The sequence below is a fragment of the Schistocerca serialis genome, chromosome 1, assembly GCF_023864345.2.
Source record: "Schistocerca serialis cubense isolate TAMUIC-IGC-003099 chromosome 1, iqSchSeri2.2, whole genome shotgun sequence".
Classification (NCBI taxonomy): Eukaryota; Metazoa; Arthropoda; class Insecta; order Orthoptera; family Acrididae; genus Schistocerca; species Schistocerca serialis.
The window spans coordinates 1,089,574,424-1,089,718,602 of record NC_064638.1 but is presented as its reverse complement, the minus strand read 5'-3'; the positions used below and the strand labels follow the sequence as shown (position 1 = coordinate 1,089,718,602).

General features: G+C 41.5%; 1 long non-coding RNA gene across 2 annotated transcripts; it reads right to left on the bottom strand.

Moving 5' to 3' along the window:
• Nucleotides 1-27,094: 27,094 nt before the first annotated feature.
• Nucleotides 27,095-99,102, bottom strand: LOC126459055 (uncharacterized). Of its 2 annotated transcripts, none has more exons than XR_007585768.1 (4): nt 98,840-99,102; nt 56,538-56,628; nt 55,280-55,379; nt 27,095-28,481 (listed from the first exon to the last, which is right to left on the bottom strand). It is a non-coding gene; the product is annotated as an uncharacterized LOC126459055 (long non-coding RNA). The 2 variants fall into 2 exon arrangements; XR_007585770.1 differs by having other exon boundaries at nt 98,901-99,102.
• Between the last annotated feature and the right edge of the window lie 45,077 nt (nt 99,103-144,179).

Here is a 144,179-nt window from a genome sequence, read left to right as displayed (position 1 = left end):
CATTTTGGCAAACGTCTTTTGGATGTACTCAGTTCTATTGTGACAGCCCACCACTTTGGTTTGACTCTTATCGTGGATGACGTCCCGAAACCTGAGACTCCGTGATTGTCCTTTGCATTAGGGAAATGCAACCGTTGAAGTACTTTTAATTGTTTTTTGTTGAATGCCTCCACTATGATTCTGAATTTCTATCACTTCAAAAATTTTCGCACCATCATTTGTATTGCTGACAGATAAACCTGAAGATGTGTCTATACTGATGTGAAATCGGTAGATGCGAATAAAGCATCTTGATACAGCTATGCGGCTTTTGGAAAAATCTCATCTTTTGACTTTTTAATTGTTGTAATTTTTATCATAATCTGAATTGAGTGTCGAGTTCTAATAATACCACCACTTGCAAAGTAGGTTAGAAATCAGATTAATAATGTTGCTCACGCAGCATATGTTCGCTTTATCGGGCAACAACAAAGTTATTGACTGTGGATGGTATCGTCAGAATGTAAATAATGAAGTCACTGTAAAAAAGTCATTAATTTTGGCACTTATCTTGAATGGATTCCCACGTAGTTTTCGTCGAAGTTGTTATGGCTCATCTTGTTGATTCTAGGGTGCTTCCACTTTGATTGCTAGAAGGTCCAGATCTGAATTTTAGCAATATTTGAAGACCTAACAAATGGGTTTTTCAGAAAATTCTTAATGATCAAACAATCCCAGATCAGAACGATGGTATGGGAGAAATAATTTTTGACTGGTGTTCACGATCTACATTTTTATTAAACTTCTTGTAAATTCACATATACTGGGTGATCAAAAAGTCATCATAAATTTGGAAACTTAATAAACCACGGAAAAATGTAGATGACACACATGCTTGGAATGACATGGGGTTTTACTAGAACCAAAAAAAAAACCCCATATGGTATACGCGTGAAAGATCTCTTGCGCGCGTTGTTTGGTGATGATCGTGTGCTCAGCCGCCTCTTTCGTCATGCTTGGCCTCCCAGGTCCCCAGACCTCAGTCCGTGCGATTATTGGCTTTGGGGTTACCTGAAGTCGCAAGTGTATCGTGATCGACCGACATCTCTAGGGACGCTGAAAGACAACATCCAACGCCAATGCCTCACCATAACTCCGGACAAGCTTTACAGTGCTGTTCACAACGTTATTACTCGACTACAGCTATTGTTGAGGAATGATGGTGGACATATTGAGAATTTCCTGTAAAGAACATCATCTTTGATTTGTCTTACTTTGTTATGCTAATTATTGCTATTCTAATCAGATGAAGCGCCTTCTGTCGGACACTTTTGAAGGTTTGTAGTTTTTTGGTTCTAATAAAACCCCATGTCATTCCAAACATGTGTGTCAATTTGTACCTCTCTATCTACATTATTCCATGATTTATTCAGTTTTCAAATTTATACTGACTTTTTGATCACCCGGTGCTTCTTCTTAATTGTCACATAATCAAGAAAACAGTTTTGTATCAATCTTCATATATTTAATTTCCACTTCAACAAAACACAAGACGTGACTGTTCTTTTGCAAAGCGAAATAACAACTTCTGCAAAGTGAAACAAAGACTGCTCTGTGCGCATTCGCGCCAAAACGGTTATAAGTAAGTCAAAGATTATGACAGTCTCACAGAAATGAATACACACAAGAAGTATATCACTGGAATACATCGATATATCGGAGTACCTATACATTAATAAAACCAAATGAGAATATTGTCACAAAAATATTTCTGTTACTTCGGAGAAAAATAGTACGATATTACTGGTATCGAGAACTGGGGTTGGAGTGCCGTAATGGTCACGTAAATAAAGAACCATTACAGGGTGTTGTTCACAATGTCTCCTAGTTGTGGTTGCCCTTCCCAGAAAGTTGTTTGTAATTTAGTGGTGAATGGGCGGGCGGGGGCGGCGTGTCTTTGACACTGGAATTTGTGGCACGGGCCCTGAACCACCTCGGTACGGCTTTCGATATAGGACACGGTTACGTTTGCAATTGAAGCTTCGTTGTAAAATGGCTTCTCACAAGGGAACCTCCCCATCGCACCCCCCTCAGATTTAGTTATAAGTTGGCACAGTGGATAGATCTTGAAAAACTGAACACAGATCAATCGAGAAAACAGGAAGAAGTTGTGTGGAACTATGAAAAAATAAGCAAAATATACAAACTGAGTAGTCCATGCGCTAGATATGTGACGTCAAAGAGTGTGTGCGCTCAGGAGTGGCGTGACCCTGTGGTTAGCGTGAGCAGCTGCGGAACGAGAGGTCCTTGGTTCAAGTCTTCCCTCGAGTGAATAGTTTAATTTTTTATTTTCAGACAATTATTATCCGTCCGTCCGTCCGTCCGATGCGAGGTAACTGCGCATTAGTATTTGGACGCTACACCTAAACAAACATCGAAACACACGACGTCAGTCGACTACAGCGCACGGAAGAGAGTATTCCTGCTAACGCGGCTCCCTGGCTGGCAGTTGACTGTTCGCTACTTTGGACGAGAGTGCATTAAATACATGAGATGTATTTCGTGGGCAATATGAATCCAGCAAATATAGCTCGCGACTTCAATAACAAGGTCAATGAATATTTTCCGAAATGTAAGGAATCAGAAAGTTCCTTAAGGGATCGAACGATTGTCGAACATTTGTATTATTATTTCCTACATTTGTTGATAAACAGTACGTATGCTGATTGTCTGAAAATAAAAAATTAAAATACAGGGCCATTACAAATGATTGAAGCGATTTCATAAATTCACTGTAGCTCCATTCATTGACATATGGTCACGACACACCACAGATACGTATAAAAACATAAAGTTTTGTTCGGCTGAAGCCCCACTTCAGGTTTCTGCCGCCAGAGCGCTCGAGAGCACAGTGAGACAAAATGGCGACATGAGCCGAGAAAGTGTATGTCGTGCTTGAAATGCACTCACATCAGTCAGTCATAACAGTGCAACGACACTTCAGGACGAAGTTCAACAAAGATCCACCAACTGCTAACTCCATTCGGCGATGGTATGGGCAGTTTAAAGCTTCTGGATGCCTCTGTAAGGGGAAATCAACGGGTCGGCCTGCAGTGAGAGAAGAAACAGCTGAACGCGTGCGGGCAAGTTTCACACGTAGCCCGCGGAAGTCGACGAATAAAGCAAGCAGGGAGCTAAACGTATCACAGCCGACGGTTTGGAAAATCTTACGGAAAAGGCTAAAGCAGAAGCATTACCGTTTACAATTGCTACAAGCCCTGACACCCGATGACAAAGTCAAACGCTTTGAATTTTCGGCGCGGTTGCAACAGCTCATGGAAGAGGATGCGTTCAGTGCGAAACTTGTCTTCAGTGATGAAGCAACATTTTCTCTTAATGGTGAAGTGAACAGACACAATGTGCGAATCTGGGCGGTAGAGAATCCTCACGCATTCGTGCAGCAAATTCGCAATTCACCAAAAGTTAACGTATTTTGTGCAATCACACGGTTTAAAGTTTACGGCCCCTTTTTCTTCTGCGAAAAAAACGTTACAGGTCACGTGTATCTGGAGTTGCTGGAAAATTGGCTCATGCCACAACTGGAGACCGACAGCGCGACTTCATCTTTCAACAGGATGGTGCTCCACCGCACTTCCATCATGACGTTCGGCATTTCTTAAACAGGAGATTGGAAAACCGATGGATCGGTCGTGGTGATCATGATCAGCAATTCATGTCATGGCCTCCACGCTCTCCCGACTTAACCCCATGCGATTTCTTTCTGTGGGGTTATGTGAAAGATTCAGTGTTTAAACCTCCTCTACCAAGAAACGTGCCAGAACTGCGAGCTCGCATCAACGATGCTCTCGAACTCATTGATGGGGACAAGCTGCGCCGAGTGTGGGAGGAACTTGATTATCGGCTTGATGTCTGTCAAATCACTAAAGGGGCACATATCGAACATTTGTGAATGCCTTAAAAAACTTTTTGAGTTTTTGTATGTGTGTGCAAAGCATTGTGAAAATATCTCAAATAATGAAGTTATTGTAGAGCTGTGAAATCGCTTCAATCATTTGTAATAACGCTGTATTTACTCGATGGAAGACTTGAACCAAAGACCTGTCGTTGCGCATCTTCCTACCCTAACCACGCGACCACGGTGCTCATGAGCTGACGCTATCCTTGAAGTCGTATATGTTCCGCATGGACTACTCAGTTTGTATATTTCGCTTATTTTTTCATAGTTCCACACAACTTCTTCCTGTCTTCTCGATTGATCTGTGTTCAGTTTATCAATGCCTATCCACTGTGTTAACTTATAACTAAATCTGAGGGGGGTGCGATGGGGAGGTTCCCTTGTCAGAACCCACAGGTGCGGTGACGGAGCCCACGTGTGCGTTACCGCTTGTCTGCACCGGACCAGCAACGGCCGCGAACCGGCAACTGCGCCACGTCTGGGCTGTCTGCTGTGTCCAGACGGCGGGGCGGCGCCGAGGAGGGTCGCGGCGAACCGCCAGCTGCGACGCCCGCGCCCTCTGGACGTCTCCGCGACAGCACGGTGTCGCCGTAGACGGCCGACGCACGGCAAGCGGCGGGTCACGTCGCAGCCGCCGCGAGTGTTTTGGGTCCGCGTCGGTGTGCCGCGGAAACACGACCAGGTGGTTTCGGGCGAGCGAGCGGCCGCTCCCAGGCGCCCGCGGCCGCATTGTCTGCACCGGCAGGAGGCGCGGCTTACGTAACGGACGCAGGGCCCAGGAGGGCTCGGCCCTTAATGAACGAGCGGCTGGGCGTGGCCGCCACGCCGCGGGCCCGCACGGGCCGTCCCGCCAGCTCGTAATGGGACACCCGCACCCGCGGGCGAGCCCGCTGCCACGGCGACTCAGCCGCATCCTCACTTCCGATCTGCGCTTCGTTACAACTGTCAGACAGTGACAAAGAAGGATCCTTTATTGTATGATCATATGATAGCGGAACAAACACTGGTAGCAGTGCTGTAATTTACCGTCTAGTAAGGTCATCCGAAGACCAGTATCAGTTGCAAAGCGATTTAGAAAAGATTGCTGTATGGTGTGGCAGGTGGCAGTTGACGCTAAATAACGAAAAGTGTGAGGTGACCCACATGAGTTCCAAAAGAAATCCGTTGGAATTCGATTACTCGATAAATAGTACAATTCTCAAGGCTGTCAATTCAACTAAGTTCCTGGGTGTTAAAACTACGAACAACTTCAGTTGGAAAGACCACATAGATAATATTGTGGGGAAGGCGAGCCAAAGGTTGCGTTTCATTGGCAGGACACTTAGAAGATGCAACAAGTCCACTAAAGAGACAGCTTACACTAAACTCGTTCGTCCTCTGTTAGAATATTGTTGCGCAGTGTGGGATCCTTACCACGTGGGATTGACGGAGGACATCGAAAGGGTGCAAAAAAGGGCAGCTCGTTTTGTATTATCACGTAACAGGGGAGAGAGTGTGGTAGATATGATACGCGAGTTGGGATGGAAGTCATTAAAGCAAAGACGTTTTTCGTCGCGGTGAGATCTATTTACGAAATTTGTCACCAACTTTCTCTTCCGAATGTGAAAATATTTTGTTGAGCCCAACCTACATAGGTAGAAACGATCATCAAAATAAAATAAGAGAAATCAGAGCTTGAACAGAATGATTTAGGTGTTCGTTTTTCCCGCGCGCTGTTCGGGAGTGGAATGGTAGAGAGATAGTATGATTGTGGTTCGATGAACCCTCTGCCAAGCACTTAAATGTGAATTGCAGAGTAATCATGTAGATGTAGATGTAGACGTAGCAATTACTTCTGTAAAATATCTGGCAGTATGCGCACGGAACGATTTGAAGTGGAATGATCATATAAAATTAATTGTTGGTAAGGCGGGTGCCAGGTTCAGATTCATTGGGAGAGTCCTTAGGAAATGTAGTCCGTCAACAAAGGAGGTGGCTTGCAAAACCCTCGTTCGACCTATACTTGAGTATTGCTCATCAGTGTGGGATCCATACCAGATCAGGTTGACAGAGGAGATAGAGAAGATCCAAAGAAGAGCGGCACGTTTCGTCACAGGGTTATTTGGTAAGCGTGATAGCGTTACGGAGATGTTTAGCAAACTTGGGTGGCAGACTCTGCAGGAGAGGCGCTACGCTACACTACACAACAAACTTGAAGGATCACTTTTTCAAAGGCACGTAAATGCCTCCCATTACGAAACATTAGCTTTAAATTTGGCTCAAAAGTGTCTGTAAAGTTCCTCTGTAATGGTGCAAAAGCATGGCGCACTGTGACGCTTACATAGAAAAGTGTCGAAGCAAGCGAAAAAAGACCACAGCTCAGAAGTTCATCTGCGCTGTGGGGTGAGTTAATGATGTCACATTGGCACCAAATATCACCACAATTCTGCCCAACGCCACCGCGGACGTGTAATACTATGAGAAGGTCGTCACACGCCTCTTACCCACATTTCACCCCTTCTTTAGACGTCTCTGCGATGGAGGTAAGAATCGCGACACCCATCCACGTAGTTTTCTTGTGGGTGGCTGAGGACAACGTTTCATACACACCGTCGCTTAGAATCGACATGAAAAGACATCACAGGGGTGGCATAAAGGACGTCAATGAAACCACCCCCTTTCTGGGGCGTCGGTTCCTACACATTTCGAGCCCGGAAACAACCCTTCTCGAAGAACACTGTGGGGCAGCATCCCCATGAACGTGGTCGCACCCCTTTGGGGTGCAGCGCGACGGCAGTATTTGCTCTCGTGTACAGCTTGAAACCACCAGCGTCTTTTCAAAGTCATCTGATGAAACTTGAACGTGATCCGAAGCACTAAAGGATACTTACATTTTTCAACCCTCCTGTTTTCCGTCCCCCCGTGGCGTGATCACTCGTGCGTGAATAAAAGGGCTGAGGGCCCCTCTAAGACACACAGTCCGGCAGCACCCTCGGCGCCACCCACGTACTTTCGTTAAGCACGTCGGAAATGTACCTGTCAGAAGTTTCGACACTAAATTAGCCTGGCGGCTGCTCTAGTACCTGGGGTTAGGCAACCACTTCGACAACCTTGGTTGTGTTTTGCTTACCTTCAGGCGCTAGACTAGTAGCCAGGCTGAATAGCTGCCGAAGTTTCTGACAGGTACGAGGGCTGTCGGAAAGTAAGGTCCGATCGGCCGCGAAATGAAAATCCCAGTGAAAATAAAAAGAAACTTTTATTCGCAACAGTTAGCCATACCTTGCAGCTACCTTGATAAATAGTCGCCGCTCCGACTTAGACATTTGTCGTGGCGTTGTACAAACTTTCCAGTATCCCCGTCACAGAAAGCAAACGCCTGTGCTTTCCGCCAGTTCTCTACGCTGGTCTGCCTTTCGTTGTTTGTGCCAAAATGTTGTCTTCGTAGCCAGCGGTTCATGTGAGCAGAGATGAACAGCAGAGGGAGCCAGTTAAGGGCTGTATTGTGTTTGATCAAACACTTCTCATCGGAAACGCTACAGGAGCGTCTCCATTGTCACTGCAGAATGCGGCTGAAAATTGTTTTGAAGAAAGAAACGCACGTGCCGGCCGCTGTGGCCGAGCGGTTCTAGGCGCTTTAGTCTGGAACCGCGCGACTACTACAGTCGCAGGTTCGAATCCTGCCTCGGGCATGGATGTGTGTGACGTCCTTAGGTTAGTTAGGTTTAAGTAGTTCTATGTTCTAGGGGACTGATGACCTCAGATGTTACGCCCCATAGTGCTCAGAGACATTTGAAACAGTTTGAAAGAAACGTACGACATCTGTGTTGTGTGGACTGCATAGCTTCAGGCGAAATCTCTCACCAGATCCACATACTTAGCGAGAGACGCTGTTGTTTTAGGCATTTCTACGTAATCACTTCGCGTTATGAGTTGAAAAGAGCGACTTGAAGCGATAGACACGCACACTAAAGACACTGCCCAACACATGTGTGCAAAGTTCCATCGGACCTTACTTTCCGGGATGCGTCGTATATTTGTAACGAGTTCAACGAAGTTGCGTGGGTGTTGCCGAACTGGGAGATCTTGGAGGGAATCATTTCCGATTTGTTCACGTACATGTTAATGTTGCACTCCCACGTATTCATGTCACATTTGGGCAGAAAGCAGATTGGACATATTATCAAGTTTGTGGGATGCAGCCCCACAATGTCCTTAGAGAAGGGATGAAACATCCTACGGTGTAAGCAGTATAAGATTATGTCAAGAATATATTCCCGTCACTGATCGCGCTGCGGACTGTCGTTCGGACTACGAAACGTGTGGGAATCAACGACCCACGGAGAGGAATGGTGTCGTTAACCCCCTTTATGCCAAGATCTGAGGCCTTGTCGTATCGATTCTGAGCGGCAGTGTGTCTAAAATGTTTTCCTTGGCCGCCCATAAGGAAACCAAGTGATTTCGAAGATGGGTGTCCCGGTTCTTATCTCCATCGCAGAGACGTGTAAGGAACGCAGGAGACCTTTTGTAAAGTTTGGAAGGTAGGAGACGAGGCACTGGCAGAAGTAAAACTATGCGGACGGGGCGTGAGTCGTGCTTGGGTAGCTCAGATGGTGGAGCACTTGCGCGCGAAAGGCAAAGGTCCCGAGTTCTAGTCTCGGTCCGGCACACAGTTTTAATCTGCCAGGAAGTTTCATACCAGTGCACACTCCGCTGCAGAGTGAAAATCTCATTCTCGTGTAAAGAACGGGTGAAATATGGGTAAGAGGAGCTGTGGCGACCTTGTCATCATGTAATAAATGTGACATCACTAACTCACCTCACAGCTCAGATGAACTGAGCTGTGGCCTTTTTTCGCTTGTGTCGACATCTTGCTGGTTGAAGCGTCGCCGGTCTCCAAGGAGACGTCGGAGGGCGCCACCCTTTTGCACTCTTACAGTGATAGGTTGTGGGCATCTTCGAGCCAAATTTCAAACTTACACGTCGCAGTGGTTTCGATGATGTGATCCTTTAAATCTGCTGCGCAGTTAGGAACCCTCGCACTTGACAACTGTTTCTTCTAAAGTTGTAGGTAGAGTCATCACAGTTCTTCTCCATTTGTGATGTAATATATATAAAGAATTTAGTTCTTGTTGCTCGCTTTTGTGCAGGTAATACCTTCTTTCTATATTAAAAATATCCTGTAAGTTATTACTGAGGGCCGGCCCCGGTGGCCGTGCGGTTCTAGGCGCTCCAGTCCGGAGCTGCGCTGCTGCCACGGTCGCAGGTTCGAATCCTGCCTCGGGCATGGGTGTGTGTGATGTCCTTAGGTTTGTTAGGTTTAAGTAGTTCTAAGTTGTAGGGGACTAATGACCACAGCAGTTGAGTCCCATAGTGCTCAGAGCCATTTGAACCATTTTTTATTACTGAGGGGGAATGTGAGAAATATTTGAGGAGGTTGGTCCGCTTGTTACCAAAATTTATACGATGAGCAAAATTAGCTGACGTCATTATTTTCAGCAGCTCAGTAAAGTATTTCTTCTATTTCATAGATACACTATATGATCAAAAGTATCCGGACACTTGGCTGAAAATGACTTACAAGTTCGTGGCGCCCTTCAGCGGGAATGCTGGAATTCGGTATGGTATTCGCCTACCTTTAGACTTGACGACAGCTTCCACTCTCGCAGGCATAGTGCAGTCAGGTGCTGGAAGGTTTCTTTGGCAGCCCATTCTTCACGGAGTGCTGCACTGAGGAGAGGTATCGATGCCGGTCGGTGTGGCCAGGCACGAAGTCGGCATTCCAAAACATAGAAAAGGGGTTCTATAGGATTAAGGCCAGGACTCTGTGCAGGCCAGTCCATTACAGGGAAGTTATTCTAGTGTAACCACTCCGCAACTGACCGTAAAATTACGAACAGTTGCTCGATCGTGCTGAAAGACGCAGTCGCTATCCCCGAATTGCTCTTCAATAGTGGGAAGCAAGAAGGTGCTTAATGCATCAGTGTCGGCCTGTGCTGTGGTAGTGCCACGCAAAACAACAAGGGGTGCAAGCCCCCTCCATGAAGAGCACCACACAATAACACCATCGCCCCCGAATTTTACTGTTGGCACTAAACACGCTGGCAGATAACGTTCACCGGGCATTCGCCATACCCACACCCTGCCATCGGATCGCCACATTGTGTACCGTTATTTGTGCCACCACACATCGTTTTTCCACTGTTCAATCGTCCAATATTTACGCTCCTTACACCAAGCGCGGCGTCGTTTGGTATTTACCGGTGTGATGTGTGGCTTATGAGCAGCCGGTCGAGCACGAAATCCAAGTTTTCTCACCTCCCGCCTAGCTGTCGTAGTACTTGCAGTGGATCATGATTGCAGTTTGGAATTACTGTGTGATGGTCTGGATAGATGTCTGCCTATTAAACATTACGACCCTCTTCAACTGTCGGCGGTCTCTGTCAGTCAAGAGACGAGGTTGGGTTTTACGCTTTTGTGCTGTATGTGTCCCTTCCCGTTTCCACTTCACTATCACATCGGAAACAGTGGACGTAGGTATATTTATGAGTGTGGAAATCTCGAGTACAGAGGTATGACACAAGTGACACCCAATCTACTGACGACGTTCGACGTTCGTGAGTTCTGCGGAGCGTCCCACGCTGCTCTCTCACGATGTCTAATGACTACTGAAGTCGCTGATATGGAGTACCTGACAGTAGGTGGGAGCACAATGCTCCTAATATGATCACATAGTACCCAAAAATTAGGGGCATTATGCACTGTCTACTGACTCCTGTGTATATACTACATCAGCTGCTGGTACGGTTATTTGTTGTGCAGAACTGAATATTGCATTTTCTCAAAGTTTATGCAGACTTCATTTTCAAAGAACAACTAAACAGTTCTTAGAAAAATATCATTAGCAAATTATTCTCCTGTTTTTTTCCTCTCTAATGAGATTTATTTCTAACAATAGTATCGTCTGCAAATGGGACAAATTCTGCTTGATGAATATTAAGTGGAAGATCATTGCCATATACAGAGTGATTCAGTTGCTCCTATCCCTGTCCTTTTATGCAACACACACACACACACACACACACACACACACACTCACACACACACACACACACACACACACACACACACACACACACACACACTATATATATATATATATTGTTTTGAGTCATCAGTCTTCTGACCGGTTTGACACGGCCTGCCACGAATTCTCTCCTCAGAGAAGCACTTGCATCCTACGTCCTCAGTTATTTGCTGGATGTATTCCAATCTCTGTCTTCTTCTACGGTTTTTAACCTTTACATCTCCCACTAGATCCATGGGAGCCATACTCTCATTTCTTAAGATATGTCCTATTAGACAGTCTCTTGTCCTTGTCAGTTTCTTTTCCTCTCCGTTTCTGCGGAGAGCCTCCTCGTTTTTTATCTTGTCATCTTCCTAATTTTAACATTCGTCTTTACACCACGTCACAAATGCTTCGATTCTCCTCTGTTCCGGTTTTTCTACAGTCCACGTTTCAATACCATGTGATGCTGTGTCCAGTACATTATCACAAATTTCTTCGTCAAATTAAGGCCTATGTTTGATACTAGTAGACTTCCCTTGGACAGGAAAGCCTTTTTTGGTAGTGCTAGTCTGCTTTTGATGTCCTCCTTGCTCCCTCCGTCACTGCTTATTTTGCTACCTGTGTAGCAGAATTCCTTAACCCAATCTACTTCATGACCATCAGTTCTGATGTTAAGTTTCTCGCTGTTCTCATTTCTGATACTTCTTTTACTTTGGTCTTTCTTCGATTTACTCTCAGTCCATATTCTGTACTCATCAGACTGTTCATTCCATTCAGAAAATCCTGCAATTCTTCTTCACTTTCACTGAGGATGGGAATGACATCAGCGAATCTTATCATTAATATCCTTTCACTTCGAATTTTAATTCCACTCTTGAATTTTTCTTTTATTTCCACCATAGCTTTTTCGACATATATATTGAATATATATACTGAATAGCAGGGCTTTCGCCGATTTTAATCCTACCACTTTGTTATTGGTCTTCTACACTTATTATTCCGTCTCGGTTCTTGTACATGTGGTATGTTATCCGTCTCTCCCTGTAGCTTACCTCTATTTTCCTCAGAATTTCGAACGTCTTGCACTGTTTGACACTGTCTAACTCCTTTTCCAGGTCGACAAATCCTGTGAAGGTGTCTTGATTTTTCTTTAGTCTTGCTTCCATTATCAACTATAATGTCAGAACTGCTTTTACCTTCCCTGAAGCCAAACTGATCGTCACCCAACACTTCCTCAATTTTCTGTTTCATCCATCTGTATATTATTCTTGTTAGCAACTTGGACCCATGAGACGTTAAGTTGACTGTGCGATAATTCTCGCACTTGCCATCTGTAGCAGCCTTCGGAATTGTGTGGATGATATTTTTCAAGAAGTCAGATGGTATATCGCTGGATTCATACATTCTACACATCCACCTGAATAGGCGTTTCGTTGCCATTTCCCCCAATGATTTTAGAAATTCTAATGGCATGTTATGTATCTCTACTGCCTTATTTGATCTTAAATCTTCCAAATCTCTTTGAAATCTGATTTTAATAGTGCACCCCCCTATCTCTTCTATATCGTCCTGTTTCTTCTTCTATCACATCGGACAAGTCTTCCCTCTCATAGAGGCCTTGAATGTACTCTTCTCACCTACCCGCCCTCTCTTCTGCATTTAACAGTGGAATTCCTATTGCACTCTTAACGTTACCAACCCTACATTTAATTTCACCGAAGGCTGTTTTGATGTTCCTTGATATTGAGTCAATCCTTCCAACAATCATTTCTTTTTCGATTTCTTCACATTTTTTCATGCAGCTATTTCGCCTTTGCTTCCCTGCAATTCATATTTATTTCATTCCTCAGCGACTCGTATTTCTGTGTTCCTAAATTTCCCTGAACATTTTTATACTTCCTCCTTTCATCGATCAACTGAAGTATATCATCTGTTACCAGCGGTTTCTTCGCAGTTACCTTCCTTGCATCTGTGTTTTTCTTTCCAATTTCTGTGATTGCCGTTTTCAGAGATGTCCATTCCTCTTCAACCGCACTGCCTACTGAGCTATCCCTTATCGCAGTATCTATAGCCTCAGAGAACTTCAAGCATATCTCCTCGTTGCTTAGTAGTTGCGTATCCCATTTCTTTGTGCTCTGATTCTTCTGATTAGTTTCTTAAACTTCAGCCTGTTCTTCATCACTAATAAATTGTGATCTGAGTCTATATCTGCTCCAGGATATGCCTTACAATCCAGTATATGATTTCGGAATCGCATATTGACCATTATGTAATCTAACTAAGGTCTTCACGTACGCCCCAGCCTTTTCCACGTATACCTCCTCCTCTCGTGATTCTTCAACAGAATGTTCTTTATTACTAGCTGATATTTAATGCAGAACTCAATTAGTCTTTCTCCTCTCTCATTCCTGACACCAAGCCCATATCCTCCCGTAACCTTTCTCCCAACCCTACCCCTACAACTGCATTCCAGTGCCCCATAACTATTAGATTTTATTCTGCATTTACGTACTGAATTACAGGTTCAATATACTGTGGTCTAGGGGTAGCGTCTTTGATTAATAAATAAAACGTTCTCGGTAACGGCTTCGAAGTCCGCCACCGCTTAAATGTCAAATAAAGATCATCAGTATTAGCGACCGAATCTTCCAGCATAATACACTCCTGGAAATGGAAAAAAGAACACATTGACACCGGTGTGTCAGACCCACCATACTTGCTCCGGACACTGCGAGAGGGCTGTACAAGCAATGATCACACGCACGGCACAGCGGACACACCAGGAACCGCGGTGTTGGCCGTCGAATGGCGCTAGCTGCGCAGCATTTGTGCACCGCCGCCGTCAGTGTCAGCCAGTTTGCTGTGGCATACGGAGCTCCATCGCAGTCTTTAACACTGGTAGCATGCCGCGACAGCGTGGACGTGAACCGTATGTGCAGTTGACGGACTTTGAGCGAGGGCGTATAGTGGGCATGCGGGAGGCCGGGTGGACGTACCGCCGAATTGCTCAACACGTGGGGCGTGAGGTCTCCACAGTACATCGATGTTGTCGCCAGTGGTCGGCGGAAGGTGCACGTGCCCGTCGACCTGGGACCGGACCGCAGCGACGCACGGATGCACGCCAAGACCGTAGGATCCTACGCAGTGCCGTAGGGGACCGCACCGCCACTTCCCAGCAAATTAGGGACACTGTTGCTCCTGGGGTATCGGCGAGGACCATTGGCAACCGTCTCTATGAAGCTGGGCTACGGCCCCGCACACCGTTAGGCCGTCTTCCGCTCACGCCCCAACATCGTGCAGCCCGCCTCCAGTGGTGTCGCGACAGGCGTGAATGGAGGGACAAATGGAGACGTGTCGTCTTCAGCGATGAGAGTCGCTTCTGCCTTGGTGCCAATGATGGTCGTATGCGTGTTTGGCGCCGTGCAGGTGAGCGCCACAATCAGGACTGCATACGACCGAGGCACACAGGGCCAACACCCGGCATCATGGTGTGGGGAGCGATCTCCTACACTGGCCGTACACCACTGGTGATCGTCGAGGGGACACTGAATAGTGCACGGTACATCGAAACCGTCATCGAACCCATCGTTCTACCATTCCTAGACCGGCAAGGGAACTTGCTGTTCCAACAGGACAATGCACGTCCGCATGTATCCCGTGCCACCCAACGTGCTCTAGAAGGTGTAAGTCAACTACCCTGGCCAGCAAGATCTCCGGATCTGTCCCCCATTGAGCATGTTTGGGACTGGATGAAGCGTCGTCTCACGCGGTCTGCACGTCCAGCACGAACGCTGGTCCAACTGAGGCGCCAGGTGGAAATGGCATGGCAAGCCGTTCCACAGGACTACATCCAGCATCTCTACGATCGTCTCCATGGGAGAATAGCAGCCTGCATTGCCGCGAAAGGTGGATATACACTGTACTAGTGCCGACATTGTGCATGCTCTGTTGCCTGTGTCTATGTGCCTGTGGTTCTGTCAGTGTGATTATGTGATGTATCTGACCCCAGGAATGTGTCAATAAAGTTTCCCCTTCCTGGGACAATGAATTCACGGTGTTCTTATTTCAATTTCCAGGAGTGTATGTATCCCTCATTCTGCCAACGGCCTTGTCAAAGAGGGCGGAGGAGCGGGCAGTGTTTCAGGATACTCTCTGTGCTCTTGGGGGTGGGAAACTGCCCCTAAAGGCCTAAGACTCAGCAATGATCAACAGTATGAGGATGGAGGCAATGAAACCACTGCATTAAAGAAAGATAACGTGTATCCACAGGAAATGTGGCCTGTCATTGAGAATGTGTCGTGATGATCTCTCCAGTGGCAAAGGTTTCCGGAATAGCCCCCCATTCTGATCTCCGGGAGGGGACTGCCAAGGGGAGGTGCCCATGAGAGAAAGACTGAATAACCATCGACAGGATAACGTTGCACGAATCGGGGCGTGGAATGTCAGAAGTTTGAAAGTGGTAGGTTCAAATGGCTCTGAGCACTATAGGACTTAACATCTGAGGTCATCACTCCCGTAGAACTTAGAACTACTTAAATCTAACTAACCTAAGGACATCACACACATCCATGCCCGAGGCAGGATTTGAACGTGCGACCGTAGCAGTCGCGCGGTTCCAGACTGAAGCGCCTAGAACCGCTCGGCCACATCGGGCGGCGAATGTGGTAGGGAAGCTAGAAAAGCTGAAAAAGGAAATGCAAAGGCTCAGTCTAGATGTAGTGGGATCAGAGAAATGAAATGACTAGGAGACAAGGATTTCTGGTCAGATGAGTATAGGGTAATTCTAACAGCAGCAGAAAATGGTATAACGGGCGTAGGATTCTTTATGAACAAGAAGGTAGGACAGAGAGTGTGTTGCTGTGGACAGTTCAGTGATAGGGTCGTTCTCATCAGAATCGACAGCAAACCAACACCGACATAAATATTACAGGTAGACATGCCGACGCCGCAAACTGAAGAAGAAGAGAGAAAGTATATGAGGGTATTGAACCTGCAATATTATAGCTGGCCTTTCCTGAGCCACGCGCGAGATTTTCGTAGTCTCTTGGTCACTACGGGCAAGCTCTTAGTCCTACAGAAAAAATGAGCTGAACTTTTTAGCAGGAAATTTAATGTAGTTCAATATTTTAGTGGTATATGTTTTTTGCTGGACGCCATGGTGTTCGGGTTATTGAAGAAAAACGCAAAAAAGTGTCCTTCAAACGCGGATCAACCCCACATTCATCATTCATGAGTCAGAATTTCTAGTATGTTGTTCGTGGCATTCCCTCCTAGCACTGTACAAAAATTTCAGACTACACGAACTATTCCGATATTCCTCTTTCTTCGGTCTCATTTGATTGGGCTATTAGGACACCTTCATAGTAGGCTATTTCGTTAGCATTATTAATTCAAACGTGCCCGTGAGGGTAATGAACGAAAAATGACTACGGTAAACGTTACGCTAAAACTAATTACGTTGACAGTTCGATCCAAACGTAGCCCTTACTAGCACAGCAGTTTCGTAGTCATAAGCACTTACGTATACAGTGGTAATTCTATATTTTGTGCTGCTACAATTCTCCAAATCGCTAGGTAAAATTTACACATCCGTCAGTTTTACAATTTGTAAGCGTTCGACTAAGCCGTTAGCGATATAACGTCAGTCAGTAAAGAGTAAAAACGATCGAATTGGTAAATAATTCGTGCATTCGCAAATGTTTGCACAGTGGTAGGGGGGAGTACCATGAACATACTAGAAATCCTGACCAGTAGTTGCTGAGTGTGGGAGTAGGGGTGCATTTGAAGGTCAGTTTTGTAGATTTTTCTTAAATAACTCGAAATCTACGGCCTTCAGCGGGAATGCATCCAAGTACCAAATTTAACTACATTAATTTCTTATAAAAAGATCCTGTTTATTTTTTCTGTAGGAGTAATGGTTTGGGCAAAGCGAGCGAGAGAATATGAAATCACGTATGTTGTTTATGAAGGCCAACTATAACCTGGGTTGCATAAAACGACAGCAGTAGCGAAACTGAATCGTCCAAGGAATAGCACTGGACACAAAATTGAAAGCTGTAGGACTCCGTGATTTCTCAACAGTCACCAAAATTCTCTCTCCTTTCAACATTGTTTGCATTATGTAGTACAACACAAGAGAAGGTGCTGTAGGAATGAATGGTATAATACAAACTTTGTTCAAGTATTCGCTTTTATGTTATGAACGGTGGATTAGGACGGAGTTAGTAGTAACTTGTGTATCGCAAAGGTGATAATACAGTGCAGACATTTTAGCTACGAACTTGCTTTTTTTAGGAACTTCAGCCGTACATGATAGAAGTAACTCTCTTTTCAGCTGTGAAACAGTAAATTTTATGCACCCTGCTGTCACGAATAATACAGCACGGCTTTTAAAGAACATTTTTAAGTTGCATTACATTATACGTCGCTTCTGGACAGGCAGTGGTTTGAGGAGCAAACTGAGCTAATCATTAATTGAACAACGATAAAGTTATTAAGCTGAATGACATGTGTTATTTACTTGACGATTGACGATAGCATGGTGAGGAAATCGTTGTTTTGTATCTACATCTACATCTACGTCTACATCGTACAAGGATACTCTGAAAATCACGCATAAGTGGTAGAGGGTTCATCGAATCACCTTCACATAATTTTCTGTTATTCCGATCTCGAACAATGCGGGGAAAAAACGAACACCTATATCATTCCGTGCGAGGTCAGATTTCCATTATTTTATTTGATGGTCGTTTCTTCCTCTGTAGGTCGGCGTCAACAAAATATTTTCGAGCTCTGAGGAGAAAGTTGGTGATTGATATTTCGTGAGAAGATTCTGCCGCAACGAAAAACGCCACTGTTTTAATGACGTCCACCAAAAATTCAGTATCGTGTCAGTGACGCCAAGAGGATGTGAGCAGTTTGGCATGTTCAGGAATACCATGAGGTTTTGATGAAGAATTCCCGAACAAGTGATGACATAAAAATACAATATTCAGTGCAAAAGTTTTGGTCCGTCCACAGAAGACATATGATAAATAAGGTGTCATGCAAGAGATATTACCTTTTTAATGAAACTACAACTGCAAACATTAACGAAGAATATCAACGTACTGCATTACGACAATGTAAGCCCACACCGTGAAAAAAAAATAGGAACCTGTTTGGGTGTTTAGGTCATATGAGAGGTTGGATATAATGGAGTGTTGGAGTTGTCAATATCTTCAAGGTAGATTCTAAGAAGAAAATTCATATTTAAGTATTACGTCATTGTTGGGGCTATATAGAATGCAGTCGCAGTCGCAGGAAAAAAAGAAATTTCCTCATACTCCAACTAAATGCTCACGTTGTTATACCATGATCTACTTCGAGGCTTCTGAAGAGGAGGACAAAAACTTCGAAATTGATCAAGATATAATGAGATGAAGAACATTTATTTGCAGTTTAGGACAATTCTTTTTATCCAAAAAATTTTTTTTTTTTACTTTTCACCCCCTGCACGATTGAGCAGAGAGGGTTGCTTGAGAACTGCACTCGTTGTATGTGTCCGATGCCTTGTGTCATCTTATTTTGGGCTGGGGTTCCTCAACTGAGAAAATTAGGGAAGCTATTTGCAATAAAAAAAAGTAACTTCCAGAAACCTTTACCAGAAGCAGCATGTTGGGAATTTGTTAATTTGTTGCTGTTATAATACTGTACCACTAAACAATGTTTTACTACTGTGTGTGTGCGTTTATCTATTAATGTGTAGCATTAATAATTAGCTATACGGTGAAACTTTCACTAATATTGTTAATCCTACCTATTCACATACACTCTCAGCAAAATCATATTGCGAGCATGACAAATCTTCGAATTTCACCCATGAAGTTTCATCTTCCACTTCGTTACAATCATCTGATGTGATATTTCAGAATTATATTTGGCAAAAGCAGCACTTCAGCAAGCGACGCCGTTTCATTCAGAATATACACGCACAGTAAATTAAAACTGAATCTACCCATTGATGAGCTTATCCAAAGACTAAAGGCAGTCTGCTACGTTATTAGAAATATTGGTCCTTAACTTCACTTTTACACAAATACAATAAGCATATTTTGTTCATTACCGTTTCCTGTTCGATAGACCAAACAGCAATGAAACTTCCATTCTGCAAAAGCATGTTATCAGTGTTTTTAATCAAATGTCCTACAAATCCTCTACAAACACCTTGGAATTTTTGTAATTACCTGCCATTTTAAAATAACGAAAATAGCCCCGCTGTTTCCCATGAAATACTATTAAATTCGGTATCCACTGGACTACGATATATCCTTCCATTTTCATACTGTTATTTGTAATAAACGGCATATGGATTCTGCCTTTCTGTCAAGGATGAACAGCTGAAGATCTTCGTTACGGTACAATAAATCTTAAAGGTGTTCATTAAAACATGGAAAACTGAACACTCCTGTAAAACAATATAAAACGTCGTAATTAAAAAAAAAGTGGCTTCACGGACGAAAACAAAGAATAAGAGTGAGCTGTTTCTCCGTAACTTTTGCATAAAATATGCCTGTAAGGCTATATACATATGCAACATTTTATATATTTGAAAATCTGCCTCTTAAACTTTTTTCAAGTAACAATCCTTTCTTACTATTAGTTTTATTTGAATCTGAGAGCAGATACAATTATATTATTGCAAGCTAATGGCCAGAAATGATTTTCAGTATATTTGAAAACAATTTCCAAATACAGCACCACAGTAACAGGTCTCATATTGCATGACCATGAATCAGCAAGAATTCCAGGACACATAAATTATATTAACTTGCGTATAGGAATTTTGTACCTTAATTAAAGAAATGAGTAAATCCAGTGTAGAAAGTCTCATCGTTATAGGTTCGATTCCAGATCTGAAGACAAATTAAATAAAGGACGGCACGTCATAGGTCATGCAGCAACAATAGAATTCTTTCCTCAAAAAATGGCTGATGCTGTAACGTACGACTGCGTCTCTTAAATACCAATGCTAGGTGATAAGTATGCGAATAACATCTCTTTTTTCCTTGATACAAAAATTTCGGAACAAAAGAGTGGTAGCAGATAAGAGATAATAAGGGCGTAATACGTTCTAAACTACTTCTGCTAATACACATTTACTCAGACCAACATCTAACTCATAAAGTACTGTCATGAAACATTACAAGTACTACATCAAGAATGTATCTTATTAAATGGTTTCTATGAATTATTAGAGTATGTGGATTATGGATTTGCAAATCTGAATGATGTAGAACAGAATTTTACAGGCGGCATATACATGAGTTGTGCGTATGTTTGGTTGTATGCTATCCGATCGCAAGTTACTAAATAGCACAGTGACTTAATTTTGATAAAAATTTACAAAATAGTGTTTGATATTACTCGAGTTATTGTGGAAATATACCTAAATTTAACAACTACGCTATGACCTCCTCTAACAATGAATTCAAAGAGTCCTTTTGAAGGAATTCTTGTAAATAGAGAAACGATGTCGAACATAATCCGATAATTTTAACAGTGCTGATGCCAAGAGTTACGCACCGACATCTTCATGCCGTACTTTGGTGGTAATTGCTCAAGAATTACTTGTCTTTGAGTGACCTATAAAAGTTTTAAGAGTTCTGGCTGTGGAAGTCGCTTTTGCCTACAACGGGATACAGTAATGACGTGAGATGTTTTGTTAGTAAACACTTGAGTGCTTCAGGCGAAAGAGAACTCCATGCTTGTGGAACTTCAGTCGACCATAGAGGTATAGGGAAATAGTAGACTGCTGTCGAAAATCCTTAATGGTGCTGACTGGACGCGAACTCTTCAAGAACAGGGTTAGGGCTTTTTCATGAATGTTCTTTTCTGTATTCCTATTTTATGGAGGGCTTTGAATATAAAGCCCTACAGAAAAGCAACAAAGCCATTCACTCTGTCAGAAAATTGTTTCCGTGTACGTTAGAGGCGAAAATGTACGAAACATTACGCCTTTTGGCGTAACGCAGTGGTCTATTGTGCACTCTTGTTTCAGAGAGCCTGCGTAGATTACGATCCTAAAAGAAGGAGATAAAGCTTAATCGTCTGAGTACAGTTTTCCGACATAAAGCCTATTCTGAAACACAGATTCTTCGTGCATTCCAGTTAAAACGAGTCCAGCCCAGGAGGAGTTACTTAGTGTTACTATCTTAGTGACGGAATTCGGCGGTAATTGGTCAATAGTTTACGCCATGGTTAAATTTTTCTTTGCGATAATCATATTTCTACAACGATATTTGCCTCCTGTGCATGATGTCTTTTACACATCTTCTTTGCTATTGTTTCAGGTGTAAATGCTACGTAAAGCTGGTGCTGACTGCTGTACAGTACCCTGTTTTCGTCTGTTCGCTTAATGCATCGTAGAGAAAAAGTTACTCGGAGTTTCTGTGGAGTGGTAAACATTCGTCATTATTGTTTCACGAAGATTTAAGGTGTTAATTTTTGGCTCCTGACGCCTGTCTGCGGAATTACTCCAAACAACGCAGGTTAATGATGTTTAGGTGGAAGAAAGTGTTACGTTTGGCAATACCCAGTTAAAGTTACAATATTATTCCTTAGAAATATCAGAAGCTGGAAGCTATAAAAACAGAGGGAGAAGCTGAAGAAAATAAAAATAAGCGTCACAATATAGACAGCCTCGTACATGACAGCAGACGAATACCTATCAACAGAAACTCAGGCAACAGCTTCGTGAAACAGATAAATCTGTAGATGAAACGTATCAAGACATAGCAAGCGGTGGTAAGGTCAAATGAGGTCGAAAGAAGCCCTTGGCACAAAGAGTAGAAATCATTGTAAGGAACTGCGACGTAATCGTAAAGAAACACTAGTCAGTAAAAATGTTTTTTTCTTCTTTTTTCCTTTCTAGAAATACTTACCCCCAAGCTATGCATAGCACAATACTAATACCTCTTCCTCTTTTTGAGCTCATCATCTCACTCATTACGAAGGGATGCTGACTCAGTTTTTCAGGCTAGCAAATGGGAAGTTGTGGTACAGAAAATGGCCCAGAGATCACTAGTGTGTGTGTGTGTGTGTGTGTGTGTGTGTGTGTGTGTGTGTGTTTGTGTGTTTGTGTGTGTGTGTAGTGAGTGCATTGTTGTGAAACAATGTGTGTGTAGTGTGTGCAGTGACTGATAGTGAGATATGAGTGAACGGTGTGGCATTACATTATTTTAATAAGTTATTTGTAAAAAAGTATTGTATACCAGGAGTAAATCTAAATTATGTCTAACTAGAAGTCTGTAAATATATGTGTATACGAATTAGCTTCCTTTAAATTGATCTAAACTTGAAAATACTTTGACATGTCCTATATCCTTGTAAAAAGAGATCTATGGATGAATAAAGCTACTACTACTACTACTACTACTACTAGCAGTAGTTAAACTGAGGAGACGAAGGAAACTGTGTATATATGAAGTGAATGACAAGACAAGCAATTTCCACTGCAAAACAGCAAATGTGAGATAGAAAGTGCAATGATATTAATACAATTTAGGAGGAGCACGTTCTCAGAAATATAGAAATTTATTAGGATGTTTAAGTCAGATGAGAATAAAGACAACAGTATTACTTAATATCAGCAAAATACTCTTTAGACCTGTACGAGCTGTTACTGACAGAAAACAGGGACGAATATAAAACTATTTCACAAACAGAAATATTAATCGAAGGCGAAGAGATAAATATTGACGTCTCCACACTTCAGACAGCTGTACGTAAATTAGAAAACGGCTGTGCTACAGGTCCAAAAGGAATCTCTGCAAAATTCATCAAGTTTGGAACAATGAAACTATTCGAAACCTTGACCTGGCGTGTAAATAACTTGTTAAACGGCGGTCTTGTATCAGATTAGTGGGTTGAGTTATTTGTATGGAGGGATTCTCATAGATCTAATGGAGTCAGAATACAAAGGTCAAGGGGAAGAAGAGCAAGGAGCATTCAGACCAGGCAGGATGTGCAGCGACAACGTGTTTGGCCTATAAAAAAGGCAAAGAAAAGATGAAACACCAGCCAAGAAACCTATCATATTTTTTAGACCTTCATAAAGCATACGATATTGTGCGTGAACAAAAGCTCTGAGAAGTATTACAGGACTCAAACATCAGTTACACACTTTAAAAAGAGCTCTCCGAACTTTGAATAATATTCTATAAAGTTTGTGTCAACAGTGCTTACACCAAGGCTGTTGTGTGTCACTTTCCCTGTTCGAAATAATATGTACCAAAGGCTGTAAATCAGTGGAAAAGGGAAGAAAGACAGACAGACAGACAGACAGACAGACACAAACACACACACACACACACACACACACACACACACATATATATATATATATATATATATATATATATATATATATATATATATATGTGTGTGTGTGTGTGTGTGTGTGTGTGTGTGTATGAGTGAACACGCACACACACACACACACATGAGTGTGTGTGTATGAGTGAAACCTGTCTGTACACAATAAAATTCTTGCAGATGATGGTCATTACCAACGAAAAAGGTGATCTAGAATATATGGTATGAAAAGACAGGAAGAATTTCAACGATTAGGCTTAAAACTTAACACCCAGGAGACAAAATATCTTACAACAGAGGCAGCATTATTCGGCATTAAACTCGAAACAGAAGAAATTGCAGCTTGCTTTAGTTACACATATCTTCGAGCAGAATTTGATACCTCAGATAAAGATGATCAGGTGGTATCATAGATTGATCACCCCCAAAGGCGTCTCACAATTAGCAACAGAAACGCATGGTTCCGACAAACGCCGATACCGATCGTGTGGGGACCCAGCGGATCCAATGATGCATACCCGCTGAGCCATATCTTCAGGGCCTCTGAGTACACACGCCCTCGGCAGCCACGATGTAGCTACACGCCGTCTCAGTCACAGACTACGACAGTTTTCAGTATCAGTCAGCCTTCAACAGTTCATTCGTGCATTAGTAGCAGGAGCCTCACACTGCACGACGCTCTTTGTCTCTTTCTTGTAATAGCTGGACTTTATTGCTGTTTGTTCGTTTTGTAAGGTTTTTCGCAACGCTTGGTGAAAGCTACAGAGTAAGTGAAACTTGTGTTTACTCTTTTTAAGTGTTCGCTGATTATTTCTGCTCCTGTCCAGCTTCCCTGTGACGACAGCTGGTGCACCACTCTGGAGCCCACCTCTCCTTCCCATTTTGTACAAAGCAGTACACAACGGATCAAGAAATTACATAATGAGTTACTCTGGCTAGAAGACTGACCTCTTGTTTAGTAGAAATCCTTTGGAGTAGCGACTTAGGTAGAAAATGGAAGTACTTTATGTATGAAAATCTACCTAAATATTCCTTGCTGTATTGTGCAGAGACGAGTTCAGAGAAGAAAAGGAGGAAGTCGGAAGCCAGAACAGAGAAGATACACAATGAAGAGGTCTGATTACCGAAGTGTAGCTAGATCATTAACAACTGACATCAAATGGAAACAATATGGTATAGTCATGTCCAGCGGATGGATGAATACAAGGGCACCTAAGAAGACTATAACGTGCATACTACCGAACCGCAGAAGACGCGGACTGGCGAGGAAAACTTGGAAACGCAAAACTGAAGAGGCAATGCGATCAAAAGATTTAACAGGTCAATGGGACCATGGGGTGTCAGGGAGATTGAGCGTCGGCCACGGCCAGAAAGTATTCTACAACCGAAAAACATGACTGAGAAGTGTGTGTCTTTTCCAGTTATATTTTCTTACAACATTCGCTCAAAAGTATATTCACACCCCATGTCAACACTGCTGTAGGTGCATTAGCACAGGTTTCAAGAAAAACCGTGTTGTGGATACGATTATTTCAGCCATCTGTTGCTGAGTTTTTACCCACTTGAAAGTAATTATGGTTTTTAAATAAACAACAGCAACAAATATCTGCTTGAGATTATTTTTATCACAGCTGATATCAAGGTAAGAGAAGAAAAGTAGCTTTTACAACTTGGCGACAGAACGTGTTAGATGACTGCTCTATTTGCAACTGGATTACTAGCGGAAATAAATCCAACATGCCCAGGTTTGAAGAAAGCTATCCCCTCCATAAACAAAGTTATACTGCACGTAATTAATTAGTTAATGCAGTCTTTCTACAACATGAAAAAATTCAAAGTTCCGTTAGCAGTTCACTCATACTGTAATAGTGCGGTGGTGAATAGGTATAGAGGATGGAAACTGTACTTAAGTAAATATGTAATTTCATCTCTATTATTCTAGCCATGGCGAAAGTACTTTAGGAACTCGACTTAGTCAATGTGGACTGGTGTGGGGAATCCCAATTTGTAGTTATGACAGTCAAATGCGAAAAGTCGAACGTATACATTTCTGTGGAATCCAGAACAGTGCACCTGCAAGTTGTATCAGGGTCGCGACTTCCGCTATTTACTGAAAATGCATGCATAGAACGGGGTATATAATATTCAAAAAAGGGAATGCTGTCTTTGAAGTGAGAGATCATATGAAAGTTTTGGAATGTATCAGTTTGTACAGTCAAAGGCTCCGTAGTACATTACGTAATCGTGTCGTGGCTGCAGATTATCAGTCACGCTAATGCATGTAAAAAGCAAGTACGGGGCCAAGGATGTCAAAACAAGAGAGAATATTTAGAGACCACTCCACGTAACTGACTTGAAAAATCAAGAGAACACGGTAATATATACCCCCTTATCCCACAAACGACAGGTGGTAAATGAAATGCAAATATGAACTCACCAGGTGACCAAAGTCTCCATGTATGTTACAATCACTTAAAAAGCTAAACTGATGGGAAGAGTGACTAAATTGACTAGAATACTCTTCGGATTAATGAACTTAAGTCATATTCCGTCCTAAGCCCCAAACCATTGTCACAACAGGCCTCCGATGAGAGTATTTGAAAAATTATGTTCCAGTGCGCTATGTGTCCGGGCTTCTCTCTCTTGGCCTGGCCACACGGAAATGCTCGACCATGCCTTTCGCAAACATCAATGAGAGAAACTCCAAAGATTACCAGTGTCTGTAGTCGTAACTGGGTACAGAATCATCTTTGTAGTTGTGCTACAATAACTATTTGCGAAGTAATGAAAAATAGAAAAAGTAAAAATGAATGGGTGAGACCAAGGTTAGTTGGGATAAGGGGCTAGTTGTCACACAGCTTCTGTTACCTGCCAATGTGAATCCAGAGCGCTGCCGCGGTGTTAGTAGCGAGTCTGTGTAAAGTTGAACAATCCACCGGAGCTTCCCTACGCTTCGAAAAATCACAAAGGACTTTTTTTTTTTTTTTTTACTGGTGAGTAAATTTCCTGATCGATTTTTTTTCTAGTGAACCTGTAGGTTGAACTGAGGCGTTGCTGATGGCGGTTTCCGAAAGAGTTCAAAATGGTTCAAATGGCTCTGAGCACTATGGGACTTAACTTCTGAGGTCATCAGTCCCCTAGAACTTAGAACTACTTAAACCTAACTAACCTAAGGACATCACATACATCCATGCCCGAGGTAGGATTCGAACCTGCGACCGTAACGGTTCCAGACTGAAGAGCCTAGAACCGTTCGGCCAGCCGAAAGAGTGATTAACTGTGCTACCACACTTGTTGTTTATGACGTCTGGGATTTTGTGGTACACATTTTGATTTTATATCCCTTTGAAGCTAGTTTGGGTTATTCGGTAGGGTGTCAGTTAGCGCAGCTACACCATCAGAACACATCGAACAAGACCAACAAGGAATGTTTCACAATATCAAGGGTCACTTTATCACCCCGAATACATTCACATGACTTTGTTTTGGAGGAGAACTATGACTGTCAGTATCCTGCGAACATTGTTGAAACCAATGGCAATAAGATACGCGTGTCCTCCATGATACAAAAAGGGAAAAGCTGGAGATGTCCAAACAAAGATGATTCATGAACAACTTTGCTTCCATAAGGAACCACTGTGTACAGCGACTGTGGACTGTCATAACGAAGGACAGAAACACAGAAATTTTGTTGTTCTTGCATATCCAGATATGAGCTACAAATAACCATCCTCAGTGCACTTCAGTGAGCTACAATCCAACAAACTGGCAGCAGTGCATGTTACCGTATGACTTTGCTGATGTATATGCAGATGCAGTCTGTCTCATAAAGCTGATTAAATTTGGTACGACGAAAGGAAAATTTAACCCACCCATGAGATAAACGACTGCCCAACACCTACATTCATGGCTGATTGTTAAAAAATTGAACTACGAGGGTTGCGCAGAAAGTAGGGCTAATGCACGACATTTTTTCTTCAACATTTCTTTATTGAACATAATGAATGTTACACACACGAAAGAATGGTGTCTAATGTACACAATCTACTTTTCTACGTAGTCTCCAACCCGTTCTATGGCCTTCCTCCAGCACGAAACAAGGACGTGTATGCCCTGCCGGTACGAGTCCTTGTCCTGGTGGCGGAGCCAGTGCTTCACTGTGTGAATCACCTCCTCATCGTCCTCAAAATGTCTTCCACGAGTGGCAGCCTTTCATGGTCCAAATAAGTGGAAGTCTGTGGGTCCCCACAGTTTCTTTCTCTGCAGCGAGAAATTCAATGACGGCACGTTGCTTGTAACATACATCACCTACAGACGCCATTTTGCAACTGCTCATCCGCTACGCTACCTGTCGGAAGTGACGGAAGCTTGGCGCGCTCACTCAGGAGACTTCAGACAATACATACGTAACGTTTTGAATTTGTAGCATTGTTCCTGGCTGAGGAAAAAGTGCGGTGCATTACTTTATGGGCAACCCTCGTAATTACGTGTGAATAACTATTGGTACCTATAATAATAATCAGAAAAAATGTTTTTCTTGATCAATTCACTGTTTGTTCATACATTTAAGTTCATACTGCGTTGAAGCAAAATTATTTTCTTCACAATGAATTTACTTTTTGAAGAATTTGTTCTTCCTATAGTATTGTGTAGTCAAAAAGCCAAGCTATGCGCTGCATCCACCACAATTTCTGCAAGAATTGCACAAAAATAAAAATAAATAAATAAATAAATAAAACAAAAAATTGAAATATCAGAACTCAAAATCTATGACAACTAGCCCTGGTCTCCCCTATAGAAAGTAGCGTTTGACAAGCTACAAACTAGTATCATATGGCAGTTCTTCAAGTTTTGTGAGTAGGCAGTGGTGTATTGAGAACTGTGCTGATGCTGAAGGTGGGATACTTTGGTTCGATCAGCGACAGCCACCGAACGAATGGCATGTAACGGGAGCGGTGGCAGCTGCCGCCGTTTTACGGCCGCCCGTCAGAGCGTTCTCCTTGTAAGGCGACGTATGGCACCGACACGGCTGTCTATTCTCTCCCCTTCTGCTGGCGCACCACTTTCACTCGCCACACCAACCTCTGACGTGTGCCTCCTCTCATTCAGGTACTGCCAGCTATGCACCTGGAACAGTAATATTTGGTCAAGCCATTATAAAATTAACACAACATCCAGAACATCATAATACCATCATTAGTAACTCGAGAGGGTGTTAAACAGCAAGTCTGTGAAGGTATTAATCGAAGATAAAAAAAATCCGGACACATGAGTGACAGCATTCTCTTCGTTCTTTGCTTCCCTGTCCTTCCGCTCTTCGGTTAGAAACGCTCAAAATAGCTAAAACTGATTTCAAGAAACAGTATTGTTTCTATGCCTCTAAGGCGAAAATAAAAAACAAAGTGGCGCACTACGAAGGGCTTATGAATGGGACAGTAATCAGTAGACGTGGTGTACATGTACAGACACACAGATGGTTACAGTTTCAGAAAAAACTGGATGATTTATTCAAGAGAAGGGGCTTCACAATTGGTCAAGTCAACAACTCCTCGGTCCAAAAAAATGGTTCAAAAGGCTCTCATCACTATATGGGACTCATCATCTGAGGTCATCAGTCCTCTAAACTTAGAACTATTTAAACCTAAGGACATCACACACATCCATGCCCGAGGCAGGATTCGAACCTGCGACAGTAGCAGCAGCGCGGTTCCGAACTGGAGCGCCTAGAACCGCTCGGCGACCGCGGCCGGCTGCCTCGGTCCATCTATGACCCTAATGCAACCTGTTATTCGACTTGGTACTGGTTGATAGAAGGTTGGATGTCCTCCTGAGGATCATCGTGCTAAATTCTGTCCAACTGGCAAGTTATATCGGCAGAACCGCGAGCTGTATGGCGGATTTGCCCACAGTGCTCCAAAAGTTCTCACTGGGGGAGAGATTCGGTGACCTTGCTGGCCAAGGTAGGGTTTGGCGGGGACGAAGACGAGCACCAGAAACACTGTGCAAGTGGACATTATCTTGCTGAAATGTAAGCCCAGGATGGCTTGTCATGAAGGACAGCAAAACGGGGCATAGAATATCGTCGACGTACAACTATGCTGTAGGGGTACCGCGGATGGAACCAAAGGGATCCTGCCATGAGAAGAAATGGCACTCCAGACCATCACACCTGGTCGTCGGGCGGTATGGTAGGTGACAGTCAGGATGGTATCTCAATTGGACCTGAGCCCCGATGACCAGCGATGACGTTTCTGGAGGTGTCCCGGACAGCGGTTGGATACCATCCTGACTTCCCCTTCATATCACCCTACAACCAGGAGTGATGGCCTGGGGCGGCATCTCATCTCATAGCAGGACCCCTTTGGTTGCCACCAGATGCGTCCTTACAGCAGAGCAGTAAGTCGACGATGTTCTACTCCGCATTTCGTTGCCTTTCATGGTAACCCATCTTGGGCTTACATTTTATCAAGATAATGCCCGCCACATGTTACGAGAGCTTCTACTGCTTGTCTTCGTGCTTAGCAAACCCTACCATAGCCAACATGGTCGCTGGATTTCTCCCCTGTCGATAACGTTTGGAGCGTTATGATCAGGATAAATCCTTCGTCGTGGTCTGCTTTCTTTGTCTTAGAATGTATTATACTGAGTGTTCCATTTATTTCAGTCACCCATACTATAGTTTTGTCCACAAACAAAATGAAAAATATATCAAGAAAATGCTGTTTACGTACCAAGTGACACTAACCAAAATTGTTGTCTTTCCTCTAACGTCCTTCTTTACTAAGATATAAACAGCACTAAGTCTTTCTTACATACCACCCTGTGTTTTTTAATCGGTAATCCACTTATTTTCCTCAAGACACGTTCGAAAACGTATAACAGTGCTTTGTTCATGGAAATCTGATGTTATGAGGATTGTAACACAAAACTGACTTCGACTCTCCACATTACCACTTAGTGCAGATACCTGCATTAACGTAATTCGTCCAGTTGTTGGAGCTGATAGCAAAACGGTAACACAAGGAAAATGCACTCTGGTCATTTAATCAGTCTTTTCAGTTGAAAATTCATCTGAATACAACACACAATAATGAAAAGAAGGCAGAAATGCTATTCGTCTACGAAGTGTAAGTTAACAAAACAGTAACTGCAACAATCTTTTCTTATTTGCAATATAGATACTTCTAAATAGTACTATAGTATTTTTAAACGATATATTGTGTACAATAAAGGCAGTCTTTGATTAAAAATTGCATAATCATTTTTTGTGGTTTAACTTAGGCGTAATGCTACTCTGGCATCTACCTTCCCAAAGTATGTTCTCTCGTCTTGTCGTGACGCTTCAGGAAAAGGCAGGTTTCTATCCTAGCCGACGCAAGTGCCATAGAATTCATACAGACATGTGATTACAGTTCTGTGGGCACAGCAGCAAATCCTTGCCAGTCAGAACTTCTCCGATATCCTTTCCATCAGTGAATTTTTCTTCTCAAACAAAGGCGAAGCAAACATAAGAACAAGTATTATTCATTCAGAGAAAACAGACGATTAATGTATTTCATCACAGATGAAGGCAAAGCAAAATACGGTTTGACAGCAAAACTGAAGCGTAACTCCAAAGTGGAGAATCACGTTAAACAACCAGTATTAAGCAACTCTCGTTACCCCTAAAAAATCTCATGTTTAACAACCTTCCAGTGCCAATAGCAAGGGTCCGATAGATCATCAAAACTTTTCGGCAAATACCACGAGGTATATATTGCAGCTGCCGGGAAGCCACAAATCCCCCTAATAACATCTGCAGTTCGTTCTAGGACCATGCAGATCATAAAACCCAAAAATCCTCCTCATGCCAAACATAAAATCACCTCTCATGTCACAAAACAAACTGCTACATCCTTGAAAACTCAATTACAAATATGGCCGAAACTAATTTTTTCTCCAAATAAAAATTTCCCATTTTGCAACAAAAAACACTTGTTTCACACAGGATTTGCACAAGACCTACTAAAAAAAGGAGGCATCATAAAATAATACAATTTTGGGGGAAGCGTACATGTCGCTTGCTTTACACTCCTGAAACATGTTTCGCCCAGATTCGCTGGTCGTTCTCGCTGAATTTAGGTACACTTCATTATATAAAACATTTGTAAAAACAGACATTAGACTGAGGCAACTTAGGATTATCACACCATGCGATTGTGAGACTGGCAAACATGGGCATAATGACACTCATCTTCAACAAAAAGAAGTCATCGGCGAGGCGCACCTCTCTCCAACACCCTACACACAACTCTCGCCCTGGTTGTTGCTCAAGAGGCGTACGTGTATACAAAGAGTAGCAACCACAAGTGTTAAAAGATAAATTACGTACAATCTTATTGCTTAACGCAAACGAGAACTTATGAGAAGAAGTATGTAACAAACATGATCACAAATTACACAATATAAACAACCCTACTGTAAAAATATCTACAAATTCGAGAAGTTGTGTGTCTCAATTACTCTCTCCACCTGGTACGTTTCTAGAACAGCCACATTAGCAAAAACTAGACATTATACCCAGAATGGTACAACGTACAGGGAGAAAATATTGTGGGATTTATTCTTCACTTTGCAGAAGAGGCGATGGCTTATCACCAGTACCTTCTGACCAGGGTGGAAGAAACACTGCTTCACATCATTTGCATTCCTGCTCTGCCACTATTCTGTCACTTTCTTGATGCTCTGCAATCACCTGTCTGTGCTTAGCCTGCTACTGTGACAGAAGCGCAACCACGAATCTGTCCCCTAGTTACTGGTTGATTAAATACTTTGACTAGTGGCATCTTGGTTCAGTCGCGGGGCCGTTGATTCATCATTAACTCGAAATCTTTAATTTACTCAACACAAGTTGTAAGTAGGCTGTTTAGGTTTTTATGTTGGTAACGCCATGTAGCGCTCTATATGAAAATCACTGGCTGAGCTGTGTGCAGTCTGTGGCTGGTTGGCATTGTTGGAATATTTGCCATTGTAGTGTTGGGCAGTTGGATGTTAACAGCGCGTAGCGTTGCGCAGTTAGAGGTGAGCCGCCAGCAGTGGTGGATGCGGGGAGAGAGATGGCGGATATATATATATATATATATATATATATATATATATATATATATATATATATATATATTGACTTTTGAACACTATTAAGGTAAATACATTGTTTTTTCTCTATCAAAATATTTCATTTGCTGACTATGCCTATCAGTAGTTAGTGCCTTCAGTAGTTACAATCTTTTATTTAGCTGACAGTATTGGCGCTCCCTATATTGCAGTAGTTCGAGTAACGATGATTTTTGTGAGGTAAGTGATTCATGAAAGGTATAGTTTATTGTTAGTCAGGGCCATTCTTTTGTAGGGATGTTTGTAAGTCAGATTGCGTTGCGCTAAGAATATTGTGTGTCAGTTTAGTGATAATCAGAATAAGTAAAGAGAGAAATGTCTGAGTACGTTCAGTTTTGCTCAGCTATTTGAAAATCAAATAACGTAAGGGGTTTACCAGCACAATCATTCATAAATTTTTCTAAGGGGACGTTTCAGGGTGTCGTATAATTTCTGTTGCAATAGATGTGACAAAACTTTCTCAGCTCTCTCGTGCATCCCTCGTTGGGTTTGGTTGTGAGTGGTAAGCATTAGTGGAGATACACTTTATTTTCCTCCTCCATATCATACTCTTCCTCATATTTGAAGTGAACTGTTTCCATTGTCCGAAAGCAAATGTCTTACATGTCCGCACATGTGGCTACTCATCAGTGCAACTTTCTTCAAACTGACCAGGAGCTTGACAGGTACTCTTAAACTGACTAATCCCCGGTTTACGATGCAGGCTCTGCCTGCACTATATGTGAGGAAAATCCTCAGCAAGAAATGCTTGTCATGAAAGTCCTGCCCGTTGACAGACACAGACCACTATGCTACACAAGATTCTCTTACCAAGTTCCTGTGTTATGTTGACAAATGCACACCACTAGGCTTGAAACTCTCACACATACGGCCGTCATTATTGACTCTCACCCTGCTCTCCGATAGGAGACAAAGGGGTCGCTCAGTCCCTCTCCTCAATTTCTCTATATTTCGTTTTAGTGAGCAAACTACTCAATTTGTGAGAAATAAATTAGTTCTGTGGCTTCAGATACAGCTCGCTCCTCCAGAACTTGTACTGTAAAAGTGTGCATTCTTTGAGAACTGAGGTATTAGTTTCATCTACAGTCTGCATTCTTTGAGAAATTGAGGTGTGTGTCTCCTCTACTTTCTTCAAATTTGACTCCGTCTGGACCAGCCTGGACATACTTCTTTCTACTGCTTTTGTGACCTTGTCCAGTTTACATCAAATGATTTCAAATGGGAGTCGACTTTTCTGTGTAGCTCTGCTTTCTCTTTCCTAAACTGCACGTTCTCCTGCGCTTCTTTTCTATCTACTTAAGCCATCCTCTCTCTCCTCTGCATTACGTTCCTATCTGTTTCTCCTTTCCTGCCCCTCTCTTGTGACTCTTTTCTATCCGGCCCTCTGTAACATTTGTTTGCCCAGACAGGTATGTCACCGATTATCCCCGAATTAAAGCTGCTGTGTTCGACAGTTGACTCTGTTTCACTCTGTCTGGACGTCGGTGCGGTTCCCGAGTTTGAGGAAATGCAATTGCTATTGACACCTCCCCCTCAGAAAATTTCAATATGGTTTCCTCTGATACCATTCTATCTTCCGGACTAAAAACTTTCCTGTCTAGATCACACCGACTAGCCCCAACCATGTTTTTAAAAATGAAGTAAAAAGATCTATCACAATCAAAAATTTGACGTAAATAAGTATCTGTAAATAGCGGATGGATCGTTCTGCCTGTTATTCAATTCCTCGACGACAGAAACCCATTCCTTGGTCACGGAGTCATTCGAAAACCTGACAGTTTGTGGTCGGTGTCGATGGACTTCCTCCCCGATCACCATTTTTTCAGATTTGTGCAGCCTTGGTCAAATTGTTGTCACAGCTTGACGCGGCATTGCATTTGGTCCATATGCTGAACCAGTGTGTAAGTTAGACATTTAGCCCATAAGAATCGCACTGATCCGCATACTTCAACTTCGGAGTGTGTTTCCAGTTGCCCCGCCATTTCACTGACACATTGTGGCGCACCTGTTATCCGTATCGCAGCAGAACTGTGTCTTTGAAAAACCTAGGACGTGTACTTTCTTCTGATTATGCACCATACTTGTTGTGCAGTAGTCGTAACTTAGGAAGACAAGTCTAACTTACTTTTCGAATCCCCACACATAGAGAAAAAACTATAACACATTTGGAACGAGGTTAATGCAATTTTCGTATTTTTATCACTATATAGGGGATACCCAACCGCCGGCCGGGGTGGCCGAGCGGTTCTAGGCGCTACTGTCTGGAACCGCGCGACCGCTACGGTCGCAGGTTCGAATCCTGCCTCGGGCATGGATGTGTGTGATGGTTGGTTGCTTGGTTAGTTTTGGGGAAGGAGACCAGACAGCGTGGTCATCGGTCTCATCGGATTAGGGAAGGATGGGGAAGGAAGTCGGCCGTGCCCTTTCAGAGGAACCATCCCGGCATTTGCCTGGACTGATTTAGGGAAATCACGGAAAACCTAAATCAGGATGGCCGGACGCGGGATTGAACCGTCGTCCTTCCGAATGCGAGTCCAGTGTCTAACCACTGCGCCACCTCGCTCGGTGATGTGTGTGATGTCCTTAGGTTAGTTAGGTTTAACTGGTTCTAAGTTCTAGGAGACTAATGACCTGAGAAGTTGAGTCCCATAGTGCTCAGAGCCACTTGATACCCAACCACGAAGATGGTACCCAACGACCAGAGTTAACTAACGCTACTACTTACAACGGCTGAATGAGACAATGTCGAAAAAAGAAGAAGAAAAGAAAACTGTCTGAATTTTCACAACCACGGCGACGTTCACTATCAGGTAACATTGAGTGTTTGTCACTTCTTGGCCACAAACGAAATGACACCCAAGCTGCTGATTCGAACTTTCTCTTCTGTCCTTCTTAGATTGGAAAGATGCGTAAGAGAAGTGTGTCCAGGACGTGGAAGGGTGTAACAAAAATTGCCGGCACTAAAAGCACCGTTAGCGAAAAGAAGCAAACTGAATTGACACTTCCTCACCACGGATGGCGGGTGGTTGACTGATCCACTTCCGTATGCTTCGTTGAATCTCTAACTGCTGCCCTTTTGCAACAAGAATTAATGTTAAACTTGTTATCCATGTTATTTTGAAGAAAAAGAGACATCACACCAAACCTACTAATTGCTCTTGTAAGCTATACAAATTACTAACAGGAGTTACCAAACTCTAAAATCTACTCTTTTGCTTGTGCCTTTGTCCCACAGGTTTCGCAGGGTAGGCATGGTTACGGTCGGATTTGGCATGGGCAATTGAAGGGGTGGCCAGATGACATTCCTCTCGCTACCCCATACCAACCCGGATGGAATCAGTGTACATCAGCTGTCTGCATCTAGTGTAAACCATGAAACTGTGCAAATGTGTTTCAAATGTCTGCGAGTCATGTAACTGAGGCGGGACGTGGGGACCAGCCCGGTATTCACCTAGTGAGACGTGGAAAACATCCAGGTTGGCCAGCACACCGGCGCTTCGTTGTTAATCCGCCGAGCGGATTCTATCAGGGACCGGCGCACCTACCCGAGTCCAGGAAGCGGCGCATTAGCGCCCTCAGCTAACCTGTTGGGTTACCGAACTCTAAAACCTACTAAGAGAACCAATTTGCGGCTATTGCAAATGATTTCCTGAATAGCTCAGTTTCCGAAGACAGGAAGGAACGATAAATCTATTGGCTGTAGGCCTGCGTTTCTGAGGCTGTACTTGTAGCCGGCAGTGATGGTACATGTCGTCAAGATTGCTGTAAATAAACTTATCAGTAACTTTTTCAAGCAGTGGGAGAAGATCTGAAGATGTCTGGAGGCTGGTATTCAGTTATGACGAAAGCAGGACGTCTGGTGTGGTAGTCTGGGGCGGTGATACTTGGTTTACTCGCACACCATCTGGTCAATGGCAAAAGGAACGCAGCTGATCATGTAAGAAATAGGCAACAGCTTGATCTCCACAATGCGGTACCAGTTGGAAACTGCACCTTCTCAGTATCGGCAGTAAAATATTCCCTTCCGCAAAGCAAAGTCTGTGGTTCGAAGGACATGAGGTAGATATACAACAGTGACCGTTTAGTCATAGCTTCAACGCTACCGAACATATTCAGTATGGGCGACACCCCCGGGTGTCCTCCAGTTTGTGTGGGTTGTCATTTTCTCTCTTTCCTTTTTAATATTTCAGCAAGCAAGTAAAACCCCTTGGTATACTGTCTTCCAGTATACAAGTTACTGCATTTTTAAATTGATTGCTCGTATCATCGTTACTTGGAAATGTTCTCAGTACTATCCCATTTATTCGGATCAGCAAAACAGATATTATACAGGTGAACATTGGCAAAACTGACAATTTGCAGTGACTGACTGCTGACTGGAAATGGAGGAAAGAAGGACTTATGAACATATGTCCGGAAATGCGTAGTTGCCACGCTAGATGGCGCTGACGAATGAAAATTCCTCTGATCACATGCCGTGTGTTCCTTGTGTGTTGCAGGCTGTGTGGTCGACGCAGCGTATTGTATGCAGCAGAATGGTCCATTATTCATGTCAGAAACAAGCCGAGGTTGTGTTTGTGTACGGAAAGTCAGATGGAAACTGTCGATTGGCAGCACGGCTATATCGAAACAAGTACCCTCAGAGAAACCAACCACATGATACAACATTTCAAGCCATTTTTGGCTTGTATGATCACGGATTCTTTCAGACAGACGAACGTACAGGGAGGTGCGTACACCAGATACGGAAAAAGGTTCTACAGAGTATTGAGATGTACTTTATTACAAGTTCCAGGCATGTCGCCCGCCAACATGGTGTAAGACCAAGTACGATTATGTGTCTGCTGCATGACAACCGCTACTATCCCTATCACCTGCAACGAGTTTAACGATTACCAGCGGGAAGAATTTTGTCGATGGGTTTTGCACCAGACCATCACATTTATGGAATTTCTGTCATCAGTCCTCTTTGCTGACGAAGCAACCTTCACCAGAAGTGACATTATCAATCTGCATTATCGTCATCTGTGGGCTACAGACAATCCTTGGCGAATAGTTGTGGCGTTTCATCAGCATCGGTTCAGCATCAACGTGTGGGCAGGTATTCTTTGGCGACCATATTCTTGGGCCGGTTATTATTCCACAACGCCTCGACGGGGGAGTGTACCTGGATTTCCTGCGAAATATTCTGCCTGCGCTGCTTGAGAATGTGGCTTTGGCAATACGACAGGTTATGTGATTTCTGCATGACGGAGCACCACCCCACTACTGCATTACAGTTCGCCGACAATTCAACAACATCTTCCCTGGAGGGTGGATAGGATGCGGAGGCCCTACAGCATGACCTGCTAGATAACCGAATTTAAACCTCTGGATTTTTATCTCTGAAGGCGTGTGAAAAGCTTTGTGTGTGCTGAACCACTATAACAGCGTGTTCACGACTCCTATGACGCTATCCATAAAGAGGCTGGAACCTGCGAAAGAGTGCGGCAACCGATGATGTGACGTGTAAACACGTGCATTGCATCTCGTGGATTTTACTTTGAGCATATGTGAAACTTCCCTTTGTATGCAAAGAATGACAGTGCTGGAAAAACTCTTACGTTATTTGATTTTCAAACAGCTGAGCAAAACTGAACATACTCTGACAGTCCTGTATTTACTTATTCTGATCATCATTAACTGACACACAATATTTTTAGCGCAACGCAATCTGACTTTCAATAATCCCTACAGAAGAATGGCCCTAACAATAACGTATACCTTTCATGAATCACTTACCTCACAATAATCTTTGTTACTCGAACCACTGCAAGACAGCGAGTGTAAATACTGGCAGCTAAATAAAAGATTCTAACTACTGAAGGCACTAACTACTGATAGACATAGTTAGCAAATGAAAGATTCTGATAGAGAACAAACAATGTATTTGCCTTTATATATATATAATCAGTTCGTGACCTCCAGTCTTACAAATTTCCTTTTTCTGGCGGACACACGTCCAGATCGTACGCTCATAGTAACCTCTCAAAACTCTGGCATCTCTCCCCACACATCCACCACTGCTGGCGACCCACCTCCAACTGTCAAACGCTACACGCTGTTCACATCCCACTGCCCAACGTTACACTAACGAATAATCCAACAATGAGTCCAACCAGCCACAGACTGCACACAGCGCAGTCAGCGATTTTCATAGCGCTATGTGGCGTTACCAACATAAAAACCCAAACAGCCTACTTACATATGTTGTGAGGTGGAGGCGACGCAGCTCTTTACTGTACTCTTGGACGATCTGTTGTCGTTGCACGCACCTCGTGAATTTGCGGACATATTTTCATAGGACTTTTTCTCCTCCATGTCCAGTGAGGAATCTGTCCCTGCAGTTTGTCGGTTTTATTGACGTACAGCTTTTGTACAACAGCACGTAATTTTAGTGTGTGTGTTCCTCATAGCGACTACAAAACAAATGAATGATTTTAGCGTGACTCACTGCGTGATACATATCAGCCATTCAATTATTACTTTTTGCAATGTCTTATTTTTTTATTTACAAATGAGTCACAGGTGTCAACACTGTATATCGGGATATCCTTGCGTTTGTTGGCCGCCGCTTGTGGTCGCTGGCTCAGCGTATGTGGCTGATCTGAGGGCTGATACAGCGATGATTACAAAAAATGTTTCCATTGGCTCTGAGCACTATGTGACTTAAATTCTGAGGTCATCAGTCCCCTCGAACTTAGAACTATTAAACCTAACTAACCTAAGGACATCACACACATCCATGCCCGAGGCAGGATTCGAACCTGCGACCGTAGCGGTCGCGCGGTTGCAGACTGTAGCACCTAGAACCGCACGGCCACCCCGGCGGGCCAGCGATGATTACACACATACGTTTTGACAAGGACAGGAGCGAGGAAGAAATTTAAATATTTGCAATCCCCTAGTTCCGGCCAAAGTTTTACAAAGCTTTCCCTTTGTTTTAACACGAATGCAAACAAAAATCCTCTCCAATATATTCACATTTGGGTTTTCTTCTGAAGTCTACGACGGAGCACTATACTGTCTTGAGAATGGAATGAAAGATGCAAAAGTAAGTATTTAAAAAAACTAATTCGGTGGCCATACGGAGCCGCAGGGGAAGCTTCATCAGATACCTAAAATGTCACGTATGCCTGCCACACCACACTTGAGTTTCTGAAGAATAAACGTACAGGGAAATCGGCGGCCGCGAAAGCCTGAGTCACATCAGCGGGTGCTAAGAGCTTCCTTTTGTGGACAGTGCCAGGTGAGAGAGAGGTGAATCTGCAGCGCAGAGGCGTCGGCAGACGGAGGCGGCGCGAAGCTGGATTAGGAGTGGGAGGTGGGTTTCGCGAGTGCAGCGCGCCGCGGCCGGCTCGGCGCCCACGCAGCCGGGCCTCAGTGGCCAGTGGGATGGGTCGGCCGTGCGGCTGGGGGAGGGGGAACAGCCCGGCACGCGCGGACCGGTCGCGCACGTGCTGCCGCCTGGCGCCCACGCCGACAAGCTCGCGCGCCGGGGCCTGCCAGCCTGCCAGCCTGCCTACATCCTCCACCAGCTGCTGGTCCCGCCGACGCATCGTACCGTCACGTTGTGCCTTCCACCGTCGACATGTAACAACGCAGGAAGTCACTGCGAGCACATCCTTTGGACGTTAGTCTGCCACGATGAAAATCTTATTATTTATTCCTCTGTTAGTGGAGCTATTCTGCATCTACATCTACATCCATACTCCGCAAGCCACCTGACGGTGTGTGGCGGAGGGTACTTTGAGTACCTCTATCTGTTTTCCCTTCTATTCCAGCCTCGTATTGTTCGTGGAAAGAAAGATTGTCGGTATCCCTCTGTGTGGGCTCTAATCTCTCTGATTTTATCCTCGTGGTCTCTTCGCGAGATACACGTAAGAGGGAGCAATATACTGCTTGACTCTTCGGTGAAGGTATGTTCTCGTAACTTCAACAAAAGCCCGTACCGAGCTGCCGAGCTTCTCTCTTGCAGAGTCTTCCACTGGAGTTTATCTATCATCTCCGCAACGCTTTCGCGATTACTAAATGATCCTGTAACGAAGCGCGCTGCTCTCCTTTGGATCTTCTCTATCTCTTCTATCAACCCTATCTGGTACGGATCCCACAAAAAATGTTCAAATGTCCGTGAAATCTTATGGGACTTAACTGCTAAGGTCATTAGTCCCTAAGCTTACACACTACTTAACCTAAATTATCCTAAGGACAAACACACACACCCATGCCCGAGGGAGGACTCGAAACTTCGCGGGTACCAGCCGCACAGTCCATGACTGCAGCGCCATAGACCGCTCGGCTAATCCTGCGCGGCTACGGATCCCACACTGGTGAGCAATATTCAGGCAGTGGGCGAACAAGTGTACTGTAAACTACTTCCTTTGTTTTCGGATTGCATTTCCTTAGGGTTCTTTCAATGAATCTGTCTGGCATTTGCTTTACCGACGATCAACTTTATATGATCATTCCATTTTAAATCACTCCTAATGCGTATTCCCAGATAATTTATGGAATTAACTGCTTCCAGTTGTTGACCTGCTACTTTGTAACTTAATGATAAGGGATCTATCTTTCTATGTATTCGCAGCACACTTGTCTACATTGAGATTCAATTGCCACTGCCTGCACCATGCGTCAATTCGTTACAGATCCTCCTGCATTTCAGTATAATTTTCCATTGTTACAACCTCTCGATATACCACAGCATCATCCGCGAAAAGCCTCAGTGAACTTCCGATGTTATCCACAAGGACATTTATTTATATTGTGAACAGCAACGGTCCTACGACACTCCCCTGCGGCACACCTGAAGTCACTCTTACTTCGGAAGACTTCTCTCCATTGAGAATGACATACTGCGTTATGTTACCTAGGAACTCTGCAATCCAATCACACAACTGGTCTGATATTCCATATGCTCTTATTTTGTTCATTAAACGACTGTGGGGAACTGCATCGAACGCCTTGCGGAAGTCAAGAAACACGGCATCTACCTGAGAACCCGTGTCTATGACCCTCTGAGTCTCGTGGACGAATAGCGCGAGTTGGGTTTCACACGATCGCCTTTTTCGAAACCCATGCTGATTCCTACAGAGTAGATTTCTAGTCTCCAGAAAAGTCATTATACTCGAACATAATACGTGTTCCAAAATTCTACAACTGATCGACGTTAGAGATATAGGTCTATAGTTCTGCACATCGGCTCGACGTCCCTTCTTGAAAACGGGGATGACCTGTGCCCTTTTCCAATCCTTTGGAACGCTACGCTCTTCTAGAGACCTACGATACACCGCTGCAAGAAGGGGGGCAAGTTCCTTCGCGTACTCTGTGTAAAATCAAACTGGTATCCCATCAGGTCCAGCCGCCTTTCCTCTTTTGAGCGATTTTAATTGTTTTTCTATCACTCTGTCATCTATTTCGATATGTACCATTTTGTCATCTGTGCGACAATCTAGAGAAGGAACTACAGTGCAGTCTTCCTGGTGTAGCCTATAGGAATATGATGGTAAATACGCAAATACATTTATGTTCCAGAAGATACCTTAAACTTTTTGGCGATGGCGTATAGAGCACCAGTTCAGTTTCTTGGCTTCTGTATTCCATTTGAGGGATACCGCACCTCAGCTAGCTAAAGATGAGAAGTAAATTTGTAGGCTTATGCGTCAGGTGTCATTTTGTTTTCTTGGGTGTACCGCTGTGTCATCAAATGAAATATTTAAAATGTTGGGATGATAAAACAGCGATCATTTCACATGTATTGCAGGATCCATCACTGCGCTTCTGAGAAGAATAGCAGCAGCCTTCTTCAGGTAATAGGAAGTCCACTGGAACACGATAAACAATCTCAGGGCGGGGGGGGGGGGGGGGGGGTGAATCCTAACGAGGACATCTAAAAAAGTTGTTGAAATAGTGCCAAAACAAACGCATGGAAGCCGTCAGTTTCGCTACAAAAGTCTCGTGGATCACACTGCTGAGCTTTCAGTTGTACTCCTCACTCGGTCCAATATTCAGAGGCTTCCTCTGAAGTCAAGGAGAATTTTCTAGTCGTTATTTGGCTTGTGGAGAAGAAGAACTAGTAGCATTTGAAACGTGGTGCTAGCGAAGATGGACCAAAAAAAGTGGAGAACATGCGGAATGGGGAAAGAGCCCTATGGAACAGTCTTCCAAGGAGAAGGATGAGGTTGGTATGAAATCTTGCATCTCAGTGACCACAATTCACTCCACGAAGCAAAAATCTGACGTGCCTGAGTCTACCTTTCTTTGCTTGGGAATGATCCGCGAAGTGAAACCACCGAGGCCCATGAGAAAGACAGATCGCCGCGTGTACGTCACAGCACGTGGCAGTGAGCATCTTACGAGTGTCAGCAACCGTCTCCGGTGGGGAGCGAATAACTATTGCAGACGAATTTAGTAATTCTCAAGGGCGCGTTTGAATACATGCAAGCTCTCGATAGCACACGACACAGTTAAGACCTACAGTGGGTACCTTTTCGTTGATATTCGAACCGGCCTGCAGGGAGCCGAACGTTCGCAGAGTATGGCGGACAAGGCTACTAGTGTGACGTCACAATATGTACATTTACATCTACATCGACACTCCGCAACCCACGTTACGGCGGGTAGCGAAGGTTACCCCGTATCACTACTAGTCATTTCTTTTCCTGTTCCACTCGCAAATAGAGGGAAGAAACGACTGCCTCTATGCCTCCGTAGGAGTTCTAATTTCTCGTATCTTATGTCCGTAGTCCTTACGCGCAATGTGTGTTGGAGGCAGTAGGGTCGTTCTGCAGTCAGCTTCAAATGCTGGTTCTCTAAATTTCCTCAGTAATGTTCCTCGAAAAGAATGTCGCCTTCTCTCTAGGCGCCGGCTGCGGTGGCCGAGCGGTTCTACGCGCTTCAGTCCAGAACCGCGCTGCTGCTGCGGTCTCGGGTTCGAATCCTGCCTCGGGCATGGATGTGTGTGGTGTCCTTAGGTTAATTGGATTTAAGTAGTTCTAAGTTTTAGGGGACTGATGACCTCCGATGTTACGTCCAGTAGTGCTCAGAGCCACTTGAACCATTTTTCTCTCTCCAGGGATCCATTTGAGATCCCGATGCGTCTCCGTAACATTATCCGCTTGCTTAATTGGGTGGTAACATGTTTATCTACCATGCAGCGGACCCGGGTTCAATTCCATGTCGAGTTGGTGATTTACTCCGCTCGTGGACTGGGTTTTGTGTTGCCCTCATCGTCCTTTCATCATCATCACCAACACCCAAGTCACCCAATGTGGCGTCACCTGATTGATATAAGATTTGCACCCGGTGACCCGGTCGTCCCCGAATGGGGCATCCCGGCCATCAGTGCCACACGGTTATTTTTTCCAAAACATTTGCGTTGATCGAACCCACCCTTAACTAATCTAACAGCCCGCCTCTTCCTTTAACCCGACCTGTTACATATCACCAACACTCGAGCGCTACTCAAGAATAGGTGCCACTAGCGTCCTGTATGTGGTCTCCTTTACAGATGACCACACTTTCCTAGAATTCTCACAATTCACCGAAGTCGACCGTTCGCCATTCTTACCACAATCCTCACATGCTAGTTCCATTTCATATCGCTTTGTAAATTTACGCCCAGATGTTTAATCAACGTGTCTGTGTCAGTCAGGAAACTACTAATGCTGTGGGCCGGCCGGAGTGGCCGAGCGGTTCTAGGCGCTACAGTCTCGAACCGCGCGACTGCTACGGTCGCAGGTTCGAATCCTGCCTCGGGCATGGATGTGTGTGATGTACTTAGGTTAGTTAGGTTTAAGTACTTTTAAGTTCTAGGGGACTGATGACCTCAGCAGTTAAGTCCCATAGCGCTCAGAGCCATTTGAACAATTTTTTACTAATGCTGTAAACGAACATTACTGTTTTCTTTTCTTACTTATCCGCATTAACTTCCATTTTTCTACAAATAGACCTAGCTGTCATTCATCACACCAACTACAAATTTTCTCTAAGTCAACTTCGACTCCTTACCGTACATTACAACATCATCAGCAAACAACCGCAGACTGCTGCTCACCCTGTCTGCCAAACTACGAGGGTCACTCCAAAAGAAATGCACACTATTTTTCTAAAAATACAGTTTTCATTCTGCATGTGTGAAAGTCTTACAGTGTGCAGATGCGTCCTTCCCGCTTGTTTTCAAACTTAGTTCAACCTGTTCCCGTGAGTGGCACCGTCACAGGATGTCTTCAAGATGGCTGCTACACTTGACGTTCGTCAGAAGCAACGTGCTGTCATAGAATTCCTGTGCTGGGAAAACGAGGCAGTGGGAAACACGCACAAGAGGTTGAAAAAGGTATATGGAGATGCTGCTGTCAATCGCAGTACAGTTAGTCGGTGGGCAAGCAGGTTACGTGATGAAAGCGGGCCCGGCAATACTGAGGATTTTCCTCGCAGCGGCAGGCCTCGTACTGCACACACTCCAGACATTGTGCAGAGAGTTAACGAATCGGTGACTGCTGACAGACGCATCACAGTGAACGAATTGTCACGCTACGTTGGGATAGGGGAAGGAAGTGTTTGCAGAATAGTGAAAGTGTTGGCGTTAAGATAGGTTTGTGCCAGGTGGTTTCCCAGGATGTTGACAGTGGCTCACAAAGAAACAAGAAAAACGGTATGCAGCGAACTTTTGGAACAGTACGAGAATGGTGGAGATGAATTTCTTGGAAGAATTGTGACAGGTGATGAAACATGGCTCCACCATTTTTCACCAGAGACGAAGAGGCAATCAATGGAGTGGCATCATGCAAATTCACCCAAGGAAAAAAACATTCAAAAACACACATTCTGCTGGAAAAGTTATGGCTACGGTGTTTTTCGATTCCGAAGGACTCTTGCTTTTGGACATCATGGCAAGTGGAACCACCAAACATTCTGATGCATGCCGGCCGAAGTGGCCGTGCGGTTAAAGGCGCTGCAGTCTGGAACCGCAAGACCGCTACGGTCGCAGGTTCGAATCCTGCCTCGGGCATGGATGTTTGTGATGTCCTTAGGTTAGTTAGGTTTAACTAGTTCTAAGTTCTAGGGGACTGATGACCACAGCAGTTAAGTCCCATAGTGCTCAGAGCCATTTGAACCATTCTGATGCATATGTGACGACAATGAAGAAACTTCAAGCTCGACTGAGTCGTGTTCGACCACATCGGCAAAAGGGGGATGTTTTGCTGTTGCACAGCAATGCACGACCACATGTCAGTCAAAAAACTACGGAAGCGATCACAAAACTCGGATGGAGAACACTGAAACACCCACCTTACAGTCCTGACCTGACTCCGTATGACTGTCATCTCTTTGGGAACTGAAAGACTCTCTTCGTGGAACAAGGTTTGAAGATGATGACTCCCTTGTGCACGCTGCCAAACACTGGCTCCAACAGGTTGGACCAGAATTTTAATGTGCGGGTATACAGGCGCTGGTTCCAAGATGGCTTAAGGCAGTTGAGAGGGATGGAAATTATGTGGAGAAATGAAAATACTGTTCCTGAAGGATGTATCCACACACTGAAAAACTTTCAAATATGTAGACTAAAAGATGGATTTAAAAAAAAATAGTGTGCATTTCTTTTGGAGTGACCCTCGTATTTATGTATACAGAGAAAAGTAACAGTCCTACCACACTTCCCTGGGACACTCCTGACGAAATCCTTGCCTCTGACGAACACTCACCGTCGAGTACAACATACTGTCTTCCATAACTTCTTCTTCAAGGCTTTCACAAATCTGTGAACCTATTCCATATGCTGGTATCTTCTTCAAATGGTTCAAATGGCTTTGAGCACTACGGGACTTAACATCTGAGGTCATCAGTCCCCTAGAACTTAGAACTACTTAAACCTAACTAACCTAAGGACATCACACACCGCCATGCCCGAGGCGGATTCGAACCTGCGACCGTAGCGGTCGCGCGGTTCCCGACTGCAGCGCCTAGAAACGCACGATTTAGAAATATGGAATCTGCCTGTTGCCCTTCACCCATAGTTCGCAGTATAGTACGTGAGAAAAGGACAAACCGCTCGGCCACAACGGCCGGCGTATCTTCTTCAACAGCCTGCAGTGGGGCACCGTGTCAAACGCTTTCTGTTAATTTAGAAATATGGAATCTGCCTGTTGCCCTTGACCCATAGTTCGCAGTATAGTACTTGATAGAAGGACAAACTGAGTTGTGCACGAGCCTTTCTTTCTAAAACGATGCTGATTCGTGGACATATTTGTCGTCGGCCCCGAACTCCACGTCGTGAAGTCGCGAAATTCGACCAGACCTGTGGTCCACGTCCTCTTTCTCGTCCCGTGTGAGGGCGGTCTCAGTCTCTCCTTCTGACGGAGCTGGAATTTGTAAGATGTTTGGCGATGTCGACAGGTATGCAGAGGCGGGACGAACGGTGGTCTTCAGCCAGACTCGGCTGCCGGCAGGGGGTGGACGGGCCACGTGGGGTGCGGGCAGCCTCAAACAGGCCCGTCCACGGCCGGCAGTGACGTCTTAATTGTAATTAGCGGGTCCGCTCTCGCAGCCGCGCGCGCCCCGAGTCCTCCTGGAGCGGTCGCCGGCTGAGCCCGGCGCCGCGTGGGCCGGCCGCGCATTTCCATAAACATCGGCGCCGCTCGCGCTACACGCGTTCCTCTCGCTCGCCCCATAAATCATGCCGCCGCGCTCAAAAACCGAGCCGGCCCGAATATTACCAAAAGGAGGAGCTCGGGCGGAGCGGGCAGGAAGGGGCGCGCGCCAAGCCAAACAAGAGCGCCCGCTAATGCCGCCGGACTTTGCTTTTAATAAAACCGGGTATCAGTTTGGCGCTGCTGCTGGTGCTGCCGCATAATTAGTTTTCGGGTAAGCGATGGACCGGGCCGCCCACTGGCTAGTCTCGGCCGGCTTCTAATGGAATTCACCTGTCACCGCGCCACTTCCTGCCGTAAATCCCTCTGACGTCTCATTCCGTAATTGTGATATTACCTCACTCGCTGTTACCCGAGAATACCCATTCCAGTGAAAGTGCTACACGTGTCCTATTCCGCTGGCGGCAAGCGAACATAAGACGTCTGTAAGGGTTTAGCTTATGTGGCAAGTCACTTGTCCCATGCTGATACCAGCACTTCATCGATATGCTACTTTGTCGAAAATTGACATTTTGGGATCATGACTGTGTACAAAATACGGTTTGATTATCGCAAAGAACTAAACACCAAACCAAATACTTTTCAGAATGCTATATTCACATAAATAACGCCGTTACCGGTTTCGAACCGACAGGTTCATCGTCAGACAGCTTGTTCACATTTCGACGCATTGCATAAAATGTAACTGCTTGCTTAATGATACAATACCTTCAACTAACTATCACATTTTAATGTATTGTCCACTGTTGTCGTATTTGTTTATATACATATATCACTCCATCACTTACTTTGTTTCCAATGTATACCAAAATAGTTACATAATATCATAGCAATAACATATTATAACAAACTTGCTTTTTTATTTTTTTAGCTTAATTGTAATCAGTTCTCATATAAAATAAATTGAAAGTAACAAGACGTTTTGTAGTTTGTTAATTTCTGCTGTAACGTCAACATGTATATCGAAATATCTCTGAAAGAGAAATTCTTTGGCATTGTTATGGTTGTGTGATATCGCCATCTTTTTATACATCATTCCATGTGGCAAAACTTTTTGGTGTGTGCGAATATATATATATTAGTCTAATATATACATGGTGATCCATTGATCGTGACCGGGCCAAATGTCTCAGGAAATAAGTGTCTAACGAAAACACTGCAAAAAACGAAACTTGTCTAGCTTGAAGTGGGAAACCAGATAGCGCTATGGTTGGCCCGCTAGATGGCGCTGCCATAGGTCAAACGGATATCAACTGCGTTTTTTTAAATAGGAACCCCCATTTTTTATTACATATTCTTGTAGTACGTAAAGAAATATAATGTTTTAGTTGGACCACTTTTTTCGCTTTGTGATAGATGGCGCTGTAATAGTCACAAACATATGGGTCACAATTTTAAATTAAAATACAGAACGTAGGTACGTTCGAACATTTTATTTCGTTGTTCCAATGTGATACATGTACCTTTGTGAACTTATCATTCCTGAGAACGCATGCTGTTACAGCGTGGTTACCTGTAAATACCACATTAAAGCAATAAATGCTCAAAATGATGTCAGTCAACCTGAGTGCATTTGGCAATACGTGTAACTACATTCCTCTCAAAAGCGAGTAGTTCGCCTTCCGTAATGTTCGCACACGCATTGACAATCTATCACAAAGTGAAAAAAGTGGTCCAACTAAAACATTCATATTTCTTTACGTACTACACGAATGTGTAATAAAAATGGGGGTTCCTATTTTAAAAAACGCGGTTGATATCCGTTTGATCTATGGCAGCGCCATCTAGCAGGCCAACCAAAGCGCCATCTGGTTGCCTCCTTCAAGCTAGACGAGTTTTGTTCTTTGTAGTTTTTTCGTTTGATGCTTATTTCGTGAGATATTTGGCCCGGTCACTATCAATGGACCATCCTGTGTATTAGTCTTTCATGCCCTCGCCACTGCATGAACACAAGCAGTCAGCATCGGAACGTAACGGCGCGGGATTTTCGACGAAAGTAACCAAAACATTTCATTCTAATAATATGTTTACATACTCTGAAATACTTACGAGGCACAATTACAGTTCAGTAGACAGTTTCTCACATTATCCATTGATCCATTGATCGTGACCGGGCCAAATATCTCAGGAAATAAGCGTCTAACGAAAAGACTACAAAAAACGAAACTTGTCTAGCTTGAAGTGGGAAACCAGATGGCGCTATGGTTGGCCCGCTAGATGGGAGAACCACCATCCCAAAGAATTTTAATCAAATGCGAGAATAAAAAGCGAAAACTAATGTGAACGATGACAAAAATGTTTCTTAACGTGAACAAGCCGTACTTGTCAGTTCGAAACTGCTAACAGTGTTATTTATTTGCATAAATAGTATTAAAAAAACTTTTTGGTAGCTATTTTCTTCTCTGCAAGAACCAAACAGTACTTCATCAACATCTACTGAATAAAACGCGATCCTCTTGCATGTTTAACCAGGTTTGCTGCTGGATCGAAAATTTCCTGGCAGACACTTATTTATAGACACTGAAGTCATGTCTGGTGAACCGCAGAAGAACATTATTGTTGTACGATAATGACTTACTCGTCTGTGGGTCGGCAGAAGCAATCATGGAAACAAGTGCTCTCTGGAGTCCCCCCAGGATACCTTCCTTAGTCCGCAGCTTTTCTCGCTACATACGAGGGACGTTCAATAAGTAACGCAACACATCTTTCTCTGCCAATTTCGGTTCAAAAAAAATTTTTTTAAAATTTGTTATGGGTCATCGTGCAATATTTCTGCTTCAGTCCCTATACTGTCATGAAGTTCCAATAGACTGTGACGCTATACATAGCTTTCAGAATGGCGTTGGTGATGGAAGTGCATTGCAAGCAAAGAGTTGTCATTGAGTTTCTCTTGGTGGAAAACCAGAGCATCGAAGATATTCACAGGCGCTTGCAGAATATCTAAGGAGAACTGTCAGTGAACAAAAGGACAGTGAGTTGCTGGACGAGGCGTCTACCAGCATCGCAACAAGGTCGCGCAAACCTGTCCGATCTCCCGCTTGTCTGCCGGTTGTGACTCATGTAATGGTGGAACGTGCGTACACTCTCGCTCAAGTTGATTGACGGACCACAATGAAACACTTCGCTGCTGAAATGGACGTCTCTGTTGGTAGTTCTGACACACTCGGCCATCAGTTGCTGCTTTACCCCTTCCTTGCCCTTGGGGTGAGAAATTCCCCTTGAAGGCCGAATAATCAGCAATGATCAACGGCATGAGGATGCAGAAGGCAATGGAATCCACTGTATTAAAGACACATAAAGTGTATCCACCGGATGTGTAGCCTGTAATTGAAAAAGTATCATGGTGACCTCTCCATTGGCAAAAGATTCCTGACAAACCCACCATTTGGATCTCCGGGAGGATACTGTCAAGGGGAGGATGACCACGAGAAAGAAGATTGAACAACCAAGGAAAGGATACCGTTCTACGAGTCGCATCGAGTAATGTCAGAAGTCTGAACGTGGTAGGGAAGCTAGAAAATCTGAAAAGGGAAATACTACGGCTCAATGTAGATATAGTGGAGTTACTGAAATGAAATGGAAAGAATACAAGGATTTTTTGGTCAGATGAGTACAGAGTAATATCAACAGTGGCAGAAAATGGAGTAACGGGAGTAGGCAGAGAGTGAGCTGCTGTGAATACTTCAGTGATAGGGTGGTTCTCATCACAATCGATATCAAACTAATACCGACAACCAGAGTTCAGGTATACATGCCGACGTCGGAAGCCGAAGAGATAGAGGAAGCTCAAATGGCTCTGAGCACTATGGGACTTAACATCTGAGGTCATCATTCTCCGAGAACTTAGAACTACTTAAACCTAACTAACCTAAGGACATCACACACATCCATGCCCGAGGCAGGATTCGAACCTGCGACCGTAGCAGCAGCGCGGTTCCGGATAGAGGAAGTATATGGGAATACTGAACGGGTCATTCAGTACGTAAAGGAAGATGAAAATCTAATTGTTATGCTGGAATGCGGTTGTAGGGGAAGGATTAGGAGAAGCGGGTACCGAAGAATTTGAGCTGGATACTAGGAATGAGAGAGAAGAAAAATTAATTTAATTCAGCTAGTAATATCGAATACTCTGCTAAAGAATCACAGTAGGAGGAAGTATACTTGGGCAAGGCCTGGAGATATTGAGAGAACTTCAGTAGGGAAACATCATGGTCAGGCAGAGATTCTGAAATCAGATACTGGGTTGCAAGGCGTACCCAGCAGCAGATATAGACTCAAATCATAATTTAGCAGTGATGAAGAGTACGCTGAAGTTAAAGAAACTGGCCAGGAAGAATCAAGAAATGGCATATGGAAGTACTGAGGAAGGAAGAGGTACGCTTGAAGTTCTCTGAGACTATAGATTCTGAGGTAAGAAATAGCTACAACTTACGAAGAGAAATGGGCATCTATAAAAAGAGCAGTCACAGAAGCTGGAAAGAAAACCGTCGATACAAAGAAGGTAATTGCGAAGAAATACTTCACGTGATCGTTGAAAGAAGGAAGTACAAAAATATTCAAGAAAATTCAAGAATTAAATCACTTAGGAATGAAATAAATAGGAACTGCAAGGAAGATAAGGTGAAAGGGCTATGAAAATGTGAAGGAATCGACAACAAAACAATGTGGGAAGAACTGACTCAAGATATAGGAAAAAAAACTTTCTCTGAAACTAAAAACAAGGGCGTTAACATTAAGAGCGCAATGGGACATCCACTGTTAACTGCAGAGGAGAGAGCGGATAGGTGGAAAGAATACATTGAAGGTCTGAAGGAGATGGAGGACTTGTATGATGACGTGATATAAGAAGAAATAGGAGTCCATATAGAAGAGAAAGGGGATACAGTACTATAATCAGAATTTAGAAGAACTGTGGAATACTTAAATTCAAACAAGGCAGAAGAGATAGTCAGCATTTCGTCAGAAATTCTAAAATCATTGGGGGAAGTTGCAACAGAACGGCTATTCAATTTGATGTGTAGTATGTATGAGTTTGGCGATATACCATTTGACTTTCGAAAAAAATATCATCGAAACAATTCCAAAGACTGCAAGAACTGACAAGTGCGACAATTATCGCGCAATCAGCTTAACATCTCAGGCACTCAAGTTGCTGACAAGAATAACATACAGAAGGATAGAAAAGAGAACTGAGGATATGTTACATGACGATCAGTTTAGCCGGCCGGTGTGGCCGAGCGGTTCTAGGCGCTTCAGTCTTGAACCGCGCGACCGCTACGGTCGCAGGTCCGAATCCTGCCTCGGGCGTGGATGTGTGTGATGTCCTTACGTTAGTTATGTTTAAGTAGTTCTAAGTTCTAGGGGACTGATGACCTCAGATGTTAAGTCCCATAGTGCTCACAGCCATTTGAACCATTTTTTTTTTTTGAACGACCAGTTTCGCTTTTAGGGAGGGTAAAGGTTGATAATGGAAGCAAGACTAAAAATAATCAATGACACGTTCATAGGATATGTCAACCTAGAAAAACCATTCGACAGCGTAATATGGTGGAAGATGTTCGAAATTCAGAGAATAATAGGAGTAAGCTATAGGGAAGGACGGATAATATATATAATATGTAGAAGAACCAAGAGGAAATAATAAGAGTGGAAGAGCAAGCACGAAGTGCTCGAATTAAAAACGGTGTAAGACAGGGATGTAGTCTTTCACCCCTATTGTTCAATCTATAGGCTATAGGCTAAGACAACTTCGTCGATGCCGGTTATTGCTGTTCATGCAGTAAGATTCACCAACATGTCCTTGCGAAACCTGTTAATATCATCTTAAAAGGGGTATTATTAGCATGAAGTAATAATGTATTATTCAATGCGGGAAACAAATTTAGTGCTTATTATTGATCATACGATTTAAATAAACGTATCTGTCTTAACCGCACAAGGCCAGGTGAAGGAAAGGTAGAAAGAGGGAAAAACAGTGAACTATGTCAGACAAAAGACGGATATTGCTTTACTAGAATAACTTGGTTACTAAGCTGATCTCGAGACTTTACGCATTATGATTGTGCATTTCACGTACGTGAGTCATCCATTCATTACAAATAACATACTTTATAGTCAGACTATTATATTTGCTATAAAACAGATAGTTTTATTAAAATAAGGAAAAAAGAGGAAATTACTGATACGCTGTGTAATCGGTATCATTTCCCAAGAAAGAGGACAACCGATAAATTTTCCAGCCCTATTTTTACTTTTATCTGGTAGCGATAGCACACAACGTACAGATCAAACTTTAACTCGTGACATGGATCCGTACCTCTTGGAGCAACAATGGCAAGGTGTAAAAAAATTGAAAAAAAATACTGAGATAAACTTTGAATGAGCCTCACTGCATTTAAGTAACAACACCCTATTAGCACGTAATTCACTACAACAGAAATACGGTCAAGTTAAAGAACGACATCGTGAGTCAGATGTGTTAATGATTTAAAACACTTTTATTTCATATAATACTTTGGAAGCTGGTTTTCTTAACCTTATTTAACTAAGAGTGTCTTTCTCTTAAGGGAATAGACCAGGGTGACGTTCGAATTTGGAAGCGACATTCATGATTTTTTGCAATAAATTAACCACCAAATTACAAAACTGATTTTAGACCTCTATTGTACACCCTTAAGATTGTATTATGTATTTTTAAGTAAAAAATTGTAGAAGCTTTTTACTTAAAAATGCATAATACAGTCCTGTAAGACACTGTACAACAACTACGAAAGGCCTTCGCGGAGTGCGAAGGCGGTTAGTGGGAGCTTTGAACGCCGCAATTGTCAGCCTAGAACAAAATCTCAAAATCGCTTTGAAACTGATGACACTGTGTAAAGTAGTACGTAGGGATATTAAAAAACATGGTTTTTAACAGAACGGTGGCACTCCGAAATAAACGTTTTTTGACATAAAAGTTGACATAAAATCGTGCACTAAAAATCGAAATTAAAATAAATCACAGGAATCCTATGTACTGCAGCAGAAATAAAGCTGACTCACAAGTCAACAAATGATGAAATTTAAACGATAAAATTTAACTGCATGTGTTGAAAAAGGTAATTAAAGCGCTTAAATTTCCAACTTGCGGTTTTCAATATTGATACTGAACAAATCTTTAATTGGAAATGCCAGCACCCTACAGCTGGCCGTCTTTTTCGCCAATGTCGAAACACTCTCATTTTGACGAAATTATATCGATTAACTGGCTTCCGCTTACCAATCGAATCCTGTTTTGTACGATTTTGATTACTTTTCGCAACCTTGCTATCCGTATAAATCCGTTTGTTTGTCATTTGCAAGCCGTTTTGCTTTGTATAAAAAAACAGGCGAAATGACAAGCAGACACTAGACAAGCAGGTGCTTTCGGACTGTTTACCATAAACGAACCATGCTACGATGAGAAATATTGTTGAGAATAGTATTTTAATTGATACTAATGCCGTCTGTGATACTGTCCGAAACTAAAAGGACCCCTGTTCCTTTTAGTATCGGACAGTATAGTATTACATCGGTTGTATTCGAGAGGTTGGATTCGCCAGCGCCCATACAGTAAATGGCGATTTTAATATATTTCAACACTTACAACTCACTTTAATTGAATTAATCTTAGAAATAGACTCTCTAATAAGTATTTTAAGCCAATAAAAATGAGGCTATAAAAATTCTGCTGTGGTCTAACCCCTTAACTGCAAGTAAGCAGAAAACTTGTATGAAGGTTAAAACTGTTTCACTTACCGCTCGTTTTAAATTAATTATTACTTTCTCTTAAAGGTATACAACTTTAGTTAACACTGTGGTTTGATTCCCCTAGTTGTTAGCAAAATTTTAAACGTGTGAACATACAAAGAAAATGCTAGCGAAAGGAAATTTTGAGAACTTCAAGAGGTGTCGAATTACTCATATTCAAAAATATGTTAAATATGCACGGAGTTTTTGGAAGTACATTGTTTACTATTTGTATACAAAACTATACCAAATTATTTTAAGACATAAAGTAGAAGGAGAACAACTGCATCGTGCACATATGATTATAAATTTACTCACCAGAAAGAAAAGAGGTCGTTCGATTGTTTCCAAAATGTTCACCGAATGTGAACGGCGTCAGCAGCCCGCGTCGTTTGATTCTCCTGTTTCTTTTCCATCGCTGCAACGAAGAGCAGGTAAGTGGAATGGGTTTGTGCAGCGTGTAGAAAGTATAATCGGCATAAAATCGTCTGGGAGTTTAAACCAAATGTAAAAATTCCTGATATGACGTAGACGTTAGGCTTGCCCATAATGAACAACTATTTAGTGAAATCCATTTACAACCTTAAATTAATATATAGTGAGTTTACTAATACTAATTCTAAGAATAATGATGATAATAATAATAACAATACTCAAAAGAAGAAGAAAACAAGAAGAAGAAGAAGAAGAAGAAGAATGACGAGCTTTTTTACTTCTATCCGCGATATTAGTAGATGTTTAGAGGAGTCATTCAGTAATTTCGGTCAGATGATGCACAAAATCCAGACTACGTGCACCAATCAAGCACTTGACGAAGTTGTCAAGGTAATCTTGAGCAGAGAACTAGAAACGTGAAACAGTCTAGGCTCTAGGTACGTACCTTGAAACAATAACTGTGTCTACAGAAAAATAACACCGTTATACGAAGTAAAAATATGGATTTTTTTGTTTTGTTTTTACAATCCAAACATCTCTGGACTAATGAAATGACTCCGGTGAAAAATTATAGTAGTTTGAAAATATGTATTTTGTGTGGTATTCATGATTCATGTGGAAGATATTATACCGAAAAGAAAAGGGGTCTTCATGATACATTTTGAGCAACATTTGGTGGCCACTACAATTATAATTAGAAAAAGATATCAGTTACAGGAATTACTAGGTGAAACGTGGAATGTTCTTTCTGTTACATACTTTCTCGAATAATATCCTTTCACTCGGGTATTTTACACTAATGTGATTTTAAGTTCCTCACTAGACAGTCGCAGCTAGCGGTGAAACTGCGATGTTAAGGGAGTCACTCTTTTTCCCGACAGCTGTGTGGACGCCACGAAGGTCAGAATTGTACCGCAACCTGACGTCCTTCTCCCTGGCTGCCGGTACCTGTTTTCCTGTCATTATTTACAGCAATGTCCGTGACGTCTACACGGACTGAAAACCCTGTTATCCGCGCAGGTTTTAATGGAGCCAAGCCATTCCTGCAAGACTTATTACTTACTTCCAAATAAAGAAGGAGACTGTTTGTTACGAAACTTTCGTCTATCCATAAAATACTGATTTGCTTTGAGACACTCACCTGAAGGGAGTTATTGGTTTTGTTGGTACTTTGCGGCGGCAGTCACTTCTACTTCGATATTGGCATCTGACACAAACGGTGAGCGGGAGACCTAGACACAAAAAGACATGATGAACGACGAAGAAGGAGAGAGAGAGAGAGAGAGAGAGAGAGAGAGAGAGAGAGAGAGAGAGGGAGAGGGTGAAGTGAGGGGGGCTGAATGGCAACAAGAGCATCGAAACATAGGAGAACGGCTGGTAGTTTATTCTCAACACTAACATTTGTAATGAATTGCGCGTAAGGCTGACAGACCAGCTATTGTTTAACTATGCGACTGACGAATATACACTGGAATCAGTCACAACCATAAAATTTACGTTAGGAGTATGGGTAAAGAGCAACTTGAAATGGAATGACCACAGGAAACTAGGTTTATGAACGATCCTAGACGGTTTCATTTCAAGAATACTTAGGAAACGCAGTTAACTTACGAAGGAGGTAGTTTCTTGAGTACTGCTCATATGAAACATCTACCAGATAGTATTAATGCAGGAGGCAGTAGCAGATCGTATAGGAGATTCTCAATGCACTCCTAGGTTGTTTATTTGTAAATCTGTCCATAAAACGTGTCGTGCAGATATTAAAAATTGGAAAACGGAATAATAAGAAGAGAGAAGAAAAACGGCGACGCTGCAAAAGTAGATTATCATCACACCCTAAAGTATTACCTTAACATATTTACTCACAAACATAGTTTACAATTATTCCGATTACCATTCCGTCTCAAGTTTAAACCACGAATCTCAAATCTGCTTCTAAGAAAAGACGATTATGCTGAACTTATATCATGTAGCCTCATAATAATACTATACTTCGAGAACTAGGAACATACTAAAGAGATTCAGTTAACAATAGTCATTATGTTTTTCAAGTAATTGTGGTCATTCTAAATATCTGTTCGTGTGAGTGAATTTACCAATCACTCATTTACATCAAAAGAAAACCTTAATAATTAGTGCACCAACAGGTCACGCCATGGTCAAAGAACAAGATTACCGACTGAATTAACATTTGTCAACATAGGAATAAAAATGAAACCCAAACCTGCATTTTCTGATAAGGAATAAAATTGTAGAATAAACTACTCACAGAGATTAACGAGATTACCAAACCGAACTTATTTAAGAGGGCAGATAAAACGTACCTGTTAAGGAATACGTTAATAGAGTGGATGATTACTTAACGCATAGGAGGAGTCTGGTAAAATATACAACAGAAGAAAATGATAAAACTCTTCTTTGATTTCACAAGACATCGACGGACTATAATGCCTTCTTTTATTCTTTTAGTTTCTGTAAAACCTTTTACCAAGGCTCTGCATGGACAATACAAAGATAACATCCTGTTTCTGATCTAAACACGTCACTCATTATGAAGTGATGCAGACTCAGTGCTTCCAGCATGCAAAAGGGAACAAGCAGTACGAAAAATCGGACCCAAACGTCATCGCCATGGTCCTGATGTCGGCAAGTAGTGTTTATATAGTGTGGCTGGTGTTGAAACATGAATGAATATTTAGCTTCAGATTTTCACATTATAAATGAACACTTTGCATGAATGTATAAACAAAACATTATCGTGCACTAGGAATAAACCGAATTAGGTTGCGCTGTTTTTAGCAAACTGATCTTGTATTCGGTACGATGGAGGCTCTAATATCTATTAGGTCACAGTTGTTTTCTAAACCACACAAGACAAATGCTGAGAGGTAGTGGCACAACTTGTAGAATTAAAGTAAGTACAAAAATATCTGGAGAAATATCTGATCAAAGAGTTATGATAAGGATGCGAGATGACACCTAGATTATTTAAAATATACTTGACTTCTGCCTTAAGGTTATGGAGAAGCTCCTGTCCTTGTACGCGAGTATCTACAATGATAACTAGCGCTTCAATTTACATTTTGTTGATGATCAAGTCATTTTTGCAGATGATGAGTATGACATGAAGTACGTGATTAGGAAGTAGCACAGAGAATATTAGAAATGGGGCCTAACCATTAATTCAGAGAAAACGTAATATATGTTTACTTGGGCAATAGGTCAAGACCTCACACTAGATTTTGGTAAAGTACGGTAAGAGAACAATTACAAATATTTGAGTGTCGTTATTAACAAAAATGGATGCAGTGAAAGCGAAATAAAGAACGGCAATTGCCGAGGTAGACGAGCAAACAAAAAAATTAAATGTTTTATGGAGCACATATATTAAATCAGAAACGATTATTAGGATATTCAAAACTATAGTAAAAGAGTAGAGCAACGTACGGAACAGAAACATGGGAAACAACTGAAAGCATTAAGAGGAACTTACTGTCAATGGAGATGGGATTTTTGGGTGTTGCTTTGAAATGAATACAATCGTAAGAATAGGAACTTGGGCCCCACTGGAATAGATTCAGTCGAAGCAAAACAACTGAGGTGTTACGGGTATGTGTGTGGCGTTTGGTTGAGAGCGGATGGCTCAAGAAGATGATGGAATGGATTCCGACTAATAGAAGAAGAAGACACAACAAGGGGAAGAAGGAGTCAGAAAAGCTATGGCAGAGAGGAATTTGTAGGGGCAAAATTGGAAAAGTAGGAACCTTTTGAAGGTCGGATACAGAACAAAACCATAATCAGTACAACGGAAAAACAGCCAAAGTTTCAAATTTACTTGATGATTTTACCTCATCGGAACCCATTTTCAAATCATCCAAATAGTGAAAATGGTATTTACCAAAATATGAGAACCATGTCCAGAGAGACTGCCAGTTATCTGTATGCTCTGTAACTGTTCATTTGCACTTTGTTATACGAATAGGCCTACGTGTGTTATCTTGACATGTTTCTTATATTTTTGGAAATATCATTTTCACTGTCTGGATGATATGAAAATGGCTCACGACCCATAAATAGCCATCAAGTAGATAAAAGTGAAAGTTGCAACTTCGGCCGTTTTTCCAGTGTACTTATTAACATAGCTTGATGTCCGCAATTACTCCAGCATGCTGGAAGCTCGTAAAAACTATAATGTTGCATTAAATTGTAATAGCAAAAATTGGTGGTATGGTTCCTACTATAAAGCCACGAGGGTCTACCTGCCAAATCTTGACAAATTATACTCTACTCAGGATTATTTTAGGATTGACAGATACGAAAGAAGTAGTTAGTGAGGCTCATGCACGAGGAACGACACGCATTCAAACAATTCTGTGGGAGCTTTAGCTGCAGAAACCAGCCGCAGCTGCCGAACAGTCACCTTATCCAGTACAACACTTCCCGCTTGCACTACATTTCACTTTCACGCATCTCACTGTGATGTATGAGCTTTGTTTGTTATCACTTCCGAAGCTTGCTCTATCGTTTTTTTCTGTAATAATAATACGTCAGCTCTATACCTAGCGCTCTGTTTCTCGTAATGAGAACAGACATACGACAGAGTTACTCATGCCGCGCGAGCTTAGCATATTGTTCAACATTTAACTCAAACTACCTAGTGTTAAAATACTCTCCCATAGTTCTGGTACGGAGCAGCTAAAAATAAGCGTTATCTTTAACGTTCTGTTCTCAGCATATGTTCATCAACTCCAATAACAAAAGAGATTACCGCTTGTCGAAAACTTGGTAATGTCATCAAGAAACAGATTTTCGTAAATATGCTTGAATAACTTGAATGAATGCAGCAACTAGCCACTTTTTCATATATCTTTATTTCATGCAGTCGAGTGTTTCGAGATATTACCCAGCTTCAACTTTCGGCTTTATATCCATAGCACAAACAATTTTCCATTGTGAAGATGAAAGTGTTTGTGCTGTGGTTATGAAGAGGGAAAAACGAGCCACGAATTACAGAGAAAAGGCAGCTGCATCATTCAAAATGCAGCCACGAGTAACGTCATACTGATGATGATCTAAACGTACAATGCAAATTAAAGATGGGGAAAAGCACGAAACGCGATTTCGAGTAAAATAAAGCTATACACACAAAAAAATGAGTGATTGCCGTATTTCTTCATGTAATTCAGTCCACAATCACGGAGCTTAACCACCATTAACGTGGATAAATTAGTGTTTCGTAAACTTTCCGTATATCATACTAAAATTTAATAGTAAATAAAAATATACGTCAACATAATGCAGCTTTTTCAGAACAGACTCAATCTAGTTCGATGTTCGTACTTTGACTGTTAGCAGATCTAAGCGTTTAGCAGCGTGTAAAAGCTTTTACTTTCATCTCAAAAACCAAAACCACAAAGCAGAACATGCCGATAATGCATTACAAGTGCTACACAGAATATCAAAGGCACATTCTATGAATATCTTGGGGGAATTAGAAATTTAAACCCACACTAAAAATTATCCAAGTGATCTCTTTAATGAAAAAATCTATCTCAAAAATGAAAATTATCTAAAATTTTTTATTAAAAGTTTAAAAAACGAAAACAGATAAAAATCACAGGAAACAGAAGACAATAGACAACCGTAGATACAAATGATAACAAACTCTAATATCAATGGAATGCAGCTAACATTAGCGACTAGCAAAGATCCAAAGATCAATGAAAATAAACTGTGTTTCCAACTCGCAAAAATATTTCACGAAAATATATTCTATACAAACAGAATGAATGTGATTATAACGATGTAGCAACAAATAGACAGCTGAAATTACTCACTGATCCAATATGGACAACTATTCTAACTAGTTGTAAGTATGTATGCAAACTGACCTTTATGTAAAACTGTTATAAACGTAGGTAAAACCAAATGTAACATCTACAGGTTTACTTGAGAATGGTGCTAAAGCGGAAACAAGCATGTAATAAAGAAGTAGCATTACCAATTAAACCATTTGCAGGATACCTGTAATTGTTCATTACAAAGTGTCATGTTGTTGTTGTTCTGGTCTTCAGTCCTGAGACTGGTTTGATGCAGCTCTCCATGCTACTCTATCCTGTGCAAGCTTCTTCATCTCCCAGTGCCTACTGCAGCCTACATCATTCTGAATCTGCTTAGTGTATTCATCTCTTGGTCTCCCTCTACGATTTTTACCCTCCACGCTGCCCTCCAATACTAAATTGGTGATCCCTTGATGCCTCAGAACATGTCCTTCCAACCGACCCCTCCTTCTAGTCAAGTTGTGCCACAAACTCCTCTTCTCCCCAATTCTATTCAATACCTCCTCATTAGTTATGTGATCTACCCATCTAATCTTCAGCATTCTTCTGTAGCACCACATTTCGAAAGCTTCTATTCTCTTCTTGTCCAAACTATTTGTCATCCATGTTTCACTTCCATACATGGCTACAATCCGTACAAATACTCTCAGAAACGACTTCCTGACACTTAAATCTATACTCGATGTTAAAAAATTTCTCGTCTTCAGAAACGCTTTCCTTGCCATTGTTAGTCTACATTTTATATCCTCTCTACTTCGACCATCATCAGTTATTTAGCTCCCCAAATAGCAAAACTCATCTACTACTTTAAGCGTCTAATTTCCTAATCTAATTCCCTCAGCATCTCCCGACTTAATTCGACTACATTCAATTATCTTCGCTTTGCTTTTGTTCATGTTCATCTTATATCCTCCTTTCAAGATACTGTCCATTCCGTTCAACAGCTCTTCCAAGTCCTTTGCTGTCTCTGACAGAATTACAATGTAATCGGCGAACCTCGGAGTTTTTATTTCGTCTCCATGGATTTTAATACCTATTTTTCTTTTGTTTCCTTTACTGCTTGCTCAATATACAGATTGAATAACATCGGGGAGAGGCTACAACCCTGTCTCACTCCCTTCCCAATCACGATTTCCCTTTCATGTCCCTCGACTCTTATAACTGCCATCTGGTTTCTGAAAAAATTGTAAATAGCCTTTCGCTCCCTGTACTTTACCCCTGCCACCTTCAGAATTTGAAAGAGAGTATTCCAATCAACATTGTCAAAAGCTTTCTCTAAGTCTACAAATGCTAGAAATGTAGATTTGCCTTTCCTTAATATTTCTTCTAAGATAAGTCGTAAGGTCAATATTTCTACGGAAGCCAAACTGATCTTCCCCAAGGTCGGCTTCTACTAGTTTTTCCCTTCGTCTGTAAAGAATTCGCGTTAGTATTTTGCAGCTGTGGCTTATTAAACTTATTGTTCGGTAATTTTCACATCTGTCAACACCTGCTTTCTTTGGGATTGGAATTATTATATTCTTCTTGAAGTCTGTGGGTATTTCGCCTGTCTCATACATCTTGCTCTTCTTTACAGACGAATGGAAGATCAGTTTGGATTCCGTAGAAATGTTGGAACACGTGAGGCAATACTGACCGTACGACTTATCTTAGAAAATAGATTAAGGAAAGGCAAACCTACGTTTCTAGCATTTGTAGACTTAGAGAAAGCTTTTGACAATGTTGACTGGAATACTCTTTTTCAAAGTGTCATACACTCCTCGAATTCATCTGTTATAGAATTCAGTTGTGTGGCTTACTGGCCGCATGGCAAGCTGATGTCGCAGGATGTAACAAAATTCAGCGGGCGTGTCGCGACTACATGTGTTAGATTGTACTACTACTATTAAATTAGCCGGTCATGCATCTCTGATGCGCTGCAGGCAAGAAGCGAAGCCCCTGTCGCGGTAGGCCACCGGGCGGCCACGCTCTCTCCAGCTCGGCCGCTCGCCCACTCGCCGCGTCCACCGGATGTGACGTAAGGCGGCGCGCCGCGCCCAACCCTTCTTTATCTCCTTGTACGGCATATTCCGAGGCACAGGTACAAGGCCGGCGGTACACACCGGCACCGGGACCCGCACCTGACGCTGCCCGCCCGCCTCTTCTCGCTCTTCCTTTTGGACGGCCGACGCTTTGAATATACATTTATTTAACGTTTCGAGCGGCGGACGGCTGGAGGGAGCACGATTCTTGAATGAAAGTGGCTGCGTAGCGGAGGGATCGTTAAACCTTTATGCTAATTGAGCGCACGAGCGGGCCGCGCCCTTCTGGCCGGCTGATGGCGGCGTGCGCCTATTTTTTTCGCTTCCGGTGGCCAGCCGGTGCCGTTGACACGCCCGCGTCCGACATCTTGTTGCTCTCGGCAGGATCCAGTTTGTGACGAAGCTCCTCTCTTCGGCGAAGGCCATCATTCCTAATCTCAGATGCCGCCGCGACGGGCCAGCGAAACGCTTTCCGTGTACCTATTAATCATCCGAATGTATTGTTAAGCACAGCCATCTGAGGAGATTACAGGTGTAATATATAACCAGGGAGCTTCCTAAAGGATTAACACGTCGGTGAAATTGGACGGTTTCGAAATCAGTAGCAAAAATTCGTCACGTCAAAATGTTCATTTATTTTTATTTGCAAATTTTCTCTCCGACAATATGTAATAAAAGGATGATTTTAATTCTGCATTTAATTCATCCTGTTATGAACAATTTAACTGCTTAATATACGGTTATAAAATTTAATTCGGATGATGTGAGACTCTAAATGATATTTTTAAACATTATTGTCTACTTTTCCATTACGTAATTTAACTGTTTCGTTGTTGTCGATAACTGTTGGACTTCTCCAGTACGCGAACACGTCCTGACCTCTGCAAGTAGCGGAAATAAAACAACAGTTTTCTTCTGACTCATGGACGTGTCATAGAATAACTTGCAAAACGGTGACTATAAACGTGTAAATCTGTGACTATGCTTTACAGTCAGTCATTAATTCCTTTCTTCATATGAACTGTGTGTAATGTTGTTTCTCAAAATTAATTAAGTCGAAAGCCTACATGTTTTTAATTTTTTAATTGTATTAGTTGCCTTTTGCATCATTTACAGTATTACTTACAATACCATTTTCTGCATCATTTACCGCACCCTAAGATGGTCTTGTCTCTTGTTGGTACATTATTTTGGTTCTCAAGAAATATGTTTTTTTATTTTCTTCCACTGTAAGTGATTTACAATTATTGGACCGTTTATCGTATTTTCACTCCGTTATATCTATTTTGTGTAGTAAATATGAGCGTAGTACACTTTATTACGTATATTACCATAATTTTTTGAAGAAAGGGTTAACTAAAATGACGGACAAATAACATCGAGGAAAATAAAAATAACAAACATTTTCGATAAAAATTTGCTATGGAAGAAATGAAAAGTATGCAAGAAACAGATAAGATGTTGGCAATGGCCTATCAGTGAGAAGCTTCTTAACATTCGATGGCATAATGTGATGAAACCATGGAAAATCAAAATCAGGGTGGCTCTATCAGATAAACAATCTCAGTTCCTCGTTGCATGAACAGCTACTTACTGCTTTTAGATTTATTTCTAGCAGGTATAATTATTGGACCACAATCAAGCGAGTATTCACAAATAATACTACTACTAATAATAATATATTGATCAACAATATAAGAAGTTAATAATAGGACAGTACAGGCACGCATCTTGTGTGTGTGTGTGTGTGTGTGTGTGTGTGTGTGTGTGTGGGCGCGCGTCGAAGGTACCGATTTTGAAATTGAGTAATAGAAAACGTTGCTTCGCCAAGTCTGAAATCACGGAAAACCTGTCATAATTTGGTCCGAAATCTTTCCAGGCAAGCTTGTTTATCGTTTTCTGAGTGGCGCATCTCAGCTTGAGAGACATCTGCACTATGTTAGGCTATCATCAGACTTTACGTGAACAAAGTGTTAGTTTGAGTTAACAAGCGTATGATCATTAACTAATTTATATAAATACTATGTGCGGTTGCAAAAGCGATCTAGGGAACGAATCTACGAGGCGAAAAAGAAACAGGTGCTACGTGTAGCTATTGCGTTGTTACTGTAACAAGTCTCACAAAAATAGAGAGAGAGAGAGAGAGAGAGAGAGAGAGAGGGAGAGAGAAAGAAAGAAAAAAAGAAAGAAAGAGTAATAGTGAAAGTGAGAGAGACTTCCCAATAGCGAAAACGTTCTCTAATTTATAGCTGAAACGCTCTCATAATTGTTGAGAGTATCACAGCGAACAAAAAGTACCTTCGGCACATGAAGAAGAAAAGGGAGAGCACCACAGTGCTTTAAACATCATTATCACATTTTTTATGGTAAGTTATTTCCTTTTCGGAGCTCCATTAACACCTGTGACCCCATTTGGCTCAAATGGCTCTGAGCACTATGGGACTCAACTGCTGAGGTCATTAGTCCCCTAGAACTTAGAACTAGTTAAACCTAACTAACCTAAGGACATCACAAACATCCATGCCCGAGGTAGGATTCGAACCTGCGACCGTAGCGTGTGACCCCATTTATGAGACTAAAATGTGGAATATGACCTAATACTTGTTATGACCGATTTCACATGTGCAGATAAATAACAGAAGTAAAAAAAATATATTAACCACTGGAAAAGTCCTGGAATGGCAAAAATGAGCTTGAATCATCGAGATTTCAAAAACTGACTTCAGAAAACTAGCGTTACTTGCGAACTGATTGTAGGTAGAGAACTAAGCACAAGTCATTATTTTCTTGTGAAAGCTTTCCCTAGATAATTAATTTTTTTACTATTGCTCCCAAACACACTACCGCAAATAAAAGACCTCGGCAGCAATATTTTCAGTCAGCTTCTTTGGAAGCTTGCAAACACACGAAAACGATTATTTCTAGAGAAAAGAAAAGGTCTCTCTCTCCGCTCAATTACCTTTCACCAGAAATTGACAAGAAGTCAACTTTACTGTCACAAACATTCCCTTAAAAGTCTGGTTTTAAACTGTTAGTATTTATCATCCACAAAAAAATTTTTCACTTCGTCGTCAGAAATAATGAGTGATTTTATTCCTTTGAGGGTGAGCCTTGTTGTTAATTTTCCTCCCCGGTATTTTCATCTTTTCGCTATCTTTTATCTTTCTTCAGATCACTTCACATCTGTTCTCTTACCGCTTCGATATTTTATGTTTGCACAGTTTCCTTCTGAAAATATTTCCTTCTGTTGCCCCTACTTCTCATATGTTTTACGCTGTTAAATCTTTCCCAACTTCTCAGCTCAGTTTCTCGTTAAGTCGTTCTTAGGAGATACTTAATGATCATTTTTGTTTGCGTCTATCGTTAATTAGGAATAAGAAAATAAAAAGTCATTGTTCTTTTCCTTATTGGTTCTTTAATTTTTTCTTTGTTGTGTTATATTTCATGATTACTTATTTAAAATTCAAAGTAATGAACGCTGAAACTAAGACCAAAGATGCAGGAGAAATTCAGCCGTTAAACGAGAAGGGAGAGCGGACAGGTGGAAAAAATATATTGAAAGTCTCTACGAGGGAAAGGAAGTGTCTGCTGACGTGATAGAAGAAGAAATCTGAATAGATTTAGAAGACGTAGTCAGATAAGATAGCACAGGTAACATGCCTTATGGATTTTTAAAATAACAGGGAGAAATGGCTCCAAATTACTATTCATATTGACGTATAGAACTTAAGATACGAGAAACATACAATAAGGCTTTCGGAAAAGTATAGTCCACACAATTCTCAAGATACCAAGAGCAAGTACGTGCGCGAATCATTGCATAACCAGCCTAACAGCTCATGCATCCATGTTTCAGACAAAAATAATATATCGAACAATGGTAAAAAAGTTCTATTAGTTGATAGTTTAGCTTTATGAACGTAAAAGTGCCAGAGGGGCATTTCTGACATTTCTGACATTAGATAATGGAAGCAAAACACAAGAGAAATTAAGACACGTTCAAAGGGTTAGTCGACATAGACAAAGCGTTCGATAATGTAGAATTGTGCAAGACATTCGAAATTCTCAAAAAATCGATGTAAGCTTTAGGGTAAAAGGGATAATACGTATAAGTACCGAGAGGGAGGAATAACAATGAAAGACGAAGTGCTCGGATTGAAAAATGGGAAAGAGGTGATGCAGTTATTATTCTCTACTCTTCAAATTGTGTATCGCAAAATCATGACGAAAAGAAAATGGAGGTTTAGCAATGATGTTAAAATTCAGGGATAAGTATATCACAAATAAGATTCAGTGATAACATTGACATCGCCAGTGAAATCAGAAAGAATTACCTACCAAATGGAATGACCAGTCTGTTGAGTATAGAACGTGAACTGAGGGTAAACCGAAGAAAGACTAAAGTAATCAACAGTAACAAAAATGAGATTACTGAGAAGCTTACCATCAAAACTGGGCACCACGAAGAAGAGGAAGTAAGGAATTATGCTACCTTGGAAGCAAGAGGACATAAAAAGTAGATTAACGTAGGCAACGAGGGCATTCCTAGTCAACAGAGGTGTACTAGTAACAAGTACTGACCTTAATTTCTTGAGAATGTACTTTTGGAGCACAATTTTGTATGGAATCATGGGTTGTGGGAAAACCACCAAAGAAAATAATTGAAACGTTGGAAATTGCGGTGGTACAAAAGAATTTTGAAAATGAGGTGAACTGTCAAGGTAAGGAACGAGGAGGTTCTTCACAGAATCGATGAGGAAAAAAATATGTGGAAACCATTGGCAAGAAGAAGGGACAAGATGGTACGACATGGATTAAGACATGAGGGAATAATTTCCATGGTACTAGAGAGAGCTGCAAAGCAAAAACTGAAGAGAAAGACAGAAATGAGAACATATCTAAAAAGATAACTGAGGGAGCTGAGAGAAAGTAGCACTCTGAGATGAAGAGATACCAGTCTTGTAACCGGACTTATAACTTCTTTCATAATTAATCTCTCCAGTGCATCTTGTTTGTCGATTTTGAAATTCAGTGATAGGCACTCACTTGCGTGGATGTATTCCGATGTCACTACGTTGTTGTAATGTACTGTTTTTGAATTTCTCGACATGGATATGAAATTTTCCCCTCGGAACTGAATTCTTCAGGACGTTGCCAAACAAAGTCAAGTCAGTCACAGCGTTGGAATCGGGCGTGGGACGGACATGCAAATGACTGGTCAGCCCTGCGTGGGCAGGCTTTGACAGTCGCTGCTCGCCTCCAGCGGGCGATCAAATGTTTACGACATCCGGTTGTCCCACACGATGACCGTTTTTAGCGCTGCACTGTACCAGATCATCTCCGGAAACACCCCGTGGCGTCACGTACTGCGTTATTGACTTTTTCGGGCAGTATGCATGTTGCATCGAAACATGTGTTACCGAAAACACCAGTAAAATTATCCTTCAGATTTGCCAATTAAACGCTATACATCCCATTACGCTATTGCTTTTCCTGTCTTAGCTTCCTAACACACATTGAGCGAAGCAGAACAGCTGCTCACACAAGTACATTTTTCTAATAATTGGTTAAAAGTTCCATTGGTCATTTGAACTTCTATTAAAATGGTAAGTAAAAAGTCATTTCAAAGGCTGTGTATATACACTGACGAAAAAAAAAAATCCCAACATCAAGAAGGAGTTGTGCGAAGTGAACGAAAATCGGTAGCCGTATTTCTGCATCTGAAAGATGATGTATTTTCAAATTTCGTGCCAGTCGCCTGAGAGTGGCCCTAGTAACGCCACTATGAGGATGCAGATCAGGTTTGCTTTAGATACACGCTGTAACGGTCATGAAAGTTAGTTTCCTTTGAGATTGGACGTGGTGTGTTGATGTTAGTCAAGAATGCCTTTAAGGGGACCACACCGTGGTGCAGGTCGAAAAAAATCGATTTTCGTTTTCTATCATATTTCGATAGATTAAGGTTTTATTTAAGTACTCTGAAAAGGATTTTGCTGAAAAAAATTTTTTTCGAGCATTTAAAGAGCATTTTCCTACCACTTGTGTTTATGTGCCATGCCCACTTTTCTGTCACCCACTGTCAACCCACCCACTGTCAACTCTAAGCCATATGGAGATGCCATTATTAGTGAAATAGAATGTGTAGGCCATGTTCAAAAACGTTTGGGAACAAGGCTGAGAAAAGTAACTGTTGATGTGAGAGGAAAAAAATTAGAAGATGGAAAATTGCTGACTGGACAGGGTGGGTTAACTAAAACTGAAAAAGAAAACTTGCAGGTATACTATGGGCAGGCTATTAGGAGAAATGAAGATCTGGAGGCAATGAAGAGAGATGTTTGGGCCATATTCTTCCATAAGTCCTCTACTGATAATAAGCCATGTCATGGATTGTGTCCAGCAGGAGAAAATTCCTGGTGCAAATATAATAGGAGAATCTTATTCTCACCAGCATTCTCTTCCTGCTGCTGTTATTACAGCAATTAAACCTATTTTCAGAGAATTGGCTCATTCTAACCTTCTAAGGAAATGTCTGCATGGGCAGACACAGAACCCAAATGAATGTTTCCACAGCATAATTTGGAACCGCCTTCCTAAAACTGTATTTGTAGGCATGCATACAATGAAACTAGGAGTTCATGATGCTGTTATTACATTCAATTGTGGTAATATTGGAAAGTGTTGGGTACTGAAAAAGCTGGAAATTAATCCTGGTGAAAATATGATCATTGGGCTGCAACATTGCGATAAAATGAGGATAGCCGATGCAGACAGGTCTGCATCTAATATGACCAAGAAAGCAAGACAAACATCCAGGAAGGTGAAAAAGAAGCTGGAAGACCTGCTACAAGGCAAACAAGGGTCACCATATGCAGCAGGACAGTTTTAATTAACTGTAAGCAACAAATTTCAGAAGTATTTTCTTTCTTTAAAGTCAATTTCCCGCAAACTAAAATTTTCAGTATATATGCCCCATTATATTAGAAACTATCATAGATAAATGAATGAAATTTTCAGAGACTCTGCGTAATATAAAAAGCTTACTCTGGCACTACATTCATTAATATTCCTCCATTAGGAAGTTCACAAAAAATATTATCTGCAGGAAAAACTGAATATATTTTGATAATAAATTTAAAAAAGTATTTCTTGAAAACTTTAAAATGGATAAAGTAAATTTTAGTACAGTTGACTCTATTAGCATCATGTAACATACAGTAAAAATATTAAGGTCCTGCATGAAATAGTTTTTTTCAGCTATGGGTGAAATACTTGCCTAAATTAACATGGGTTAGATAGGTCCCTTTAAGGCGACAAATACGCCATTATCTGCGCCTCACTGAGTTTGAACGAGATGAGTAATAGCGCTAGGAGAAGCTGGATATTCCATCTGCTGTACTGCGGAAAGACTTACCAGGACTACAGCGGTGTTCACGAGAGTATACGACCGCAAGAAGAGTGGGGAAACTGACGGCCACGAGGCACTGCTGAGAGTGAAGACCGTGTTTGGTGTGTGGCTCTGGAGGATCGTGCTGCATCTGCAGCAGTAATTTGAGCAGCAGTTGGCACCACAGAGTCACAACGAACTGTTATAAATCGGCCTCTTCAACGACATCTAGCCAGACGCCCTGTAGCGTGACCCCAAACCACAGCCATCTGCGACTTCAGTGATGTTAAGTGAGGGCTCATTAGAGAGCAGGTGGAGGTCTGTTGTTTCCTGATGGAAGCTGTTTATGCATCGGTGCTAGAAATGCCAGTATTATTGTTAGGAGCAGGACAGCTGAAGGTCTATACCCAACCTGTCTGCGTGCGAGACACATTGAACCTACACCTTGACTTATGGTGTAGTATGCGACTTCGTCTGACAGGAGGAGCACTTTCGTGATTATCCCATGCCGCTTCCAGAATGAGATTTTCACTCTTCAGCGGAGTGTGCGCTGATAAGAAACTTCCTGACAGATTAAAACTGTGTGCCGGGCAAGTGCTCTACCAACTGAGCTACCCAAGCACGACTAACGACCCGTACTCACAGCTGCAATTCTACCAGTACCTCGTCTCCTACCTTCCAAACTTCACAGAAGCTCTTCTGCGAACCTGCGAACAAGGTAAAGGTCCCGAGTTCGAGTCTCGGGCCGGCACACAGCTTGATTGCAAAACTGTACGTCGGTCTGGTGACTCGAGCTGTTGTGCTGCCATTTGTGCATAGCATTCTAGGGGATATTTTCCAATAGGTTGACGCTCGCCCATACACCGCTGTTGGGTTGCAACAGCTCTGCGGACTGTCGACATCTTGTCGTGGCCTGCTCGATCACCAGATCTGTCTCCAGTCGAGCATAACATCAGCGTCATCCACAAACAGCATTAGCCGTCTCTGTATTGAGCGACGAAGTGCAACAGGCATGGAACTCCATCACACGCACTGATTTCCGACACCTGTACAACAGCCAGCCGAAGTGGCCGAGCGGTTCTAGGCGCTACAGTCTGGAACCACGCGACCGCTAAGGTCGCAGGTTCGAATCCTGCCTCGGGCATGGATGTGTGTGATGTCCATAGGTTAGTTACGTTTAAGTAGTTCTAAATTCTAGGGGACTGATGACCTCAGATGTTAAGTCACATAGTGCTCAGAGCCATTTTTGAACCTGTACAACACAATGCATGCACGTTTGCATGCTTGAATTCAACATTCTGGTGGTTACACCGGTTATTAATGCACCAGAATTTCACATTTGCAGTGGCTTATCGATCGCTTTCATTAACCTGTGATCTTGCGATATTAATCAGTTACATACGTCACTTCGACAAATGTATTCCCGAAATTTCATTTCTCTAAATTAATTATATTTGGTGTTGCGTACTTTTGCCGGCAATGTATTTTCATCAGTGGCATCTGTTGCTCAATGCGCCAATAAATATCCTTCTGCGTTACCAATGGAACGCCGTATGTCCCATTTGTCTACTGTTCTTTCTGCCTTTACCGAGCGAGATGGCGCAGTGGTTAGCACACTGCACTCGCATTCGGAAGGACGACGGTTCAATTCCGCATCCGGTCATCCTGATGTAGATTTTCCGTGATTTCCCTAAATGCCAGGATGGTTCCTTTCAAAAGTGCACGGCCGACTTCCTTCCCCATCCTTCCCTAACCCTATGAGACCGATGACCTCGCTGTTTGGTCTCTTCCCCCAAACAAACAACCAACCATTTTCCTGCCTTAGGCTTCCTTAAACAAATGGGCAAAAGACAATAGCTTCTCACACATACACAGTTCTCAAATCATTAGTTAAACGTTCCATTGGTCATTTGCACTTATATCAGACTGATGTCTATCAAGTCATTTTAAAAGCTGTGTATACATTATTTACGTGTACGGCTGCATATTGTCTGGTTACAGAATACTAAACAGCATAGTATTTCAAATGTAGGGGAAATATACTATTTGACTTTCTCATTAGTCATCTTACGAATGGAATACAGATTTGATACACATTTTTCTACTGTAATATACGTGCCGCCAGTGTTGCATTAAAATTTCGATTTCAACTTTAGTGTAAGTGTTGACAACGTTTAATTAAAATTTCGTCTATAGAATAGAAAGAGTTGAACAAAAGAAAGGATTTGAGATTAGACAATAATTGGCTTTGCTCGGTATCAGATTTTATATTGATTGGAAGATGACTAAACATTTCCGTGTCCGGCCGGCCGCGGTGGTCTAGCGGTTCTAGGCGCGCAGTCCGGAACCGCGCGACTGCTACGGTCGCAGGTTCGAATCCTGCCTCGGGCATGGATGTGTGTGATGTCCTTAGGTTAGTTAGGTTTAAGTAGTTCTAAGTTCTAGGGGACTGATGACCACAGATGTTAAGTCCCATAGTGCTCAGAGCCATTTGAACCATTTTTTTTCTGTGTCTGCAGATTGTACTCCTTTAAGAGACACAAACAGCTTTAATATTGAGTAAGTATTTAAACTTTTTCTGTTAGTGTTGTAGTGGTGGGTATTACTGTTCGTTTCAGACTGCGATGCATCATTTATGCCGAATTTCATTAGCGAATAAACACGCCGTTTGAATGCCTCACTCATAAAAAAAGGCGCCTGTAATATGCCTGTGTGCGAACACATGTCATCACCATCGATTACTTTGTGTAATTGATATTTTCTTCGTAAGTGATGAGGCAGCCCAAAAAATTATACCATATGACGTTAGTTGGTGGAAATATGCAAAATATTGCAATACCTTTTTTTCTGTGTAAAACTGGGAATTATTAGCTAAGCAAAATGTACTAAACTTAGCTGTTGAGAAGCTCAGTGGTAAAATTCTAGCTGTGAAAATTTTCGTCAGTATACACTTCCAAAATTTCGAAGCAGTCTTCCCTGTTCACTGACTAGTTTTCATGTACTACCATACATTAATAACAGTTCCTTTAGAGTTTCTTTCCGGTTAACAGTTGTGGAGTTTACACAATGGCCAAGGAAATTAAACTGTAGCCTGTATCAGCCGTATGTTTGAATGACAGGTATTTCACTGAACTACGCTTAATTAAACTAAGGGTATTAAGCAGTCGGATATCACAGCGTCACTTTTTAACAAGTGGCTAGAGGAGCTTTACCACAACATTCAAAACTGGAAAATAGGATCAATTTTTTTTTCAGTCTTGATCGATTCTAAAAATCGTTATTCTTGTTTTCTATAGACTGGCTTTTACAGCAGTCAAGCTGTTGATATCTCTCTTTTTCCTTATTAGTTTATTACGTTTTGTTGGGCCAACGATTGGATTTCAATAGTAACGATGTTCACTGAAATTGACGTAATACTTCAGGAATGGAGATTCGAAGGAATTTGTATTCCTGCTGCCAGTGTTCCTCGTTTTGGAACACAGCTCTCGCTGAAGTTGTGCTCTATGATCATTAAGAATCGAGGCTGTGTTCTTTCATATTTGTTGAGGAACGGCTTCTAATCAAGTTTTACAGGTGTGTTTTTCAACGTGCTAAACACTACTCGTCACGCCAACGCATTCTGTCTGCACTATAGATATGCAACAATCTTACGGAAGTGCTAAGAGAGATTGCTGATTGATGGTTTCATGATGTATAATGCAGTACGTAGAAGGAAAGACACATGTAAAAATGTAGTGTGTATCTTTCTACAGGTCATCTTTATCATAAATCATGAAACTATACTATCTTGCCTAGAGTAACTTTTATAATTCTGTTTCACTTTCAAAATGTTGTCATGTGTACTTACAAATCTCATGCTGAATTTCGTACCTAGAAACACTTTATATTTAGTAAATTGAATGACAGATCACCGAAAGTGACATGTTTTATTTTAAAGTAGAGGAACTTTCTGTTTATTTCCGGTATTTGACACCTCGTATTTGGTTTCCATAAATATCGAGAGTATTACTTGAATAAACACATTTTAAAGGATATCTTTAAATGTCTCAAGAATACTGCAGATTAGTTAAACCAAACGTCTTCAATGGCAGACTGGCCCTGCTTGCATAGCCTGTTGATCAAGGAGCAGGAAGAAAAGGGTCCAGTTACATTTGTAGCTGTATATATGAATTCCGAATTAAATTAAGAAACGAGGATGCAAAGTCACCGCTGCCAGTGAGAATGCTACAGTTACACTGATTATAATTGTTCCTCTTCCGCTTAATGTCAGACGTAAAGCTGGAGTGAAATCAGTTGATTGAGTGTAGTCTACACTCTTCGTTTTTATTTCACTTTGTTTTTCTCTTACACAAAGTGCTTCGTTCGATTTCATAAGGAAATTTCTTAATTCAAGTTTAAAGAAACAAAAAAGTGATTAAAAGAGCGTCCAGTGTAAATATGAGGTTTTATGGATTTGGACTATAAGTCAAAAGATCGTGTTTTGTATGTTTCTGAGTTCACTTTCTTTTAGTTTACTTATGATGCATATATGTCTGCAGACGGTTCGTTTCACTCATGAACGTCGTAGTGGTTCTTTGTCTAATTTAGACAATGCTGATTTTCACAAGGCTCGCATAACAGCTGGTCACAGAGAGCGATAAATATTGAATAAATGACTGTTCCAGCCAAAATGTATGTGTGATATCGAATCCATAATCTCGTCTCCCTGTGGAGAAAAATGTTTTAATTTCTGCTAAGCACACAGTTTTTTCATGACTGCAGAAAAGTTTCTACACGCAAATGAGCGTTTATGTTGCACGTGACGCCAGTCTACTAAAGTCATTGCTTTTCAGCGATCTACAAAACATAGTTAAGTCTTACACGATATACGTTCATTCGTCCAGAGTCCTGCACTACCAGAAAAAAACCGCAAGTTTTCTTTCAGTCAGAAGAATCGTTATTGGTGAACGTTTAATAGGGTGAGTTTTCAGCAAAAGTTTCCCTAATTTCGATACGGGAGAAGACAAATCACATAAATTTTACTGCTGTCGTGTTCTAGACACAACCACACCCGCCCATCATCCATAGTTATCTGATCAGTTTCCACGGTAAGGCGATATACATAAAAGGAATGAAAATTATTGTGGTTAAGCGCATTTAAATACTTTATAAATCGGCGCCCGAGGGAAACACAAAACACACTCAGAAAAACTGGGTCTGAGAAGTTCCCTCCTTAAAGGTTAATGTATGTTAAAAAGCGCTAATGTTCTCAGACGTGACTTCTAAACTGTGTTCAGCTATGCGGTTTGGACAGAAATTTACATTTTAGTCTTTTGTATAAAGCGCACTTGGACATCTGACAGTAATAAATAGCCCATCTCCTTCAAAGTTTTTCGTGCCTCATTTGCAACGGTCGAAATCGAAACAAGTGAACTTCATTGCAGAAACATCTTTTACTGGCGCATCACTGCTGGGCGGAATATGACTGCTTTTTCTCTAAAAATATAACTGATATATAATGGACCGAAGACAGCCATTATTTAACAGTTATTTGATGGACATTGCCACTTGGAAAACTGATAGCAGATTTCAGGACGAAACGGATTTTGTTTCCCCTTTCTTCCGCACAGGGCTTCCGTGCGGATGCTCATTTTACAGACGAGAATCCCAGCGACCCTGTTTGGTTTAAGTTCATTCGTTAATAACTTGCACTGTAATGTTCGGGAGCAACTATCCACTGAGGCTAAGTACGACGACGCAAATTACGAATAAGATGAAGTTTTTCAGCACAGAAAGCATTCCAGGAAAATCTACGTCTTGTCTGCACTGGCAGCTGTCGTGAAATAAGTATTATTTTATACTACTTCTCCACCAGTGACCAGTTTCTTGTTCCTAAAATGATACTAGTAAGAAAATTCACATCCACTATCAGGCTGTCACAGACAGGAGGAAAATGTGTGGTAATAAAATGTTTTTAAGATATCCTGTGACTTACAGTTCTTTTTCCTTAAATACAAGACAGGATGTGTTGTAATAGAAACACACACTTGATGACGTCCCCACGATTTAGAAAGAGCTGGAAAACTCTTCCTTAAAACAGCTGAAATTTTCGGCTACAGTAAGAAGATTCGAACTGGTGGAAAAAATGCAAATAATTACTAAATCATATATCATCGATAGTCCAATCATTAGCAGACCCTAACAGACGTACAATACATATCAGAGAAAAAGGAACACACGGGTCCACGTGTTTCAGTGAGAGCAAGATTTGAACTGAAATTAACTTGTCGCAAATATGTCATATGAATACATAAAACACTGCCAACCCAGCGACCAGCATATAAAATTTCCGAAAAATTATACTGGTTTTACATATTACCTGACACCTTGAACATCCTAGTGAGTTATTGTAGGTACGCTAAGTGGAAGCGAGAAACTCATTGAAAATGTAACGAATTTACTAATAGAACGAGCTAGCTAATAAAACTTCGATCGTATTAATAAATCACAGAGCGATTCTGACTCTGTGATACATGATAGGCGTTGTTAGAGTTGGAAATATGTATACAAAGTAAAATTAAGGCTCACTCCCCCTACTGAGAACATTCTGAATCACCAACATGGAAGAAAGCTCGACAAATACGGTCAGAAATGAAGAATATGCTCGGTATGTTCTTCGTTTTTAACCGCACAGTGAGCCATGAGTTCCTACCACAATATCGAACGATCAATAATGAGTACTGCTTACAAGTTCAAAACGGGTTGCGTGAAACAATTCTAAACAGCGTCTGCATTTATAGAGAAACTATTAATGGCTTTCGCACCACTATAATGCAACTGCTCCAAAATAACTGTTTGATCGTGAAAATTTAGCCAAGAACAATACTAATATGATGTCCCACCTATGTTCACTAACATGGCCTCATTTGACTTTTCCGTACTCAAAAATAAAGAAAACCTTAAAGTATCGTCGTTTTAAAAGAACAGATGAGATTAAAAAAAGGCATCGCCGAGAAATCTAAAAGTTGTTCCAAAGGTAGAGTTCCAGAAGCGTTTCGGAGATTAGTAAAAGCGTTGGCATAAGTGAATAATATCTAATTGGAACAATTTTGGAGGAGGTAACACTGACGTAGACAAATAAACAAAGTTGTTTAAAAAAATCACGTCATTTTTTGAACACACCTGGTACACTGCAGGTTCGGGACATCATGTACGTCGTAAACTGGGACAACTTTGCCAAATTTTATTTTTCATTCGGTTATAATCATGAGGGGTTGGATTATGATACCTGTGTGCTCCAAATTTGGTTCTAACGAGCCTTGGTATTTTAACGACCTGTACAAAGAGCAAAAAATGCTCGAGCAAATGAAAATGTTATGGAGGACGTAAGAAAAACACATTCTGGATTGGCAAAGTTGTCCCATTTTTACCAAACTTCCTGGTGCAACACTGCCAAGTTATATTATTATGCTAAATACAGCACACAGTTTTATTTCTAAAAGTGATTCTGAAACGTAATTGAGAAGTGCGTTGAAAAAACTTACGTTAGAATGAGTGGGCAGAACGAAACACTTTCGTAGACTACCACAAAACGAGTGTTCCACGAGCCGAAGAAAAAAGACTGATGAAGACGAGGAACTAATGGATAAACCGAAAATGCGCACCAAATCTGTCGTTCATTGTTTCCACTGTGCAATGAAAGCGTTGGCGCTGGAGACGACTTTAATCGTTGAAACAATCTGTTTTCGGTTATATTGTTTTTTTTTCACACGAGTTTAAGCTGTCTTTAAACCGTCCGGAATAACTGTTTTTCAGTTTTTTGTTCCTATTATTTCCAGTAATAAATATACAAATCGAACAAAGATTGAAAAATGTTGACTCTCTCAGTTTCAAGATAATTTCGTGTTAATTTGTCCGTTTTCATGGGCGTCAAGCAGCAGATCAACTACTTTCTGTTTTTATTGCCAACTGCAAATGAATTGTTGTTCAATTTATAATTTCTTTCTGTTACCACAATTTCCTTCCTCTTTTATTATTTCATACAAATGGCAGACAACTCATTAATCTTTTAAAGTAAATGAAGCATTGTACATGATTGCTACATCACTTCGTAAAAAATATTTCCACGCTAGGGGTGGCACAATTCTTTAATACCACGGAAGTCTGCCGACGTCAGCGAGAAACTGCTCTACATACGAAGAGGGGACATGTCTTGCACACTGCACGCACACTCATCTCACGACATACGGCAACAGGGATATTACGGTTTCAGCAATACTGTATGAATTGTTAAGCCGTGTGTTTGTTGTTCGGTTCTATCGGCCTTGCGATTGAAATAGCACGGAAAGCTTTCCCATTTTGTAAATTTTACGAATAAAAATTACTTCCTTTTCAAAAAGCTTTTTTGTTTTCAGAATGAGATTTCACTCTGCAGCGGAGTGTGCGCTGATATGAAACTTCCTGACAGATTAAAACTGTGTGCCGAACCGAGACTCGAACTCGGGATCTTTCCCTTTCGCGGGCAAGTGCTCTACTAACTGAGCTACGCAAGCACTACTCACGACCCGTCCTTACAGCTTCAATTCTGCCAGTACCTAGACTCCTACCTTCCAAACTTCACAGAGCACTTGCCCGCGAAAGGCAAAGGTCCCGAGTTCGAGTCTCGGTCCGGCACACAGTTTTAATCTGCCAGGAAGTTTCATATCAGCGCACACTCCACTGCAGAATGAAAATGTCCTTCTGGAAGCATCCACCAGGCTGTTGCTAAGCCATGTCTCCGCAATATCCTTTCCTCCAGGAGTGCTAGGTTCGCAGAAGAGCTTCTGTGAAGATTGGAAGGTAGGAGACGAGGTACTGGCAGAACTGAAGCTGTGAGGACGGAGCACGAGTCGTGTTTGGGTAGCTCAGTTGGTTATTCGGTCAGAGAGCTGGGTGGCCTCTGTAATAAAAATAAAAAAAATAAAAAAAAATAAAAAAAACTAACTGGAAGGATCAACAAATGAACTTGAAAGGATGTCATGTGACATCCGCAACGACCAAACACAACGATAAAAAAAAGGAAGTTGGTAGAACACTGCCTGCAAAAGGCAAAGGTTCCGAATTCGAGTCTCGGACCGGCGCACAGTTTTAATCTGTCAGGAAGTTTTTTTGTTTTGTTTTTGGAAACGAAAAATTTCAGCACCAAATAAATACCGAACAATGCCGGTTATTCAGAACTAAAAAACCGGTTTGCTTTTATTCGGTCGATTTCTCCCATCCCTAACTGGCGTCCCTATTGGATGATTAAGAAACCTGGTAGCGTGCCAATTATAATCTTATTTAAATTGTGGCAAAGTTGCCATGCTTCGCAAACTTTTCCCCGTTTACGGTAGACGCGAAAACCTTTACAAGTAAATAATTGAATATTACGCTTAGAAGATGTTTAAACAGAAAGTGAGTGTAAATGGAAGTAGGATGTCGTCTGAGCGTGACGCATGCAGGAGGTTGTATTGCAAATGAGCTCTCGTCTTCGTGCCCGGTGGCGCGTCGTGTCCGGGCGGTATGTTTGTCTAAGCTAAGAGCGTGTGTCGGCCTGGCGGAGTAGCGTAGGTCGCCGCAGAGTAAACGGGACTCCGAGGGACACGAGAGGGCCAAAGGACAGCAGACGGGAAGCGGGAGGCGCCCGGCGCCACAGCGGCGCACCCTTCCCAAACCTGTTCTCTCAGCGGGACTGAATAATCAGGCATTTCCTACACTCAGCCAGAGGCCTGCGTCTCAAAATACCAGTGCGGGATCTCGCGATACCTCTCAACTTATACAATTATTTTGGGTTCTTGCAAGTTCATCATCATCATCATCATCATTATGTCATCATCATCATCACCATCATCCTCTCCATCTAACTGGAGAACTGTTTGAATTCCATAGGGCTCCATACTTGGGCCACATCTTTTCCTAACACGCAGTAGAAGTCACAGACGGTAGTAGATAACACCGAAGCTGTTTATTTCTTGCAAGATGGAATTGGACTGGAGTTTAAGAAATCAAGATATCAAGTTGTCTCCTAGGAGGTGAAACGTGGCTGCCATTTCGCCTCGTTTCATTACTTGGCGTAATTTGGTATACACGATAAAACTTCCATAGATACGTGCGTGAATCGATTCATGGTACACCTTGGCGACTGCCTTTGAGCGGCAGGGCGATAGAAATGTCTCGTGGAGCTCTTTGGAGTGGCAGCCAATCACGTTTCGGCCGGAGGAAGTTTTAGAGAACCAGCTTTCGCTTTAGCACCCACCAAAGAGGTATATAATCAACAAAGAGAGGCTACCTGTGAGTTACAGCGTCCTTGGTGGCCGCAACAAGCAACACTGATCGCCATATTTTGTAACGTCAGGCACACCGAGCATTTCAGCTGGTCGGACGCTACAGATGCTGGAAAATCATGTGTTTTTGCTATTGAAATACAAAGTAAAAGTATTCTATTGATCGTAAAACGGTCTCAATGTATGTTGAGTATACGATTGTATTAATCGGAGTAATGATACAGTTGGGATACCGAAACTTTAGCTAGGTACCAGCATGTTTTCACATACGTAACTGTTATATTTACCAAATTTCTACATCGTATTTTCTGGATTTTCATTGTCATGTGAAATGTTAGGCAGATGATTGTATTAAAGTGCAACTCCGTACTGCATTTAGTGTGTCTTCATATGGTTTGTTCAGTGTAAAATTACGTGTTAAAACGGTAACTACAATAGGCACAACGGCCTAAGGTAGTCTTCATTGTTTTTCGTACAGAATTCCTTTGAAAAGCAACGAGCTAAGACAACATTGGTAACCAGCATAAGGCGGGCACAAGTAGCGGCCTACTCAGTATAGCTATACACGCTCTTCTCAGCTTAGGGCTTCTGGTAAATGCTCTTTTCAGAGAAACAATAATCTTAACGCAATATCAGATGAACGGCTATAGTCTTATCTTCAATTAAAACTGCTGAAAGACACAAAAACATGACGATAGAACAAAGAAATCTAGCCCATATATCTGGAATTATCCTGAACAGCAATGATAATTAAGCTATAGAACTGCACATTAAAATGTTTATTTACAACTCCATCCGTCTGCTTTATCTGTTAATACCAGAGACTTATATAAATATATTTCCTTGATAGATGCATAAGACAGAACTTCCTAGCCTGTGTAAATAAGAGTTGTACAGAATTTGCCAGAATCTGTAGGGTTAAAGTAAGAGATACAATCGGTAATTACAGAAATGCACGTATTTACATTTATGTCACCAGAATAACGTATGAGGGCATTATTACACGGAAAATGCATTTGATATTTGGGAATTATTACCCTGAACGCGTCTTGTGGCCAATAAATGAAGAAAAAGTATCGACTGGCGGTAGCAAATGTTATTGTATGACAAGCAAACCGTATGATTCCTTGTTAGCAGACGACTATATCGTTTAACGTGACGTTGCATAACATGGCGACTACGTTTTCAATTGGCTTCAAACACGGCGGTAACTTGACCGGTCTGTGTTGTTTATGTAGGCTATTGGAGCCCACGGTGTAATTCCTGAACTAGGCAGACGTAGATCTATAACAGCTGCACGCTCCTGTATTTGGTGAGATCGCACGATCTTTTTACGATAAGGGAATGCATTTCTATTATGATTTTCTGTATAAACTTACAAGTAATTCTACTTCCGGTGATTCTTACACGCATCGTAAATTCACTCGTATGATTGAGAGCTTGCGTGAACTGGAACTCGATGATCTGTGTTCCCATAAGGGCGAGTATATCAAACTAGTGTATTATTATCCGGTCTTGTCCATTGATTAATTCCCTCTCTCAGTAGAAAGTAAATCAAACGTTTTAGTACCTCTCGGTCGAGGATTATCTTCGAGTGTTATGAAAAGTGTAACGAGATAGATATATTTCTTTGTGGAACTGACGTATGTGAATAGTGAGCACAATAATTTTCTTGACCATTGCATCAGTGTTTCATGAATACAGTACACTTTTGTCTCTTAATATCTCTGTTGCTAGTCGACTTCCGCATTCCCACGGTGAATTTGGTATACTGTTATTTCGCGAGCGCTGCTTGTATGTCAGTCTTATTTGTAAAATTTTACCAACTAAATGAAGGGAAGCTAAAACAAATTTCGTGCAGTTGGGATTTTCTTCGAAATTTTTTTATGTCTTGCTCATCATCTATCCCATGTATTCATAATCCTACAGCACGACGTTCTATGCATAGAACAATATTTAATTATAATTTTCTGTACGGATGTCTTGCGCAAGTTACTGATCCGTAGTTTTTAGCTTCAAAAGGTACGCCAACAAGCAGTGCAAACCGTGACCGCATGAATTAAAATCAAGTCACCTCTCTTCAAATGTTGCATTCACATGCTTCTAATTTCCAGTCGGTGGCGTTCTTGTGTTTGCTTTTAAACGTAGCGTATACAAATGCATCGGCACATTATGCAGATTGGACACACATGATCACTGTATGAATGATGGCTATAAGGTAGGACACACTTTACATTAACGTTCCCCGTTGTATGTTATACGTTTTCAGGAGCTAACCATTCGGTATGTAATAAACAGAGTAGCTTCATCCATCATAATGTAAGGTGAGATAGCTGGTTGAGATAGGTGTTTAATGGTTATCTAGGGTCAGATTAAGTCAGCTGTGTAGCAAATGGACTTAAACCATCAAGAGTTATCTATAAAGTTAAAATAAGGGTACGTTGCAGAGTCCATGTTGACTCGAAAGTTTGTTGAGAGCCGAACTGAAAATCAACAGAACACGAACCCACAACTTAAGGTTCCAGAAGAGCAAACATGAAATACGGAAGATAATGATTCAGTGTCACATAGACGACGACGTCATTAATGACGGGAAACCGTATCGGACAGAACAATGCTGGAGAATGAACTCACACTCGCCATTTTCAAAGTAACCATCCATACATTTACTTTAACAAAATAAGGGGAAACACGGAGGGTAGTGCTACCTCGTTCGATAATCCAGACGAAATCAGAGACTTTCGCCAACGCTACAAGCATGGATGACATGCTTTACGTATGTGTAAATATTTCTTTAAATATCAAGCTCATGCTGAAGACATATCTTTTCTGCAGCACAGTCAACGGATATGTTAATATGTAGTTACTTTTTTACACAGAAAAAGAGAGAATATGATTTGAAATTTTCTGCCAACAAGTAAAAGGCAACGGTTTTTAAAGAAATTGGTTACAATAACAGAAATGTTTGTTAACTTTTCAGAACAAGTATAATATTTTAAATACTTATGACGATATAATGCCGGTGGTAACGGACTAAACTTGAACTAAAAACTCAGCAATTTTTTTATAAAATAAGCGGTAGTATTCTCAGAAATTGTAAGAAAGCAGTTTTTAGAGACAGTGAAAATTCCTCTTCTTATGCGAAAGAGGCGTAGAAATCACGAAAGTATTTGGATGCAAGCGGCGAAATTAAATATTTTACGAAGCACGTGTGAGTGTAAACCGATAGATAGGAATCGAAGTCGTATAGGTAGAGAAGAAAAAGTAGAACCCTCTCTGGGTGATGTAAAAAGAGGAATTGTATAAACATTTCCCCAGGATACAAGGATACAAACCATGATAAAACAATTAATTAAGCTTCTAAAGGAAAATAGGGATGTAAGCTCCTCTGAGTAAGATATAAACAACCAACAGAATTTGTCACAGACTAATCTACAAAGAAAAATAAATGAAGAAGAAGAAAATACCCACCACTGAGCATATCACACTTCTCGAATGTATGTTACATTTAAATGAAAGAAGCATAATTGTGACAGGTAAGAGGAGACACCAATCTGCTGTCGACAGTGAATGTCAAAGTTCATTGTAACATCTCTATGATCATTCTGTATTATGCACATTTGCAGTGATTTACAGGTATGGAATATTGCCACGTTCATAACCGTGGCAACAACGAAAAGAATCCCACTAATAATACCCTTGACACCGACTGTTCCTTTATCAAAACATTCGACAAACAGTCCTGATCGGTCTCTCAAAATTTTACAGAGGCATTAGGACTCACCAAGTATATATTACTTTCTGGGGTAAGTGACTCTGGTAAATTGTCTCTGACTCGTCAGTTAGCTGTTCAGTTGTTAATCTGAGCAGTTACTGGAAAAAATGTGTTGAGAAAGTCTGAAAGATGACCGAAAAATAGTGTGTTGTAAAAACTTTGGAAAGAAAATAATACAAATTATAAACGAAATCAGAGAATCAGTTGATGAATTTGTGTCTCTGTCAAGATAATTGCCGGGACGAAAAACAAAAGAAATGAATAAAATATAACAACTGTTAATAAATGTCTCTAGAAAATGAAATACAATTTTGAAAAGTGGACTTCTGACGTGTCTGATACCTGAAGTTACAATTAGTGCCAGTTGTCACTTACGGCCACGAAACTCGGATTTGCACTGCAAAAAATATAAAAAAACTGATGGTTGCACAGTGAAAAATTAGAGACACGCATGAGAGAAATTACTAGGACAGAAAAAAACTGGCACTGGAAAGGAAGACGTAATTGTGTCTGATAATAAAATGAAGCTGTGTCGAATTACAATACATAAGAAGTAACCTACGTATCTACTTCACGGGATGCGGAAGGGTGACATCAGAATACACGATGGAGAAATATGGGTAGCTATAGCCGAAAGCCGGAAGAAGCTTGGGGATGGACATGAACCACCAAAAGACCTCAAAGGGTAATGGAAACTAGCGTAAGCTAATTATTGGATGTGTACGTGATCTTGCACCTGCACCAATGCTTTTCTCTTAGAGCTCTTGCGCCGTCTAATTTTGCAGTGAAAGAGATCTTCACTCCTTAGTTATCCTTCTAAATGACACACCCGCAAAGGCGAATTGTGTATGGGATTAGCTTTGTTAAACGCCTGTTTTTGGATATTAAGGTAAGAAGACGTTTTCCTCATACCGATCTTACAGCTGATAACTAACTGGCAGTACCATTAACCCCTCACAAAATTTAGAATTGTGATTACATCGCTAATTATATAAGTATTCTGCCATGCTCTGTTACAATAGTGCTATTTTGCCTCTTAATTGCTTGAGGGATTAAAATGCGTCTGGCGTGCCCATGAGGACCTTTCAGTAAACAACATTAATATACGAAATACATGCGTAATACATTCAAACTGCGAGAGAAAACCTACTGGCGAAATCGTAATCTCTTAGTTTCTGTTACAGAAAATGATAACAATACGATAAAAAACAAAAACATGGTTTTAGACGTGACGTGATATAGGATAAGAAAATGACCGATAGTGCGCAACAAAAAACACATGATAAGTAACGGGGTACACAGGCTTAAGTAAGTGAAAGAGTGAGTTATGCCAACACAGTTACTAGTACTGGCGCTAAGAGAAGACGAAACGGCATACCACTTATACAGAAGCGTCGATAAGTTCCATCAACGTCAGAAAATACGACACTGTAATAAAGTCAGAACGTTTGAGAGCAATCAAATGTTTGTCACCAAGCTGCAAAGGGCGAGTGGGGAACACAGAAAGAATGGAAGACGAAAATCTCGAGAAAGATGTTACAGCAGAGGAAGAAAAATACAGACTTCGCCCAGATGTAGGCTTTACATAAAAAGTGAAACAATAGCTGCATCCTTTAACAAAAGATTGCTACTGTAGAAATAAACCGAAAGAACCTCTTGAAAAAAGTGCCATTACAATTCTGCACTATGTAGAGGAATCACAAACGAAATAGAATAAATGAGTCAAGATCTTGAAATAAATAATGAGCCAGTGTGGTAGAAACTAAACCAGATATTCCAAGACCCAACAAGCAGGAAACGATCACACTAACAAAGAATGAAGAAGTATTGGCTTCATCAAATAGAGAATAACAACATGAAGTAATTGCCGATTAACATAGTCGACAGTAAATATTACATATTAAAGGAATGAAGAACAACATAGTTATTTCTCCAGACAATCGTCAGAAACATTAAATATTTTAACTCATCTATGAAACGAAGAAATAATATAGACAAACACATGATACCAGCCGTTTTTAATTTTGGAATAAAATATCTTTGCTGTAACGATAATTTTGAAATGTATTATAACAAAGGGCTATTAAATTAATTTTGAACTTTACGAGACTATTCAGCGAAGTGTAATTCCGTCGTTCTAGACGGTGTCTAACGCTTAGGTGTGGTCAAACATTAGAAAATATTTTGCAGAGGCTAACATTCAGTGGGCACAGACACATACGACTGATAGAAACGTCTTGCCCACAGCAAGATGCTATGTTCAGGCAATGAACAACGGTGTATAAAAATTTTACGGAATCTATAATACATAAATTTAACCCACAGAAAATAACACTGAAATATGAACCTAATGCTTATAGATACTGATCACTAAGAATCACAAAGATAGTAAGTGTGCTTGCTACTTAGTATCGATACTGAAAAGGGTGTTTACGTTAAATGAAAATACGTACGTTCTTGCCTGTCCAAAATTCAGTAAAAAATAAATTTTTATCTGTGATGTACATGAATTACAGGGAAGAAGTAAAATTGCTGCTGCAAATTTCGATAGGTGTAAATCTACATATAATTAAAGAAAGACAGTTTTGTAATGCAGCATTAGCTATAGAGGCACATCTCTTAATTTTTACTTCTATTGAAGTGACAGAAACATAGTTCAATAGAATTTTATAGAAAGTAGCTCCGGTTGCAAAACTATACGCTTATACAGTCTTAATGTCTGAAAAGCAGAAAGCATGCAAGATTTTACAGAATTATTTAATGTACGACTTTGCACATTTTGATTGTTTAATAGATCAGAAAAGTTGCGAACTGAAACGAGATCATACAACAGTTTATCGAACGTCAAAGTGTTATGAGTGAGCTCTGCTGTGATTATTTCTCTAATTTGTGTACGCAGTTGCAAAACAAAAGAAATGTGTCAGAAATTCTCAATACTTAATTCGATTAAAAGACGATTATGTAAGTGAATGTAGTTTCTCATTGATCCGATTAATAAAGAATTTTAAGGAGTTTATAATGTCTTAAACTCGTTTTCCATTTCATACTGGGCTTGTATGATTTCTTCAGTCATTCGTCAGCCATTTCAAAACGGCATCCTACTACAGCTAATCTTTGGAACTAATGAAACCGTAAACATCAGTTTTCCTCTTTTTTGCGTACGTAACGACGATTAATTTATCCAATAGTTTTACGGCTAGTTCAAACTGAATTTAGTAAATTACCTCCGAAATGATAGACCACCGAATCAAGATATTTATTAAAACACGTCTGGCAGAAGAGCAATGTTATTTCAGAGCGGACCCCTCAAGTATAAAATATTTTAACATAACTGATAGCTTGAAGAGCTCAGTACGGAAACAAGAATACCTTTCGTCAACTATGAAAAGTTACCGAGCATGTGATCTGTCGAAAATACTGAATTTGGAAGGCAGGAAGTAACTTTTTCCTCTTTTTGCAGCTTTCTACTGGAGAAACGAAAAGTTCCAAATGACTGGTGAAATAAACAGCCAAAACGCGAACGGAACTACAAGCCTGTATTAATGTCCTCTGTCTGCTGTAGAATTTTTGAATACACTACGTAAAACTATTCGCAGGAAAGGCAAACTCCAGGATGAGATTCAATGGATGAATCCTCAGGAGGTGCAGGGCAGACACGAAGGAGCTAACTCGCAAATGCTTAAAGCGACCAATACACGACTTCTGCTCCTCAATCTAGGTTCCTTACCAGATAGAGCAGATAGAAAATAACCAAAGAAGAACAGCGCGGTTCGTTACAGGTTCGTTTATTAAACTCAAAAATGTCACGAAGATACTCATCAAACTCCAGTGGCAGAAGCTACGAAATAGCTTGTATGCAACACAGGCTGGTCTACTGTTATTAAAGTTCCGGGAGCGCACTTTCCTAGAAGAGTCAAGCAATATATTGCTTCCTCCTACGTATATCTAGCGAAAAGGTCATGCAGATAAAATTACAGAGATTCCAGCTGACATGGGGTGTTACCAACAATAATTTTCCAAGCACCATTCGCGACTGGATGCTGCCACTAAAGGGGAGAAGCGACAGTGTTAGACGAAGTACTTTCAGCCAAACACTATAAGGCTTCTGGGAGAGTATAAATGAAGGTGTGAATTTAACGTGTCGTAGACATCGGAGTCAATCGAGTCTACGCTCTAGCTCAGCAGGACAAAGTTTTCTGGAAGACATTGAGCGATTTGAACACTGGAGTCCCACATACGTAGAAAAGTAGGGGATCAATAGTGATGAATCACAAACTGGAATACAACAAGGATGGGGCAACCCACTTTTCAAATGATCTGCTCTGACATCTGCCTTATTCGATTACGAGAAACCATGTAAAACCTAAATCCAGAAGTTGGAATGGGGATTCCAAAGCTGCTACTTCTTGACGACAATCCAGTGCCTTAAGCGGTACAGGACTCGCACGGGATTGTTGAAGGGATGGAGCTATCGCAACAACTGATCACTGCTAATCCTATGTCTTTAGTTTAAACACCGATAACATGACGGAAAACAATAGCGAGAAGGCTTGCGTCAAAACTGCAGAAAACCAAGTGTAGAATTGACATTTGTACTGACAATATCCTTTGGCAAGGGTTGAAGAGACGAAATAGATTTCTGAATAATTGGACGCCACAGAAAGCCGAAAAGCCATTAATTCACAGAATACAGACGATCAATTGATATTAATAAGATTGAAGATGGACAACAGAACTGGTTCCATTGGTTAAATATTATTTCCAGCGTCGACTGAAGTACCATGAAATGAGTTTTGTAATTCAGCTATCCAAAGAATGATATATTTTATGACTGGAGTAACAACGACATTAGAAAATACAGCATTTCCAGAATTAAGCGTAACAACAGTAATAAAAGAAATAAGAGGTTTAATAGTGTAAGAGAAGATAAATCTTAATCACTCGCCGTTTTATATCTTTTCAATGAATGAAAGTTTGCTTCGAAGTCACACGCAATAGTGAACGATTTTTTCTTGCTGTTAAGATTTCGGGTGCATCTGCAGATGTTTCAAGACACAAAACGAAGGAAGTTTTACGACTATATGCAGAACGACACACAGGTTATTTTAGGAGGAACCTGCAGCAAAAGCACTTTCAAAGCAATAATTTTTTTAAAAAAATCTTGTAACCTGTGAGTCACCTGAGTCGTTACAAAAATGAAAAAGTTAATTACAGAACACAAGAATGCACAGCTTCCTAATATTGCTATTACACTTAGCTGTAAACTACTATCCCGCAAACAAGGAAAATACTTGGACATTGTTGGTAAGGCCTACTATGCATTAGTTAACGCGTGACGTGAAAAGCGATGATAACTCGGCTATAGAGTGTTCATCGCAACCCTCCACGCACAACTACTAACGAAAGACGCTGTTGTTGTTGTTGTGGTCTTCAGTCCTGAGACTGGTTTGATGCAGCTCTCCATGCTACTCTATCCTGTGCAAGCTTCTTCATCTCCCAGTACCTTCTGCAGCCTACATCCTTCTGAATCTGCTTAGTGTATTCATCTCTCGAAAAGACGCTGTATGTAGATAAAACTATGCAAACTTCATCTCAGTACTGAAACTAATGTAAATATGAACGTAAAAACAGGAAGAGAAAGAAATGAGACGAAAAAGGAAGAAATAGAAGTAAGAATGTTGGCAGCTGCAGGTTGGCAACTGTTGGTGGCTTCCTGCATTGAATTTAATCTTCTTCCTCCAGCTAACAGACAAAATATATAAAGACATAAATCGAGGGAAGAAAATGAAACACCTGCACTGGAAAACATAGCTTAGCTATTCTACCGCATAAAGTGGCATTGATAGAAGTAATTATCCGTTCACCGAAGTTGGGAAAAGGGCAAATGACTGTGTTCCTAACTATTACATGCTGAACAGAGTAAAACAAAAAGAGATTGTTAAGAATGGCACAAAAGCAGCAGCGCAGCGAAGCAGTCAAGATGATAATTGCAGTGAAGATCAGAAGAAGAACAAGAAGAAGGTGATGCTGAACAAACTTCTGGTAGAGATAATACTGTTTCTCTGGTATCTAAAAGAATAAAGATCTAATTACTTTTAGAATAATACGTAAAACTTATATAATCTGCCTATAACAAAAGACATTTTTCTGTGTTATTTTATGAGAATGTGTCTGTATTATGTCGAAAGATTGTATATTTACTACACTAAATTACCTTTGGAAAAAATGAGAGGATGCCTTAATCTGTAGTGTCCTGACAAAGAACACTACCAGTAAAAGAAGCTTATCGAAAATCTTAAGTGAAGTAGGTACATGAAAACAAGAAAAGATAAGTACTTGACGGCAAAACATATATGGATTGTCTCACTTAAATCGTTAACCTAAAATACTTACAAAACGTTTAAGGTACTAAAATAAGGTTTTCTACTAGTTATTGTATGATAAGTGGCAAGTATTGTTAATAAAATGAAATTTTTCACCTTACCGATTTGTTAAAGTGATTAAGATTTTCAAGGGATCAAAGGCGGGAAATAAGAACCAAATTCAAACTACAAGAATTCATTTAGGACTGAGGTGATATAATCAGACGAGAAAGCGAAGATTATACGTACGCGAACGGAGTAATTAGGTACTTAGCCGAACAGTAAGACCATATGCAAGCACGGACACAGCTAAGGAACAGAAAATGTCGTGTGGAAGAAGGCAAATATTAAAGAAAAGATGATAAGTTCAAGAAAATAACAACGGGAACATGATAACGTATAGTGAACTAAAAGAAATTATTTGGGTCTGTAAACGAAAGTATATGACGAGATATAACAAAATTTGGTAAGAGAAATAATTGAAAACAGTAAGCGTACGGGAAAAAACGGACATTTAGTTTGAGTAGACACTACGTTTTATCAGTGAAAATGACAAATAGCACATTTACTAACAACGGGGAAAACCACAGACATATTGATTTTTAAAAAATGTTTGTTAGTTCAAGAGAGGGACCAAAACAGAAATAAGTTAATAAATAAAACAACAATATTTCGGAAATAATGCGAGATACGTAAGAAGAAGAAGTAAGCAAGAAGAAGAAATAAGGGGGAAGGAAGAGTGCCTGGAAACAGTGATTTAATAGATACGACTAAAACTGGATGACAAATAATAGAAAAATAACTTGCAAAATTATTTACAGGATGTCTGCGGAGGTAGAAAATTCCAATAAAACTGGAACAATGCTGTAATTGCGCAACTTCTGGAAAAAGCTCTACAGCCCCCTCAGCTTTTAACGTTAAGCACTTAGAAAAAACTGTGAATTTTAATCAGGCAAAGCAACAAGGAGGCTTGAGAAGTTATCGGTATAACAGAACGAAGTAATGAGTATGAATTACTCTTCTGTCTATTCTTCATGCTATTTAAATAATATCCGTACTGCTAGACGTTTAGAAAAGAGTAAATTCAGTACATTAATATACTGAAGGATGTATACGTGACTGCCACACCTTTTAGTATGCGCCTTCGCAGTAGTAAGCAGTTGAGTGTTGACAGAAAAACAACGTAAGGAGATGCTATGTCATCCAAACTATTCTCGGCAGCACTAGAAGAAATTCTTAGTCACTAAACTAGACAAAATAAGATGTAATATGTGTTAGGGGAACATCGTTTTAGTGATAACGTTATACCATTTGTCTCTCGAGCAAATAAACTGTAACAAATGATGGAAGAACTTAATAAAGTTTGAAAGCAGCAGAGAATATAAAAACGAACAAAATTAGTATAGCATCACAAAACTTGATGATGAAGTTTTATTTAATTTGGAGCAGTTTAAATTAACGACCTGATGGACAGCACAATACATAAACAGAAGGATAGTAATGGTCTTGAGTGCTTTTGCTACACTACACAGAGTTTTCAAAACTAAACTTTCGATGTGTGTAACGGAATATTTAGTCAGTGTGCCAGCGTGAATTATCATTTCGGCTTAGAGCAGTAAGACGTAGACTTTCAATACGAGAACTATCTAAAGCCATAAGTTTACTAAGTAAGCATTGGCACGATGCATCTCAATAACTAAGAGACGCTGGAAAACTAGCAAATTGATCAAGGAACAAACTGGAGTAAAAATCAGAATTACGACTGATGATAATTTGCTGGAGGAATGTGGAACATCGTACCCAGGCAATTTGTTGGAAAGTACTTCGCAGGATTCCACGAGACTTCAAAAGAGCGAAATAACGGTATAGCAAGAAAGTTTATTTCGGACAAATACTCACGTAAATTCTTTAATGGCTACATCGCTTTTGACAGATGAGACATTTTCAATAGCGCATAGATACTTGTTGGCTGACGGCTACGTCATAACATGTGGCTAATCGTTCTAGTAAGAGCTTCACGTAAATGGAAACTCTCCGCGCGTTATGACTTAGGCATCGACCAAGAAGTATCTAAGAGCTATTGAAAATGTCTTCTCAGTGGCAACAAGTTTAGCTTAAACAATTTATGTGTTCATTTAACTCCAGTAAAATTTATTATTAACGGTAATGTGCTCGCTCGCTGCTGTTCACAGCCTATAACATGGCAAATATAAACAAATGGAAGGTCGGTAGTTAACATTACGAACATGCACCAACAACAGAGATGCACAATTTTGGCAGATAAACGCCTGAGAAATATGTGGGATCTGTGCTGAGGCAAAAACGAAATAGCTACTAGCCTTTGTAATGATGAACGATCTCCAAATAAAATATCAAGTCAGTATTTTTTATAATATGATCTGCTTTCTCAATTCAAATTTACAAATTTCTTGGGTGCCAACACTCAAGTGTTAACATACAATAAAAAAAAACTGACAGCAAGAAAACCGTTACAAAACTTCTAAATGAAGCAATGCATCAACAAAAGGCTTATTAAATTTACAATTTTTGTTCTTTGGAGAGGAGCGGTCTGTAAAGAACATACATCTCAATGTACAATCGTGGTCCGCAAAGTGCGCACTTACAGATAGGCAACACCTTTTTCGACATGCGCCTCGGTTCCACATGGGTCATGCACACGAGCAGAAATTGCACATACCTCATACACACGAACCGAAATCGCGCCTACGGTCTCACCACTGCGGGACATCGTATTTCATCGCCCTGTCTCCACATTACGAGACGAGCTTTAGGATAAAGCAGAATGCTGGAGATGTCAAACCGTCCAAATTTCGAACCACATCTACAAGCTCCTGACATTAAGCGTGAAATCGTCCACCTGACACTAATATAAATGGGCTTAGATCTGTGACTCGCGTTTCTACGAACTTTTTAGTTACAGCAACTTTCACAGGTAATACTTCAGAAATTACACTCCGGCGTGTTTACGTACATGTGCTTTTAGATGCGTCGTAGGAAACTGTATGGGAGGAGAACATCTGCCGCTCTATCTGTGAGCAACATGACTTGCATCCTGTTTAGCCGCGAAGGGAACTAATAGTATCTTGAAAAGAAGCTATAAGATTAACATCAACAAAAGTAAAACAAGGATAATGTAATTCAGACCCATTAAACCAGTCTTTTATGGGTGAAACAGAATATACAATCAGAAACTAAAAGTAGAAGATTAATTTTTTTATATGGACAACAACAAACCTATTGACTAGAGAGACTTTGTAGAAAGAAAAGCATGTCTGAAATAAAGAGATGCTGTTAACGTTGAATATAAGTTTAAGTGTTAGGAAGTCTTTTATGAAGGTACTTTTCTGAAGTATAGTCTTGTACAGATGTGTAACGTAGGGGATAAACAGTCCAGAGTAGAAGATAATATAAGATTTTGAAAAGTGGTGTTACAGAAGAATGCTGCAGATTAAATTGGAAGATAAAGTAACTTATGACGTGGTGCCGAATCGAACGGAAAAACAAAAAATGAGTTTATACCACAATCTTAATAAAAGAAGAAAAAATAGGACACAACCTTACACATCAAGATGTCAATTTCGTAATGGGGAAATGTGTGGATAGTAAAAATAGTAGAGATACCTCGGCTTGAATACAACAAGCAAGTTAAAATGGGCGTAGGTAGCAGAGATGTAAAAATGAAGCGACTTGCACAGGCTAGACTCGAATGGAGAGCTATTCCAAAGCAGTCGTCGAACCGAAACCACAACAAGCAAGAGTACTACAGCACTGTCTTCCACACTCAAGGCGTATTATTCGGAATGTAGCTTCGTTTTCACATTGTCTTTAGACTCACGTTCATACGCCATGATCCTGCAGCGGGCGACTGAGCGACGATTGGGTAATGGACGGTAGGGCCATTCGAGCACGGAATTCCCGAACGAACGTGAGAAATGTCGAGTGCAGCTACTCCCCGCGCCCAAAGCGATAGCAGTGAGATATGCCGTACTTTCAATGAAATAACTGTGCTCAGCAAGCACTGCTAGTATCTACAATGCCTGTTTAGACGAGCTTCACTTCCGGAATTCATGCAAACATGCAAAAGTCATCACGTTATCGAAACCATCCAAGGACTCATTGTTTCCGAAAAAAAAAGAAAGAAATTATTTCTCTACCAAGTTGTTGCGGCAGAATCCTTAATCATCCTACTTGTTCTTCAAGATCTCCTGAATACCAGATAAATCATCTTACAACGATCGCTTGGGTTTCGTGTAGATCACAGCACCATTAACAGAACTCTTCGACTACTCGAGCAGCAAGATAAAATGAGCACAGTACTGGGCTGTCCTACTGGACAACGAAAAGGCATTCGATGAGGTTTGGTGCATGAGACTCAATTATATTCTCCTCCGTGTGCAACAGACAGTTGTTATAAAAGGCAACAAGAGCCAGCAACACAGTATAGTTGCAGGGGCCCCTCAAGACTCAGTCACTAGTCCTTTACTCTGCTCTACATACACCGACGATAGTCCACAAGAAGCAGGAGTCCAATTGTTCTTATTTGCCGACGGTACAGCAACCTATGGAAGCAGCTCCAGTTTAAAGTACATTGCACGAAAACTTCACAAACATCTGGACGATATTCATCGATGGACATTTCTCTAGAAGATCACTGTAACTGTCGCTAAGACTCAAGCTATTCTTTTCACTAATGAAAGCGTGCTCCATCATGTTGAAATAACAGCCAACAGCGTCGATATACTTTGGAAAACAAATATAAAATAGTTGGGCCTGATATGAGTATGAAGACTAAATTTTAGGAAAGAGATTGCATATATCACAGACGATCAGGCTTACTCTACCGGATGTATTTACTCATGAGAAGTGGGCTCAGCATGACAGTGAAGATATGAATTTGATATGAATTTTCTTAGAATTCCTACTGCCGGTCATCACCTACGGATCCGGAATCTGCGAGCACCAATATAAAAAGGGCTGGTCACCACCTACTGGTCCTTAATCTGCGAGCAACAATATACAAAGGTCCAAATACTTCAGGATAGATTTCTAGGTGTTGCTACCCTCTGAATACACCTGTATAGAATGATCTTGAAATCCACAACATACAGAAATCATTCGAAGTAAAGGCAAACCTTCTACAGAGCGTTTAGAAAAAAGGTGACATATCTCTACAGGAGGTAGTATTGACCAAAAATAGAAGAAAAGATCCTGTAATCATACGTCCAGTAACCAACATCTGTTGAAAATCCGCAGCTCACAACTTTCATTTTCTTTAAAGGTCAGGCAAGATTCGTAAGAGATAGTATAGTAAATTACTGAAGTAGGCAGGTGTGGACAGATGCAATTTCTCAAGCAGTCATGGAGGAGTGACGTCAGGACAGCCTGTATGGGCAGAAATTGTTGGTGACGGGCTCACTGGACCCTACGCTTCGATAAACAGATCGACAATGCTTTGTATCACCAATTACTGCGCAATGAATTATCAGAGCTATTGGAGGGTGTTACTAACGCAGAAAGACGACTGCTGTTATGTACGACGGATGAACACTCCATTTTCTACGGATTGTGCGACATTATCTCACCGCAACGTTTCATGGGCTATGGACTGGTCGAGGAGGTCCGGTGGCGTGGCTTACCAGTTCACCGAACCCGAATCCGTTTAGTATGAGACAATGGAGACATTTGAGCGATTGATGTATCGCAACCCATTGCTAAAGTGGGGACGTTACACGAGTTGGTCACGAATTCATGTGGCGCAATCCGAATGGAGTCAGGTGTATTTGTGTATTTGAAAAAGTGAATGATTCATTGCGAGGAGGATTTGAAGGATGTGTCAGGATGCACGGTAACCACATGCAGCAGTGCCTATAGTGTCTGCTTCTACGTAAAAAGACAGACTGGAATGACAGGACAGATTGCCCCACATCTTAACAGGTATTGGCTTCCGATCATTACAGGAACTTCTGGTTTTCGTCCTCATCAGTAGCTGAGTTGTCAACACAGCTCAAAAATGGTTCAGATGGCTCTGAGCACTATGGAACTTAACTTCTGAGGTCAACAGTCCCGTAGAACTTAGAACTACTCAAACCTAACTAACCTAAGGACATCACACACACCCGTGCCCGAGGCACGATTCAAACCTGCGACCGTAGCGGTCGCGCGGTTCCAGACTGTAGCGCCTAGAACCGCTCGGCCACTCCGGCCGGCCGCAGCTGACAGCCAGGTAGTGGAACCGGGTTCAATTCCCGGTACTGCCGGGATTTTTCGTAGGTGGGATGACTGGTACGGGGTAACTACAGCCTCTTGAGGACACCTGACGAGCTACTCGACCGATTAGTAGCGGTTACGGCGACAAGAAACCCGACAACAACAGGGAGAGTGGGTTACTGACCACATGTACCTCCATTCCGCATCTGATGGTAGAGTATGACATGTCGATCGCTGGTGCCCGATCGGACCGTTTAGGGCTAGAATGGGGAACTTTCGGATCTTTATATTTACTAAGATGGAATCTGTTCTTTCGGATATGTCCGAAACAACAGATACCATCGGTGACGAAGCAGCACGTTGGAATGAAATTACAATGAAGTGAACACCCTTAGCTGCTTACAGGCGTTGACATACGTCAACGGGGACAGATGAAAATGTGTGCACCGACCGGGACTCGAACCCGGGATCTTCTGCTTACGTGGCAGACGTTCTATCCATCTGAGCCACCGAGGACACAGAGCATAGCGCGACTGCAGGGATTTATCTCTGGCACGCCTCCCACGAAACCCACATTCCCAACGTATTGGCCCGCACTGCATTCATAGTGCCCCCGCCCATTATACTCATTACTCGCGGCACGTTGCCGATTCTCGTAAGAGTTCGGGCATGGTTCGTGCATTCGCACACAAGAAGAAGATGGTCAAGTGGCCGGTGAGCCTTAACTATACATGTCCGAAAGAACAGATACCATCTTAGCAAATATATAGTTAAGGCTCACCGGCCACTTGACCATCTTCTTCATTGTGTGCGAATGCACAAACAGTGCCCAAACTCTTACGGGAATCGGCAACGCGCCGCGAGTAATGAGTATAATGGGCGGGGGCACTACGAATGTAGTGCGGGACAATACGTTGAGAATGTGGGTTTCACGGGAGGCGTGCCAGAGATAAATCCCTGCAGTCGCTCTATCACCTGTGTTCTCGGTGGCTTAGATGGGAGCCGGCACGGTAGCTCAGCGTGTTCGGTCAGAGGGTTAGCTGCCCTCAGTAATAAAAAAACTGAGTTAATCGATCAACAACGAACTCAAACGGATGTCTTACGACGTCCGCCCCGAGAAGATACAACGAAGAAAAGCGAACAAAATGAGATAAAAAAAGATGGATAAAGCGTCTGTCATGTAAGTAGAAGATCCCGGGTTCAAGTTCCGATCGGGGCACACATTTTCATCTGTCCCCGTTGACGTGTGTCAACGCCTGTAAGCAGCTAAGGGTGTTCATTTCATTGTAATTTCGGATTTTTACCAACCTACGTTTTCGTTTGATTTTCACGAATAGGAAAATGTGATACTTTCTTTCACACACCCAGTGCAATCGTTCAGAACTGCCCCCCTCCCCGACACCTCACTCGCTAATCCAGGCCTCGACCATCACTCAGCCAGACTCCAAGACAAAATTTCTCCTGATGATAATGGACCGTGAATTCAACTTTTAACTTCTAGCACTTAAACATCCTTCAGTTTAAATCGGAAACTCGTCACAAAAAACACTCACACGAGCTCGACCCCCATTCACAAAGTAGAAACGTGAACACAAGAAAAATCGCTTAGTTAACTTTGCTGCTCGAACTAAAGGGTTGCAGTGCCGATTCGATTGCACGTTCTGTCGGTAGGAAGAAATGTTTCGCGAGGAGCGGCGCACGGCGTCGCACGAACACACACGGGGCGCACAGTGGACGAGACGGGCGCACAGTGGATGCAGACAGAGGACAGAGCGCGTCGCGTCGCGTGGCGGCAGGGCGCAGCGCGAGCCAGCCGGCCCCGGGCGGCACTGAGTGCGGCTGCGGCCGCGCGGCTGGCCGGGAGGCGCGCGGCCCACTCGCCGGCGCGGCTGCAGCGGCCGCGGCCCACGTCGGCACAGCCGCCCCGCGGCGCGGGCCCACACCGTGCGTGGTCGTGGCCGTGGTCGCCGAGGGCTGCCCGCCTCATCTGCCTTTAATGCGACGCCCCGGCGCTGTCCGTGTCTCGCCTGTCCTCCTCCGTAGCCTCCTCCGCGGATCTCTAATCTTCCTGAAGTGCCGCTCCCAACTGGCTCTCTATACCTGACACGTCCGGCAGCGAGTTGTAAAGCTAACGCTGACGCGGAGCTGAACTAGTTTTGTATCGTCTCTTCCTGCTATTTCATGATGAGGAACCATTTCGTCACGTGAAACACGAAATAAGTTCTGCGATACTTGGGTAAGGTGTCACCTACATCTACATCTACATCTACATGATTACTCTGCAATTCGCATTTAAGTGCTTGGCAGAGGGTTCATCGAACCACAATCATACTTTCTCTCTACCATTCCATTCCCGAACAGCGCGCTGGAAAAACGAACACCTAAATCTTTCTGTTCGAGCTCTGATTTCTCTTATTTTATTTTGATGATCATTCCTACCTATGTAGGTTGGGCTCAACAAAATATTTTCGCATTCGGAAGACAAAGTTGGTGACTGAAATTTCGTAAATAGACCTCGCCGCGACGAAAAACGTCTTTGCTTTAATGACTTCCATCCCAACTCGCGTATCACATCTGCCACACTCTCTCCCCTATTACGTGATAATACAAAAGGAGCTGCCCTTTTTTGCACCCTTTCTATGTCCTCCGTCAATCCCACCTGGTAAGGATGCCACACCGCGCAGCAATATTCTAACAGAGGACGAACGAGTGTAGTGTAAGCTGTCTCTTTAGTGGACTTGTTGCATCTTCTAAGTGTCCTGCCAATGAAACGCAGCCTTTGGCTCGCCTTCCCCACAATATTATGTATGTGGTCTTTCCAACTGAAGTTGTTCGTAATTTTAACACCCAGGTACTTAGTTGAATTGACAGCCTTGAGAATTGTACTATTTATCGAGTAATCGAATTCCAGCGGATTTCTTTTGGAACTCATGTGGATCACCTCACACTTTTCGTTGTATAGCGTCAACTGCCACCTGCCACACCATACAGCAATCTCTTCTAAATCACTTTGCAACTGATACTGGTCTTCGGATGACCTTACTAGACGGTAAATTACAGCATCATCTGCGTACAACCTAAGAGAACTGTTCAGATTGTCACCCAGGTCATTTATATAGATCAGGAAAATCGTACAAAGAAGATGATGATGATGATGTTTGGTTTGTGGGGCGCTCAACTGCGTGGTTATCAGCGGCCGTGCAAATTTCCAACTTTTGCTCAGTCCAAACTCGCCGCTTTCATCAATGATGATGAAATGATGAGGACAACACAAGCACCCAGTCATCGCAAGGCACGTAGAAAGAAGAACGCTCCTTGTATCACAAGCAGAACTTGCGATACGCCATACTGTACCTGTCGTGTTCTCCTGAAGCCCATATTTGGTGCATTTTATGTTATAATTTACTCCTTACGAATAATGCTGTTTCTAAGCACCTCCACATTTTATCTGTCGAGAACGAATCGGTCCTGGTACGATTTGTTGTAATAAAATGGGGGGAAACGTCATACTTGCTGTTAAAGAATTTTCGTATTTAGTTATTTTCGCTTTAAAACTCGAGTTTTATGAAACTACCGCTATTTAACGAAAAGGCACATTTAAGTTTCGTTAAAATGTGGATCTCTTGGTAGGATTTGTTATAATAAGGTGTTATTTAATAATATATCGGCCAGTAAAGCCTTACCCGGTCGGTGTGGCCGTGCGGTTCTAACCGCGTCAGTTTGGAACCGCGTGACCGCTACGGTCGCAGGTTCGAATCCTGCCTCGGGCATGGATGTGTGTGATGTCCTTAGGTTACTTAGGTTTAAGTAGTTCTAAGTTCTAGGAGTTAAGCCCCATAGCGCTCAGAGCCATGTAGTAAAGCCTTAAGGAGAGCCGGTCGTTGTGGCCGAGCGATCCTAGGCGCTTCATTCCGGAACCGCGCTGCTGCTACGGTCGCAGGTTCGAATCCTGCCTCGGGCCTGGATGTGTCTGATGTCCTTAGGTTAGTTAGGTTTAAGTAGTTCTAAGTCTAGGGGACTGATGACCTCAAATGTTAAGTCCCATAGTGTTTAGAGCCATTTGAACCTTAAGAAGACATTAACATAGAATACAAGGTCATTGTAGCAGAACTGCAGTGTAGCGTACGTAGAAGACAGGCGCGCCAAAATACAAAACATTAGGTATTGAATTCTCTTCCCACTACTTGCAGAGATTTTTTCATTTTCGTGATTCCTAAAATATTGTGCGGCTTTTTTATTAAACTAATAGAAAAAGTTTCTGTAATATTTGATGTTATATTAATGGAAGTGCGTTCTCTGACACGAGTGAGCATGCTCGATTTTAAGAACATTTATATGCTGTTGTCGTTACTGACTGGACGTGCAACATACCTTTTTTTTATTGCGTATTCATCGACACTGAAGTTTTTATATATGTGTACTAAAGACAGAACACCACACCATGGACAAGCGAGGGGATGTGCGTTTAAATAGAGTTAACGTAAGAATTTTATGCATGTCCATTTTCGAAAACAAATTGTGTGGTTTGTGAGGGAAATGAAGGTGGCAGGGCACAGAGAACGCAAAATAACGTTAACCAGCTCGTTCCGTGTGCCGACGGCGCTGTGACTCGTGACGTTGGACTTCCTGTCCGACTCCACGTCGTCGTCAGCTGTCTTGTCACATGTGACTACAGCTTAATGGTCCAGTTACATGCGTTTTCATTGCCCCCTAAAGTATTAATCTAGTGTACTACAGGGAAGAATGTTTGAGACTGGCGTCGTTACTATTAGACCTCTGGAAAAGTATCACTCATACAGTTCCGAAGGTAGCAAGTGCTGTCAAGTGCGAGAACTAAAGCTCAGTCAGCTTAGCAGCTCATGCATCCAAGATGCCACGGAGCGAGATGGTGCAGTGGTTAGCATACTGCCCTTGCATTCGGTAGGACGACGGTGCAGATCCCCGTCGGGTCACAAAGATTTACGTTTTCCGAGATTTACCAAACTTGTTCCATACAGGTGGTTCTTTCGAAAAGAGTACCGCTGATTTCCTTCCCCGTTCTTTCCTAATCCGAGCTTGTGCTCGGTCTCTATAGACCTAGCTGCCGACGGTACATTATACATTAATCTTATCCAAGCTGCTGACAAGAATAATATATAGGAGAAAGGAAAAGAAAATTGAACATCTGTTAGATGACGATCAGTTTGGCTTTAGGGAAGGTAAAGGCACCAGAGAAGCAGTTCTGACGTTAGGCTGGATAATGTAATCAAGAATGAAGGCAAATCGAGGTTCGCTACTAGGATTTGTAGAACTAGAAAAAAATTCTTTAATGTAAAATGGTGCAAGATAAATGTTTGGAATTCTGAGAAAAGTAACAGCAAACTATAGGGAAAGATGGGTGATGTAAAACTCTTGCAAGAATCAAGAGGGAACAATAAAACTAGAAGACGAAGAACGATGGTGTAAGGCAGGGCTGCAGTCCTTCGCCCCTACAGTTCAATGGAAACATCGTAGCAGCAATGACGGACATGAAAGAAAGATTCAAGAATGGGATTAAAATTCAGTGTGAAAGGATACAAATGATAAGACTCGCTGATGCCATTGTTATCCTCACTTAAAGTGAAGAAGAATTACAGGACCTGCTGAATGGAGTGTAGAAGGATACAAAAAGCAGAATAGCACAGGCAATGAGGGATTTCCTGCTCAAGGGAAATCTTCTAGTATGAAACACTGACCTTAATTTGTGGAAGAAATTTCTGAGGCTATACGTTTGGAACACAACATTGTACGATAATGAACATAGATAGTGAGAAAACCCCGACGGAAGAAATCGAAGCGTTTGAGATGTGTTCCTACAGAAAAGTGTCGAAAATTACATGTAGTGATAATATAAGAAATGAGGAGGTTCTCCGCAGAATTGATGAGAAAAGAAGTACGTGATAACCATTCAGAAGAAGAAACAAAATGATAGGAAACGTGTTAAGACATCAGGGAAAAACTTACGCGATACTAGAGGGAGTTGTAAGGGTAAAAACACTGAGAGAAGACAGAATTGGAATACATCCAGCAAATAATCGAAGAATGAGGTTGCAAGTGGTACTCTGAGATGAACAAGTTAGCGTAGGAGAGGAATTTGTGAAAAAAAGCACAGAACGATCAATACTTGGTTCAGTTGGTAAGAGTGTTAACGGAAGTGGCAAGTGAGCAGACACGAAGATATATCGTAGTGAAAATAGGGTGAGAGTTTTGGGTTGAAAATTTGACTCTGTCAGAATTTAGTGCTGTGTGTATGCATTGACCTTAAGGTTGGAGAGCTGTGCTATCCACTAAAAAAGTTTAATACTGCGTAAAGCAAACTAATGTTTTTACTCTAGTATTTGTATTCAAAACTTAAATACTGTAATTGTGTGTAATGTTCAAACTATATGAACTTAGTTACGTAAGCCAAAACAATTCTGTTACTAATAAATATAAGCTTCAAAAACTATACATATCCATTACTAGTAAGATTCATAATCTGTGCAGTCTTTCATTGTTCAGTTACATCCTTCAAATAAAAAAGGGCTACTGTATTTACTGTGAACTATAAAGTTGTGTGTACTTTTAAGTTTGTACGAACTTTGAAAGAAACTGAACTTGTACATTTGCTACAATCAGTTAAGTTATGTGTCATTAACACAGTTTCGTTTAACTGAACTTTTGTTAAGTAAAAGTTACTTCACTTGCTACAAACATAGGTAATAATCGTGTTTTTATAGAAACTTCCTACTTCAACAGTTTTAATTAAACTTATTAACACACCGCATAACTTAAGGTTGCTTAACGTTTAAATTTATCTTAACACTACATTATAATATAGACTCTTTAACAGTGCACACTAGATATCGTAACTGTGAGGCAGCAGTGGTAATCAAATTGTTACAATGACATATATACCACAAACATCAAGTGCGTTATTCGCAGACACAGAGATAGTCAGTGGGATTTGAAATATCATGGTAGTCTTTAATTATTAAGATTCACCTACTTTTTCATTCTCTATATATCGTTCAACGTTAGTGGAATAATGATTCTACATCCTGTTACAAAACTGAAATATACAGTGTTATATCTTGTCTTTGTTGGTCGAAGTTAACAAAACTTATACTCAATTTAAAGTTTCCAGGTGTACGGCTTCATATTATACAAATGACATGCTTTTTACACGTTATTATTCTTCTCTGGATAAATCTTTACGCGCAATTAGTATTCTATCAGCTATACTGATACAAATGTCCTTTGAGGCAGGTAATTACAGCTCACAACGGGAAAAATCAACATTTGATTTGCTCCATTCTTCTTCTCGCCTCGCAACACATAATAACCGCACATTTATTGAAGCACACGGTGCTATCCATTCGACCACATCACCCAAAAGAAGACTATAACAGACTGAAAACAGAGCTTTCGATGCTTGCTCTAATCTGCAGCATCCTGGCACATCATCTTTGATACGCTGCTCAAGGATACACAAATATCATTCCTAACCAGGATGAGGTTCTACAAATTCTTTGACATATTTCTCCACTATTTAAGTGACTGAAACCACAATGAGAAATTAAGTTACAATAATTATATATGTTGAAAAATACTTCAAATTTATCAAAAATAAATAAAGATACATACGAGAAAACGAATGTAAGTATCTGTTGTGTGCGTGTGTGTGTTTAATATTATTACGCTACAGCCTTTAGATGTGGAGGGTAAAAGCTTTGATTTGGTAAAAGAGCTCACATGTCTTGCGGCAGTACTCAGTGAGAGCATGAGACAGACCACGAAACAATGCGAAGAATTCAAGCAGGCATTCGGAAAGCTGCGCAAGTCCCGACTTCTATTGAGATCCACAAAGATTGGTGTCTACACGACCATATGTAATACAACCTGTGGTCCTATACGGAACAGAGATGTGGACTTCGATCTAAAAGATGGGAAGAAAACTCCTGAAATTTGAGAATGCTGTTCTGAGACAGATTTTTGGACCAGTAAAGGACAGAGACTACTGGAGAAAAAGGAAAACCCACGAATTGCAGTAACTGTACAAAGTGTTTCTTCCAGCGTTCCATACAGCCTTCTATTCACGAATCAAATAAGAACTTTTGCCGTCTGCTATGGTCGTGTGTTCTACACACTTCTCAGAGTTGAGGCTGTTATGGATGCAAGAAAGTCCTCTGGCCATTCCCGTTTGTCGTAGACGTAGTTGCGCAGAGAGGTCAGTTCCTTTTCCCTTATTCCTAATAGTCTTTAATATTTCTGGAATATTGTCTGCGCCACACGCTTTGCTATTTCTCATTTCCCTCAAAGCCTTACCTCCGGTAAAGTCTCCCTTTTTTTCTCTACGTTTACTGCTCCTTTCTTCTTCAGCTTCAAAGAGACTTTCATCATACTCTTTACACTTATCCTGAACTTCTCTTGGATCGCTTAATAGAGTTCCGTTTTTCCTTTCTATCTCCACATTAGATTCCTGAAATATTATCTCCTTGGCTACTCTATTCAGCATTTCGCGCTTGGCCTCTTTCTCTAGTGTCTCAGTTTCTGGCAACCAAACATCCAGATGTCAGACACTCAGATCGATACCAGGCGTTGTAAGTAGATAGCGTATGTAGAACATGCATAAACGGTAACTAAAAGTAACACCAGAGCCACGGAGAACAGGAAAATCGCATCTGTCAGTAATTGTTTCGAGAGTATCTCGTGCGTGAGTTGGTAGAGCGTGCAGGCGTCGTATCAAAGGTCCTGCGTTCAAACCCCACTCGTGACAATTTTTTTACCTATTTAGGCGTGAAACTATTATATGGGAGAACATTTTGCTGAGATGTAAAAGGACTTTCCGGAGTTTGTAGCAATATTCTTTTGGTAGTCTGCTTTTGCTTCGTTAGTTGAACGTTACGTATTTATTGCTGATCTTATTATTGTGTTTATTATTATTACTATTAGTTTTGTTATTCTTCTTCTTCTTCTCCTTCTTCCTTTCTTCGTTTGGGTCAGCTAAGGACCACACACCAATTTCAATGCTTCCTTCTTTGTAATTCTTTCTTTCTCCTCCAGTATTCTTTCACCTTTTCACTATATAACCTTTTTCTCTCCTCGGACCATTTTGACCCTATCTACTTCTCCCTCTTGCCTTGCAATCCTTCCATTTTTAACACTTTCCTCTTGCAACTCTCTCTTTCTATTGCATCTTTTTCACTTATGTTGTTTCTTTCCAAATCTTTCCTAACTTCTTGTATCCAGGCTTTGTTGACTTCTGTCCCAAAGATATTTAAAAATCTGTTTGGTTAACCTGTTGCTGTTCATTCTGTATGAGTGTCCAAAAAATAGCAGTCGCCTCTTTCGTAATGTTTCATTTATGTTTTCTATGTTGCGATAAACTTCTTTATTGTTTCTTAATTTTTAGACAGACACCTTTTGTTGTAGATATTCCTAGTTATTCTATAACCTCTCTCCATTTTATGTACTCTTTCTTCTACAGAGGATTTTTCTACACCATTTTCTTGCATAATTTCTCCCAAATATTTAAATATATTTACCCTTTTTATCTGGCCAATATCTGTTGCTAGGGATTCCAGAGCATTATTTATTTTTGTCATAAATATTGTTTTTTCTACAGATATTCTTAAACCTGCTTTGTTGGCTACTTCTTCCGAGAGACAGATTTGTATTCCAGAATTTGTTAGGTTTTCAGAAAGAATGGGAAAATCATCCGCAAATGCTAAACAGTGAGTTTCAATACCTTTGCTTTTATTTCCCAGTCTGATTGGTGATAGCTTCTCTTTTTTTAGTTTTTGTTTCCGTTTTCTTACTATTTCCTCTAGTACATAGTTAAAGAGGAGTGGAGACAGGCCATCACCTTGTCTTACACCTGTTTTTATGTTGAATTCCTTCGATATTATTATTATTATTATTATTGCTTCCGCAGATGTGGTGCAATTGTTTCTTTATATTTATTTTTTGATTGTATACTCCGTGAAACTATGAAGCGCTAGCAGACTGCCAAGAATAAAAAATAAAAAATAAAATAAAAGATGGGTGCAGGAAAAATGAGAAGAAATTGGAAAAGAAATGGTGTCGGAAAGACTGAGTCACTTAATAGAAATTGAAAGCAATGGCACCAGACATTAAGACTGCAGGAGGAATTTCGATTTTGAACGCAGCGAAAGAGCAGACAGCAGAAAAGGTGCACTGAAGGCTTCCCTGAGGAGGAAGGACTTTGTAATGAAGTATGAAAGAAGAAATAGAAGTTGATATCGAAGACATATGGCATCCAGAATTAGAGTCAGAGTTTTACTCAGATTTGGAATACAACCATCAAATAAGTGCATCGAAATTTGTAAAATCAGAAGGGGTGCACACTGAAAGGGTGGGGGGGGGATGGAGGGAGGAAGCGGAATAGTACCAAACGACTGCTCAAGTATATGTGTAGCAACAATAAACTTCATTTAACTGCAGCCCTGTTCGGTGGTACAAGGCACCATCTTCAGGAGTCTCTGCGACACGGGTGATCACGCACTCAATGGGCATCATCAGCATACCACTAATAAAGGGAGCAGAAACCATATGGATGTGCGGAATTATCGTTTATGGTGCATTTGGTTGCTGCATACCAACTCATATTTGGATTTTTAGAATCTATGAGTCGAGGACTCTCCAAAAAATATCATCCACGTAGTCCCGAAGATAGCAAGGGCTGGTAAGTGCGACAACTATCGCACAATCATTTTAACAGCTAATGCATCCAAGTTGCTGATAAAAATATTATACAGAGTAATTGAAGACAGGTCTGACGTGCTTGATAACGATAATAACTTAAGAGAATCTATGAAAATTGTTCGACGTTGTGAAATAGTACAAGATGTTGGACATTTTCAAGAAAATGGATGAAGTCCATAAGGAGACACGGATAATGTACAATATGTATAAAAAAACCACGATGGAAGGAAGAATGAATCACCAAGAACGAGTGCGACTGCTACGGTCGCAGGTTCGAATCCTGCCTCGGGCATGGATATGTGTGATGTCCTTAGGTTAGTTAGGTTTAAGTAGTTATAAGTTCTAGGGGACTGATGACTACAGCAGTTGAGTCCCGTAGTGCTCAGAGCCATTTGAACCAAGAACGAAGCGCTCAAATTGAAAAGGTGTAAGACAGCGATGTTGCATTTCGCTCCTGATGTTCAATCTGCAGACCGAAAAAACAATGATGGAAGTAAAAGAAATGTTCAGGAAAGGAAATCAGTGTTAAAATTCGTTGAGACGTTTCCATACTCTATGTAGTGAGAAAGAACTGCAGGACATGTTAAATGGAATGAGCACTCTTCGAGAAACAAGGAATAGTTTTAGAGTAAATTGGGGAAAGTGGAGGTTTCGAAATAGTCAACAGTACAAATGAGATAAGTAATAAAGTTGTCTTCAAAATTAGGACCACGAAATAGAGAAAGTGAAGGATTTCTGGTACCGTAGAAGCAATAAATAAATAAATAAATAAATAAAATAAAAAATACGATTGACGAAGCAAGGAAGACGCAAAAAGCAGACTAGCACAGGCAAAAAGGGAATTCCTGTCCAAAAGAAGTCTACTAGTCTCAAGCATTGGTGTTAATTTGAGGGGGATATTTCTGAGGACGTAGATTTGGACCACAGTACTATATGGAAGTGAATCACAGACGGCGGGAAAACCGACAAAGAAGAGAATGGAAGCGTCTGAGATGTGATGCTATAGAAGGTGGACCTGTAGGCTGAGATATGAGCAGGTTCTCCACACGAAAGCCGAGGAGAAGAACATGCCTACAACACTGACAAAAAGAATGGACAGGATGATACAAGAAGTGTTAAAGCACGAGCGAATGATTTCCTTGGCACTTCAGGCATCCGTAAAGGGTGAAAATTGTAGGGGGAAGACAGAGAAGTAAGCAATCTGCCAGGTCAGCTGAGCGCGCTAACGCGCTGCTTCCTGGACACGGGTAGGCGCGCCGGCCCCGGATAGAATCCGCCCAGCGGATTAACGACGGAGGCCGGTGTGCCGGCCAGCATGGATGTGGTTTTTAGGCGGTTTTCCACATCCCACTAGATGAATACCAGGCTGGTCCCCACGTCCCGCCTCAGTTACACGGCTCGCAGACATCTGAACCCTTTCGCACTATTCCATGGATTACAGTAGTCGCAGACAGTTGGGGTACACTAATTCCATCCCAGAGGGTACAGGGTGGCGGCAGGAAGGGCATCCGGCCACCCCTTCCACTAACATTGCTACATCCGATTAACCATGGCAACCCTGCGTATCCGCGGGAAAAACGGCACAAGCAAAAGACAGAACAGAAAAGCAAGACAGAGAATTAAGCAAACCCGATGAATAATTGATGCCAATAGATGCATGTGTGACTCTACAGTGAAGAAGTTGCCATAGGACAAGATTCATTCCAGACCGCATCAAAGCAGTCTGAAGACTGACGAAAAAGATGTGACGGGACAAGGGCGACTAGTATAAAAACATTTTTTGTTTATCTGTAAAAATCTGTTGCTTGTTACACCTAGCAAAGACTTTACAAACCACCACCCAGTATCACATTTTGGGGGAAGTGGAGAGAACTCGCTAGACTCATGTGGCTGTGGCGAGGTGGGGAATAACAGTTTAAGGACAGGGGATTTACGTCAGGACCAGCCACGGCGTGCCAAACTGCACGCGAGATGAATGTGCAGGCCGTGTGCATGCGGATGTTTAGCCTGTGTCGGCTTTGCTGTGTCCTTCTCGGAAGTACCAGGAACAGCGCGACATTTCATTTAGTATAGCACTGTCGTATTTTTCGATCGGCACAACTCTCTACAGTTCGACGGAATCTTCGTGTCAGCGTTTTTTGCCCTTCGCTATTTCATTGGAAGTGAACGAGAAGTATGGAAACTTAACTTAAAACTGCAAAGTACGTTGGTTACGCCAAGGGGAATGCCTGGAACGAATTTTCGATTTAAAACACACTATTTTTGAATATGCGAAGGAGAAAGGAGTGCAGGAACGAAAATTAGAACATCCGGAATGGATTGCAGACTTCCCAATTTAAGTGGACCTGACGGCACAGTAAGACACTGCAGGGTAATTTCTTGCTGATTTAATGGGGATACATTTAAAAAGGAAATGGCGATAAAGGGACATTCTGATAAAGACTGTCCAGTTCCCGAAGCTCATTGGCGTTAAAGAAAAGCGAGGCTTGAAGAATTCATTGTGGCCTTGAAATGATTTCAAGGATAGTTTTATAAAGGTTTTGAGGACACTGTCAATCTCGCATTTGTTGCCAAGCTAGTTTCGAGACCGTTTGCCGTTCCAGTTGAGAGCGACCCCGTGCCACGTCCAGGTGCAGCTGACTGACCTGCAGGGTGGCTGCTGTTTTACTGACAAATCTTTTTACGTTTAAACTGTCCAGGACTGCTACATCTCCATAATCAGGTTGCAAAAGTGCTACAATATGTCGATTCCATGCATGTGTGAAAGATCTTTTTTGGGTTATAGAACTAAAGAAGTCACGATTACGAGGCAAATTGATTGCGAAATGCTGAGAAATTTTCTGCGTCTGTCCGTATGTACAAGGTAAAAATTATATTACGTCTTTGGCGCGTGAAAAATAACTAAATAATACTGAAAATTTGTTTTGTTTGTGTTATATGTTGTTGAGAAATGAGAAATTCGCGTGCAATGTACGGCATTGCCATTTGAATGCGGTGCGTTCGCAGATTTACCCTCTTCCCCCTCCTCATGCTCGAAAAGCGTGGCGTGGCGGTGGGGGAAACGTGCCAGCCAGTAAAAGAATTCGCCAAATTAAAAACTCTCAATGAGTTTTTAGTGACGGAACGAACTACAATGCTGTTACTTTTCGCTCTAAAAATGCAGCGTCGACCGACAGGGAAGAAGAACAGTAAATAAGACAAGCCGGGTGAACTAGCTCAAGACGCTGGATTGTCGATTGAAGAAGAAATTCGTGGGTCAATATTTGAGTGCATAGAACGAGTTATACAAGAATTGTCACAATGATGCACGATGATGAAGGAAGTCACCAGAATTTTCCAATTTTTTGAAACAAAATTTGTGCTTGAAGCATCCGATGACATTCTGTCTGTAGCATTTCTTAGAAATTTACTGATGAATTTGACAAGTAGCAGGTGCTGCAAGAAATAAGAAGTTATGTTAGGCATCTAAGGGCAACCGATACGATTGTGGAGATTCCTTCCAGATGGACAGCCTAAGAAATCCTTCAGTTAATAATTAAATAGGACTTCAATAAATCATTACCCTGTATGCCACCTATAATCCATCACTACTCACCATTTGTGTCTCATTTGCATCCTGCGAGAGAAGCTTTTCGTAACTGAAACTAATAAGAAATTGTCTTCGCTCAAGAACGGTTCGCCAAACAGTACATTTTCTATAGAAAAATACGTTTCAAATGAACTAGACTACAACGACGCTACTGAGAAATTCATTAAAGTAAAAGAATAACAATACTATAATAATATTAATAATAACTGCTGTCTCGTACTACGGCTACGAAATTAACCAATGTAATACCTGTAAAAGCTTTGTTTCCATACATATAAGACAAAAGGTAATTTTCTTATTCTATTCTTCATTAATTATTTGCACCCTACTTGATGGTGGCTGTGCTAAATGCTGATTCCTATTTGAAGTTTCTCACCTGTATCACCGATAGCTTACAATTACTAAAGCATAGAGTACGCACATTATAAATACATCTATATTAGTTATTTTTTTTACAAAATGCACGCTACAAATATTTCAGTTTCTAAGCAGACCGAGGACCTTTTTAGTTTCGCCGACCCGGGTCTCCCACGGACTTCGTCCGCCACTATCTTCATCAATTCCTCTTATTATGCATTACCGTTAAGGGCTATTTTCTTGGTGAATAATTTGTTTATCTGCTAGGTACCAACTTTCAATGTCTCACTGGTGTCAACCAGCCCATGCAGTCGTGTCTCCTCGATTGACAAATTCTCTCAGTTATTCTGCTACTGTGTAGTTCCCATATTTGGTGCAACTCACTGTTCTCTTCCTACTACTCATCTGATAAAGATGAGTGCATTAAGAAAAATGAACAAAAATTGGAGGCTAAAGAACAGAATGTTTCAGGTTTACGTACGACATGTTCCTCTTTTCGGACATTGAAGATTAAAAGAAAAATGAAAAAATGGTGGTCCGATTGGAGTGACGATTGTACTGAACGATTTAGTTGCGTTCAGTTCTGGTGATCAAAATTATGAGTACTTTCCTCCATATCAGCTGTGCACCAAGTCATGCGGTGCACTGAACCCGGATTTGGAAAGACAGCGGGTCAAATCCCCCGCCGACCACTTATTATCGTGTTCCCCTAAGTGGCTTATGGCAAATTCCGGAATGGCTTCTTTCAAAAAGACACTGTCGAGTAGTTCCTTTTCCCCAAATGCGAGCTCTAATCACCTTGCCTTGGAGGGGATGTTAAACCGTAATCTTCCCTCAGTTAATTGTCGCGGCATTGAAGATTTGTAGTATTAAAATTGTTACCTTCTGCTTGTGTGAGAATGTGACGAAAGCTACCAGTTGATCTACTCGTTTTATTCTTTGCTTTTCTGATCAGATGTATGCCAAGAGATTATTCTGGGAAAATTCGTGGAATAAAAATCAGTTTAAGACAAACGGAAGTTACGATAGTAGAAGTATGCAAAAATTTGAAAATAATGTCGAACTGAAAGAAATGGAATGTGTTGAAGAACAGATACACCTTGGAATTAGAATAATTAACATGTAATGGTGTGCAGAATAAATAAAAATTGAAGTAGCGAAGACAGATTTGGTATTTACAAGAAAAAAAAACAAGATAATTTGAAGGAATATCGGCCTCTGCTTGACTAAACGGCCAGTGAAATGTGTGGATAAAAATCCTTGGTCAACATCGCTAAAATTCCTCTATTGATTGCTAGTTTCAGCTCAGTAATGAGCCATCTTCAGATCTTGAGCAGTTTTCTGCAATCTACCGTAGCCTGACTTGGAATATTTATGATGTTATTTGACATTGTCATTCGGAAGACAGGCAATCTGTTATGTTAAAATGTGTGGATAAAAATCCTAGGTCTTCCGATTTGACAATGTCAGTTATAAAGTAAATGCGCCGAGACAGCCAAAGGGAGACTGTAGATAACTACGCAAGATCTAAAGATGAGTCGTCAATGAACTGAAATTAGTAATTGACATAGGATTTTTTCACACATTTAACACAACAGATCACCTCTCTTGCGGCTTGACAACATCAAATAACAAGACAAATGAATTGTTTTAACGTTAGCATTTTGTTGTGTGTTTCCGCATCGTTTAGATCGAGAATAGAGGACAGGAGGGGGCTTAACGTATTTATGTATGAAACTTCCTGGCAGATTAAACCTGTGTGCTGGACCGAGACTCGAACTCCGGACCTTTGCCTTTCGCGGGCAAGTGCTCTACCAACTGAGCTACCCAAGCACTACTCACGCCACGTCCGCACAGCTTTACTTCTGCCAGTACCTCGTCTCCTACCTTCCAAACTTTACAGAAGCTCTCCTGCGAACCTTGCAGAACTAGCACTCCTGAAAGAGAGGATATTGCGGAGACGTGGCTTAGCCACAGTCTGGGGGATGTTTCCAGAATGAGGACGGGGCGTGAGACGTGCTTGGGTAGCTCAGCTGGTAGAGCACTTGCCCGCGAAAGGCAAAGGTCCCGAGTTCGAGTCTCGGTCCGGCACAGTTTTAATCTGCCAGGAAGTTTCATGTCAGCGCACACTCCGCTGCAGAGTGAAAATCTCATTCTGGAAACATCCCCCAGGCTGTGGCTAAGCTATGTCTCCGCAATATCCTTTCTTTCAGGAGTGCTAGTTCTGCAAGGTTCGCAGGAGAGCTTCTATAATGTTTGGAAGGTAGGAGACGAGGTACTGGCAGAAGTAAAGTTGTGAGGACGGGGCGTGAGTCGTGCTTGGGTAGCTCAGTTGGTAGAGCACTTGCCAGCTAAAGGCAAAGGTCCCGTGTTCGAGTCTCGGTCCGGCACACAGTTTTAATCTGCCAGGAAGTTTCATGTCAGCTCACACTCCGCTGCAGAGTGAAAATCTCGTTCTATTTATGTATATGTATAAATGGGAAAGATTAAATGGGTTGATATTGGGAGAAAATGGTGAAGAGATGGGATGAATGGGAAAAATACATCCTTCAATGACAGTAATAAAAAGGAAGAAGCATAACTGAAATGGCATATTCTAACTAATATTTGTAAAATATGTAGAGGGGAAGAAAAAAGCAGGATGGTGAAGGATGCAGTTTCTGGATGATCTGAAGCATTCTATTACAGAGAACTGCAAAAAGAAAGTAATACATATGAAGACATGCAACCAGTGCGCATCTGTTCACAAAATATGAAATGTTTATCATTAGTTTTGTTGTGACTTGGCAAGACAGTCAAGCCACTATGAGGTGAAGCCGAAAGGCACGCGTTTAAGCTCACGCAAGCTGGCGTGAGGTCTGGAACAGTTAAAGGAGTTGAGACTAGTAAAATAAGTACGTAGCTTCTGGAATACTTAACTTTAATCCATAATTGGTGAACATCGGTCTGACGGTACATGCATCACAAGATAAATAGCAAATGATAATGGCGCCTTCCTAGGTCGTAGAAAATGACGTAGCTGAAGGCTATGCTAACTATCGTCTCGGCAAATGAAAGCGTAATTTGTCAGTGAACCATCGCTAGCAAAGTCGGCTGTACAACTGGGCGAGTGCTAGGAAGTCTCTCTAGATCTGCCGTGTGGCGGCGCTCGGTCTGCAATCACTGATAGTGGCGACACGCGGGTCCGACGCATACTAACGGACCGCGGCCAATTTAAAGGCTATCACCTAGCAAGTGTGGTGTCTGGCGGTGACACCACAAGTTTTAGCTTAAACTTGGCTATTTGCAACCTATTTCCTGTGTTAAGCGCCAGTACGTTGAGCCCTATCATATGAGGTACGATCCCATCAGTCTTCAATGAACATCTTTAATTACTCTGAGTGTCTTGTGTTTGTCTCAAAGTTGTAGATTACTTGTCCGTTACCGGTTCTTAAACTGTTTTATGCTGTCGAATGCTCTCTCGTGTGCCCACAAATGTTGTGCTTGTGTCGTGGTTTTTCTTTACTCCATGAATAAGTAAATACTCAAAATGTTTTCTCTCGTTCCTTTACCTTTTTTGAAACGAAACTGATTACCATTCAACATCCCGATAAGTTTTGTTCCCTTCCTCCTTGTACTCTTGTAGTGAATAGTTCACAAGTGTGAAATTTTTGACTTACCTTTCTCTAGTTTTTAGAATTCATCGGCTAGTTTCTTTCAGGCATTGTGACAATATTGCTTTAAAAAAGTTTGTCGTTAACTACTAACGTTGTATTCTGCTGTATATCTACCTTTCTTCTGTACTTTTTTATAGATAACCTGTGGTATTTATTTGATACATCCCTTGCCGATTCACTCTTTCATTTGCCTGTGACGGCCTCTGTTATTTTCATCTTTATTTTACTCTCCTCTGTTGAAGTACACCGACCATTTTACTTACCCTACAGTTGATCGTGACGTCAAAAGTCGAGTTTGTGTTACTTTTTTACATTGTATTGCATCTTACTCAGTAAAATGGAACCAGTACAATCTTCTCTCACAGATGTGTACAGCTGAAGACGTAATCCACAGTAAAAGGTTGAGTGTGTTTTTTAGCAGTTGGCTGATGATAGTGATGACGATGATGAACAGAATAGAAAATTTGTTTAAGAAAGTTGAAAATGACATGTCAGTCAAATAAGGAGGGATTAAATTCTTATTATAGTATTACTGGATGTAGGATTGTGGTTCTGAGTAGATAAACTTCATAAATATATCTCAAAATTGCTTTCACTGATTTCTAGTGCGATTATTATGAATGAAATTCAGTTGCATATTTCAGTGGCCTTTATTCGAGACTTTGTGAATTAAGAAAGGCCGTGAAGGTACAGACAAGTCAAACTTGAGCTCACTTAGAGATAGAATTACGAAACAGATATCAAACAATAATTTCGAAAGCTTAAAGTCTGTTAAACATGCAACTGTTCTAAAACCGTTATTTTGGAAAGAGTGGGTTTCAAACCGACGGTTACTCATCCTGATTGAGTTCCTCCGTATTTTCTGTGCGGGCAAATGCTGTGACGATGTCTTAATCTGGACAATGTTTCTCTGTTGTTCTTCGGCTTATATACACATGTGTGTGTATTGATCTGGATGTCTACCATACTTCCTACGGATAAGAACGACATGTCAGCCTGTGAGGATCATGTATCCTGCCACGTCAAAAAATTTGCTATATTTGGTGATATCTGCCTTACATTTATAGGTAGTTTCATTGCAGATGATGTATTATGTAACTGCAGCTACGGCAGTGTTAGCAGAGCCAGAATGTTAGAGGTTAATACACTACTGGCCATTAAAATTGCTACACCACGAAGATGACATGCTACAGACGCGAAATTTAACTGACAGGAAGAAGGTGCTGTCATGTGCAAATGATTAGCTTTTCAGAGCATTCACACAAGGTTCGCGCCGGTGGCGACACCTACAACGTGTGACATGAGGAAAGTTTCCAACAGATTTCTCATACACAAACAGAAGTTGACCGGCGTTGCCTGGTGAAACGTTGCTGTGATGCCTCGTGTAAGAAGGAGAAATGCGTACCATCACGTTTCCGACTTTGATAAAGGTCGGATTGTAGCCTATGGCGATTGCGGTTTATCGTATCGCGACATTGCTGCTCGCGTTGGTCGAGATGAAATGACTGTTAGCAGAACATGGAACCGGTGTGTTCGGGAGGGTAATACGGAACGCCGTGCTCGATCCCAGCGGCCTCGTATCACTAGCAGTCGAGATGACAGGCATCGTATCCGCATGGCTGTAATGGATCGTGCAGCCACGTCTCGATTCCTGAGTCAACAGATGGGGATGTTTGCAAGACAACAACCATCTGCACGAACAGTTCTGCGACGTTTGCAGCAGCATGAACTATCAGCTCGGAGACCATGGCTACGGTTACCCTTGACGCTGCATCTTAGGCAGGAGCGCCTGCAAAGGTATACTCAATGACGAACCTGGGTGCACGAATGGGAAAACGTCATTTTTTCGGATGAATCCAGGTTCTGCTTACAGGATCATGATGGTCGCATCCGTGTTTGGTGGCATCGCGGAGAACGCACATTGGAAGCGTGTATTCGTCATCGCCATAGAAGCTTATCACCTGGCCTGATGTTATGGGGTGCCGTTAGTTACACGTCTCGGTCACCTCTTGTTCACATCGACGGCACTTTGAACAGTGGACGTTACATTTCAGATGTGTTACGACCCGTGGCTCTACCCCTCATTCTATCCCCGCGAAACCCTACATTTCGGCAGGATAAAGCACGACCGCATGTTGCAGGTCCTATACGGGCCTTTCTAGATACAGAAAATGTTCGACAGCTGCCCTGGCCAGCACATTCTCCAGATCTTTCACCAATCGAAAACGTCTGGTCAATGGTGGCCGAGCAACTGGCTCGTCACAATACGCCAGTCAGTACTTTTGATGAACTGTGGTATCGTGTTCAAGCTGCATGGGCAGCTATACCTGTACACACCATCCAAGCTCTGTTTGACTCAATGCCCAGGCGTATCAAAGCCGTTATTACGGCCAGAGGTGGTTATTCTGGGTACTGAATTCTCAGGATCTATGCACCCAAATTGCGTGAAAATGTAGTCATATGTCAGTTCTAATATAATATATTTGTCCAATGAATACCCGTTTATCATCCGCATTTTTTCTTGGTGTAGCAATTTTAATGGCCAGTAGTGTAGTTGCCCGCTGACAAGACGTAATGATATAGTGACGATGTAGTGATTTATGTTGCTTTTTTGTGCCTCGGTAGCTTCCCGGTCAGTGCGGCGGATTGCTAACTGAAGGGGACCGGGCTCGACTCCCGGACGAATCGGAGATTTTCTCCGCTTGGGCACTGGGTGTTCATCTGTCCTCACGCTCGTAACGTCATAATTGATATGACACTATGGAGGTGGTTGTATGGGCACGTCCCAATAGCCAGTAAATTAAAAAAAAATTATTCTATGGGGCGGCCGCTTGCCGTGGCAGACTAGCAGTACAGACAGCGTGTGAGCTGGTATTGATCGGATGTGGTTGTCAAATGCGCACCCTTGAGACAGGCGTTTTTTGGCAATAATGAATTCAGTATAATTATTCACACCGCGTTTTTCCCGCTGTTGTCTCAGGTGTTTCAGCACTGAGAAAAGAGAGTCGCAACATGGTACTGGCTAGAGTCGTTAGTTTACCACGCTCTCTAAAGTGATCTCGGACTCATTATCAGCTCCGCGTTATGATGGTCTTAAAGGTTCAACGTGAAACCGTTCATGTTGTATGGTAGCATACTGGAAGTTAGTAGCCGAATGTAGTTAAATTGTTGTTGATTCGGTAACAGCTTTTCTCAGTCGAACCCATCATTATCCGCTTCATAAAAGTTATCAGTCCAAGAAAGTACATCATTAGGTCCTGGGAGTGGAGAAAGGCAGCATCGTACTTTAATACCATTAATACAGCATCCCTGCAAATCATATTATAAGCTGATACAAGAGAAAACTCACATTACGTTCTTATAAATATTGAGCAAGCAGTAAAGGAAACAAAAGAAAAATTCTGAGTAGGTATTAAAATCTATGGAGAAGAAATAAAAACTTTGAGGTTCGCCGATGACATTGTAATTCTGTCAGAGACAGCAAAGGACTTGGAAGAGCAGCAGAACGGAAAGATTAGTGTCTTGAAAGGAGGATATAAGATGAAGATCAACAGTAGCAAAACGAGGATAATGGAATGTAGTCGAGTTAACTCGGGTGATGCTGAGGGAATTAGATTAGGAAATGAGACACTTAAAGTAGTAAATGAGTTTTGCTATTTGGGGAGCAAAATAACTGATGATGGTCGAAGTAGAGAGCGTATAAAATGTAGACTGGGAATGGCAAGGAAAGCGTTTCTGAAGAAGAGAAATTTGTTAACATCGAGTATAGATTTAAGTGTCAGGAAGTCGTTTCTGAAAATATTTGTATGGAGCCTACGCACACACGGACGATAAATAGTTTGGACAAGAAGAGAATAGAAGCTTTTGAAATGTGGTGCTACAGAAGAATGCTGAAGATTAGGTGGGTAGATCACATAACTAATGAGGAGGTATTGAATAGAATTGGGGAGAAGAGGAATTTGTGGCACAACTTGACTAGAAGAAGGGATCGGTTGGTAGGACATGTTCTGAGGCATCAAGGGATCACCAATTTAGTATTGGCGGGCAGCGTGGAGGGCAAAAATCGTAGAGGGAGACCAAGAGATGAATACACTAAGCAGATTCAGAAGGATGTAGGCTGCAGTACGTACTGGTAGATGAAGCAGCTTGCACAGGATAGAGTAGCATGGAGAGCTGCATCAAACCAGCCTCAGGACTGAAGACCACAACAACAACAACAAATAATGTAGACATTAATGCATCTCTGGGAGACGGGGAGTCAACGTGTTTCAGAGTGCCATTACATTTACGATGTAGCTACATTTGTTTCAAATTTTAATCGAATATTTGTAGTTACATTAATCACATGTGGCACAAATTGTATGTTGTCATTTTGACAAACCTATCTACACGTGTGAGATTTATTTCTCCAACAGCGAATATTAATTATTTCTTGAGAAAAATTTGTCCTGGTAATGACCTTCGTTCCAAAATTTGCATGTATTCTGAGCAGCTAACAATTATTATTAAGTTTATTTATTAGAGCAATTATCAATAATTGTAGCGTTGTGCCCTAAGTCGATACTTATTCCATATTTCGAGCAGCCTGTTCTGACAAGGCTATCAATTAACTGGAATATTTTATTACAGTTTTTATATATATATTGGCCACACCATACGGCCCGCCTCTGCGGTACAAGCTGTCGAGGCAACTTCCTACACGAGGCTATCCGGTACCTGAGTTGTGGAACCAGATGGATGCCGATGTTCGCTTCCGTACCGATAGATGGCCACCAGCGTTTTCTGCACACTTGTGAGCATCTCTTCAATGTCGTTTTGAGTGAGAATGCGAGACGGCACCGATGGTAATTCATCCGGTCGAAATATCTATAAATCTTGCCGTTCCTTGAATTTTAATTCATAGACGAACTGCATACATAGTTCATATATTTACTCGTGTCAATAGGCTCTCTTTCCATTGCCATTGCTGTTGGCCATAGGAGCATGTACCTAACAGATCGGAAAAACAATGTGATAATATCCGAGTCATACATATGATTAGAGAGGGACAATATAAAACAAGTAGTATAGTTGGTAACTTGTCACATTCTCACACAAACAGAAGGAAGCACCTTTAGTGTTAAGAAATCCTCAGAGCAGATTAGGGCTTAACATCACGTCTACGAGAAGGTGATTGGAGTTCGCATTTGGTGACCTTAGAGAAGAAAATCGTGTCAAGACCTCATTCCGAAATTTGCCATAAGCAGTTTAGGGAAAACACGGTAAACCTAAAGCAAAGTGGCCAGACGTGGATCCGAACAACTGAGATGGTGGAAACGACTCACAATTTGATAACTAAGACTAAAATCAACTCAGTTGTTTAATACGATCGCCAGCCCGATCGAACTAAATTGCTACTAACCAGCTGGTTATTTGAAAAAGGTTATTACAACCTATGACTGAAGCACTGTTATCATGAAATTGTGCGAATGCTCAGTCGTCAGACGCTGACAAAAAATGATGTAACATATTTTGATAGTTAGTTACATGTTCCATAGATCATTTGAATGATCCTTTTGTCGAAATGATGTGGAACGAGTCAGTTTACAGGGTACGTATGCATGATTAGTGTTACTATTAGTGAACATATTATGTCTTTAATCTTACTCATGCAACAATACTTAAAAATAAGGTTTGTTTTTCCAACTGGCTACCTATTTTTGAGTAGAAGTTCATCAGTGGAATAAAAACAGTTGTCCGGGGTAAATATTTTAAGTTAATGTGAATGTATGCTTTCCCGGCGTATACAGCTGGCGAAGAGTTCTCGGGCTTCCAGCCGGGTGGCGGTGTCTTCAAACTGCGACGTTTCGACGAGTGACATACTCATCATCTTCTGGCCAGAAGATGGTGAGTATGTCACTCGTCGAAACGCCGCTATTTTAAGTTAGATTTAAGACTTGATTTGCTACCTATCAGACGTTTTATGTCATTATGCAAATAGTAAAAAAAATTGTTGCTGCATATTCCAACATAGGAATCACAAAGCCAACCGGTTGCAAATAATTGCAGCCGGCTGGCAGTATGATTCCTATGTTGAAATTTATATTCGGTTGCTGAGAAACAGCCAAGCTTAAAATTGTTGCATATTGTACTCCTTTCTGAGTCACTGACAGCTTTAATAGTGGGTAATAAAGCTCATTATTTCCCTCTATTGTTGTGGGTATGGACATTATTTTTCTTTGTATAATCTCTCCAAGATTAGCGATTATACAAAGAGCAAAAACAGCTGAACTTTGTAGGAAAAGTTCAGTCTCATTCTTCTTCGAGTTCAAGTTCTCATCAACAGGCATATGCAGAAACTTAGAGCATTCTGCCCTGTTGTGGAAATCTGAATATAGTACCTTTTATAATTCCAGAATGAATTTATCAGTCTGCAGCAGAGTGTGCTCCTGTGTGAAACCTCCTGACAGATTAAAATTGTGTGAAACCTCCTGACAGATTAAAATTGTGTGAAACTTGGAAAGATCACAAAAATACAAACAGGTGATATTTTATTATTTAAGGCTTTTAGTGTTCTATGAGTGAATTTATAAACTTGAAGAAGAAATCTGGAAGAAAAGTAAAGCAAACCTAATCAGCACTTTTACTGAAATGTGGGTTCTGCAATTTGTTATGAATACGCGTTCCTCCACTTTATAGGCTCAGATACTCCTGACTAGCACTTGTATGTACTTTGTAGTCTGACTTGTTCCACATCATATCGATAAAATAATCGTAAAAATGATCTACGAAACATGACATAACTAAACTAAAACTAAACAAGACTAAACTATTGGACACAATACTATTTCTACAGTGACTTGGTCTTGTGTAGTCTTTAGCGTTCTTAACCTTAAAATATCGATGGTATACGAACACAGAGTTTTACTGAAAACAGACACATTTTGTATTTCAGTCTTTTATTCTGTTTTATTCATTTGAGCTAGGGGACTTTCCTTGCCTTCATATTTTTGTCTGGTATACATTGTGAAAAAAAAAGGTATCCTGCCAGCGGTTTCCACCAAGATGGCAGATTTTCCACGATTATAATCCAAATGCCAGAACTGTACTAGTTGCTACGTGAGTGTTTTTTTGGAAGCAGTCCAGTAACGTATGTAAAATCTTAATGCAAAGACCCGTTATAATGGAATGCTTAATTAGTACCAAGAAATGTGATACATAAACATAGCTAAAGCCTTGCAGACAAACAAAAATTACGGGAAGCGAAATGTAGTGTGAGGAGGGCTATGCGAGAGGCGTTCAATGAATTCGAAAGTAAAGTTCTATGTACTGACTTGGCCGAAAATCCTAAGAAATTTTGGTCTTATGTCAAAGCGGTAGGTGGATCAAAACAAAATGTCCAGACACTCTGTGACCAAAATGGTACTGAAACAGAGGATGACAGACTAAAGGCCGAAATACTAAATGTCTTTTTCCAAAGCTGTTTCACAGAGGAAGACTGCACTGTAGTTCCTTCTCTAGATTGTCGCACAGATGACAAAATAGTAGAATTCGAAATAGACGACAGAGGGATAGAGAAACAATTAAAATCTCTCAAAAGAGGAAAGGCCGCTGGACCTGATGGGATACCAGTTCGATTTTACACAGAGTACGCGAAGGAACTTGCCCACCTTCTTGCAGCGGTGTACCGTAGGTCTCTAGAAGAGCGCAGCGTTCCAAAGGATTGAAAAAGGGCACAGGTCAGCCCCGTTTTCAAGAAGGGACGTCGAACAGATGTGCAGAACTATAGACCTATATCTCTAACGTCGATCAGTTGTAGAATTTTGGAACACGTATTATGTTCGACTATAATGACTTTTCTGGAGACTAGAAATCTACTCTGTAGGAATCAGCATGCGTTTCGAAAAAGACGGTCGTGTGAAACCGAACTTGCGCTATTCGTCCACGAGATTCAGAGGGCCATAGACACGGGTTCACAGGTAAATGCTGTGTTTCTTGACTTCCGCAAGGCGTTCGATATAGTTCCCCACAGTCGTTTAATGAACAAAGTAAGAGCATATGGACTATCAGACCAATTGTGTGATTGGATTGAAGAGTTCCTAGATAACTGAACGCAGCTTGTCATTCTCAATGGAGAGAAGTCTTCCGAAGTAAGAGTGATTTCAGGTGTGCCGCAAGGGAGTGTCATAAGACCGTTGTTATTCACAATATGCATAAATGACCTTGTGGATTACATCGGAAGTTCACTGAGGCTTTTTGCAGATGATGCTGTGGTGTATCGAGAGGTTGTAACAATGGAAAATTGTACTGAAATACAGGAGGATCTGCAGCGAATTGACGCGTGGTGCAGGGAATGGCAATTCAATCTCAATGTAGACAAGTGTAATGTGCTGCGAATACATAGAAAGGTAGATCCCTTATCATTTAGCTACAAAATAGCAGGTCAGCAACTGGAAGTAGTTAATTCCATAAATTATCTGGGAGTACGCATTAGGAGTGATTTAAAATGGAATGATCATACAAAGTTGATCGTCGGTAAAGCAGATGCCAGACTGAGATTCATTGGAAGAATCCTAAAGAAATGCAATCCGAAAACAAAGGAAGTAGGTTACAGTACGCTTGTTCGCCCACTGCTTGAATACTGCTCAGCAGTGTGGGATCCGTACCAGATAGGGTTGATAGAAGAGATAGAGAAGATCCAACGGAGAGCAGCGCGCTTCGTTACAGGATCATTTAGTAATAGCGAAAGCGTTACGGAGATGATAGATAAACTCCAGTGGAAGACTCTGCTGGAGAGACGCTCAGTAGCTCGGTACGGGCTTTTTTTAAAGTTTCGAGAACATACCTTCACCGAAGAGTCAAGCAGTATATTGCTCCCTCCTACGTATATCTCGCGAAGAGACCATGAGGATAAAATCAGAGAGATTAGAGCCCACATAGAAGCATACCGACAATCCTTCTTTCCACGAACAGTACGAGACTGGAATAGAAGGGAGAACCGATAGAGGTACTCAGGGTACCCTCCTCCACACACCGTCAGGTGGCTTGTGGAGTATGGATGTAGATGTAGATGTAGATGTAGAACAATACTAGTAACTGTCGGTTGCTGACTAACGTAATTTACTTTTCACTTACTATTTTATTCGAATTTGCATGCCTTATACAAATGAGAGGATATCAAAAGCAGACTGGGACGAGGCAATATAGCCGTGGAGTCACGTAGGTCACTACCAATCTTCGAGCAGTTCTCGGAAAGGAGGATCGGGTGGCGTGCAGATCAGTGGCTTTTAGATTACCGGACAGTCTTTAGCAGTGCTACCGTTGGGTGCGTGAAGCACCACAGGCAGACATACATATCTCCTGTGGCGTAAGGCCGCCAACCGTGACTACCCTGATAACCTAGAAGTGAAATGAGAAGGTACACTATTTTTTGCGAAATCTGAGAAGGCACTACTGCGCACAAAATGTATGGAGCTGTGCTTCCTCCGGAAAGGATCGATGGACTTGGAGACATATCAGGCTGATTCTAACTTAGCCGTTGGCGAGTGTCATTGGGGTGTCGCCAGTGACTGATTCTGCAGCCACTGCAGCCTCCACCTACAATTTGCTATGGTGAGGTCGAGCCGCAACTGCGAGACGATGTGTACAGACATTAAAGCAATTGCATATAATTTCGTAAATTGAAGCTCCACTTTAAACCTTTGCATTCAGATTCAGTGACCAATTTGCTTTCAGCTCTGATCACAGTTTTAACGCATTCACTTCTTTAGTACTGTCTGTCTTTTCTATTAACATCACAACAATCACGGTACAACGTTGTAATTGCAACTGTTTCATTTACGCGATTGTTAGAATCTTACACCACACCCTTTTATCAGATGTGCCAAGGTTTTACTAGTGTAGTATTATCATTGTTTCTCAAATGTTTTCTTTGATGGAATAAACCGAATTGTGATTATTATGTCATTTACTAATCATTTAATTTCTAGTCCGTTATTCTGGAGAGTGATTAATAAACGAATGACAGATACAGGGCCTGATTTCCATTTGAACCATGCAACTTTAAAATAGCATAGTCTCCTACACATTTACAATTGGAACACCCCTGTCCTACCCCCACCTTCCTGAGACTAAAACAATCTGGCCAGATATCAATGAAATTAATCTCTCCTGCACAAAAATCACTTATGCACATATTTGCTTTGAACAATAATAACATATGCACAAATTTTGTAATTTACGTCTGCAACAATGAAATTGTTCATTATCCCAGCACCAATTACAAATTGTTCCATTCCTCTGGGTTGCCGGCCGGAGTGGCCGAGCGGTTAAAGGCGCTACAGTCTGGAACCGCGCGACCGCTACGGTCGCAGGTTCGAATCCTGCCTCGGGCATGGATGTTTGTGATGTCCTTAGGTTAGTTAGGTTTAAGTAGTTCTAAGTTCTAGGGGACTTATGACCACAGCAGTTGAGTCCCATAGTGCTCAGAGCCATTCCTCTGGTTCTGACTTAGGTTTTCAGGATGTCGTAAGCAAATCCCGCAACTGGAAACCTCCTCCTAATTATTTTCCACTGGGTGTAGCTGACTAGACCTCGGACCTTCATGAGGTTAGAATCTGGTGGTACAGAGTAAGCCATTTCGTTGAAGTGTATTCGCACCCGATCATACGGGTTGAGCAAGCTCATAAACATCTATAGATGGCTCTACATTATGTGCTTATTGACATGTAATCCTACACTCAGAATGACATTTCCAGCACACGAGATAAAAATAATAAGGTTCTGCAAAAGTTGCCTGGTCTAAAGCCACCGCATTATCATGTGATTTGAGATAGAACTTCAATCACTATGAATGCAGTGATCAGGAGACTCACACTGCTAGAAGACTACATCCCGTTAAGCATATCCAGTTGATCCAATAGCAAAATGGTAGTGACGACAGACGGATACTGTGATGTAAGTATGTGACAGACTCGCAGATTACAGAAGCACTCAGGCACAACACGTGCGATAAAGAGGACAGACCGCACGACCCTTCCACTACGTGGGCGTGAGCAGCAGACAGCACAATGTTAGACCCCAGCAAGCAGGAGACAAAGTGTCTCCTGTCACTGAGCCCCGCGTCTTGGCTTCTCATGCAAAGTGCGGCGCTGAGCATTAATAACGCTCTCGTTAGTGCTGCCCACACTGCCGTCTTACCACGAAGAGATGAGAGCAAGTTATGTATTTTTAAAACTGTTTCCGTCCCTGATATATGCAACGTAAACAAATCAGCCGATAGGGAAAATATATATATCGACAACTTTTTGTGTTTTGTGAGTCTGCTGCCACATTAATGCTCGATAATATTTAAAAGTGGACATATTCGTTTCTTTTAAAACGAGTCTTCCATGATCCTCTTCATTTGATGCACTAACGTTTCATTAGTCTACGCTTTGTCTTTTTGATTTTGAAATTCCCTATCATTATAACTAACCCCTTATTGATCCAGCCCACTTCAAATTGTTCTAGTTTATTCAAATTTTGTATTGTAAATACTTTTGTGCTTGCTATGTCGTGCTAGAAAATTATCATTTAGAATATTCTATCTTTATTTACATCTGTATAGAGTCACCCGCCAGGTTAGCCGAGCGCGCTAGCGCGCTGCTTCCTGGGCTCGGGTAGGTGCGCCGGCCCCGGATCGAATCCGCTCGGCGGATTAACCACGAGGGCCGGTGTGCCGGCCAGCCTGGATGTGGTTTTTAGGCGGTTTTCCACATCCCCCTAGGTAAATACTGGGCTGGTCCCCTCGTGCCGTCTCAGTTACACGGCTCGCAGACATCTGAACACTTTCGCACTATTCCATGGATTACACTAGTCGCAGACTGTTGGGGCACACTAATTCCTTCCCGGGGGGTATGGGGTGGCGGCAGGAAGGGCATCCGGCCACCCTTTCTACTAACATTGCCACATCCGATTAACCAAGCCGACCCTGCGTCTCTGCAATAAAAACAGCACAAGCAAAAGAAAGATTTACATCTGTATAGAGTCAGTGCGCCAACGGCCTTGCCGCAGTGGTTAACATCGGTTCCTGTCAGATCACCGTAGTTAAGCGCTACCGGGCTGGGCTAGCACTTGGATGGGTGATCATCCGGTCTGCCGAGCGCTGTTGGCCAGCGGGGTGCACTCAGCCCTTGTGAGGCAAACTGAGGAGCTACTTGATTGAGAAGTAGCGGCTTCGGTCTCATAAACTGACGGCCAGGAGAGCGGTGTGCTGACCACATCGCCCTCCATATCCGCATTCAGTTATGCTTCTGGGGTGAGAATGACACGGAGGCTGGTCGGTGCCGTTGGGCCTTCCAAGGCCTGTTCAGACGGAGTTTAGTCTAATTTAGTTTTATAGAGTCAGTTCCACAAGAAAGTGTACGCCACTATGTGCATGAAATAAAAGACTATTATAAACATACGTTTACTTGAAAATACATATTATTACTAATTGCACAATTACCTAATAGTTAATCCAATCGCCGCCATTATCGATTATAGCTTGGCACCTTAGCCCTCGGTCCGGTAAATCTTCCACATTCAGGAACCTCTAAATATCGTTTTACTCATTTCACAACGAATGTCTTTGACTTCCTGAGAATTTTAGCAGCAGCTCCATATGAAAGCTTTGGTCCCTTTGGATGATTTACAAGGAACATTGCCTCGTGACGCTTCAGATTTTTACACTAATTTTAAATTGCAACCGACAAAACAAAACATTCAACTCTCACACTGTTCATCTAAACACTGTGCAAAAGCGCATTGTTTACAGATTTGAGGGCTCTGAGCACTATGGGACTTAACATCTGTGGTCATCGGTCCCCTAGAACTTAGAACTACTTAAACCTAACTAACCTAAGGACATCACACACATCCATGCCCGAGGCAGGATTCGAACCTTACAGATTCGAGACCACTACCAGCGATATCGCTGCGGAATAGCATTTAAAATTATGGTGTACACTTTCTTGTGGAACTGGCTGTACATACTTTCTAAATTACTGTACAGCGTATAGCGAAAGGTGCTTGGTACCATTATTAGCCACTTATTGTCCTACTCTGTATGCGTATATCTTTAGGATAAAGTAACTATAAGTCATCGTTGACAGCTTGACGTGTCTCACTGTCATGGTCACATGCAAGATATTCACGATTGAAATAAATGTAAAACCCTCAAGGACAAGGTTATTTTACTGACGAGTGAAGTGCATGTTAGCTGATCATTACAGAAGCGTACGAGAACAGAATCAGACAAAATGACACATGTCAGAGTAAACAATGCCCAAACAATCACATCAACACACAGTACATCGCCCCGTCTCTTTGGCGGCACGGCAGCCGTGTTTTCTCGCGTGCAAACGGTCATAAAGGCGCCGAATGCCATTCTGCGATAGACAATGGTTCTTGCACGCCCTGGAGAACAAACAATTACCTGCTTCATCACCACACATGCTGAATTGGCGAGAGATCTGGAGTTTGTTGGTCAGGGCAGTAGTTGTACACCACGAGCAGCACGTTAATTCGCAGCAACCGTAGGTAGATGTGCGTTGTCCCACTGCCCTGCTCTCGTCGCTGAAGACAACGTAGCGTCATTCCACTCTCCAGTCAGCTCTTTCACGATACAAGAACAGCCGTTCTTGGCCGTGTTGTGGTGCTAGTGGTAGCGTGGTTAGAGGCACAAGTAACCCTAAGGCTGTCCGCCCCCGGTAGCTGAGTGGTCAGCGCGACTGAATGTCAATCCTAAGGGCCCTAGTTCTATTCCCGACTGGTTCAGAGGTTTTCTCCGCTTAGGGACTGGGTGCTGTGTTGTCCTAATCATCATAATTTCATCTCCATCGACGCACAAGTCACCGAAGCGGCGTCAAATCGAAAGACTTATACCCGGCGAACGGTCTACCCGACGGGAGGCCCTAGTCACACGACATTTACATCTACCGTAAGACTGCCGCAAGTAGATGGTTCCAAGCGATCCCTGACTGCGTAGCAGGTGCAGCATGTGGCCGGATTTCGTCCCTGGATTAATTCGCTCGACCATGGCTGTTCGCATAACCTCTCGATCTTGACGTGCATCTGTACAACACGAACTCTCTCAGAACCTGGTCTACAGGTTTGGGAATGTTCCACAGAACACTACTGAAAGCGACACACCGCCGATAAATTGCGCCCAAGATGTGCAACAATCCGGCGATGCGTCCATCCAATTTCTGGCAGGTCCACAATGCGACCCCATTCAAATGGCCAAACTGTTCAACAGGAGTATGTACTCGTCCGTGGACCATGGTTGCACCCTAGAATGAATATTGTTGTGTTCACCTTCAAGGTCAGCACGGTTACTGCCTGCAGAGTGAAAACAGTAGCTCCACGGACAGACTTCCTGAGCGCCATCTGATCGTCGATGACTGTCCGAAATGAATCACTAGCACTACAGTCCCTCAGTACGCAAATATTATATCCCGGTGCCACTGAACACAAAGAAAATGGTTCAAATGGCTCTGAGTACTATGGGACTTAACTTCTGAGTCGTCAGTACCCTAGAACGTAGAACTACTTAAACCTAACTAACCTAAGGACATCACACACATCCATGCCCGAGGCAGGATTCGAACCAGCGACCGTAGCGGTCGCTCGGTTCCAGACTGTAGCGCCTAGAACCGCTCGGCCACTCCGGCCGGCCACTGAACACAGTCTTTATGAGCGTTGCATTTTTATCTCGACAGTGAATGTTGGAGACACTAGAAGTGATGTGCAATGTATCTCAAAAATGAATCTCTGAATTCACCCAATAGGGTGTCTAATGCTGCATATTTTCTGGAAGTTCAAATTATTAAAATGTCCTCTAAAAAGATTACAATACCTGGCCATTTTTAATTATGTTTTCCTCGATTTCCCTAATGTACGTTTCACCCAAATCTGGAGTTCACCGATTCACCTGCTTGAGCGCTGAGCACCTCTATTCCCTCAGTCCGTCCACACAGCTTTCGGCTGATGACAGGTTTGGACGTCATTCGTGAGGAATTGTTTTACCTGCGGAGCTCCCTTGATTGATAGATTCTAACTATGTCATCCAAACTCAGAAGAACTGACTTATTGGTATTAAACAAGAAAGGAAAATAATTATCTTAAGAATGTGAACTTAATATTATCAAAGTATGCAACGCAAAAATTAAAATTTGTGAATTGGCAAAGAAGTTTGATCGAACCGAAAGCAACAGTCAGGACAACTATAACAGGCAAAGAAAATATTCTCGAAGCTGTGAAAAATGATCTTTCTTTGAATGCAAGTATCATTATTAAACGTCGTGATATTGTAGCCCAGATGGAAACAATATTCAAATTATGGTGTGATAATAAAGTAACAGTGGCTGACGTTAAGAGCATGCCGTCCCGAGGGCTAGTAGTACGGGACATCCGCCACTGTCTTCGTGTGCGGAATTCTGTTCACTGCTGTTCCAGGAGACCAAGGAATGGGGCGGCACTTGGACTGCGTTAGTGCTGTGCATACAGCGCTTCACAAGGGCAGTACAAGTCCTTGATCTGTCCGCTATACAGTAGATCTTGTACTTACGTGGAAAGAACATGCACTAATATTACATTGAGTACATGGGCAGAAGGTCTGTACAAGCTGACCACGTTCTTACACTACCTGTAACTGATTTTGTGTATTACACCTAGTTGTGAATCTCCTGGATGACAGTATTTCGTGCAGTCCTTTTAGTCGTACTGGGTGAAGCAAATTTTGTGTGTGTGATTTAATGATACTTTTTCACCTGAATGGTTTATTTTTCTTTTTGGGGGAGGGGGGCAAATTAGAACTGATGGTTACATTTTTAATTCTGATGTTCAGTCCGTTGTTTCATTTCGTTGCGGTTGTGAACAAGGTAAATTATTTTGTACATTTGATTTCTGTTCTGGCCCCGTCAGCCCTGATCTTTTACTACAAAATTATATTTAGTCGCTATGAATTGCAATTCTTTGGCTTGGGCTAGTATATACTAGTTTTTTAATTATTGGTATCATCCTTTCATTTTCTGGATCTCGTCTGTCGGTTTGGAATTTAATTATTTAAAGACTGGTTCTTGTTAGTTTTGCATTATTGGGAAAGCGTTTATTGCAATTCCTGAATATTTGATTTGAAATTTTCTATTCTTGTCTCTTGCTTGCACTCCTCGGCAAAAGTTGCTCCAAAATCTATCGCACCACCATCCTCCTCCATATGTTGTTGCATTGATAGGGGATATAATCACCTTATGTTTGTGCGATGTAGCTTCTAGCAGTTACAGTCGATAGGTTTTTGGTTCCAATAATTTCCCAATGAGCTTCCAAACGGTTGTCACCGAAGTATCCATGTATCAGCTTTCTATGTCTGTCGACGTCTGTGGTCTACGCAGGAAACTATCAAATCCTTCCTCATTCACTGTCACCCGACTTGTTAATTTGCACTCATAAAACCCTGTGATTGAACCACGGGTATCATCGATGAATGGAGTTGTCACTCATTGCATCTTTAGTAGACCTGAAATTAAAGCCTCGTTGCATTGTTAAATCAAATCCATGAAATCAGAACATAAGAACGAGTGTGCCTGTTGTGCTCTTCAATAACTACTAACTGCTTCGTGTTCGTGACAGAGAATGAAAACTGCCACAACAACACGTAGATTTTGTGTTTCTTGGTATCACTGCAAACGTCCTCGATATTAGGTCACAAACTGTAGCTGCGGTGTAATCCTGACACCTCTCCAGTCACTTGTAATAACCCTGTATATATATCCTAAATATTTTCCAAAAGGTTATATAATCTTGCTACCGCATTCCTCTTTGTTGTCGAATGATTTTCGTGTATCGTCAATTTTAAAAGTGTATGTTGTTAACCGAACATTATCGTAGAATTGGAGAACCATTTCATCTCTCATATATAGGGTGGGGCTAATAAAAGTAACCAAGAGAACAGAGTTCCAAGATGCATAGAGCCACAGCAGGGGAAAGGAAATATAGTACTAACCTGACTGTAGCAGATGTCGAAAGTGTCCACAATTCGTCCCTTCGCACTTTAAGCCCTGGCCAGCAAGTTGCTGAAGGCGGATCAAAGCTGAACTGCTGTAATTACTGCAGTCTCATCCGAAATGTTCTGCTGCAGTTCTTGAAGACTATGAAGGTTGTCGTGATACACCTTAGACAAGAGGACTCCCCACACAAAGTAATTGCACGCTGACAGATCAGGTGACTTGGGGTGGCCAGCTAGGTCCGCGACCAGACTGACCTCTGCTAACAAGTCTGTCAGACGTGAAAATTGTGTAAATGTGCCCCAAGGTTTGGCTGGATGTGTGGGTAGTTGCTCCATCCTGTTGGAACAACTGTAGCTTTCTTCTTCCTACGTTGATGCTGCCACAAATGGTTTCAAAATGTTGGCACTGTAACGCGCCGAAGTCTGCGTTTGATGAAAGAAGATGGCACCAATAATGCGGGGTGCACACACTGCACGCCAAACCCCAACCTTCTGATCATGCAATGGTGTTATGCGGATTCCACGCTGCCCAGAACCTGTGATTCTGTGAGAAACCAGGCTTCATCAGACGTAATGAACAGAGCCGTGTCCAAGCCGTACATTGTTATTTCAGTGATTAGCCACTCAGAAAATTGGAGGTGCTGAGGAAAATCTGCTGATTTTAATGCATGAACAGCAGACAGTCGGTAAGGATTCACATGCAGGTCCAGGTGGAGTATGCGACTGCGTGACGTACTTGATATGCCGTTCTCTTGCGGCAGGGGTCGGGTTGATTTAGTAGGACTCTGATACATTTTCTGGCGAACTGCTGCCACATCTTCTAGTGTGCAGGCACGTTTCGGAATGTTTTTGACTTGTTCAGAATGGTTTCGGACAGAACGTTGCATGGCACTCTTTACTGTCACTTTGACACCATTAAACTTCTCAGTAAACAACTGACCACACCGTTTCCATGACCATGTTGTCGTGTAACTTTCCACAATGAACGTCCTCTGCTGGACTGTGAGTACCACGCCTTCCACGCACACTGGCACAGCCCTCACTATGCTCTGGACCGATGTGGATCACGTGGCGGGTGTACACGTGGTGTATGCAAAGGTTCAAAAAATGGTTCAAATGGCTCTGAGCACTATGGGACCTAACTTCTGAGGTCATCAGTCCCCTAGAACTTAGAACTACTTAAACCTAACTAAGGACATCACACACATCCATGCCCGAGGAAGGACTCGAAACTGCGACCGTAGCGGTCGCTCTGTTCCAGACTGTAGCGCCTAGAACCGCTCGGCCACTCCGGACGGCTAAATTGTGTGTGAAATCTTATGGGTCTTAACTGCTAAGGTCATCAGTCCCTAAGCTTACTCACTACTTAACCTAAATTATCCTAAGGACAAACACACACACCCATGCCCGAGGGAGGGCTCGAACCTCCGCCGGGATCAGCCGCATAGTCCATGACTGCAGCGCCCTTAGACCGCTCGGCTAATCTCGCGCGGTTGTATGCAAGGTGTGTGGTTATATGCATACATTCACGTCCAATCGTATCCCCTCGTTTGGGCCACTTTTATTTGCCTCTCTCTGTATTTCTGCTAGCTTCTGTCTCCGTTAACTCTAATTTCCTTTTCATTCCGTATTAAGCTCTCCATTGATATATTTTACCAATTCCACGATTTTTTAAATTTTTTTCGTTTCACAATAATCCGATTGCAATGCAGGATTACAAAGCCATAAAATGATGGCTGTAGCAACTTCTCATTTCTTGATTACAGCAAACATCTGTCGTTCATTTCGCTGTTATTGATAATTACTCAGTGAAGTGTTTCCTTTATTATGTGGTTAACAGCTCTCCCCATTTTTTCATTTTTTTGCTATTATCTATTACGTCTAGCATAAGAACACACAGCTCTCTCTTTCAATTTTCGAGTTGTCTCAGGGCATAGAAGCATCAGACGTTTTGCATTCAATATAATTAACTCTACATCTGCAGATTAAATGAAGGACTAACGAAAAATCGGGGAATATCAGCTACTGCTAGTTGCATTGCTATACTTCTTATTTTAATGCAGTGTTTGTCACTGCACATCGAAGTCCCTCGTCGATGATCATTTCGGAATTTCACATTCCAAAAATCAAATCAAAAGCGAGAGGATTCTCTAAACCTCTGCTGTTCATGTTTCTGAGAGCTACTGACAATTTGATGGGAGCTGTTCCTACTTTTTGTCTTAGCAAAACATTTTTATTGAAATTATCTTTGTGTTAGTGGGCAAACCTGCTTGGTTCCAGTGAACTGAGACAAGTTGAAGGATGAAATGTTGGGAAGTAAAAATACATGTCTGAGCATGACTCACATAGCTTGCCACACGATTGGTTACAGTTTGTTTTGAAGGTATTTCTCTGAAAATTTTTGAAGAGTATTCCAGTTGTAGCTGACGACTTGAGACCATGCAAAAGGAATTTTTTCTAGTGTGGGGTATACATTTATAGAGAGGATTACACGAACACCGTTTGGAGAAGAAGAAACACGAGCACTCTGCTATATCCTGCGCTATCATATTCTGTAATAACTGAGCTTTCTCAGACAGCATCAGAAATATTTACGTTTTGCTCCCGAGCTTCATGTAAACAACTGTCGCATCAACAAATCAGTACAACACATCCCCTGATGTATTTAGTGTACACTACACAACAAAAACGGTCTCGACTTGGATAAAAAAATTTTACCACAGGTTTCGAACAGAACAGAAAAACGCGAGTGACATACTGTTTATTGTATTTCCAAATCAAAGTTGGTAGGCTTCTACGTGATGTATCGTTTTACACCACAAATTCAACGTGAGAATGATTCACTACGTAACATGATGCAGTTTGTTTGTGTAAATTGCAGGAAAAACGAAATAGAACTAAAAGAAGAACATTACGCTCTGCTTCGTTTGCGAAAAGTACGACGTATATTCGCACAGAAGACTAATATTTCCAGTGGGCGGGTAACGGAAATCGAACAGTGGACACACAGGTCGTTTAGCTGCTGATTCAGCGACCCTGGCTGCCGTGTCCATAGAAATACTAGCTTATTGTTCGGAAAGCGGACGCTAATAAATGTCTGCCCACGAACAAAGCAAGTCGGCTATCTGATGATTTGTGGACTGCGTTGTCACTGTACTGGTGTAACGACAACGAACGTAGTAGCGAAAGAACCAGCGTGTGGAGCAGAGTCCGTCGTGCAAAGGTCTTCGTCGAGAAACATGTGTTTCATTGTTTTCATTATTTGTTGAAAAAACTGCTGTAGCAGTTGTTGGGGTTTCAGCGGGAGGTGAAAAATAACGAAAAACTAAAGTGATTATATTCACCGGTCTAGCATTTTACAGAAGTCTTCTTTTGTGTACTGAGTCAATGAAAATATTTTCTTACTGCTGATGTCGTTCTCCGTTTTGCTTCATTACCTACATATGTAAACATCTTGTCATAACACACGTTGACTCGTTTAGAACTGGTACGATTGGGTTAGCCACTATGTAGGCTGTGAAGTGTAAATAACTGGGGGTTGTGGGGGCCTATACATTTCTTATCAGACAACAAAGCACAAAAATTGGTATAAAATTTATAGAATCATAAAAAATATGCAGCATGTGATACAGTTTATTATAAATATAGCAAAATAAAAAAAATCTTTAAGCAATACACAAAAAAATCAAATTTCAAATAAAATATTCAGAACAGCATTAATGGCTTCCGAAACAATGGAGCCTTCCTTCAATAACTGAAACCCAAAATGAAAGAACAAGATTTATAGAATGAAAGAATGATACCAATAATACTAACGACTATGGAAGTAATTCACACTATCCCAAACCAAATAATTACAAATCAATGTGAACGAATGGTACGAGAACGGCAAATTTAATTACGCTAGACATTACCAACAAAATGCACAGAATAATTTATCGTACTCACAAACCTAACAAAATGAGACGATGAAACGAGCATCAGAATTAACAACATAACTATCACAATTAATTTCCCTCCAAAACAACTTTACCTTTGAGGTGCAACAGCATCGTTAAAACGCATACGCAAAATTTGTTTCACCCAGTACTGCTGCACGAAGTAATGTTACCCAGGAGATTCACAGTTAGGTGTAACCAGTCATACACCAAATCAGTTAAATATTGTGTAAAAACCCGGCTAACTTTGCCTAGACCTGCTGCCTAATACTCCACGTAGCGTTAGTGCGTGTCCTATACCTTGTAAGTCTAAGTTTGGCCGTATAGGGGACAGACTTAACGACAACTTGCACTGGCCCTTGTAAAGCGCTATATGCAGAGCGCTAATACCGCACGAATGTCACCGCGGTCCTTGTTCTCCAGGAACAGCACACTTCGAGAGACGAAGACAACATTGGACATCCCATATTACTCCTAATACTAGCCCTCAGGATTGCAGTTTGTACTGTCAACCGTCAACCACAACCCAGTTCCCTTGCGCCTCTCCAAGCCCGTGCTGTTCCGTCGCTCCGCAACACACAATTTTTCAGTCATCGCTTGCGGGTGGCGCATGATGTGGTATCTCTCTTGATACTAGCACCCTTCCTTAAAAGGCGAGAGAGCTGCACCAGCCTTGGCGCCATCGGCGAATGGCGTGGAACTCGCTCTGTGTCTCGAAATTGGGGTGATATTTCTGTTCTACCATTCCAGTCCGAAAAAACTTTTGGTAACTCCTGCTGTACTCTAAGAATTATTATTAAGAGTGTGCACTCATTTTATTGTAAATTATGTTACGGTATAATGTGTGCTCCGGCCGGGGTGCCGGCCGGGGTGGCCGAGCGGTTCTAGGCGCTACAGTCTGGCACCGCGCGACCGCTACGGTCGCAGGTTCGAATCTTGCCTTGGGCATGGATGTGTGTGATGTCCTTAGGTTAGTTAGGTTTAAGTAGTTCTACGTTCTAGGGGACAGATGACGTCAGAAGTTAAGTCCCATAGTGCTCAGAGCCATCTGAACCGGCCGGAGTGGCCGAGCCGTTCAAGGCGCTTCAGTCAGGAACCGCGCGCCCGCTACGGTCGCAGGTTCGAATCCTGCCTCGGGCATGGATGTGTGTGATGTCCTTAGGTTAGTTAGGTTTAAGTAGTTCTAAGTTCTAGGGGACTGATGACCTCGGATGTTAAGTCCCATAGTGCTCAGAGCCATTTGAACCATTTTTTTATAATCTGTGCGCCAATGTTCGGACTGTCACGAGTGATTCTGTCTTCAGGGTCTCAAAGTGGCTGATACGTGGAGGGGTGGGGAACATTAGTGGTTACGGACTTGAAAGTTGCTTCTGGGAATTTCATAAGATGTAGTGCACCCTCTGAGGATTTTTAATAGACGTTTGTTGAACTCTCCATACTGCTATCAGCATCACAATACAATGTAAGTGGAGCGTCTAATAAATGAAATAAATTTATGTTAAGTGATTGGTAGCACATGATTGACTTATAATATTCCTTCCCAATATACAATAAACCAAAAAGTTTAACAGTAATCGAAATAAATGCATTTTTGGTTTAATTTTACACAGTAACAAATTATCATCAGAAAGAAATAATCACATGTGACTGTTATTTATTTCAAAAGGTTGATCACAAGACTGAAATAAAAAACATTTGACAGTACCTGGATCACCTTTGGTATTCGCGACTACGTCGCGGCTTGAAAAACATATCTTTCTATCATGCTTACAGCTCGTTACCCAATGGTCAGGGCCTGTTTTGCAGTGATTCAAACACTTGAAGCATTGCTCTTTCCTCATTCATTTACATCGGATCGTCTTTTCATATACCATATTTGTAAAAGAGAACAAAAATACAATTTGTGTAGAGACATAAAATTTTCAAAATCGCACACTGATCATGTTTGCATATTGAAGATGAAAGAAGGACATATAATGTAAGAATGATTGACTGTGATATGTTTACATATCGAAAACTGTAGATAGACCTAACATCGTTTTGGCGCCCCTTGTCTGTATTTATAACGTCTCTAAACATACGATTTATTATTATTATGCCTGAGGGCAACTAAGGACCACGTAAAGACAACCATTTGTTTCTCTTTTCTTTTATTCTTATCCAAAACTCTCTCGTTTTCTCAGTATGAACTCTTTTTCTCTCATCTGACCATTTGACGTCAGTTGTTTTTCTGTTTGCTCTATCTTCCTGAAAACCTTTGAATTTGTTGACTTATAGTCTGCATTCGTCTCTGTTCAGTAAGGTCTTCTGTTCAGTTGCATTTCTTCTAAGTTTTTTTTTGTCTTGTCTCTTCACCCATTTTGTCTGTTTCCCTGTTTTGGAAGAATGTGTGGATCTTCTTTATTAATCTGTCTGCCTGCGGTCTCTCTACGTGTCTATTCCTGATGTCATCTGTTCTTTTAGGGCAGAGTGAGTACATTTGTCTCAAATGCTGATTTCCATTCTTATTCTTGACTGTACTTAATTTTTTCGCAGGAGTCTTCCTTCCATGTTTTCAAAATCTTCTAATGTCATTTTGCACTAAGATAAAAGAAGTGTTTCTGACACATACAGGATTTCGAGTTGTACAACTGCATTATAATGTCATTGATTATTATCTTGAGAAAAATTGTTGTACAGATTTCTTACTTTCACGCATACTCTTTCCATTTCTTCAGTTCTGATTTTAATTGCTCCTTTTTTACTTTTATGTTTCCATTTTCACCCAGATATTTAAAGCTGCCTGTATTCTTGGTGTTTCCATACCTGATTTCTAAAATTCTCGCTTAGTTATCGTCATTAGTCGAGTATTTTATCTTTTCAAGTTATATTTGTAGACCTGCCTTTTCAGCTGTTTGCTCCCAAAGTTCTAATCTTTTCTTTTCATTTTCTAAGGTTTCATCTATTATTACAAGACATCTGCAAATGCCACACAGGTTACTGATTCTTCCAATCTACACAACTTTATATAGTTATTAACTTGTTGTTCCTCCTCTACTTTCCATTCTGTTAAAAATTTACCGGCAAACAATTGAATAGCACTGGTGACGAACTGACTCCTTGTCTGACTCTCGATATAACTTGGAAGGAACTAGAAGATGTTCGAAGAAACCTTTAGATACTCTCTTTGTAAGTTTGTTTAGTACATGTATTCGTTAGACATGGCTAAGGCAACAATAAGACACAAAGTAAAAATACATCTCAATAATACATCACAAAGTGAAAAACGCAAATCATAATAAACCAGGTATCATATGGAAAAAATAAGCACATACAAAAATACAATATACACCTGAATATACACCTGAATTGAAAAGTACAAAATTCATGAACCTAAAAGAATAATTTTAAAAAATGTCTTTTACTATGTAAGATATACACTATAAACACAACAATCAAATAGCACACTGAAGATTGCTCAGACTCTTGAGGGCTCCTTTGGAGACATTGTAGATGTCTCTAATTCCTCCTCTTTTGCAACCACGAACGACGTAATTTAAAATACGATCCATAAGTTCACCGCACTCACAGAAAGAATTTTTTGCAAGATCCCAATTTGAATTAAACTTTTATAGCCGCCTTCTCCAGTCCTTATTCTGTTTAATCTTGTGCAGTCTTCTTCGAAGTTCAAAACCAGGGACTTATTTCGTCATAACAATACTAAGGAATTCATTTTGCAGAGTATTTCTTTGTCCATGTTCTTGCCAATCCCTTTCTTCCTAAAAAATTTCTGATACTTGGATAGTTTACCAGAGAAATGTCCTCGACTTCAGTCGATCCTCTGTGTGTAAATACTGACGAATTGGGAGACCACATTGGTTTGATATGTTCTTCTTGTTTAGTTATTTCCTGAGGTTCCTGTCTACTGAAAAATCCGTTGTTTAAGGTTTAGAACTTTATAATCGTGATATCAATTCTGATAAAATTACATATTTTCAGAATGTAGAAATTTAGCAAAATTAAAACATAATATTCTTTATTAAATATTTTCATATGTGCAATGGAGCGTTCCATTATTTGAAACTTATTTTGTGGATAACTTTTTGAACGAAATATTTTTGAACACTTCGTTCATAGATAACAGCATGTTTCAAATGAGGTACATAAAAATTAATACGAGGGTTGTCCAGAAAGTAAGTTCCGATCGGTCGCGAAATGGAAACCACAGTGTAAATCAGAAATGTTTTATCTGCAACTGTTAGCTACAGCTTACAGCCACTGCTCTACATAGTCACCACTTCGACTTAGACATTTGTCGTGGCGTTGTACCAACTTTCCAATACCCTCGTCATAGAAGGCAGCTGCCTGTGCTTGCCGCCAATTCTCTACGCTCATCTATAGCTCGTTGTCTGTGCAAAAATGTTGTCCTCATAGCTAGTAGTTAATGTGAGCAGAGATGAAACACATAGGGAGCCAATTACGGGCTGTAGTGCGGGTGACCAAACACTTCCCATCGAAAACGCTGCAGGAGCTATTTCATTGCCCCTGCATATTGCGACCTAGAATTGTCACGTTGTATGGAACCGGATGAAAGTTCTGTAATGTGGGCTGCATAACATCAGGCGAAATCTCTGACCAGGACCTCATACATGGCGGAAGACACTATTTTCTACGCATCTTTATGTGTTTACCATGCGCTCATAACTGAATGGAGCGAAGTGATGCAACCGACAGGCATATTAGAGACACTGTCGAACATATATGTACAAAGCTTTATTAGATTATCACACTGGTTTCCATTTCTTGACCGATCGGAACTTACTTTTTGGACAACCCTCGTATAAATTTATTTTTATTTGTAATACTTATCTATGTGGTATTTTATATAATACATGTTTACTCCAAACCTAAATTTAAATATATTTCTATAAATAAATTTTTAAATCGAACTAAGCACTCATTTTCCATTCGGTTTTAAGTTCAGTCCAAAACTGTAACAATTCCTGGGAACTGCAGATTCGTATTTAGTAGGTTACATAAGAGAAAAACAACGTGTTGTTTGAATAGGTAAGGCCTTTTTGTTTCTGATTGTCTCCTCTATTCCAGAAAAACCGATGAGATGACGAACGATCATTACTATATGGTCTACATACGTTTAGTACTCGACTATAGCCAAAAAGAAATGCCTCTATTAGTTATAACAGATGCTAAATGAAATAATTACTTGTGTGTGATTACCTGTATCGTATCAGTCAGATATAAGTTCGTATCGGACGATATACAAATCACATGTATCAGTTACTACCGCAAAAGTATTTTGTCTGTCCATTGAAACATTTCAAGCTCTCTGTGGAAATAGTGTATTATTTGGCCAATTCTCCAATAGAATCTTATCACTGCTTCTGGGCAGTTGTCGAGAATATGTTATTAGCTTTGCTGCTTCACACAAGGGAGCACATAGATGTTACATGACGAGAATAGCTGAGGAGAAGGCAATAATAGTGCTTTCTACTAATCACTGGATACCGCTCTATAGTGCGGATACAGTAACTTGCTGGGTGCTAACTTCATGTCATTGTGGTACATAATCTACACTACTTGCCACTAAAATTGTAGCGTCGGCAAGAATAACTAATAACAAAACTTTTTTTATCTTGGTGAATCCTGACATAGTTAGGGTCAGGAGGCGGCCTTCATGTAATTTCTGAAATAAAAAAATAATAATTTAAATTTTTATTGCTAAACCACAATTTTTTCTTAAAAATTACAACACGATAACTACTCGTATTTTCGGCTGCTTTCTACAACCATTTTCAGATCGCTCAAACCGTATAAAGGCAATGAGTATGCAGTAAAAACTATCATCACTAGAAGTAATCATGCAATAACATGCATTCGCATTGTGGGCCAACAAGACTAGACATTATGCAGTTAGAAACATCATTATGAGCGCACCGTGTCATATCAATCTGTTCGGTCTTCTGGCGTTTCGCTTTTTTTGAGCTTGTGCAAATTTTATAAAAATGGCTATTTTATACGCCAGACTGGATCATTCTTGTGTAAGCGTGGCTAGGGAACAGCTGAGAATTCTTTTAACTGTTACATACACTGTTCTCGCTTTAATACCTGCTGTACAATTGCCAATAATGGGCTTTGATGCAAGTTTTACTAATGCGACAGGCCATTCGCCTTCATTAAAATATTCGCCTGGCATTAAAATATTTTTAAGTTACAAATTTTTTATTTCATAAATCACTTACTTTACATATACAGTATTGTAGGAAGAAAACACGAGAAAATTTGTAGGTGATTTGGAGACGCATAGCGTGGCAAAATTTAACATATAGAGCTGCTTTATCTGGCACCAAAAATAGCTGTAACTTGCCTGGGGAAGACACTGCTCTGAGGTTGGATGACATATTTGTATGTCATTCCTTTCTTCTTCAGCTCTAGCGAGAGTTTGTCAGTCATAGTGAGTGGTGAGTTTTGGAGTGCTAGTCTCCCAGCAACCCGCGGCCATATGTTTTCAGTGGGTGAGAGACCAGGAGAACATGCTGACCAGGGCAACTGTACAACACCCTCTGTATCGGAATATGTCAGAACAGCAAGTTCAATATGCAATCTTACATTACCTTTCTTTGAAGATGTCATGATGACAGTGAAGACAGGGCACAGCCAACAGCTGACACATGTAAGGAATGTGAAATTCTAGCGTTATGGCACAGAATAATGTACTTGATGTAGTCATGTATAGATTAAGATGCCTTCTCTAGTAATGCAAGAAGCCAAGGAAGAAAAAGTGTTGCACAATGTGCTAGCCTCGGTCATTGATTGTTTCATCTACTGAGAATGTGCAAAATGATCTCAGAGGGAGAGAGGTGCTCTCACTGTTGTGACCATGCACTGTGAAGTAAGAAGACTGATTAAGGGTTCAAGAACGCCCTTTCAAGAAGCTGACAAAGAGGAAGAATCTAGCCAGCACCTCCGAAGAGTGAAGTTGGCCAATATTACAGCTCCGACTAGACTCCTTCAGGAGCTGCCCAAACAAGAAGAACTGAACAAATGAGGTCATCGCCACCCAATGGCGACACCTGGCTATGAGCTGTGGTATCTTCTGTGGCAGTGGTGCAGCTGACAGATAACGGAATGACGACAAGGATAATTTTTGCCAGACTGGGACTCAAACCCCGATTTCCCACTTAACGCTGGTGGTTTCCTTACCATTAGATTATTCGAGCACAACTCACGGCCATCCCGTATGTCATGTATTTCATGGACTAGAGGTTGCTGATATTGTATGGGTCACAATTTGATGCTATATTTGCTTGTGAGTGAACACCACTACTTAGTATTCGTGAGATCATTTTACTGACATGTATTTTAAACCAGCGAACTGTCTGGTAATATGGTGATTCACTCTATTACAGAGACACAATACTGTCTGTCATTACATTCACAGAAGAATAAGACACTTCAAGTTTCACATTGTTTTTAACATATTATGGTCGAGAGGCAGAAACAACCATAGATTTGTTGTTTCTTTTTCAATATATTATTTTATTTTTATTAATTTTGGGCGAACTATCAAATGTAAAACTTACTACAAAATGTCAAATTAATCTGCACGAATGTGTTCATCTTCAT